This window comes from Acartia tonsa, chromosome 13, assembly GCF_053477335.1.
Source record: "Acartia tonsa isolate MP-2025a chromosome 13, ASM5347733v1, whole genome shotgun sequence".
NCBI lineage: Eukaryota > Metazoa > Arthropoda > Copepoda > Calanoida > Acartiidae > Acartia > Acartia tonsa.
In genome coordinates, this window is record NC_137272.1 from 24,866,281 (window position 1) to 25,000,751 (window position 134,471).

Below are 134,471 nucleotides of genomic sequence, written 5' to 3' on the forward strand. Positions count from 1 at the left end.
AACGGACAAAAGTTCCTGATTCAGCTCCTCAAGGCCTTTCCAGGGAGCACCATGAAGCCATAGTTCTGATTCAAAATTTTTTTTTAAATGTCGTCTTTGCATACTAATAAGTAATGAATTATATTTTTAAGTGGTCGTGTTCTAAAACTCAATTTTTTAAAATTCTTTTTCGGTCAGAAATGTTTTTAAGGTTAATTTTATCTGTTGCATATCCCCGCTTTGTCTAATTCCGATATGAACCCACCCTACAATATACTTCCATGAAAACTTAAGCTTTATAAAATATAAAAAGCAAAATATACTTAAAAATAAAAGAAAATAAAAGAAAATCTTTTAAAATCATAAATACTATACATTTCTGCTACATTGCTACATCTTTTTCTTTAAGTAAACTCCAACAAAAATTTTTATGTTTAAATTAAAAATTATACCCCAACAAAATCTAGAATTAATTTTGATCAACCCTTGACTGAGCATTAATAATAACCACTGGACCAGGGGTGAAGGGATGGGGGGTGGTGTGGATGGTTGGGAAAGGTGGGGCGGGTGTGGTCACCCCATTGTTGTTGCTGTTGTAATTCTGTTGATGGTAAACATTGTAGGATTTGTCCTCCTCAACCCTACGGCTGCCAGCAGGGATAGATGGAACTAAAGCCTAAACAAGATGAATTTATGAGAAAACAAGGACGACACCATCCATAAAAGCAAAGCTCTGAAACTGTATAATAAACGAACATTAGGACAGTAGGGTGTCAGAACTTCTTAATCAGAATATATATGTATAAAAGTCGAAACAAAATTGTAAAAAACATATATACATTTTTAGGACTTGATTATACAGATGCTTCGATTATAACATTGTACTTTGTCGTACTATGAATCAGTATTCCAAAAAATTTATCAATCGGATAATTATATCACACAAAACTTTGTTGAGGAAAAAATTTGATTTAACATGTGGACGTAAGAACATTCTGGTAACGATTACAGAGTTGCTACGCTTTTTAAATCGTACAGACGGACGTACAGACCGACCCTAAATTTAGAAAAACTTTAAAATGAAAATAGTTTTTGTGTAAACCGATTCCTTCGAATTGAAAAGTATAGATCAAATTTCAGCTATTATAAAAAAACGGCTAAATTATAGCAGCATAGATGTCAGACATGCAAAAGATATTCTAATTCTTTATTCACATAAGTCAAATAATATAGCCTGATAGATAGACAAACGTTTTGGTGTAATATAATGATATTGAGTAAAAATAGGACGTAGGACTTTCCTTTCATCAAAAAATCATCTTTAAAAAAAGTATTTAAAGTGCACAATGCACAATCACATACAGACCAATAAATCAGATTGTTTTGTTTTCAGTGACGCAGCCACTTACTCCTAATCGTTTTTCCTTGTAATTTGGAGGAAAGGGTATGTATGTATCATTCGTTATATCATAAGGCTGTAAAATATTAATGGAGGGGGAAGAACTTTAAATAACCCTCATCCCTCTTATCATACCTTCACTACATTTATTTATTTTATACAATAGAGTTACTAAAGAGACATATTGTCTGAATGGGCTAATAGAAGAATACTGACGGAAAATTCAAGAGATCTTATTGGTTGAAACTTTTTACAGATTTTGGTACGTGAGTGCATAATTTTTCCATTTCGATCGCATTATGAGTCAGCTATAAATTGTCGCATAACTTAGGATTAAGGATTAATAGCTTCGTCTAAAATTTCATCGCCCGTATCTCGTATATAACAAAATGTAAACAACAGTTTCTGTCTGCAAAAATTGCCTCAAATTTTGACGAAAAATGGGCTCAGTTGAACCATCTAAATACACTATGTCTATATTTTTCTACCTGACTCCATTGAATAGAAGATTGAGGCGCAGCTGGTCTCACATTAGGATCTGATTCAAATCTTAAATAAAATTTAATTAGTGGAAGAACCAAACAGTAGCGGACATTAAACGAGAGAAATGTAGTTTTATTAAAAGGTCTAACACTGTAATCAAAACACGTAGGTAAACCTATAATATAAACACTTAAATATAGACTCACCTAATTGGCAGTGACCTTCAGGTCGCAAATAAAACAAAACAAAATTTTTGCGGAAAATAAATATTGTTTTGTGTATTTTAGGTTAGGTTCAGTAAGCTTGGAAAAGCCACGAAGGAAATCAACCCGCAGGGGTAGGTGCTGGCTTAGTCAGAGTTACCCGCTGGGGCTAGAAACATGTTTTCTTTCACAAATTGAAAATAAGGGGGACTAAAGCGTTCGGTTGTTCAAAGATATGAGTTGAAGCACAAAATAGTTCGTTATAGTGCCTATAAAAAATTACGTCAAACTGGCCAACCATGCATTGGTCAAAAAATGCACACTGGCCTCGCCTGCTATTCGTAATTTAGTTGGCCTATCATTTGTATTGTATGATGTCATTTTTCATGGCACTATACAGAGTAAGATAAAAAAAAGCTGTGAATTTGAGCATGAAAAAAAACTATGTACTCTACTCTTTAATTTACCCAGTGGGTACGTGCGTCTGGCTGTCTGTACTGTACCTGTTTCTAATATCAGGACTATACACTCCTCTACCATCGTTCCCGCTAAATCTGTAGATTTTTATTCCATTTATTTCATCATATGTTCCTGAACAGATTATAATTAAATATTTATATTTTGTATCACATATATTCGTTAACTAGGGTCTGTCTTGTCCTTGTTTGTATTGTATTATGAACAATTGTCCGCGGTTACGTACATGAAAAAGAAAAACTTCTATAAATCTAAGAGGACATAGTTCAGAACAAATTTTACTTTGATCAAGGGAAAATCAGGGAAATGGAGGACAATGGATTGTCAAAATTATTTCTCCCCTACCCCTTTCTCTTAATTTTATATACTCGTTTCTTTATTCTCGGCTATGTTCCCTAGAAGCCTCTAGGGGCACTTAAGGTAGGAGGGGGAAAAGTCGACCTCATCCCATTTTAAATTTGAGTTTGAAAAGAGAAAAAAAATATGTTTTAGGGGGAAAAGGGGTGAAGACACCCTCCCCAAAAATAGTTTAAAACCTTCCCAGAACCAATAAGAAGCTTTACTGGCCGGGAGAACAGTATCAGCGGTTAGCGAGATCCTTCGGGGCAGACAAAAAACAGACAATATAAATTACTTTATATAATAGGATTTGCTCAGAGACTTTTGCGTTTAAAAAATGAATCTTTATTAGATTGTATACAAATTAACTGTCTCCAATTCATTTCACCAAAAAGGGGAAATTTGTTTATCAAACTTGGGGTATATTAATTTATCGCCCATTGAACCGTATCATTTAATATGCCGGAGGTAAATATTACCTAAGTTAATATCGTGTTTCTGTTGGACAGGTAGAGTTGGTATGCCTTGGTTCTGTTGTTGTGATTGTTGTTGTACTTGTTGTAGAGTAGGTGCGGCAATATTCAACTGATTTCTAAATTTAATTTGTAATTCATTACAGGAATAAATTTTATATAGTTTTATAGAAGGACAGACGGACAAAATGAGATGTAAAGTAGATGCTATTCGACAGGAGAAATCTATAACATAAAATTAACCACTCCTTTTTTTCTAGCAGTCTTCAATTACCCTTCTCCAGGAAATTAAATATCACCTTTAGCAATACAGACAGGTAAGTGAAGATGTAATTCTCACTTCAAAAATATTTCACAAGTCTATTTCAAATAACAGCCATTTAAACCACGTTTTCCCCGATTACCGACAAATAAAAGTGATTCTATATTTGATGATCACTTCTTAGAGACATCTTTAAAAATATTTCAATGTTGTAAATCAAATAACAACCGATTTAACCATGTTTCTCTCAATTCTTTTAAGAAAGAAGTTTATTTGGATGTACAGAGTAGCTTCGCTACTTTGATCATCAAACAGGTATTTATTTTACCTGAAAATATTGAGATGATTCCTGTCCACTCTTTGGAAGGGTTCTGGGGCAAGTCCTTTGGCCTCTTCAAAATATAAACAAGATTAGTTTTCATGAAAATTTAATGGGTGTCCCATAGAATATTATGGTTAGCGAACTACTCTTAGGTTGAGAAAATCCAAGTTCAAGTCCTCTCATAGACATTGCACTCTTGGTTAACAAATGCTGTTGCAATTATTTAGAATACAACCACTCAACCTTCCTTGAGATGCCTTTAGGTTGTAAGGAAGGAGATTCTACTAATCAAGTAACCAATGCTTTCCCTCGTCCATTCTCCTCATTCATATTAGAGTGTCATAAAATAAGGTGGTTTAATATGGAACACCTGCCAAAACTCTAGGCCAGGGTGAATCCTAACTTCAGATAATCAGGGCTACATACATACATGCATGCATGAATATATTATTGAAAAAAGGTTTCTGCCATTTCGTGTAGATACAGTAAAAGCCCAAGCTAAACGACCAAATAGGCTAAGATACACATAATGTAATTTAGAGAGACACTTATACATTCTACTACTTTGACAGATAGACAATTACTGCATAGAACGACTCAAAAAATATTTGATAGTAAAGTTTTCTTAATTTCATAAAACGACTGTAATTTATTTACATATAAATCATGATTGAGACAAATATGATGTTTTTGTGTTCAACAACGTTAGTACAATGTAAATATCATGAATAATAAGGAAAAGTTAGCCTACTAAGAAAATGTTATTTTTATTCGCTGAGGAAAATTTTAAGAATCAGCCATCAGCAGTGAAATGTCTCCAAAATAAATGTTAAATAAGATTGAATAAAGAATTACTTAGTTTCTCTTGTTGTTGGATAAACCTCTTTTTCTGTGGATAGATGGGCTTCTTCTTGTATACTTCGTTCTTGTTCTTAAACCCAATCGGGCTCCATCTATTTAAAAGTAAAAAAATTGCTAACCATTTTAATTAATGAATAGTTATTTATCAGATCGTATTATAAACAGCTTTAAGTGGATATTAAAAAAAAACTATAAGATTATGACCAGTTTTGTTAGCCCCAATGATAACTATGTAAATGATGAGAACTTAAGAAAAACTTTTAGCGATGGAGACGGGAAAAACAATTCGCCTGTTTTTTTGTGACATACACTATTACACATTAAAAAAACACGCAACCTCAGTATTAAGTTTAAAAGGTTTCGTGATTTTTAAAATTTGTCAAACTTTTAAATCTACTTCAGACATTAGAATTGAGAGGAGGGGTAGATTAATTTAATTTCTAATGACACATATGTATCTTTGTATTACTATTGCTTTATCTATAAATTACCTGTTATCTTGTAGTCGAATGTTATTATTTGGTTGTTGCTGTTGTGTTTGTCTTGGCTGTTGAAACTGTTGTTGACGTTGTGTGGGGTAATTATTTATACCTAGATATAATATTATTAGGATATTACTTTGTTATTAAAATTGCTTTACTTATCTGGGAGGATGAGGACATTGCAGTGTAAATCCCACTATACCCATTTTAAAACCACGTTATCTTATTCGTTGAAATACAAACTTTGGGTATTTTGATTCATTGTTTCCAATTGTCCAAACTTTACAACATATAATACCAATCTACTGATATAAAGACTCCTTTTTAAAAAAGGATATCTAATATTTAACATCTGTCCATTTTTTTAATTTCCAATTTTTTAAATTAAGATTTTTACATAAACCTACCTGAAGAGTATTGTTGTTGATTTCTTTGATTTGCAGCTGGTCGTACTTGTTGTCGACCTCTGCCTGGGGCTACATTCGGCGGCGCTGGCGGTAGGGACCGGGCAGCTGTCGACGGACGGCCTTTTGGTCTACATAGTTTAATAGATGATAAAAAATTAAGCATATCCTTTTAATAGTATACAAATGCAATGTTAAAAATAATGGCTGTCCTTCTGTCTGTCTGTTTGTCCGTCCTTTTTAAAACTTATTTTCATGTGAAGTTTTTTCTCTTCTAATAAAATATTAAAATGTAGGATTGGATTTACCTCGCCCTCTTGGAGCGAGTTTCACCTGTCTACAAATCCGTTCATGCAGTACTAGGGGCACTGCCACTTGTAAAGCTGAATTAGACAAGGGTTAAAAATTGCACTATTGTCCAAACTCTTGATGCTTAAAATCGTGATTATATGCTAGTACATATGTAGGGATATAGGAAAGGTGAATACAAGATAAATATTTAATATAACATGGTAAACAGGAATAGCATTTTGTTGAAGACCTCAGCCAGTTTTTTTTATATTTCATTGTCATATCTAATTTGAATGATATTGTATTCAACAATAGCATATATTCCAACTAAAATAAACTTATATCTGCCTGTCATAAATTTATGTATTCATAATTTTATAAGATGCCATGACAAATTGTATCTTATTTCATATGTGAGTTAACATTTTATCGTCTATTGACAATCCCTATATTCTAATTTGTAAGCACTTTGTAAGTAAAAACACACACATATATATACATATGTATATATATGTATAGCATGGTATGGTCTAAACTTTAAAGGCATTAGAGGTAAAAAAGATTAAAACGTGTGAAAAAACCTCGATGTTGTCACACTACAGACGTTGAAAGTGGCAATTACTTCTGCTCTGTCAAGTGAAGATCATAAACATGCAAAACTCTTTTCCTCAACATGGACTTCAAGACAACCAAAGAGTTAGTTGTTTTACAGGTGTAACTTGAATTAATATCTGAGGCGCTTGGCCAACAAATTTGAGATTGGGGTAACAATAGCTATAAATCTAGAGACAATGCAGGTTTTAATGGAGGAAGAGAACATTGGACTGTAAATTTTACTGGATCACGAATTTTATTAACACGTTCTCTTATTCCTTGTACAAATTAGCAGAATCCAATCTTTTCGCCAATAGCCTTAATCTACAGTAGAGTCAATTATGTTTATTATAATTGGGGTGTACAACAATTTATCGCCAATTGTCTTATCCCTTAACACCCTTAACCATGAAAATTTCAAATTATTCATAGAGTTAGCCTAATACTTGAGTTAGCCTAACTGTTCACTTAGCTAGATAAATCTTAACACGCTATAATTTTGATAAGTCTAAATACTATCTATTGTCAATATACAATAGGTCATTAATTCTAGATGCCCAATTTCTCTATCTATATCCAAGTCTAAAAGTGAGTTGTAGATGCGAAGATACTCTACACATACTTTACCTACCAGGTACGCAGATAATTTCCTGTGATTTTGGACTCTTTCTACCGTTAAATTATCTTTTGATTATACTTTTTTTTTCATACAAGAAAGTATTTGTATTTTCATTATACTTTATTTTAAATTTACGTTTTTTACTAAATCTATTGGAATTGTAAAACCTAATAAAACATATTCTAGGGGCACTTAAGGTGAGGGGAGTTGAAAATTTTTTATTTTAGATTTAAAAAGAAAATAAAATTTTTTGGGGGGGTTGGATAATTTTTTTCTAGGGGCGATATCCTTGGGAGGTAGGGGGTATCCTATTCCCAAAAAATTATAAACCTTCCCAGGACCAGTGAGAAGCTACCCTGTAAAGGAGAACCATAAAGGTTCAGCGGTTGGCGAGATTCTTTGGTACAGAGAGACAGACACACACACACACACAAACATTATGTTACTTTATTATAAGGATTGTAGCTTTTTCCAAAACAACAATGAACTGAATATTTTGAAGAGCAAAGCGTGCACATCTATTTATGTGTTTAAATCTTAGACTTTAGAGGTCAGGGGCGTTTGGAAAATGCCTATTTTGAAAATTTTACATTCATACTATACATGTTTATTTTTTAACAATGAAAAACGTGTTGGTTTTTTGTTTGTAGCAAAGCCTCTCTTTATTCTTTAATGTCTTTGGAATTACTACACTCCTAGTTACCATTTAAGTTACCAAGAAAGATTAATTTGCATTAGGTAATTTTATTAATAGAAAGGCCACGCTTTCTTGTGAAGATTCTCTAGATCAAGAAACTTAAAAGGGTATTGAAACATGGTCATCTTTGTCCATTTGAAGTGCTTCATTGCTTAGGAACTTGAATTGTAGATTTACAGTTTTGACTGCATAGATCAAGATGCCGAAAAGTTTTGACTGATACTATATAGGCTAGACTAAATATAGGTTCTGTATAATATAGATTGATAAACTGCAGAGTTCAATAGCTTTAGACTGTAAATTTAAATATTTTAAAATCTATAGACTATACATATACTATATGTATAGTCTAGAGTCTTGACTGTGTTTGCTATATAATCTAGACATCATAAATACTATTAATATAAAGTCTTGACTACGTACAAATTATAGAATCTAGACTGTGAGTGTGTAGATACTATAATTTCTAGACTGTATAGATACTATATATTTTAGACTACATATGATATATAATTTCGACTATATAGATACTATGAAGTCTTGACTGCATATTTACTCAAAGTCAAAACACCAATATAAACCAATATCGTAAACACTGTGTTCTTACTAATCATTGAATGCCAGTTGGACGAATTCATCCTTGACTGAATTAGTTTTAAACTTCGCTAGTTAAGAAAATTTTGTTACCTGGGTGGTATAAATTTAGCCTGTCCATTGAAATGAAACTTGGATGGGCCTTTTCCTGACAACCTCTGGTTCTTTAGCTTGTAATGGTGCTCCTAAAATCAAAATATCCTCATTATTTTCAATTATACTAGTGACTTCACCCCAAGAATGAGTTGGGTTAAACCCCAGTTTTGAACAAATGCCCAAAGTCATTAGCTGTCATTGTGTTTAACCTCCCGGGAAATTATTAAAATAAGTCTTAATTTTCTTTGCTTAACACTTTAATCTGTTTTAATCTAGTGTGACTAAAATTGTCTTATGTACATAACCTTCATTTATAAACAAGGATGATAATATACAAAAAAGCGAATCTCAACAAACTAGATTGAAAAATATAGTTGGATTAGGTCTAAAAATTGCTTGAATTACAGAATTCCTAGCATAGACTTTCCTAAACTCTATGCTAAATTGTACTTCATGTTCTTAGAAATTATTATTTTATGATCAAGGGGGGAGGGAGTTTTTTCATAGTAATCATAGATTTCCAATTCTTTGAGGATTATTACAGGAATCATCCTTGAAGTTCTTAAATCGATAGAAAATGCCTTTATTTGTAAACGTGAATTATTGATTGAAGAAAGATTGATTCAGAAGAAAAACATGTATTTAATTACTTTATGAGGTGGGAAGGTGCAATTTTTAATTGTCAAAATAATTAATCCTTTAATGAGTCTAACCTTCATTAAGACTGTGAACATTCACTTCCGCACATGTATTACATTATAATTATCAAATGTTGAAGATATGCACAAACTGCCTAATCCCTCTTGCTTAAATCTAATAATCCAGCAGTTTTATGCCTATTTAACCCTTAACAGTCGGGTCCCTTTCCGCGTTGAACGCACCCCATTATACAAGCATATAGAGCTAGAGGATTAAAAATTTTGTGCATGCCCTCTGTTTGATAAAGAATTTTACTATAATTTTAGCTCCTTTTAGAGCTAGAGGGCTATAAATTTGCGCAGATCCCCCCCCCCCCCCCGACCGATAAGTGTTACATCAACATACAGATGTGATCATATGCGGAAATGAACGTACATCTATTAATCTTCTAGTATGATAAGGGAAGGATTGGAGTATCTAAACGTTTCAACCAATAATATCAATCTACAAAATGGAGAATTTTGTTTAACATCAATAGGCATGTACATTGTACATCAATTTATCAAACGTTGTCTTACCCCTTAAGATACCTGAGAAGGACCTTCTATAAAGCAAGATAGACAATAGAGATACAAAAAAAATATAACCTAAAAGACTGACAAGGGTTTATAGTAATGTAGCTTTGCTCAATGCATATCGAATTTAATATAGTTGGCATACAGAATCAATCAAAGTGTAAGTACGTACAATAATGACTGAACATGCGATTATGGAGAAGCTTCGCCTAAAAAAAAGCTGCTCAAAGCATCCATACACAATGTAACTCACTTCGCGGCCTTAAGGGATTCAGGGATAGTACTAGGAGATAATTTTTTGTTCCCACAAATATTTCTATGTAAAATCATTTCATTGGTCACAAGAAACATTGGAGGTTAACGAATTATATGTCTTTGTCTTCCCCCTCCCTGGTGGCCTTGCATGCAAATTACAAAGAAAATTCAACATGGTTTTCGTACTAAAAGTTTCGGATCTACTGCAGTTCACGGTGAAATATTGCTGGTAACGAATATTGCCAAAAATCTATGAATTTTAGAGGCTTCTAGCTGCCAAACGGCTGAACGTACAGATCATGCCCGCACACTGTTTTAAGCAGCATAAAAAGGTCTACAAATAATCTGGAATAGTCATAAATCAATAATGCATAATTATCTCGCAGTGCAGAGAAATGCGCGAAAAAGGCCTATTTTACGCGTTTTTTCTTCAGTGAAGCTTTCCCTGTGCATCATTGGATCTTGGCTATTCCAGATTATTTGTAGGCCTTCTTATGCCGCTTAAAATGGTGTGCGGGTATGATCTTTACGTTCAACCGTTTGGCAGCTAGCAGCCTTTAAAATTCATAGATTTTGGCAATATTCGTTACCAGCAATATTTTGCCGTGAACTGCAGTAGATCCAAAGTTTCGATAATATTCTCTGGTAACAAACAATTTAAAAAGTTTACATCGTCTATGCGACAAACAAATCACAGTTAGGACTTCCAGACAAAGGTCTTTCAATAAAACATCGCTCGACTAACATGTATGAAAGACAAAAGTTATAGGCAGGATAGCTTTCCCAGTATGGATTCAAAATCAGTTAATATCCGGTGGATTAGACCCGGTTCTGAGCCATACTATGTATCTATCGTATTACAGACAAATTTTCCGGATAATAAAACAAAAATCACAATAGTTTTGCTATTACAGGATTTCGGCCTCTCGGTAATAACAAAACTGGTATTAATCTTATAATTTTTAATTTACAATCCGCGAAAAACTGCTTATAATATGTTCTATAAATAACTAATATAAACCTGTTCATTTAAAAACCTTTAATAAAAGAAATGTATGAAAATGTTCTAACAAATGGTAAGGATGCTCAAAGATCATTCAGCGTCGTATTATTAATTATAAGCTTTTTTCTTTCACATCACGGGAAAAAATTAAGTAAATTATTACTGAAGGCCATGTCGAACCTTGATCTGAGCAATAGATTAATTTTTGAGAAAAATCTTAAAGAATTTTTTTTATGTGTGTTTAAATGTGCAAGTTGGTATCTTGATTTAAAAATAATACGGCCCTGTCAAGTTTACACATATTCATCCATGCATCATATATTCAACCATAGGAGGACAAGGATGTTATCATCCATGCATCATATATTCAACCATAGGAGGACAAGGATGTTATTATCTATGCATCATATATTCAACCATAGGAGGACAAGGATGTTATCATACATGCATTATATATTCAACCATAGGAGGACAAGGATGTTATCATCCATGCATCATATATACAACCATAGGAGGACAAGGATGTTATCATCCATGCATTATATATTTAACCATAGGAGAACAAGGATGTTATCATCCATGCATCATATATTCAACCATAGGAGGACAAGGATGTTATCATCCATGCATTATATATTCAACCATAGGAGAACAAGGATGTTATCATCCATGCATCATATATTCAACCATAGGAGGACAAGGATGTTATCATCCATGCATCATATATTCAACCATAGGAGGACAAGGATGTTATCATCCATGCATTATATATTCAACCATAGGAGGACAAGGATGTTATTATCTATGCATCATATATTCAACCATAGGAGGACAAGGATGTTATCATCCATGCATTATATATTCAACCATAGGAGGACAAGGATGTTATCATCCATGCATCATATATTCAACCATAGGAGGACAAGGATGTTATCATCCATGCATTATATATTCAACCATAGGAGAACAAGGATGTTATCATCCATGCATCATATATTCAACCATAGGAGGACAAGGATGTTATCATCCATGCATCATATATTCAACCATAGGAGGACAAGGATGTTATCATCCATGCATCATATATTCAACCATAGGAGGACAAGGATGTTATCATCCATGCATCATATATTCAACCATAGGAGGACAAGGATGTTATCATCCATGCATCATATATTCAACCATAGGAGGACAAGGATGTTATCATCCATGCATCATATATTCAACCATAGGAGGACAAGGATGTTATCATCCATGCATTATATATTCAACCATAGGAGAACAAGGATGTTATCATCCATGCATCATATATTCAACCATAGGAGGACAAGGATGTTATCATCCATGCATCATATATTCAACCATAGGAGGACAAGGATGTTATCATCCATGCATCATATATTCAACCATAGGAGGACAAGGATGTTATCATCCATGCATCATATATTCAACCATAGGAGGACAAGGATGTTATCATCCATGCATCATATATTCAACCATAGGAGGACAAGGATGTTATCATCCATGCATCATATATTCAACCATAGGAGGACAAGGATGTTATCATCCATGCATCATATATTCAACCATAGGAGCACACGGATGTTATCATCCATGCATCATATATTCAACCATAGGAGGACAAGGATGTTATTATCTATGCATCATATATTCAACCATAGGAGGACAAGGATATTATACGACCATAGAAGCATCAAAAAAATTATCCATAGATTTCTTAATAACAAAGCACAATGATTTTCAGTGACAACGTTTTTAATTAGAAACAGCTTGCAGTGCCTATTAAAAAATGATGTCATACAATACTAATGACCAATGATAGGCCAGTATACATTTTACCATTGGTCATTTACAATTTATACTGCGGTCGGCGGGAAAACGGCGGCGGATCTTTATGAAATTTTAATACATTATGTAGACATGTAAGAAAAGCTTAAGTAGTTTAAAATTTGAAGTCTCTAAGTCAAAAATTGCGGCACAGGAGCCTTTTAAAGATTTCTGGAGACCTGGAGGATCAGGACCTGCAGGATCATACCTGGAACCTGAAATTGACTTTAACACATGTATTTCATATAGGGATGTACTATTAGAGGATATTTTAGTATTTTGGTAAGATAAAATGCTTTGTTTAAGTCAAAAAATATTTTTGCTTTTTACCAGAATGACCCTGCCAGGTTTGCTGGCATCCTGTGCCCGCCAGGATGGAGATATTCAAAAAATTCCAACTCTCAGTTATGTGTCATACCCATACTTAAAAATTCACGCAGTTTGGGCTCTTTATCTTTCAGACGCAGAAAATGAGATAGAAAAAACCGGAGGGGGGGGGGGGAGTAAAGGGTTAATTACCATGCACAGTTGTGAATTCTAGGAAATGGCAAATAAAAGAACTACACACAGAAACCATTTTAATGAGCATGAAGCATTAGAAAACATGCTTCGCACGCCAAAAGATTTATGCACAGGAATGAGAAATGATAATTAATTTCTTTTCTTTAAAATTGCTTGTACCGAAGAAGCCTATTAGGCAGTGTTCTTTCAATGCAAATAAAGAGAAAGGATATCATAGCCTAAAGTATATCAAGTTATAAGGATAAAAGGGCAGAGTAAGCGACCCAGCAATCTGACAGATATCCAACTCTTTGAAAACAGGACCAATGACTGGAGGTCCTAGCCGTGATTTGTAATACATTGCTCATGTTTATTGGTATGGCATTACCCTCAAATTTAACTATTGATGGTATGCTCAATGCTCATTCTCAAAACATAATAGCAGTAGGTAAAATTTTAACGTCTCTACTATGACACGGCTTTTATTAGCCCTTTTCCAGCAAAATTGTTTAGTAGTTTAATAAAAAAAGTCTAAATGTAAGTTTGCAAAGTGTCAAAGGTTTATGAATATAAAAAATTGCAACCTCTTGTAACATGAGGAAAGTAAAATTTTTATGCATTTGAAAGTACACTTAGCGTTTTTGTTTTGTTACATAATATATAAATAGTAGTGAGAATCACAAACGAAGATAAGTGTCCCTAATGGTATTTTCTTATGTCAGGCTTATGTAAGCTTTTAGTTAAGTATACCTTTGGAGTTTCTTAGTTATTGTTAAGTATTCCTAAATGTAGTAATGTCAAGTAAGACTTAGGAAAGGTTTAAGGTACCTTATAAAGTTTACTAGGGGTTCCTATTTTGTTCTTAGTTACATTAAGCTATGTCAAGAAAAAGCAGGTTTGATGATATACGAGTACCTTTTGGGTTATGTCTTAAAACAGCCAATTGTTTTTCTAACTAAAATTTTGGAAAAATATTCCTATCTTTTTTAAGTTTTTGAGCACGGTTCCTTGTAAATTCCGCCACATACATCCTATCTGTGTTATAAATAATAGCAAGTAACCATCTAAGGCCTCTTTAAAGATATTTTTGATTTTTTTAATTATAAAGAATGGTTACTTAAAAATATTTTTATAGGGTGATTTTTTTAATAGAAAATATGGTAAATTAACCTCCCCCAATATATATAAAAAACACAAATCATATTCAAATATTGGAAATGGGCAGGTGTCCTAAACATTTGCAAATTATTTTTTTCGTTAAAACGAATGAACAACAAAATATATGTGATCATTTCATTCTACATTTAAAGAGGCATAATTCAAAATTTATTACAATGAGTACACTTTTAGTTATCTATAATATTTCTTTTTTTCTATTTATGTAGACAAAAAAAACTTTGCTCTAATTAAGACTTGTCTTTCATATTTTTTTAAATTTTATTTCTTAATTATTTAATAAGGGTTACATAAAATTACTTAGGTACACTTAAAATATAAAAGGTATCTTATCTAGTTAAGTCAGGTAGAAAGCAAGTACACATTCTCATTCAATCCAGGAAGGGAGGGGTCATTGGGCTTTCTAAAATATTACATTAGTCCCCAAAGTTTTATTATAACGTTTTCTTATTCAATAGCTTAATAACTGTTGGGACTTTTTTCAAAATTTTAAGTGGTATGTTTATTAATCTTAATATCCAACCGTTTCAATAACTAATTGTACAGGACAATGACGTCCAAGCTTTTTTATGTTGGGGGGGGGGGGGGGGGAAGGGGTATAAAAATTAAAATGCAAAAATTTTGCCTAGGCATCCCCAAATTCAATTTGGACGGAATATCAATCTATCTACTATTGTCTTATCCCTTTAGATCCCTGATTTCCTCTACTTACAAATGAAAGATATGTTCATAGATGTTCCTTATATACGCCAAAATTTAAAAATAAAGTAAAGTGTAAAAAATTCAAGGGCCATTAAAAAGAGATATAATAAAGGGTGTCTAAAATATCTCGCTAGCTTCTGGAATAAATCGGTTTCTTTTCATGGAAGCTTCTTATATTTGTTATATTTGTAAAAAAAGGAAACTGTTATTCTTGCTTTAAAAAAACTTTTTAAAATAAAACAAACTGTTTTCATGCGCAGTTCTTAGTCCAGACACACACAGACATACATTCTATCTTTCGGCTCTAAAGATACATAAACCCCTCTAAAGATAGTAGATTTATAGAATTGCTTCAAAATATTTTGTAAAGGATAATTTTTTTTATTCGCAATTTGCTTAGCATGGTCCGAATCATGAATTATAATCAAATGGGCAGATGCTAAACATTTAAAAAACCTTTTTGGTTAAAATGTATAAACAACAAAAAATAATATTAAGATTAAATTTTACAAAGAGACATATAAAAAAAACTTATTACAATGAGTATAATACTATTAATTCATGATCTTTCTTAAATCATTTTTTTTTACTTTAGTAAACTTGAAAAATCTTTGGTCCATAAAACATTAATTTTATGATTTTTATTTTAATTTTAATTTACTTTATAAGGCTTACCTAAATTTTACATTGAGAAAGGCTACATACACTTTAGTTAAGCTTAGCCATACATATAAAACTAGGAAACGTTTTTATAAATAAGCCAAAACAAAATTTCTTAACTGCAATACACAATTTTCAAAATTTCAAAAATTCAAGGAAAACAGGTTCTCAAAGCTGCCTAAAGTTTCCATGCATAAAAAACTTCAGCATAAACTTTCTAAATTAACTTCATTATTTAACCAAAAAAATTCAAAATGAAGAAACGCTAGGAGAGGCTTACATAAAAAGATAGGGTATACTAAAAGGGTTCTTAATTGGAGAGAAAGCAGGTAGACAATAAAGAAAGGAAGGGGGGTAGACAAGGGTTACTTAGAAATTAATGTAAGTATAACTTTAAGGAAGGCTTACATAAAGAAATAGGTATACTTAAAGTGTTCTTAAATGGAGAGAAAGCAGGTAAAAATTCAAAAAGAAGAAATGTTAGGAGAGGGGAAGGGGGGTTGACAAGAAGTACTTACAAATTAATGTACGGTTTTCATGACAAGTACAACTTTACATAAAAAAAAGCAATCTTAAAGCCAAACAAATAGAATTTAATTGGTTATTTTTAAAAACAGCAAATTAATTGTTCTTTTAGCTTAAAATTTTTTTTTTTTTTAATTTTAGGACAAAATACAACTTTTTGGGAGGAATATTTTCCATTCCCCCCCCCCCCCACAGAAAATGGGAGGTGGGTCACAAACTCCCAAAATGCTAACTTTTTTGTTTATGGTCGGAATTAAAAAATCTTTTCAAAAAACCTTAGAGTAGAGTTCAAAAGGTTTTTTTCAACTCCTAGTTATATGCCATAGCCATATTTAAAAACACCTAAATTTATTGAGGGGAAGGTGGGGTGGGGGGGTTTACATCCCCTCCCCCCCATTTGGACGTCCCAGCTCACAGACAAATATCCTATTTTTGTTATTTAAAATAGCAGCTACCCCTCAAACTTAAAAGTTATTAGATTCACAAAGAAAGGTTAAAAAAACAGGCATCCAAAGGGATAAGACAAAAGCCAATAAATTGATGTGCAACCCCAATGATGATACACAAAAATACCCCTACTGTAAATTAAAATTTATGGTTGAAACGTTTTAACAATCAACTTAATGAAACAACCAATCAAATTTTACTAGTCCCAAAAGTTATTAAGCCAACGAATAAGAAAACATTATTTTAAAATGTTGGGGACAAATGAAATAAATCAGAGCTGGATCTTTAAATCATTTCAATGGTGCGCTAAACCACCCCGTGCACCATTGAAATGATTTAAAGATCAAGCTCAGGTATAAAGTTAGCAGGGATAAGACAAAAGCCAGTAGACTAATGTACAGCCCCAATGATGATACACAAAAATACACCTACTGTAAATTAAAATTGAGTGTTGAAACGTTTGAACACTCAACTTAATGAAACAACCAATCAAATTTTCAAAATGTTGTTATTCCAACAAATAAGAAATTGTTATTTTGAAATGTTGGGGACAAATGTAATAAAGCTGAAAACCATGTTTGTGATTTAAAAAAAATTAATTTCGTTATTGGTATAAGCTAGTAATAAATAGCCCATTGTCCCCTCTTTCTCTATTAAAATAAAACATGTGATGTTTTATTTAGGGTTGGGCCGGATATCCGGTGTGGCCGGATATCCGGCCGAATACCGGATATTGAAACTATCCGGCCGGATATCCGGCTCTTTAATTTTTTATACTTTACACCAAAAATCTCTGCTTTTTAAAATTTTAAATGGCTATAATTTTCTTATTATTGAAGCTAGAAGAACATTTTTTCTGAACAAGTTTAACTTTATGTAAATTTATATAAGATATCTGAAGAAATTTTTTTTTGCTACTTTAGTATCTGGTAATTTGGCCGGTTACCGGATATCCGGCGTTTGAAATCAGCCGGATATCCGGTATCCGGTATCCGGCCAAAAAAGTATCCGGCCCAACCCTAGTTTTATTAGCAATTTTCTTAGCATAGTAAAAAAAGTTTTCAGTGTTCTTTTCCCTAAATCAACACTTAATAATAGATAGGCGAAGCATTGCCAAAAAATACTTTAATCAAAAATAAGTCATTTAAAGCGGTCATTCAAGTTTTGAAGAAATAAAGGAACACCAATAAAGAAATTATCAAGTAAGAATTATTAAAAGGTATAATATAGATACATACTCCCAAATTCAGCCAATAGGAATACAGGGGAGGATCAATCTGCCATATATTGGTTAGAAAGTAAACAGAATTTGGTTAGAAAGAGCAATTATCCTTTCATATCATACTCAAAATGAATCAGCTATAAATAGTCTTTCTTAGGATAAGACTTTGCTTAGGTTAATCATACGGTTAAAAAATTTCTTCCCTCACATGATGTAAAGCATACAATAATTGGGTTATCTGCTGTACACTTTAGGAAACTAGAGCTCGAATAGGAAATTTATTTCAGCTGATCACTTTGATGAACTGAATTTAGTTTCCGAAAGTGTGCGTAGCTTCCGCGTCCCATCTCAATATTTGCTACTGGCTAAAAAAGCTTCAAACTTCAAAAAAAAAATCAAAATTTGAAAAATTAAATTTTTTGAATGTATAATGTATAAATCGTTTATTCATTAAATCGCTTTTCCATTTGACCGGAGTCGCTGAAAATAGGGTCTGCAATAATTGGGTTATCTGCTGTACACTTTAGGAAACTAGAGCTCGAATAGGAAATTTATTTCAGCTGATCTATACTTTTGTACTTTCTCTGTAGAATATTTTTTTAAAGGTTATTATCTAAAACAGCTAATTGTTCTTTTAGCTTAAAAATTTAAAAAAAGTATTATAGCCTTCATTAGTTTTTAAGAAGTCCCACACACACAGACACACATCCTGTTTTTGTTATACATGATAGCTACAACCCCTCTAATATTTAAAGATGTTAGATTTTTAAGTTAGGTTAAAAAACGTTTTTTAAAATCGAAGCTTTTCTATAATTAGGGTCGGTCCGTCCGTACGTTCGTCACAGAGAGTTAGCTCTTTTCGTTAGTTTAAACAGGTTAGTATTGTCCTATCGATTCCAAACTTTGCATGATGATTCCTGTAGTAGTTAGGTACAATTTAAAAACTCTATAATCAATACCAGAATGTCCGTACGTCCATTTGAAACATGTCGATTTTTAACTTTTTTGACAACAAATTTTTGTATATTAAAATTATCCGATTCTTCAGATTTTTTTGAAAACTGATTTCTTATGCAACAAGGTAAAATGTTATAAGTAAAGCATCTCTATAAACAAGTCCCAAAAATGTTAGTATGTCCTTAAACAGTATCATCCATTTAGGCAGTTTGCAACAAATTTACTTACAATATTCTTTGTACTGATGCATTAATATTCTGCTAATTAAGTTCTGACAATCTACAAGTGTTAAAGTTTGTTTGTCCTTCCATTTCAGAGCTTTGCTTTTATGGATGTTGTCATCCTTGTTATATAGTGATTTCTTACCTTGGTATAGGCACCATGTGAAATATAGGTAAAACACATGACACATAATCGAATATTAGAAATAAGCAAGTGTTGAATCTATTGTACTTTTTTGTTAAAATGAATGAACATCTATATAGATGTTAAAATTAAAATCTACAAAGAGTCACATATTATCAAATTTGATATGTTTGTTACAAAGAGTAGCTTTTATTTCTATAAGATCTTGCCTTATAATTTTTTTCTATTGTAGTAAAATTAAAAATAATCCACACAAAGTCGACATCAAATTGTCTGCATATGAAAGAATTTTAATTCTTATTATTTTAAAATTAATTAAGGTAACCTTTATTTATCATAAGTAAGGCTTGGAGAAGTGGATCAAAAGGGTTGATATATGAGTTAGGGGCATTGAAAAGGGGGAGGGGATTAGACTAGCTTTACATAAAGAGTTAGGTATAGCTAAAGGGTACTTAATTGGAAAGAAAGCAGGTAGAGGAGAGAAGAGAGAGGAAGGGGGGGGGGGTTGATAAAGGTTACTTAGGAAACTTATGTAAGGTTTTTAGTAAAACTTTAAGGTAGGCTTACATTAAAAGTTAGGGACACCTAAATAAATTAAGGTATTCTTAAAGGTATGAGAAAGCAGGTAATTTTTCTTTCTTCTCTAACTTGTTTTAAAACACCTTTGACAACCAATGAATAGATATTTAAGATCTAGATGGTCTATCTGGCATCAAATTCTGTTATACATATAAAGCGGTTCCTATAAGACAAACCCCTTTGTTAATTTTTCAACTTTTTTATTTCATGGGTGGGTGATCTCCAACACCACCTTAAATTTAAAAAAAAATACTTTTCTTTTATTTTATATTTTTTGGGGGTTGAGTACCCTCCCAAACCCCCTTAAATTAAAAAAAAATTTACTTCCATTTTCGAACCCAGTAATAGTGTCGGACTGATTATGACGTAACAAAAAACATTAGCCAATGAGAGGACATTATTGACCAATGGTAAAATTCATAGTGGCCTCTCATTGGCTAATTTTTTTTGTTACGTCATAATCAGTCCGACACTAATACTGGGTTCCCATTTTCAATTTTTCAATTTTTTTCTTTTATTTTTGAATTTTTTTGGGGGTGAGGTGACCTCTCACACCCCCGTAAAAAAATTTTATCTAAAATTTTTTTATCTTCCATTTTAAAATTTTTCTTCCATGAAATGGGGTGACTTCCCACACCCCCCGGTACAAATATTTTTTTCTTCCACTTTTAATTTTTCTGGGGATGGGGTGACCCTCTTAAAAAATGTTTTGTCTTCAATTTCAAATTAATTTTTTTTTTGGAAAAGGGGTGACCTTCCACACTCACTAAAAAGATTTTTCTTGTCAAAGGGGGAAAAAATGGTGTGCGAAGCGTGCCGCAAATTTTTTTTAACCTCCTTAACATTTTTACCCTGGGGGTAAAATTTGCTTGGGGGGGTAATTACCCCAACTGAAATCTGTTTGCAGGGGTAAAATTTACTCCTGGGGTAAAATTTTTTGGGGGGTAATTTAAATTTTATTAAATATTTAGTACTAAAAATGCACTGGAAGCGCGCCAAAAATTTTTTTGTTAGAGATTTTTTATTTTGGGGGGGGGGGGGTATTTATCCCTCCTCAAATTGTTTGAGGGGGTTAATCCCCACTTCACCCCCTCTTTGGACATCTATGCCTGGAGGATCAGGACCTCCAGAATTATACATGGAACCTGAAATTGACTTGTATACCTATATTTCTTACTAGCGGCTATGCCCCTAGAGGCCTCTAGGGGCACTTGAGGAGGGGGAGTCAAATTTGATTACCCAATATCTTATTTTAGATTTTATAAGAAAAAGTAAAAAAAAATTTTGTTGGGTAGAAAAATTTTTTTTTAGGGGGGTTTGCCTAGATATACCACACTTTTCTGGGATCTTGCTGTGTCAAGTATCAACTGTTGGGAATATCAAAGGATGACTCCATGCAAAATTTGAGCCGGATCCGGCCAAAACCGGCCGTGAATTTTAAGAAAAACCGTTTTTTTCCCGGTTTTTAGTGGGTATCTGTAAATCGATTCAGCTGGAGCAAAACCGGTTGGAGGTACAAAAAATTTTACTTCACGTGAAATTTAGCCAATGCAATTGCCTACTAAAATGTAATTCATCATCAACTTGATTGGACAACTCTTTCTCCTCCTAAATGTCCATTAAAACCTCGGAAACGGCAAAAATCGCCAAAAATCATGCCTTCGGCGGCAAATACCGGCTAAACGGTCAGCCGGAGGCGAATGAAACATAAATAAAGAAATGTCCGCCTCAAAAAGTTGTTCAACATCAAAAAGATGCTTGAAGTCTCTAAAACGACTCCTTCCCCTCCTTTAAGGGGAAAAACTAAAAAAACGTGATTTTCAAAAGTATGCACACTTCGGGGGTGTGGGGGGCACTGAACCCGTCACCCCAGGGTCACCAAATATAAAGTCTAGGCGGCCCACAATGCTGAATTTTCACCAAGTGAAAGTCTTGTGTCATTATCTCTTATGAGAAAAAATTAATTAATTAAAATTTCAAATTGTGATTTTTTGATGGATTTCTTTGATGAAATGACAGGCTGGTCAATTTTTAGGCCATTTTTTGCTGTTTTCGGCCCTAAGAAAAAAAAATCCCGGATTGGATGAAGCACGACGTCGCTGCGCGCCGTCTAAAATCGCTGGTCGGCTCATTTTGGCCCCTCAAACCCTCACCTCATTCCATTTTTCTGTGTAAAGATTATAATTATAATCTTTTGCATAAGTCTGATTTTTTTTCCTAGTCCTCACAAATAACCAGACTTAGGTTGGGCAAAAGGTCCCGTGAGATTATCTCAAACCGTTTGGGCGTGACAGCCCAAAAACCGCAAAAAATGGCCTAAAAATTGACCGGCCTGTCATTTCATCAAAGAAATCCATCAAAAAATCACAATTTGAAATTTTAATTAATTAATAACTTTTTTCTCATAAGAGATAATGACACAAGACTTTCACTTGGTGAAAATTCAGCATTGTGGGCCGCCTATACTTTATATTTGGTGACCCTGGGGGGATGGGTTCAGTGCCCCCCACACCCCCGAAGTGGGCATACTTTTGAAAATAACGTTTTTTTCAGTTTTTCCCCTTAAACTGTTTTTAAACTATTTTTGAATGGGGGGTCAAAAATATACTAGGACACCTATAGAATCAGACTGCAGAGCCCAAATTTGAATTAAGTCCCCAATAAACTTTTTTTGGGGGATTTAAAAATTAATTTTTACTGTTGCTCTGGTCATTTTTACCAGATCAAAAGGTCTTTTTTTACTTCGTGTAATATTGTAACTTAGTGAACAATTTTATATAATTCACTTTATACTGATACAATAAAAAAAACATTACTCTGTTCAATGGAAATAATTTTTTTTCTTAAACAATTAATTTCATTAAAAAATCTGACATAATACAATAAAAGACATAATGCTGAATTTAAACCAATTAGAAATTAGAATTTCCGAAAGAGTGTTTTCACAAAGTGACTTATTTCAAACGTAGTTAAATAATTTTATTTAATAAAAATGAAAAGAATGAAAACCCTACTCATAAAAGATACATACTTTTTAAAAATATTTTTAAAAATATGTTTGAATAATCTTATTTTATATCATATTTGTATATGTGACAAAAATAAATTTGTTGTATTGCATAAACATTTGTTGTCATCTTAATTTATTTAACCCTTTACAGCCAATTTTTATGTGTTTTAATGTATAATAGACATTAAACATTTTTATGTTAATTCATTGATATATTGTAAAGAATTAATTTTTAATTAGTATTGATAGATAAAATCAAAAGACCTAACTTTACTGTATACTTGCATACAATATTTACGAAGCAAGACACTCTAAAAGCTGAGTATTTTACCTACAAAGGGAAGAAACATCACGATTCAGTAAAAATTATTTAATCCATAGTAAAAAATAAACTTTAAAATCCTAATAAAATTTGATGTGGGCAATTGTTCTCATTTTTGGCTTTGCAGTATGATTCTACAGATGTCAAAGTATATTTTTAATATACCTTTTAAAAATAGTTTAAAAACAGTTTAAAGGAGGGGAAGGAGTCGTTTTAGAGACTTTAAGCATCTTTTTGATGTTGAACAACTTTTTGAGGCGGACATTTCTTTATTTATGTTTCATTCGCCTCCGGCTGACCGTTTAGCCGTTATTTGTCGCCGAAGGCGTGATTTTTGGCGATTTTTGCCGTTTCCGAGGTTTTAATGGACATTTAGGAGGGGAAAGAGTTGTTCAATCAAGTTGATGATGAAGTACATTTTTTTAGGCAATTGCATTGGCTAAATTTCATGTGATGTAAAATTTTTTGTACCTCCAACCGGTTTTGCTCCAGCTGAATCGATTTACAGATACCCACTAAAAACCGGAAAAAACCGGTTTTTCATAAAATTCACGGCCGGTTTTGGCCGGATCCGGCTCAAATTTTGCATGAAGTTATCCTTTGATATTCCCAACAGTTGATACTTGACACAGCAAGATCCCAGAAAAGTGTGGTATATCTAGGGGTGCCCCCCCCATCATCATTTTTAATTTTAGTTAAAAAATTTAAAAAAAAAAATTGTGGGGGGGGGGTATTTTTCATTTTTGGGGGCGTTGGGGTTATCCCACCCCCCAAGAAAATAGTTATAAACCTTCCCGGGACTTATGAGAAGCTACCTTGTTAAGGAGAACCCAATCGGTTCAGCGGTTAGCGAGATCCTTCGGTACAGATACACAGACAGACACACAAACTTCCTGTTACTTTAGTATAAGGATGAGGATGTACTACTACAGGTTTGGGGGGATGTTTTATGGGGTTCAGGAAACCCTCCCCCAAATAAAATAAAATGGAGGGGATGAAAAATATATCTCCCAAAAAGCTGTATTTTGTCCAAAGTTTTTTTTTGTGATCCCCCCCCCCCCCCCCTAAGTAAAAAAGGATGTAAAAACAAAGGTTGTTGAATAAAAGTGTGGAGGAAGCGAAAATTCATTATCAAATAGGGGACATGCACAATTTTTTTAGCCCTCTAGCTTTAATAGGAGCTGAGATAATGGGGGGGGGGGCATTGAACTACTGATAAAGGTGCGGCAAGGGGCCCAACTGTTAAGGGTTAAGTCTCACAAATTATGGATCCCGATTGACCATCTAGTTCTATTATATCTATTGGTTAATTATACTGTAGTACTGCTGTACTTCCTTATTATTTTTTTGGTTATTTTTAAAAATAGCAAATCGTTCTTTTAGCTTGAATTAAAAAAAAATATTATGGCCTTAAATAGCTTCAAAGTTTCTATTTAATTTCTATGCACACACAGACATACATCCTATATTTGTTATACATAATTGCGGCTACTTTTCTAAACTTTAAAGATGTAAGATTTATAAAGAAAGATTTTAAATTTTTTTTTGTACAGAGTGATTTCTTTGCTTGGTATACAGGCACTACATGAAATATAGATAAATCACATGACTCATAATCAAATATTTGAAATGGAAAAAGTGCTGAATCTTTGATCCTTTTTGTTAAATTGAATGAACAACTATGGCGACGTGAAAATTAAATTCTACAAAGAGTTATATTTAAAACTTATTACAAAGAGTATGCTTTTAGCTCTATATGAATCTATAAGATTTTTTTCTATTGTATTAAAGTTTAATTTAATCCACAAAATTTTTTGTTAAAAAAATATATCAAATTGTTAAGCTAAGAAACAATTTTATTCATTATTTTTTTTTAATAAATTAACGACACCCTTAGGTAAACCTAGGTGGAGAATTATATGAAAAGGGAGGATTTATAAGGCTGGGGCATCATAAAGGGAGAGGGGTTTATGATAGGGATTCCTAAATCTTTTACTTAAAAGATAGGAAGAGTTTTTATTAATCAGCTAAAAAATCTCTTAATTAGTAAAAACAAGATTAAGATTAAGGGAAAAAATGTAGAAAACTTAAAATAGAATATACAGCCTCATGATAATTTTTAACGCCTCTAAGTCTAATGAAACTTTTCTTATATAACCCCAATTGAAAGAACACTAAGGGACGGGGGGGGGGGAGGGGAATGGTGAGTGTTATGGCAGCTATTCATTGGGGGGGAATCGTTTGAAAAGGGTAGATGTGGAGGGGGGGCTGGCAAAGGAAGACAACTTAGAGTACCTTATATTGATATGATAGGTTTATGTAAGGCTAAAGTATTCCTATCAAAATCTTTACCTAAGCTTGACATTACTAAATTTAAGGGTAGACTATCTCCCCTAAACTAAAGTAAGGCTAAAGATACCCTTATTTTTAAGGGGTCCCTAATAAACCGTTTGTGATTAGCTTTAGTATCTGCAATATCTGGACTGCATATAAGTATCATAGAATGAATATTAATTACTTTCAAAACTTTGCTTTTTGTAAGTCCTTGGAAAATTTAAAATCGTTACTGTCGTACATACGGACCAACATATGTTATTTGTAAGGTAGAATAATTTCCAAACTAGATGAGATACCTTTTATTTTAAAAAACAATGCAAGACATAAGTGTGGGTTAAGTGAATCTGATCTCCTAATTGTATATAAAGCTTAGGCTTTTCCCTTAAATTGCCTAGACGAGCATAAACGCCCAGCTTACTTTTGAATAAATTTAGAATAAGGGGGTGGTATAGTTTTTCCTTTGTTTGTTCAATAATCTAGTTTTGATTAGGTTATTTTGTTGACTGGATAGCTACACAGGGTAAGGACACAGCAAGTTTGGACTGCACAGGGGTTAAGCATTGCCCCCACCTTTTATTTCTAATTTATTTTAAAGATAAGGGTGAAAGCGGGGGGAGCACTTTAAGGGAATGCACCTGGGAATCTGATCTCCTAATTGTGTAAAAGCTGCGAATCGAAGCTGAAGCTACTTGATAACTCACGGATGTATGTATGGCTGTAACGCTCTTCTTGAGGACTGTCTCCAGACAAAACTTTAGCATTCTGTCAAAATTTGAATTTTTTGTGTTGATTATATGGAATTTAATGAATATGTTCGCGACTGACTTATTCAAATTACATTAATTACCATTATTTATTTATTAAAAAGTGGCCATGACTGACATATAATTGACATCCTAATCATATCATGACTATATAGTTATGTTAATATACCTATTACACATTATTTAACCACTGGACCGATTTAGTTCTTATTCTCAGAGAAGCTTAATGTTGGTAAGAAACTGGTTTTGTTTTGGGAAAGTAAATTTTTTACTTCTATAAAACTAACACTAATACAAAAATTAACCCCCATGAGCAAGAATATTATATTCATCTTTTTAATTCTATTTTGTTTTAACCTTAATATTTTATAATTATCTATTTTGATTGATTAAATCTTTACTTTTCTATAATTATGTATCTATCATATCCGTAGGGCTTTCAAACCAATAACATTTTTAATAATATGTAATTAAAATGGTAATATTACGAGAATTACTGTAACAAGGTCAATTATGTACATAAGTGGCACAGAAAACTAGCTATATAAGTAAAAACCAATCTGAAGATTAAAATTATTCCTTGATAAGTTTGGATACTAAAGGTTTGTACTTTGTACAACCCAATCTTATTTTACAATAGCATTCTGTATTTTTGTATTTAAAAGAAATTAGTGAAGATATTTCAATTTTTCTTAAGTACTATAAAATTGTTTTATAAACAAACCATAAAATAGGACTTATAGACAAGCTTGGCTGCTATAGGAAATAAAAGTAATTATGCCAATACTACATGAAAGATAATTTAAAACCAAATTATTGCCAAATGATAAAAAAAACAAGGTCGTTAACGACCATGTTACGCCAAGATGAAATCATACTCATAGTACAAATTTTTTTTTATAAAAATATAATTTACATTTCTGTATGATGTAACTTAGTTTCATAAATAGTAGAATTTACTAAAAACTTAAGGCTATTTAAAGAAATCAAGCGTTTTCAATGTGAATGAATATCCCATATAGATAGGTGAACCCTATATTTTTTAGAATACAATGATCGTTTAAATATATGTTAAAAACATTTATTATTTTACAGATTAATTAAAAAGTATATGCAAATGCATGTAATTTTAGAAATGATCATCAAATCTCAATTTTGTACTGCTAATTATTCAAAAAATATCCGATGCCAATGAAAATAGTATAATTACTAAATAAATCAAAGGATTTAATAATTTTTCATGAAATTTATCTTTTTTTCTTAAATCTTCATGGCATTTTTGGTGTGTAACTTTTGTTCTCGTTTTAAAATTTTGAGAGAAAATAATTGTTTTTTTATCGCATCATATTATTCCTGTTTTGTTTACCCCGAGGCTAACAAAATAGGGATATTTTTTTATTCTTGGAGAATTCTCTATAATACGATAATTGTCAATTTAGTATGGCTAAGAATCAGTTCTAATCCAGCGGATATAAATAATTTTCTAAGCCAAGCTGTAAAATAAATTTTCATTACCTTTTTGTTGTTTATTTTCCTGCTATGTCTACTTGAACATATTACTACTGAACAAAACAGAAATACAAATATCAATAAACTTAACTTCATTTTTTTTATCTGAAAAAAAATATTATCTATGAATTTCTCATTAATATTTAGTATTTTGTCGATTGAATGGTATTTGAGAAGTTTTAGCTGACATATGGTCGTTTATCTCGTATTCATTCGAAACCGGTTCTCATCCATACGAAAAAATTGTGTTTAGCATTGTATTATATTTAGTTTTCTACGAATATAAAAATGTACAACTGACATCTCGGGGTTAAAAAAACTGGTTTTAATCTTATAATTGTACATATTATATCCGCGGAAAGCTGTTTTTAATACGATGCAAGTAATAACTATTCTATTTCCAAATTTTACCATTAACATTGTTATGTCGACCACAGGGAATTAAATAAAAATGGTTATGATTGAAATGGAATATAATTAAAAGCTGACTCATAATTGTATATTTTTTAATAACTTCAATTTTAACACAAGAGTTAGCTTTGATACATACAGAAAGGCAGAGTAATGCTAATTGCTTTTTAAATAGCTTCGCAATTTAGTTATTTACATTTCCTTGTTGGAACAAAACAAACAGACATACCGGAAATCTTGATTTATAGAGTAACCTTCCTTTTCATATAATCATATAAATTTAAGTAGATTGTTGATTTATAATTTAAGCGTTTATAATTTAGCAAAACTAGTAAAAGATATGGCATCTGAAGAAAAAATAATTCCAATAGGAAATGCATTTGTATTTTGTTTCATAAAGTTTGTGGATAATTTAAAATTATTTTACGTGTTTTTTTATTATTCAAATTTTAAAGCAGAACAGACGCATTTGATGAAAAGATAAATTCACCATCCATTATCCTATCCTAATAACCCTGAAGAGATGGGTGGGGGTTTCCCTCGCCCCACCTCCCTACATCCGTGCCCCTTCCCCTTCCTTGATAGTGGGCCGGAAAGTGTAGAATTATTCCCACCCTTGACATTCGAGTTGACTTCCGCTCCTAATTTGTAGTGAGGCTACTACATAATTAGGTAATGTACGTCAGTACATATTAATCCCTATGTAAAAATCACATGATCTTAGTCTGTCTGTACCAAAGGATCTTTCTCACCGCTAAATTGTCATAGTTTCTGGGAAGGTTTATGACTATTTGGAAGGAGGGTACCACAACAATTCCAAGAGAAATCGCCCTTAGAAAAAAATACCACACCACAAAAACAATTGGTGCGCCGGGTCGCCTTCCACCCCTCCCCCCCCCCTCCAAGTGCCGCTAGAGGCTCCCAGGGGCGTGTCTACTATTATAAAACTTAAAAATCTTTATGTTTGGCATGTTAAGATACAAATATTTTTGTAGTAATTATTCTTAAGTAGTAAATTTCATATCTTGCATCGCTTCTAATGCCCACGATTATTCTTGTTTCAACCATACACGCCACAATATACATACCACCAAATTTAAGTAAAGTATGGAATCTTCAATTCTGTTCTGTTATTGCCCACTATCCTCCCTAACCAACAAGCCAACCCATGATTGATTAGGGTTAAAGTATTTTAAATGAAAAGAAATATATGACAATGACCTATTAGCGGATGAGCCCCTTGCATCTAGGGAAGGGAAGACATTAAAATAGCCTAAAACCATCCAGATACCTATGTGACAAACAAAATCAAATTAACATTTTTTCAATTAGGATTAGTCTGGTCAGGTTTTACGGGGAATTTTTGGTACACTATTTGAAAAATGGACCCAAGAAAATGATTCCATTTAAAAATGTTAAAAACTTAATAGTTAAAATCTTGAGGATATTCCGATTAAGTCTCATTCAACAACTTCTTTATGTGTAATTCTTATTTTAAGCAATTTTGAATAAGATTATTCTTGTTCAAATGATATCACAAAAATCCACCAAAGTAATTCAATCAAAAATACATTAAGAATAAAATAAATTGTTCAAATCAGGGACATAAAATAATAAATACACAGCATTTTTATCTTATTTTTGTAAGCTACCAAAGTCAGATTTTGGAAAAAAAGATTAATTTATCCCCCAAAGTTTTATCTTACTATTTCAGCTTCAAATATATTAATGTTTTGAACTTTAATCAGTTTTTTAAATGAGAAATTTGAAATTATGTAGCGTACAAATCCTTTTAATATAAAAAGCAAAAGGATGTCTCTCTGTCTATAGGATCTGAACTGCTAAACTGTTATAGTTCCTCCTCTGAAATGAGGCCCAGGGAAGGTATATAACTATTATTAAGGAGGGTACATCTACCCTCCTAAGATAAATCGTACCTCCCCCAACCCCCCCAAAAAAAGAATTTTATTCATTACATTTTCTTTTTAAAACTACTAGCGGCTCCGCCCCAAGAGATAATTAAAAAAAAATAGAAAATAAAGTACTACTGGTGCTGCTCATAGTCTAATGTGTTCCCAAGAAATTTTTTTTTTTTGAGGGGGGGGGGTTCATTTTTTGGGGGGGTTGGGGGTGTCCCACCCCCCAAGAAAATAGCTTAAAACAACCACAGGACCAATAGGTATATACCCTGAAGAGTAGAACCCAATCGGTTCAGTGGTTACCGAGATCTTAAGGGACAAACGGACGGACGGGCAGACAGACATCGTTCTACTTTGTATATAGACTAGCAGCTACGCCCCTAGAAGCCTCTAGGAGCACTTAAGGTAGGAGGGGGAAAAGTCGACCTCATCCAATTTTATATTTGAGTTCAAAAGAGTGTAAAAAATACTTTTTTGGGGGAGGGGGGTGAGGACACCCTCCCCAAAAATAGTTTAAAACCTTCCCAGGACCTATAAGAAGCTTCACTGTAAAGGAGAACAATATCGGTTCAGCGGTTAGCGAGATCCTTCTGGACAGACAAAAATCGCTTAATACTTTATATAATTAAAGTGTTAACACCCCTCTCCCCCTTCCCAAGGACCCTGTACCGACTATCAATTAAAACAGCTAATAGGGATGTAAAGGTTCAAATGTCACTCTCTTATTATAAGGGGGGGGGGGAGTGCCCTCGAGCGAGCAAGGGGACAATGGGCTGTTTACTCACTAGTCCCCAAAGTCTTTAAATAACGTTTTCTCTATTCGTTGCCTTTACAACTTTGGGTACTTTTACTAATTTTGATTAGTTAATTCATTTAGTTGAGTGTCAAAACGTTTCTACCACAAATTGTATTCTATAGAAAGGGTAATTTTGTGTATCTGCATTGGGGATGTACATTTATCGGCCATCGGTTATCCTTTTAGATCCCTGGGGCTGGAGGTGCGTATCAAAAAGTACTACTGATGCTTGGTCTAATGTGTTCCCAAGAAAATTTTTTTTTTTTGGGGGGGGGGGGTTGAGGGTGTCCCACCCCCCAAGAAAATAGCTTAAAACCACCAAAGGATCAATAGGTATATACCCTGAAGAGTAGAATCTGATCGGTTCAGTGGTTACCGAGATCTTAAGGGACGGACGGACAGACAGACATCATTCTACTTTGTATTATAGATAATGAAAGTGTTAACACCCCTGTCCCTTACGTGTCCCTAGGGACCTTTAGACGTAGCCGCTAGTAGAAGATTCAAAGGTGGATGCATTCAAATAAATATCTTCCTTTAAACCAAGAAATGAAAAGGTAAAATTTGTCTTCAGTAATTTTATCTAAATCGATTTCCTGCTTATATTGTTGAACAAACATAAAAAGGAAATAAGATAATCAAAATTGTTAGTAGCAAAGCATCTCTTTAGCATAATCCGTTCTTAAATTTATTTTGCTACCTTTTGACTTCGCCCCTATCATCAGAGATCTTAGTCAAAGAGGGTAACAAAAGGACGCCCAAGTTTTTTTGGGTTTGGGGAACCCACATATAATCTATCAAACATTTTAATGATTTGTACAAACCTAGGACCATTTTTAAACCCCTCCATTCTCCTTGGACGTCTATGTTTAATGTTAAATGCACCAAAGTAAATAAATGACTCCATATCAAATTTCTCTATAAGTTTATCAGGAACAAGGAGCGGACAATTGCTGTTAAAATAATCTACAACCCCATATTTGCAGCTATTCATCAAAGTCAGTAGTTTACACATAAAAAAAATTGGGGAGAGGATATTTATCGTCAGTTGTCCTATTCCTATATTCCAGAATATTGCAAACTTATTAAGTCAATAACAAATAACGTTATTTATTTAACCCTTTCTTGATAGTGATTCGTTAGACAAACTGGTATCAATATTTGAACAGGCTTTGAAACATTAATGTTACTCTATTTGATCTCTAAAATGTCCCGATAGGTTATTATATAAACAACAACAAACCCTTCGACCCCTCAAACACAAAAAAATGTTAAATTTTCGATATAATAAGCATAATTATTAGCTAAATTGTATTTTCTTTGCTAATTAGGAATGCAAAAATAACAAGGATGACTTACAAATTCTACATTTACTTACTTACAAAAACATTTTTTTGGTATTTGTTATATTTGTATATTCTTAGTTTATATTAATAGTTAATAATTGTTAAAAGTGTAAGAAACAAATAATTTAAAGTGATTGTTTATGGCATCTAAAAAAGAACAGATCAAATAACAATATATACATAAGCTTCGCTACTTATAATTTGTCATAGCCCCTATAAGGTTGATCTTAAAGCACAATTGAATTAATTTCTCGGTAAATTTATAAAGAACAATCATTGATGCTTATTTTGTCAAGAGGTTTAAAATAAACTAAGTCACCTAAAAGGAAACTTGGTCACTTGAAAATATACAAATAAAAAACATAATTTGAAAAACTGTTTTGTTTTTCAGCATGATGTTGTTGTAGAATATAATTGATATCAAAAAGTGATAATATTTTTTTTATTTTTTTTCGGGGAAAACTGTTTACAATATAATGTTATGAATAACTATGCTAATTATTTGAAATAGACAACTTGCTTTTTTTTAGAATTCTTAAAATATAAGAAAGGTAGTTCCTCTTTAAATGACTTGAATGTATGTGTATGTGGGTGTGTGTGTAAGTGTGGGGGTGTGAGTGAGTGACTGCTTGTGTGTGTTTGATTTAATGAGAGTAAGATACCAATTATTGATAGAAGGCCAAGGGTAAAAATAAGTGTTCTGTCATGGACAGGGGTTAATTATTACTCAAAATCCTGGCAAAATGGTTGTCAATTACATGCCATTGTAAATAGGAAAGTATAAAAAAATTTTGGGGAGGGTTTCATTTTGTACAGGTGATACCTTCTTCAAAATAGTTATAAAAGTTACCAGGACATATGAGGAGCTACTTTGTAAAGGAGAATCATATCGGTTCATCTGTGAGCGTTATCCTTCGGTATACACAAACAACCTGTAACTTTTGTATAAGGATATAGTCAACAGTTCTGTTCTAATTAATATGCCAAAGAGCAATTTCAAATAATCTACATTTAAACCGTTGTTATAAAGTTTCAAGAGGATGTTATCAGTTTGTTTACAACTGCGTCTTTGTCTTATGCATAGCAATACATCTATGGTAAGAAGAATGCCTTTACCAATACACAGGCGTAATTCATAACAATACACTATTAATATCTTACAATCATGGTATCTTAATTATAGAAAATTAATTAAAAATTTGAAACTTGCTTAAATAAAGATTGACTTTTTGGATATTTTTTTCTCTATCTATGTTGTAAAACACACAATAAAGAATAATTAGAGAGACATTTAATAGTTGGGACAATCAAACTAATTCTACTCTCTTAGAGGATCAATTTTAGTCTGTCCAATTTTTAGTAGCAAAACTACTCTTTACCAAGGGAATATCTGAAGAGTTGCCCTTCAGTGAACAGCGTATAGTGTCCAATAAAATTACGTCATGCAATACAAATGACCAATGATAGGCTAGTATACAACTTGCCATTGGTCAATTACAATATATACTGGTCTAGCATTGGTCAATTTTATTGTATGACGTCATTTGTTATTGGACACTATGTGTTGTTCCCCTTTAGTGCAATTTAGTCAAAGTATGTTAAAATGAAATTTAAAAGATAAGGTACTCGGTTTCATATTCCCAACTTTGTTGAAAAAGTGAAAGACTAATCTTGGATTCGATTAGGTAGAATTAGTTCTGTTGCTTTCATAGGATGGAGAGGACAATGTCAGTTAAATTAATCTACACTCGATTCTTATTCAAAATATCTATCTTTCACTATAGGCAGAATTCAACATTATAAATTCGGAGAAAATTGATCAAATCTTTATTGTCAAATCCCTGGCTACTATAGCAGCCAGATTAAAATAGAATAAGAAATTTTAAATCTATTTTCATAATCAAAATTGTCAAAAAAGTATCCGGTCCAATCCTATTATATATGTATGCAATTTTTTCAATTTTGACTTACTTACTACACCTTCATAATGTTATATTTGAGACTGTCCCCATTTTTTGGTAAATTTCAGGTATATCGACGCAATAGAATTGAAATTTTGTAAAAATCTTGAAAATTGAGATCACACACAAGCTTTAAAAACAGGTCTTTTTGCAGATTTTAAAAACTTTGAAGTTCTTGTGTGGTCGCAAGTCATGGGACTTTAAAAGCGATGTGGAGTTCGTTGTTATGGAAAAGCGTAGCTAGAATGCATTGGAGATATAGAAAATCAGTTAAATTTTATACACTCAAATCTTCATTTTGACTGTAATTATCATTTACACTTTAGAATAATAAAAGTTGCAGAAATTACAGTTTTTCTTCGAATGCTTTATCTCTTAATGTGATTACAGTCGTGATAAGATTCTTATTTTTTCTAGAGCAAAACAAACCATCATTCTAAAGGTAGACGGAAAATTATAGACTGTTCAGAATGAACAATAAAAATTTAAATTTCTTTATAATATCACTACAAGTTATGTTAAAAATAAGTTAGAAAATCTTGATGATGGTTGATATATCATTTAGATTTTTGGAACAATGATTCCTAGGAAAAAAAGGTTTAAAAGTTTTTAGTGAAGCATCTCTATCTAAAAATGTAAGTATGTCCTTAAACAGTATCCCAAAGTTACCAAATGTGGGAATAAATTTATTTACAATTTTGTTTATACTTAATCAATATTCTGCCTATTAAGTTCTGACACCTTGGACTTCTGACTCCTTTATGGATGTTGTCATCCTTGTTTTTTTTGAAAATAAGATCAAAGTTGCGACTTGTGAATGTGGTTAAGACATAGATAAGTTAAAATAAAGATTAGTTTCTTTCATCATTCTTATTAATACATTAATTGTTGTACCCTTTTAGTATTTATTCCTTCTTATAGCATTACGCAGTCTTGTTGATAGCAGAATACAAAATGACAAATTATTCTGAACTGACAGATAATTTCTTAACACAAATTCCTAATGTATAAATTAAGAGAAAATTGAATATTCAAAATTCTCTTTTAAAGGTAATAATTTCATGTTTATTCTTACAAGGACAAGAAAAGGTCCAGGAAGGGAGGGGACATTGCACTCGACTATTAATTTTACTATTACCCAAAGTTTGATAAAATGTTTTATCATGGGTTGGCTTAAGAACTTTAGGCACTTTTCAAAATATTGATTGGTTTGTTCAAACTAGCAGTGTCCAATATTCCAATATCTTCCATCTACATAAGGGGTAATCTCGTTAATAATCCTACAGGATATATCGTGGATTGTCTTATCCCTTAAAATCCCTGACTCTGACCTTGAATATCTAATCCAATTTCAGCTGTGTAAAATTATAAAGTGACAAAAATACAATAATTGCAAATCTTGCAGTTGCTGATTTATACGTCGCCAACCTGCAAATTTGAATCACGAAGCTTGCAAGATGCGCGCAGAAACTCAGGGAGTTAGGGATAGGTCAATAATAGTGGGTGAACTAATCTTTAATTGAAGTTTACAAATTAGTAATTGTGTAGGTTAAAGTATTGATTTTTAATAGCTCTTAAGAAAAATAAATTCATGTAAATCTCTAATTGCTATTAACACAATTATTCATTCTGTAGAATAAAATAATTATTTGAAAAGTTCTGGCACTAAAGATGCCACCTCAAATCAAGATTCAAAAAAAGCCCCAACGTTTTTAAGCTAACAAATAAGACCCATGTTTATAGAAACCAGTAAAATTCAAAATATAATGTCCTCTCCGTTCCTGCTTTTGATGATATCAAAAAATTTAGAATTGAATAAACTCCATAGTCATGTAATGTTTGCTCTTTCGCCTGTACGTCAATAAAAGCATTTTATTATAATTACATTATTGATCCCTATATCCATGATTTATATATAATGTATTTAACATATGACACCAAGGGTTACCAAATCTTATGGAAAATTTGGCAAAGGATAGGTTAATTCTAGACAAAAATAGTTGGCATCCAATAATCCATGGATAGGTTAAATGAAAAATAGTTTCTATCCTAGTTTCCAAAGAAAGAATAAAAAAGATTCAGAATTGATTATTTTTTATTGTCATTTGCCCATACCGAAGCTGTTCTGAAATCTACTGTCATATCGTTGCATATCGGTGGATTTTTGTGAGTATTCCATACCAAAATGCATCCAGAATATAGCTAACTTAAATTTCAATTTCTAGTTGATTCTTATATGATTGTAATTAAGATATTTTTTATCCGAAAAGAACTACTAAATTTCTATAACATTATTCTAATAATGACATTATAACTATCAACTCGATTGGAAAACAGCAGAAAAGTTTGTGAGGGCGTATTTTCCTGACACAAGCCGTGTCATATCTATAAATATAATGATAGTAATTTTAAAATCTCAATCATTTGGAGAATTGAAGATAAGCATCATGAAAAAGAAAATGAATATCAAATGGCTGAGAACTAAACTTTTTCACCTTAACAAAAAAAAATCTGGCCATGGCAAACATATATTTATTACATGTTTTTTGTTAATAATAGCGCATTCAAAAGATTCTTCAGATGCCATATCCAAGTCCCTTGCTTGCATGACACATTTCATATACTTGCCTACATATGTTCTCTAGAGGGTTTCCAACCATTATGGAATTTAGAATTACGTTGCAGTCACACATCTCGTAGTATTTTTACTAGTGGGCACTTGTAGGAAGAGGGATTGGGGGGGGGGGCGGCGTTTTATCCTAAATCCTACACTTTTCAAATATAAAAGAAATGAAGATTCCTTAGACGATTAGGCACTATGTTATAATCAAAGCATCTCTAAAATTAAGTCTTTAAATATGCATCCTGTTACAAAATTTTTGAATACATTCATTAGAATGCATCATTAAATATCTAATGGGTTGGTACTTTACATGTCAATTTTGAGCTTCTCATTTATTGATGTTGTGATCATATCATCTTTAAATTTTAGAATTATTCAGAAAAAATCAATTGCATATTTGAGCTCACAAATATTAGTATTATGAAAGAGTTTCGAAACCCTCTAAATTGTGCCTGCACCCAAATTTTAAACTAGAAACACCCAAATATACATACACCCATAAACAACCATAAGAATATAATTTTTATGAAAAAAATATCAAACAATTTTCTATACAACTTGTATTTATCAATCTCAATAATTTAATACCTTTACCTTTTATCAAGTTTAAAAATCTTAAGAGAATTAACTAATCATTTTAAAAATAATCAAAAAATGTCAACGATAAAAATAAGGAACACGTTCAATGTAGTTTTGAAACTAACAAAATTTATGAATATGACATTTCTCCAAAATGTATCATTTGTTCTTTGAAATCTTAAAAATTTATCAAAAACAAGAAAAGATTGTGTTTTTAGTAACGTTTTGACTTAATACCTAGTGATGGACTTAAATATGTAACTCACTAGTTATAAAGTAGCTACGCTTTATAAAAATCTACCAAATCATCATTTCATGGTAATAAAACAAATTTCAATTAATTTTTGGCATAAGTATGTGCCGTATGAATATTGGAATTTTTATTCAACCAGGCCTAACGTATAGACCCTTGTGAATTAAAAATAAAGCTAACAAAAAAAAATATATTCAAAGTAAAAGTCAGATATTAACACCAAGATGTCAAATGAAAGTATGATACTAGCCTATGATAAGTACAGTTAACTGTAATACCGAAATGATATTCATATGCAGGATATAAAAATTTGATAACTAAATAAGTTGTTCAGTCTGTGAGTGTGCGGCGCGAAATAAGTGATACGTAGTGCTATAAAGAAGCTGCACTAATAAAATCGCATTAAGATAGTGCAAAAAAATTTGAATAAAATATTTAGAAATAATCTTCTTGAAGAAAAGCTATTTCGCCATAAACTTCTCTGTCGATGGAATATTTATTTCTCTCAATAATATTGTATTGTTTTCTTGTATGAAAATAATTACAGCATTTCGTACCAATCACAGAGCTCAGAAAAAAAACTTTTATTATTCATTTGCCATCCCTTATCTTTAATAATTAATGATGTTAATCTAGTGTTAAAAAAAACTTCCCGCAATCTAGCAAAAAACATTGGCAATTGAAATTCAATCAAAAATACAAACATTAGTGTAAATTTTTCTCTAACATAATTTCAAAAAAAAAGAAAAAAATTAAAATTTATTTATTTTGGATACATTGTTTAGCCCCCTAAAAACATAACATAACAAAAGATAATAGCATTTTGTGTTTGTATTTGATTAGTCTTACAACGGAAGTTATTTAGTTTGTCCCACTATATATTCATATAAGCATTATTTTTAGTATAAGTATAACGTATTGATTGCAAACATGGGCATGTTAAAATCGCCCGAACATCTTTAAACCTTCTGTAAAGATTCCTGTAACACTAAATTTTCCCAAAATACGTGCGTTCAGTTTAAACATGTTGATTTGTAGCTTTTTAATGATGGCCAAAATTTCTTGTGCAATCATCACCTATTCTATAAGTCCTTTTATTAATAAGCAATTAATGTTAAAACTCGATATAATGCCTGTTGCCGTTTTGTTTGTTCCAGATATTTTAATTTTTTATTTTGTATCTATGAATTTTACTATTTGTGGAACCTGAGAAAAGAATCAATAAGAAAGAAAACAAAATTTCTATAGACTCTGGCGTTTTCCTCCCTGTTACTATTATAGAATAATATTATAGAGGGCCAATTCAGGACAAAATAAATAAAACTTGATATTGGCAACATATTGACATGGTCAACGCTTCAGCACCCTGTCTGTCTCTCTGTCATGCTTTATGCTAATCACTTTAGTGTTCAACAAAATCAACAAAGAAAACTACTAGAGGATACTAGAAATAAGAATCATTTCAAACCTTGTATGAGGATTTATACCAATACAGAATAATAAAACATTGTGTTTTGAAACCTGATTCTAGAAAAAATTTCACTATTCCCCCCCCCAAAAAAAAAAAAACTCACTGTAAAATTTTTATTTTTTGTGGGAGGGGGGGAGGTTTGATTAACCATCCGCAATTTTGCATCTATTGCTTGGATCACAAACCCTTTCACAAAATAAATTGACAAGACCAATATGAAATAACCAGAAAAGGAAAACTCAATCTGTTAGCCAGTTTCCTACTTATTTGTATTTAATTTAACATTTGGCGCAAAATTAGCTAATATTTGAATTATTACCTGATATAAAAATTCAGCTGAATAGTCCAAACAACAGATTTTTTAAATAGAGACAACTAGGCAAAAACACATTTAGTGTCATTTTTGTAATAAATATAAAATAACAAGGAGAAATATATTAATTAGCTAGCAGCAGCATAACATTATGTACATATTAGATTATTTATTAAGTAAATTTGGGGATCCCCCCCCCTCATTTTTAAATAAAATGAAAAAATGGGGTAGTTTATCGTTTAATTACTTCTTACTTTAGGTTGGTTTAGGTTATCATTAGCCCCGCAGAGTTACCGGATCTTAAAGGGTTAGACATTATAAAAAAGCGAAGCGAAACTATTCAAACTATTTATTGCTATTTCCTGAGCTAGATAGGCGTTTTTTGAGATAACCCGTTTTGCAATAAATTTACTTACAATTCAGTTTAGAATTATGATTTAATATTCTGCTTATTATATTTTTTCCTACCATTTCAGAGCTTCGTTTTTATGGTTGTTATCATCCTTGTTCTTACTACGAATGAGAATATATTCATTCAAAATATAAGATTAGTTTTCTTTTGAATTTGGCCTTGACTGTTGCTTCGTTATAGGGTGTGAATTACAAGTTTAGTATGAGGATGATTTTGTTTAGCCTTGCTACTCTTTGTAGGATATGTTCGTACGTCCATCTAACGTTGTGATATCGATAAAAGGTCCTTTTTGTAATTAAAAAATATTTATTGATTATCATTTTAAATAGATAGGCCACTCAAATGTTTAAGCTGTTACTGCTGAATTTTTTCTCCATTTCTATTCATGAGTGTGTATTCATTTCCGCATTGTATCTAATTATTAGAATTGCAAATTATTACAACATCAAAAACTTTTCTTCACTTTTGATTTTCTTTTGTATTAAAAGGCATTTCATTTAAACCATATGCTATTATGTTTTTTACGATATTGAAATACAATGTTTATGTGATACTTGCAGCAGAAGTGATTTCACACCCTATCCTTGACAGTGAAATATTATAATTAATTGAATTTAGTTTTCTGGCCAAAAATTTAAAATTTTACAAAAATAGGCTAGGATTTTCAGCGGCGCATCTACTGTTGTGAAAAGGTACAACCGTACGTTGGTGCGTGTGGATAATCAATTTTGGCATTTAAAATCATAATATAAATATTAATCTAGTTATAAAACAATCAGTCATTATGGACAACACAGTCCAGACGCAGTATATAATACAGTTTGTGGATTGGATCTTTTTTATTAGTTATGTAGTTTAAAACAAGAATGTATTTGTAATATCATAATAAATATTGCCCTATCTTGTTATATCATGGCTTTCCGCCAAAAGCCTTTCCAAATTTTCCAGAGAAGTTTTGGATTTGTCGTGGGAAGGTATTAGGTTATTTGCGGGGTGGGGGGGGGGGTAAATGAAATGGAATTGCGCCAGACACCCTTTGATATGGATTCAAGAAAAAAGACTCTTCAAGAATATTTTTCTTTAACTGAAATTTATGCTTTAAAGCCAATAATAACTTTGCTTTTAGAGTAGATAAGTATAACGAATTATTGCAAGAATTCTTGTGATACAATTTCATTGATATATAATTTAATTGCATTATCTGACAGATTATCAGCAATATTCTGCAGTATTAATGGTTATATAATAAGACACTAATCTAATGATAACATTATTATTATAAACACATTTTAACCTGATGGTCCAAATTTCAATCTTTTTTAGCGACATAATGTCAATTATTTTGTCAGAGAAGTAAATCTTAAAATAATCTGTAAAATGTTTTAATGTAATTCAGTAAAGGTTTTTAATTGATTTTATTGTATTAAAGTGACTTTATTACATTACCTTAATAAGAACTAAATATGGCGAATTCAAAATGTCCGTCCGTTCTTCTTTGTGTCCGTTCGAGTAAAAAAATAATTAGAACATAAATTTATCGGCAAATATTCAAGATAGACGACTTAAAAATTTTCTGACCCTTAAAGTGAAAAATTTAAAAATTGAGGGAAAAAATGCTTAATGTGATATAGGTAGACACACATACATCGTACTACTTTGGCCGGTAGACTTCCAACTACTGCCTAAAACGACTAATAATATTTAAGGTAAAATCTATCAAATGACCATAAAAAAAGACAATTAGAATAAGTGTAAAGAAGTTCCATGAGAGGCCTTACTTTATTATTGTTTTCCAATTACGTACAATATGTTAGTTAATCAATACAACTAAACTTACTACAACAAGAATCAAAACCTACATTATTGTGTAGTTAGAATTTATCTACAAGATACATTAAAGATTATGTGCAGTAATTGTATCAATATAATTAGAATTTCAATAATGTCATGTCGAAAATATGTCATTCATTATTATTTTTATTATGAAGACAAAACAAAGAATCTAATTTTGCATAGAAAACTCATTTTTATTTACCTAGCTCAAAGTAGTGCAATCAAAGGTTTCTGTGTATAATACAAAGTAGAATGATATCTGTCCGTCTGTCTGTCTGTCTGTCCGTCCGTCTGTCCCTTAAGATCTCAGTAACCACTTAACCGATCGGATTCTACTCTTCAGGGAATATATCTACTGGTCCAGTGGTGGTTTTAAGCTATTTTCTTGGGGGTGGAACACCTCCAATCCCCAAAAAAACAAAAATCCCCCTCAATTTTTTAGGCAATTAATTTAAAATATGGTGGTTGCAGCACCAGAGGAACTTATTTTTTTTTTTAAATTATATCTTGGGGTAAAGCCGTTAGTGAATTAATAAACCAAATTAAGATCACTTAAACCTTTAAATTAGTCGACCGAAGCGTTAAAGGATTTTTAGAAACATATAAGCCGACATTATAGATCCTTTATTCTTTTGAATTACAATAGAGAAAAAAAAGATGATTATAGAGTAACTGCGCCATTTGAAGAAATACCAAAATTATATACAATAATTATAAAACTTTAAGTTAAATAATTTATCTCGTATGTTTTATAACTTGGATGAAAAGAATTAGAAACAAAGGGAACAACATATGATAAAAATCTGTAAAATCATTCAATTATATGTGTACGTGTACAATTCAAGTAGCACAGATACTCTAAAATAAAGTATTAATAGTCTGTCTGTCTGTCTATCTTGCTGATTTACTTATGGTTGCTCTCGAAAATTGATAAACCAAAATTTCATTACAAGTAAAATTTTCCAAATAAACATAAGCTTACAGGGGCTCTGCTAAATATTTGTCATTTGAAAAACTTTTTTCTTAATATGCCATAAGATCATCTCCATTTTTTCTTTTAAACAATTGACTAATATCTATTTTTTTATTTACATTGTTGAGCTACGCTTGGGTATAAATGTCCTTGTTGTCATTAAATTTATTTTAGAATAAGGAAGTTAAAATTCACATGGAATAGGTTTCAAGAATTTAGTCAAAGATCCGATTAATTTACGCTGGATGCAAACCGGTTCTGAACGACGAAGAAGGAAAAAAATTTAATGTTATTTTGTAGAAATTGCTTACAAATATACCTGATAATAACTTGATTTATATATTTTGAGTGATGAAGCTACTCTATGATTCGAAATATGTCTTTCTGTCTGTCCGTAAGAACAGAATGTGTGAAAACGTCGCGTTGTTATTCAAAATAGACGGCCTAATTTTTTATGGTTATGTTAAGAAGACGACGGGCATTAGATTTATGTAAGAAAAATTTGAAAAGCATTTTATAATTCACATATACATATAAAGGAAGCTTTGGAAAGTGTCATGTGTGGCGTCATAAAAATACGTCTAAATCCATATCTTTTTAGGGTTTTTTTTCTTTCTCATTTCTCCTCTCATCCCTCCTTTTGTAATAATCAGATGTCTTAAACGGCTGGACTGATCCTTCTACAATTTTCTGGAAAGTTGGTATGGTCGAAGGTAGTTTCCCTCCCTCTTCTTTTAAGAGAAGCCTCTGTATGCTAAGGATGAGGCCCCTTGTTTGAATAAATATAGGGTTTTAACCAGGGATATAAAGGGATAAGACAATGGCTGATAAATTGATGTACATCACCAATTATGATAAACATAATTACCCCTTAAGATTAAAATTTGTGGTTGAAACGTTTTAAAACTCAATTTAATTAACCAACCAATCAAATTTCACTAAAGTACCCTAAGTTGTTAGGCCAACGAATAGGAAAACATTATTGTATTTGGTTGTAATAAACACCTCATTCTCCCTCCCCCCTCTCTCTCTCTCTCTCTCTCTCTGGTTACTAACATAAGAATTTTAAATTATAGATAACCCATTTAAATTCAATTCAATTAGGTTAAATTTTAATTACTAAATTTTAATTCCAATAGATAAAATTATATTGATTTAGGATCAATTGATATTTAATTAATATCTTGTAATTAAATATTGAATTGACACATGTCAAGACTTCTCCACGGATACATAAATAAAATAAAGGTACTAATAGATAATTTATATTTTTCATTTCCTTGTCTGCGATCATCTTTGTTTATAAATATGGCAGATAATAAATTGCTTTAGAACTAAAACCCGATTATTTAACCTCGCTGGAATACGATGTTTCTTATTGATTTTAGATTTTTTATCTACGCGTACATGGAAAACTGTTTAATACAATCTTTCTAAAAATACATAATAATGGATAAAAATAATAAAGTTTTAAAAATCCGCACATTTCAGTAAAAATTTACAGTAAAATAATACTTTTAGGTTTACTATAATATTATCAATTTCTTTATATGCTTTTTCACTGAATTTATTAACAGAGTAGGTAATCTTTGTGCGTGCGCGTATTCTGAGCTACGCACAGCGCATGGTTTCGTTCGCAACTAAACTTGAGCCAAAATACATGTACGCGAGACTTGCGTATTTTTCCATGGTTGTCGAATTGTGCGCGATCCCTAAGCATTTATTTCAGGGTTGCCGCATTTATTTATAATTTAAATTTTGAGATTGATTAGAATAAAAAAATCATATAAATAAAAGTTTAATTTACATTAAACCTTTCTGATAGCCCAAAAATTAAATTAGATATCTATAATACAAAGTAGAATGATGTCTGTCCGTCCGTCTGTCCGTCCCTTAAGATCTCGGTAACCACTAAACCGATCGGATTCTACTCTTCAGGGAATATACCTACTGGTCCTGTGGTGGTTTTATGCTATTTTTTTAGGGGATGGGACACCCCCAACCCCCCCAAAAACAAAAAAATCCCCCCCATTTTTTTTGCTGAAGATTTTCTTGGTCCTTTTAAAATTTTTTCAAAAAATTCTTTTGATCACCTCTTTGGGCAAAGCCCCTAGATGCTAGGGGCGAAGCCGCTAGTTTTATATAATGGTTCAACGTAAAACTAGCTAGTGTAGCCGTTCCAAAACTTTTAGTAACAGATTTGTGGCTTTAAAGTAAGGGATGGAAAAGAGAAAACAAATGTAATGGAATCTTCCCCTAGAACATCATGAAAAAATTCTGTTTTTGTTAGTTATAAACGTAGAAGAGAAGTTGGGGTTAGATTAGATTATAAAAAGATAACAGAACAAAATACACATAATACGTATTCCCAAATTTATCCCCAATAACTTTCATCTACTAAAGGAAGAATCTATTTGTCATGGAGGCCGGAAAGATTAATTTGTAGTCTATTGTCTTTTCCCTGTCTCACGTATAGGACAGGATAGGTACATACAGAGTTTTAGAACAAAGGAAATTTTAATATGCATCTATCTAATGGAGGTAGTAAATATTTCCCCCATTTTTACAAGATTAAATTTACCCTTTAATATAAGGTAGTAATGTTTTTTTGTTTGTCCGTTAAGATCTCGCTAACTACTGGACCTTTTGAGTTCATAATTTTAGGTAATCTTCACACAGTTCCTGTGATACTTTTTGGGTTATATAGGGTAGTTTTAGGCTATTTATCTACCCCATCCTTTATGCTTAGGACTAGAAAGATCTAAAAACATAAAAATCAAGAAGATGACAATAATCAGGAAACCTTTTTATTGGTCCCCTGATGGATTTAGGCTGTTTAACAGAAAAAGAGTACAGTCCGTCGGGAGAGAACTTTAAGGGGTTCTACCAATGCTTTTTAGTGATGCTTGACATGTTTTAGTCTATATTGTGAAGAATAATACTTTAGCATAAAATAAAAAAAAATCCTCTAAATTATTTTCTATATGAATTGTAAGAATGAGCTAGACTTATGGGCACTATATATATATTATATGTATATGGATAGACACATATATTATATACATGTGATATATGTTCGTAATCTTTTACTATAGTTCTGCTCTGTGAGTATCAAGAAATATTTACAATAACGCTTAAGAATAGGTAGTTTATTGGACTGAAATGCTGAAAGACCTCAGAAATAATCTCATCATTAGAATCAAAGGCTTCTACAAAGATTTGCCAGTGAAGTGTATTCCATCAGAGGATAAAAAATAGTTTTCCCTATTCTTACTTTTGATGTCATACACCAGATAAAGCAGCAATATGTAAATATTGCACAATATTTAATTTCTCTTCTTCGACTTTGTTCAAACAACTCTTAAATGATAGAACCTTTATTCCCATGGGCTTACGTAAAATATCCTTGGATGCGTATATGTTTAAAATAGCCGTAGGGTAGTTAGGAACATTTTAGTATGGATTTAAGCCGGGTTTAGGGTCCTTTTCAAGTAGTGTCACAGTACATAGACCAATTATGCCCATAAGTAGCGCAACAACATAAAGATAACGATTGTTTTATGAAATAATCATTCCACTAATTTTACTGCAAACGTCAGGCGTCTTAAATAATACTAAATAATCAGCAAGAAACATTTTTAAATCTTCTATCCTTTAAGCGGGTCTAAAGTGGTGTAATTTTAGTAAAATATCCAACTATAGAAACTGTTGTATGTGGATTTTGAGCAAGGACAAATTTTAAGAGATGGATGGGGTAGGATTGAGGGAGTGGGAGCACAGTGGATTTAAAATGGAATTAGGAAACAAAATTAATTTTCAAACGTCCTTCAGACATTTTATCCTTTGATTGCATGATCATTGTCTTGAAGTCCTAACTGGGCATGGTAATAATTTGCACCTGTTTTTGTCCAAGGCATTCCCCCTACTCTAACTAGTTTTGTTGCTCACCTCACTAAACAGCAGTAGGAACCATTCTGAATGTTTTTAGTTATGACTCGGTGTTGGGCTGAGATTCGAGCCTATCACCTTCATGATAACGAGTTGATACGCCACAGTTGTTGTAATGTCTGTTTTATATCTACTGTGAGGGCAAAATGGAAAGATAGACTAAGATAAAGAAATTCATTTAAAGGGACAAAAGCATGGATGCAGGGACAACAAATAAATATTCATTTCTTTTTTTCCCTGCCCTGTTCCTCCCTGGTACGAAAGATACATTATTCTGAATCATACGGGGATGGACTTTAATTTACTTAATCTACCAGTCCCCCTCTTTTCTTCTATTTTGAAATAATTATTCTCTGGCAGCTTCTAAACCTAGATGGCGTGGCAGATAATTTAAGCCAATTTAATTTAGTCTTTACTCTAAATTTTGATTTGTGTAATTCTGGCTTTGGTAGCTTATATAATCTTCATATATGTTTATTTATCTATCTATCTATATATAGCAAATAATTTTGCTAACCGCTGAACTGATATGGTTCTCCTTTACTGTGAAGCTTCTTATAGACTCCAACCTCCTAAGAGTAATCGCTTCTGGAAAACACCTCCCAACCAACCCCCCCTCCATTTTCCTTATTTAATAGGAGAAATAAAAAAAAGGATGTAGATTTAAACTTGAAATAAGCTCAAGTGTCCTTTCCCTGACTTGTTTAAAAGAGATATTAACATGTAAGTAGAGAGACAGCGGAAGTAAATAATTGCGTTTAACAACTATTTAAGAAACAACTAGATTTTCAACATCAAAAAATTGGTTGAATTTTAAAAAATATTGTCGAATATGTTAGGTTACTGGAGTCATCATGCAAAGTTTGAAACCAATAGGTTAATTCTAACATGCCTAAATAACGATAAGAGCTATTTGTTACAGACGGATGACCTACCCTAAAGACAGAAAAGCTTTGCTATTGATAACGAGAAAATAAAAAATACATAAGTTAAAAAAAAATACAGCTTAAAACAAAAAATAAAAGAAATGAAGTAAATACAATATATATATGGAAGCACAAAGCTTGTAAATTTTCCTATATGTAAGTATGTTATTGTATACTACACATATGAGTAGTTGTACGCATAGATATACGCCTAGATACGCAAAGCGTACATACAAAACAGAAATTTTCTTACTTATAATTCCTAACTTTTGAATGTAGTTATAATCAGTGATTTTAATGTAAATCTTGTTAAGAGCTGGATCTTTAAATTATTTCAATGGTGCGCCAAATCGGGGTGCGCTGAATTTCAGCCAATCACAGCGCGGCATTTCGTAAAATGCTGTGCTCTCATTGGTGAAAAGTTGGCTCATCCCGATTGGGCGCACCATTGAAATGATTTAAAGATCCAGCTAAGGTTTAAAATTTATTTACTTAACTAGAACTTTTTTAACTCTTACTGAATAATAGTTCTTTTGATATAAACTATTGATACCATGTTATTGCTACACTACTTTTGGCTTATTTATTATTTCATGTTAACTTAATAACATTTACAGCAAAATATTGCCAAATGTTTTTTTTTATAACTAAATAAATTTTTTGGTTGTATCCTATAAAAACCAAAGCCTTTATCCCACCTCCTTTCTATCCACTCCCCTGTGTGTGTAACTCCATTTCTATGCGTAAATAGAATACAACATGCATGCTGCCCCTTCTTCTCTCAATCCACCGACCTGTGCGTAACCCATTCCTATGCGTGAATGGATGCGTCACTCTTGCGTACGTCTTGAGTCAATGTCATAGATGGGTAAATTTTACTCATTTTCCTTTTCAAAAGATTTGGTATATGTCTATCATTCCATGATTTTATCTTACATATAAATTTTGAAATGGCCAAAAACTTGACCCGAACTAACAAGGATTGTTTACTTTGGTTGGTTTTAGGGTTTTAAAGAAAAGATAAATTTACCCATAGTTGCTTCGGAAAAAGCCACTACATACATAAACGAGTTACATACAGACAACAAAAATTTCTGACAACAGCTCAATTCCAAAATAAAAATTGTTTATAGGGGGAGAAAGGGTAAAAGGGGTGCAAACAAAGTAAGAGAGATATTTTAAAATTTTCTTCTCATCTCTTGGAGTTATGGTTTAAAGTAAGGTCACATATAACATGTGGAGTTCTTACAAATCAGACAAAATTATTCAATGCCCCAATTCATAAACCAGATAAAAAAATAATTGTAGTTTTTATATCATCATAATTGTATAGACTTGATGTCATCAGAATATCGCTATATTTATAATTGACAGTCATGACCATTTTTATTTAATTCTGCATACCATAGATTATCATTATTGAACCAAAGAAGCACAAGTTTTCACATTTTTGCATAAATGTATGAACTATCCAACATAAGATGAGTTAAAGTAACACCCTAAGATTGTGATAATTATTCCACAAAATAAATATATTTAGATGTGTGTTTGTTTTTCGAGTAAAAATTAGGAAACTAAGGGAGGGAACAATGGACTAAAATTAATAAGCACAAAAAACTTGTTAAAATTAGACATTTGTAATTATTCCTTACAAAAAGAATCCTATGACAACTAAGAATAACAATGTAAGAGCAGCGACTCAATAAAAAACACACCTTAATTTAATTCACATATTTACTAACTCCTATGTGTGAATTTCTATAATGTTGTAAGTTGTATCACATTTCCCTATCTATGGTTCACAATGTGTGCATTTAAATTTTAATAAAATGTGGTTTTCCATGGGTTCACTTTATGACAATAAAATTACCCACAATGCACCAAAATTTTAAAGGACAATTTCTCTCTAATCATTTCATCATAACCAAAATTTGTTTTAAAGGAAGATTATTAGCCCTAAAAAAATTTTTATATTTGTAAAAGTTAATAATAATAAGATAATAAAATTTATTTTTTAAAGAGGAATTTTGAAATATTTTATTTCTGTAAATAACAATAGAAAATTGACTATCTAAACCAAAATCTATGTAAAATCTTTTTTTTTGGCGTGCAAATTTAATGAATCATGTCGACTAATTAAAGTTTATTTAATGTCATATATTCGTAATGTAACCACCATTAAAAAATAACGACAGACCTTAGCCTAAATTACCTGAAGATAAATCTTTGACCTCGTTCTTATGTTTGGATGATGTCATTCTTGTTTAATAGTGGATTTTTTGTGTTCTATGCATAACCACAGGGACAGAGTTATTTTTTCAAAATTTGTTTACACTTTTAAGCAGTTGAAAGTATTAGTTGAAAGCAAATATTTTGAAATCAGAAACCGTGGATCAGCTAAACCCGCAGCTTTTCGCAAAGTTTTGGATTTTTGCATCTTGCTATTGTACAATAAGGTTCATTAAAAACACATTTTGTCTTTATAATGTTTTTGGTGTTTGGATTGGTAATAGTTTTCTTCAAGAACCATATCCCCTTCCCTAAATAAAAACTATATGTAGTAAAGACCTTGACTAAAAAAAATTCATATTGTGTATAGGCCCAAAAATATTTGAAATAATCCAGAAAACAAATTGAAATTTGAGAAATACAACAACTTAGCTCAGGGAGGAAAAGGAAATTGGCAGATAAATTAATTTTACCCTCTTCTCCAATGTATTTAACTGCAACCAGATAAGTATATGCATGCATAGAATTATAGTTAGTGAAAGATTAATTTATCATCCAATGTCTTATCCCTGTGTCTACTACTATCTTTCAATTTCTAATCAAGAAATTGGAAATATATAAATGATATTTTTCTTTGTTCATTTCTGTATTTCTTTTAATAAGTAACTGATTTATACATTTATTCTTTAATATATTTGTTAACTTATCCATTTATTTATTTATTTTATGTTTAAGAGAGAGAAAAAAAACCTTCTTTGGACCTATATGAAGCTTTACTGCAAAGGAGAACCATATCGGTTTAGAGTTTAGTTTATTCTTCACTAGATGAAGACAGTTGAACATACTGTTACTTTTATATAAGGATAGCAAATTCAATAAAGATAAGAATAAGATTTATTAAATATTAAGATAAATTACAATAAACAATTTATAGTAATTTTATTTTCTTTGGTATCGAATAATTATTTTTGGTTAATTAAAATTTTGCACATATAATTAATTAAAGTAATTTTTAATAGAAATTTTAAAATGTTTAAAAAGCACAAGACATTGGAAAAAGAACAGTAAATAGTAAATTTATTGAAAGTTTTACTTATATCATGTGATTGTTCTACCTATATATTTACCTATTTGGATGTCAATACAATGACTGACATACATTTAAACTTTTAAAACATTCTAGCTCATCAAAATTTAAAATAGAACAATAAATATTATCATTTTAGACAAGAGAAATATGTTTAATTATGTAAAGATGAATTAACAATAAGATCATTATTCATTAAATATGAAACAATTTGAACAATTATTAGTATGGTATTTGAATGGAATACTGATTACTGGTGCGGAAAATCTACCAAAAATTTGCTTATAATATAGATTTTGGCTTTGTTCCAATTCAAAAAGCTAATTTTTATAATATGATTTGTATTTCCTTCTGTTATCTGTTAAACATGAAGCATATCAAAATATCTTTAAATATTTGAATAGCCGTACAAATTTAAATTAGACTATTTAAATACCACACTATTTAGTAAGATAAAAAGATTTCGTAAGATATAACAATTAAAATTGAAGATAGTTGTCACTTGTCTCGTGATTAGGAATTTACTGGCGATACTTCCAGACTAGCAAGAACTCTGGGTAGGACACACGACCATCCCTAAAAAATATAATCTTTGAAATTCATAAAAAAAGTAATATTTTCTTTTAGAGAATTCATAAATTGTAAGGTTTAGTGATTTTTAAACAGCAGGATAATTTAAAGAAAAATCACGAAACCTTTTAATTATTTTTGCTAAAATTGAAATAATTTTACTTACTTATCTACATCAAGCTCTTCCACGCATTTTCTTGCCTCATCGATCTAGAAATAAATTTTTAGATGGGTGTAACATTTTTAAATCACCCCGCCCCCTTTTGGGGTAAAAAGAGTAGCAGGGTAAATAATAATAATTACGCTGTGGAAAGCATATTTTTCCCATGAAAAAATATTTAAGCAGACAAAATAAGTTTCAAAATTCATACATTGCACTGGCGGGAAGTTTTTTTCTAGTGGGGATTTCTCATGGGAGGGTGGAGATACCCTCCCACCGAATAGTTTAAAACTATCCCTGGACATTAAAGATGCTTCAGTTCAGCGGTTAGTGAGATCCTTCAAGAAAAAAAAGGCTTATTACTTTAATTAACACTAGCGGCTTTGCCCCTAGCCTCTAGGTGCTTTGCCCAAAGAGGTAATTAAAAAAATGGAGCTGCAACCACTAATTTCGAACTGATTAAAAAAATTAAGGTTTTTTTTAGTTTTTATTTTAGGGGGGGGGGGGTTAGGGGTGTCACACCCTTCAAGAAAATAGCCTTAAACCACCACAGAACCAGTAGGTATATTCTCTGAAGAGTAGAATCCAATCGGTTCAGTGGTTACCGAGATCTTAATGGACAGACGGAAAGACAGCCGGACAAACGGACAGACATCAAGCTACTTTGTATTATAGATGATTTGTTGACAACAAAGGAATTTAACCTTCCCTACAGTAAAGCAGATTGGCGACAGCCTGACCTACGTGTGGATTAGCCTTGCTACTGAAGATGATAAAAATACCTTATCTCCGCTGAAATGGTCACAATTAACAATCACAGCCAACATCTCATCTAGATTAGAAAAATAATCAACTTTTTGGTTAGAATTTGTTCACACTTCAGGTAAATTAAGGGTAGGGTCCTCTAAGGGTCGGAAGCTCCTTAATTAATTCTTGTATTTAGAGCAAAACTGATGCCCTTGACACTGTCAAGTCAAGGAAAACAGCGTAGAAAAAAATAATTAGATTCATGACAACGATCCTTTCAGGGGCAAAATAGTTTTCTTTTGGGTGCAATAAAAACAATAACGAAGCACTAGAAATTAATGGAAGGACAAACAGACAAAATTAATTTTAGAGACTTCAGACCTTCAGTTGCTATAATTCTTAGAAATCACGAAACCTTTCTGATATAATGAAAAAAAAATTTCAATGTCTTTTATGCATGACCGACATGCTCATTGATACAGGGAATCTTCATCAGTCTATCTTCAATAGCAGCTGAGAAAATCGCTTTCCTTAAAAGTGTTACGGACGGATTGACGGACAGATAAAGTAATTATTCTTGTTTGCGTTTTATTGTCTTTTAATTTCAAAAACTTTTTTATAAAGGTTAAGTTAATATGATACCTCTTGTTATATATCCACTAGCATCTGTATCAAGCTTTCTAAACTCTCCTCGAATCTCTTTTTCCTCCTAAAAACAAATAAATATATTTAATAATAAGTCATGCCCATCCCATCCTTAAAGCCCCTTCACCATTTGAATCCTGTTACGAGAAATATTCTTGTCAATGACATTCACAGGTCAGGTCAACCTGAAAACAGGTTTTCTTTTAAGTACACCAACCTAGTCTTGTTTATTATAAAATAACAACCAACAGACAACCAACCTATTGCTTATAAACCTTTGTACCGATACCTTCAACAATTTTAGCCCAAGGCGTTCATCTTACTACACTGTGAAGTTAGGATGTAGCCACAATGTCAATTGATACCATTTTCAATGTCTCTACAGTATAATATGTAGTATAATAGTGTTTGGCCAGGACTCGAACCTCTCGACATCAAGCCGACAAAAGTAAAACACTCTTTTAGTATATGGCATCTTGCTTTTCTTTTACATCAAATAAAAGAGTATTCTTAACTTAATTCTACACGATTATTAAGCTGAACTTTGATATAAGTAAAGCATTTGATACCAAGTTTAAATATAAAGATAAAAGCGACAATGTTCATTAAATTACAACTAGGCTTCATAATTTTTTTTCTTAGCCAACTAGCAGATGCTTTACACTTACCTCTCCCTCTCCTCTGAGTGCTGACCATAGCTTGGTAAATTCAACATAATCAATAACGTTGTTTCCATCTTTATCCGCCTAAAAAAATATTTTTTGTAGCATTGCTATCAAGCATTTGGTGAGTCAGTCTGTTCAATGAAACTGTTAACAATTAAGAGACTAAGGATTACAAAATCCATCAAAAACCACAAAAACAATCATGAATCAAAAAAAGAGATTTACAGAGCAGATGTGCAATGGTCATAAAAATTGAGAAAGAGAGAGAACGTGGTGATAATAAACCTTTACATATAAAAGTCTTTTGTAGTATGACCAACGAACCTTGTAAATGTAATCTGGATGCCCATTAGTGTAATCGTAACAAAATAATTCAGCTGTCTATTTCAAATAGGAGCCGAGTAAATTACGTTTTCTCTAAATGTTTTAGACAGGAAAAATGACGGACAATTCTAACCATTTATAGAGTTGCTTAGCTTCTAAAAATTAACTAAAGATATATGCAATTATAGATAATCTATATTACAGGGTGTCCCTCGTAAACTGGTTTTTTTGAAACGCTTATTACTCCCTTACTATTTGAGCTATCTTAGTAAAATAAAAAGTATTTGACAGCTTACTACTGACCATTTAATGATATAGTGATGAAAAATCCGCAAAGTTAACAGAAAAAATCTACAAGGTAATACATAACAGGCTGGTTTTAGTGAATATAAGACTAATCCACAAGAAAAATATGCCTTAGTTAACTTTTGAAGCAGCTGGTGGTCAAACGGTGGATCACAAAGACTTACTCCAGACATTATAAGAACTGGCATTGTAGTATAATTAAAAAGTCTGGTATATTTCAGGTTCTTGTGTGCATTTGAAGTGAGCTCACATGAAAAATTAACAAAAAAGATCAATATTATGCCTATTTTTACGTATTGTTCACTTATATTACACTTCAGATTCTTGAATATTGAGAATTTCTGGTATGCCATGTCAAGCCTATTCCATTTTTGTGCTTAGAAAGTCTGAGCGACCAGCCGTTTGAACCCTAGCTAATCTTAAAGTTCACAAAGCAAATATTTTCTTGTGGGTTAGTCTAAATTCAATAAAATTAGCCTCTTATGTAATACCTCGTAGATTTTTTTCCTGTTTATTTTGTGGATTTTTCATCATTATCCCATAAAATGGTCAGTAGCAGGCTGTCAAATACTTTTTATTTTACGAAGATAGCTCAAATATTAAGGGAGTAATAAGCGTTTCAAAAAAACCAGTTTACGAGGGACACCCTGTAGAAAAGACTGTTTTCTTACCAATCTTTCAATAAGTAACTATTACTTGTACATACAACAAACTTGTATAGATATAAAGTAGCTGTGCTAATGTTAAGTATTCTTGGTACCTCCTTGATTAAAGCAGTTGCTTCAGCCTCGCTCATAGATCCGCCTATCTAAAATTTAGAGAAAATAATATAAATAGCAAAGCTACCTTCAACGGTTAAGTCGTGAACCGTTTGTTAGTTGGAAATGCACTATCAAATGTAATAGTTTGTCTACTTTTATTTTCTGAATGAAATAATATCTTTTTTATTATTTGAAATTTTTGTGATTGCCTATCATAGATGCTGTGAGTATTGGTGCAAAAAATATGACGTAACAAAAAAAATTAGCCAATGAGAGTCCACTACCATTGCCGCCATTGGTCAATAACGGCCTCTCATTGGCTAATTTTTTTTGTTACGTCATATTTTTTGCACCAATACTCACAGCATCCCTATCATAGTTATTTAAAAGGCTGATTTTTTATTTTTTTATCTACTATTTTTACCTTTTCAATGAGAGTCTTGAGTTCTTCAATAGTGATACTTCCATCTCCATCCAAGTCTAGAAGCTTGAAAGCCTAAAACAATTGATGCTCAAAAAAGGTAAAGTGTTATTTTTAATTATAAGTACAGCCAAAATTTAAGATTTTCAAAGATTGTTCAAGTTCATCCCTAAGAAATATATTTTGAGTATGGTATAGTCCCTTTCGTCACATCGCCTCTTAAGGGATATTTAGTCGTATTTTCACAGTAGCTTTTCTCCTATTTCTAGCCCCTGCGGCTAATTACCTATTCCTACGTGGCAATAACCTAACCTAACCAAAATAACCTATCAAAATCTACTGTGAAAATACGACTTTATTTTTGGCATTTAGAGTAAATTTCAAACAAACAAAAAGGAACTATGAAATTAATTATTGACTCATTAGTGCCTGTTCTATTGATATTTTGACATAAATTGTATGGCCAATCAATTTGCAATCAGAAGCATTTATTTTTTAGTTGACAATTTTAGACGCAGCTCATAGTGCCTAATAAACAAGGATGACAACATCCATAAAAGTGAAGCTCTGAAATGGAAGGACAAACGAACATTAACACTTGTAGATTGTCAGAACTGAATTAGCAGAATATTAATGCATCAGTACAAACAATATTTTAAGAAAATTTGTTGCAAAACTGCATAAATAGATGATACTGTTTAAGGACATACTTACATTTTTGGGACTTGTTTATAGAGATGCTTCGCTTATAACATTGTACCTTGTTTTAATAGGAATCAGTTTTTTTTAAAAATCAGAAGAATCGGATAATTTTAACATACAAAAATTTGTTGTCAAAAAAGTTAAAAATCGACATGTTTAAAATGGACGTACGGACATTCTGGTATTGTTTATAGAGTTGCTACACTTTCTCAATTGTACCTAACTACTATAGGAATCATCATGCAAAGTTTGGAATCGATAGGACAATTCTAACCTGTTTAAATTAAAGAAAAGAGCTAACTCTCTGTGAAGGATGGACGGACGGACCGACCCTAATTATAGAAAAGCTTCGCTTTTAAAAATGACGCCATACAAATCAAATGATCAATGATAGGCTTGTATACATTTAACCATTGGTCACTTACACTGCATACTGGCTTATCATTGGACATTTGTATTGTATGACCTCATTTTTTATTAGGCACTATAAATCACTTCCAATACTATAAACCCCTTTTGTGCTAATAATGAAAATTAGTGCAAACCCATAACATTGCAAACATTTTTAAGAAGAATTATATGATATTCCCAAAATTTTGCACAAGTTTGCATAAAGAGAAAAAAATATATAAGAATTTCTGAAACGTCGTCAGAGTATGCTGTCTTAACCTCTTTTCGAGGAAGCTTTGTGTTTATCAAGTTCGAAATTAAATTCCTTATCATTAAACCAAAAACAAAGCGCAAATGTCGTCTTTTAGGGCTTTCCTTTCATAATGTGGCGCGGCATAGAGTGTTTGTTTATTTTTGAAGCGCACGTTCTTTACTTTTGAATGAGATATGAGGGTGTGAAGATTGCGGAGAACAAAATTGGGCCTATCATTGGTCTCATTGTGTGCGAACGACCCTAGTATATCAGGGATTTGAAACCATAAGAGCTTCAGGTAGAATTTGTTAATTTGATTAAGAAGTATGGTGTATAGGACGATTATATGTAGTTTTAAAAAAGGCTTTAGCCAGCTAAGCATGAAAATTAATTATGATTAATATATGTTTTAGTAATTTTTATGTGCCTTATTGTTGCAGTTAACAATGATTTATTAAACCAAATAATTTTCCTTTAAAGCCAAAGTTTCCAAAGATTCTTTAACCATAAGAAAAGAAAAAGATTTTTTTTAGTGCTCAAAGTTTTAAGATAACGAATAATATTTTATTCTGTTTATTAATTGATCTTGTAATTTCAGGTCTTTTGAAATAATTTCATCAATAAATCTATATTCAAACCTGCTGTTGAAACTTGATGGTTCCTGGTATTGGGGGTTTGTATGTTCGCCAACTGATCTCGTGAACTTCCCGCTAATTCGGAAGTCAAGCTCAACCAAAGTGTCATGGTTGAGACAATTTCAAAATATCTGATGAATAGGCGTTAGCATTCATCAAGAGATCAATAGCATCTAGTGAATTATTGATGCAATAAGCTGTGACAATTTTTCTGTGAAATAAGTACCTAGTGAATCAATATGCCACTAACCAAAAAGCAGAAAATTGAGCGAGCAATCGCTATTGGCAGTGAAAGGCTAGAAGTTTTTGATGAACAGTTAAAAGTGTTTTATGACAATCTAAAAGCCTGCCAAAGTTTTAGTTCATGTGAAAATGTGAATGTAAAATCAATTCGTGACATTTTTAGTGAGGTCAAGGACCAATCTGACCTAATAAAAAGTCTAAAACCTGCCGTGGAGACTAGTGAGCTGCGCGAGTTCAAGCGTGATTTGGATGAAGCTAGTGAGCAGAAAACTGTTGCAGATAAAGTTTATGCGTCGTTGGAGCAGTGTACAAAAATTCTGTACTGGCTGGACAATGATTCAGATGACGCGAGGTCAAGCACTGTCGCTAGGAACCTCGACGTCATTGAGAAGGTGAAGATGGACATGGGAGTGCTTAAAATTTCCGTGGAGTTGCGCCAAGAAGTACGTGATATGTACCGAAGGCTTAGAGAGATGGAACGTCGTTCATCTAACCTGGATGAGAGTGGGACACCTGCCATGCTCTCCAGAAGTATGTCTGCCGTGGATATTCGGAGTTCCAACCCGCAGTATGGGCGCTGGGACAACAGTTTGTTGCCGTCGTTCGATGGTACTGACACGGATTACCCAAACTTTAAACAGGTCTTTAAGGATCTATGCTCTGGTTATGGATTTGCTGACCAGAGGTTAAGTCTGATGTTGTGTATGGAGAAGGTGATAACCAACCCGGAACTACGCAAGCAAGTGTCAGCGATTAGAGATCACAATGAACAATGGGCGTTTCTTGACCAGATGTTTTTATCAAACACTCGCCGGTTCATGAGGATTTTAACTAAGTTGAACAAGATGAAACCTGTGGATAAACCTGTGGACGTGGTTAGCGCAATTGCTACCTTCAAGAGCATGATGCAGGAGGTAGAAGCCATCGTTGGTTCTGCAGCTAAGGATTACAACCACCTAACTCTCATTCATATTTTTAAAGACAAGTGCCCTGAAAATTTGAGAGACAAAATTATGATGGAGCTAGGTAGCATGAACCAACCTAACATCCCGAAGATTGTTGAACTGCTGGAGAGGACCAGGGGTGCCATGTTGGCCGGTGATATGTCCTATGACAGTGGCGCCGGCAAGAGAAATCGTGACAGAGCTGCCGCCGCGCAAGTATCTGGCCGCAGCGACAATAAGAATGGAAAGGCTGGGAAGGACAAGGCTTCCAAGTGGAACAGTGCATGTCCTGTGGAGAGCTGCAAGGAGAAGCACCCGATTTTCCGTTGCCTCACGTTTAAGAAGATGGATGTGGTTGACCGAAAGAAAATTGTCCAGCAGAAGAAGTTATGTGAACTCTGCTTGTGCGACGGCCATACTGCTGACAAGTGTAATAAATCTGAGAAGCTTGGTGTTTGTGGTACTAATAATTGCGACAGATACCATTCCAGGTTACTCCATGAGGCTAGTGCTGGTGTGAATACAGTCTACAAGTCAAGTTCTGCACCCAGCCCCTGTACCTTCTTACTTCAGTTAGTTCCTGTTGTAGCACCTGGCGGCGGCACCTGCCACGCCACGGTAATGTTTGACTCCGGGGCAAATTTGCCACTTGTGTCTGAGAAGTTATCCAACAAGTTGAAGCTGAAATCTACTGGCAGATATACAACTATTTCTGTAGCTGATGGCAGTGAGTCTTCCTGCCGCAATGTTGTGTTTTATCTGAAGGATAGGGACGGCAATCTGAGGGAGTTTGAGGCAGCTGTCATGCCTACCCTCGGCGGGGCCAACGAGATGCGCTCGGTCCACCCCGAAACTGCCGCCGAGATATTTAAAATGCCGCCAGAAAGGTTTACATATATTAGTGGAGGCTTAGATATCATCATTGGAAATACACATCCTGACGTGTTTCCTTCAACCTACCAGAAAGTGGGCCAGTCTATGTTGTGGCGAACCATTTTTGGTAGTGGTTTTATCTGTACGAGTGCTGATGGTGGAGCTGGAGATCAAAAGTCGGCTTATAAGGCTGTCAGTGTCAGTGGAGGCACTTTGCCAGACTTTCTGACGTCTGAATCGTTTGGCATACAGCCGCAGGCACTTTGTCCAGGATGTACTGCTTGTCAAGAGTGCAAGGCTATGGCCGACGGCACTACCTGGGACCAGCGTGAGAGGCAGAGGATAATTGAGGCAGGTTTAACCCTAGACTTGCAGTCCAACAAGTGGACAGGTCAATATGCTTATATTGAAGATCCTCACACTTTACCCTACAATGAAAGTTTAGCCCGCAAAATTGCTGAAAAGGATCGTGCCAGGATGGTCAAGGAAGGTACCTATGGAATGTATGTGGAGGTTTTCAACGACGCCATAAGAAGAGGCGTTTTCCAAAAAGCCACGCCTGAAGAGTTGCAGTATGAAGGACCTAAGTCTTGTTCATCAATAGTGGTTGCTTTCAAGGAGGATTCAAGTTCCACACCCATGCGATTGTGTGCCAATAGTTCCCTGACGTTCAAGGGTACCAGTTTTAATAACATAATGCTGGGAGGCCCGCCGCCAATGCAGAAGATATTTTATCATTTGATGCTTTTCCGCGGTTACAAGGTTGGTATAACCGCGGATATCTCCAAGTTTTATAACTCCATCCTGGCCACAGAGTTCGACAGCCAGATGAAGAGAGTTTTATTTTCCCCGACGCCAGATGGTCCACTTGAAATTTACCTGACCAAAGTTGTAAATTTCGGCGAGTTAGCTGCGGGAAATTTGGCAGTTACAGCCCTGAAGTTGACGTCCCGCCTGTTCGGCGGAAAGAGTGAAGCAGAGGTCAAGGAGATGTATGGAGAGGGACAAATAAATGGTAGTGAAATTGTTGCCAAACCTGAATTATGGAAGGAGCCACAAATACCTACCTACCCTGATGAGGAATTCAAGTTACCTCAGATTCCAGTTGCAGTCAAGCTTGAGAAGCACAGCTTCATAGATGACGTTATTTCGGGAGCAGGATCGAAGCCAGAAGCCAAGGAGATGATGAAAGAGGCCGACAGGATTATCGGCAAAGGTAGTTTTTCCTTCAAACAAGTCATTTATTCTGGAGATGATTGCCAGCATACCAAGGTTCTCGGGCTGATATGGAAGCCAGCCACCGATGTGTTGTCCATCGCCACAAGAGTCAACCAAGATGGTAAAGTCAAGGGAAGGAAGGTGAAAGAGGATGCTGATTTGTACAACCTCCAGGACGCCTTGGACGAGAATCTGACAAAGAAGATGGTCCATAGGTTCGCCGCCCAAACCTTCGACCCGATCGGGCTTTGCAGCCCTATTCTGTTGAGAATTAAACTTGTCCTGCGGAAAACCTGTTTGCTGAATTTGGGCTGGCAAGATTTCATTCCAAAAAGTCTACGGGATGAACTTGTTCAGTCGCTGGAGGACAGAGCTGAGGTCGCTAAATTGGAGTTTGACCGTTGTGTGGTTCCGGATGAACCAACTGGCCTTCCATCCTTGATGATGTTTTCGGATGGGTCATCAGAGGCTTATGCAAGTAATGCATATTTGAGGTGGCCAACTAGACAAGGATTTGAAACGTTTCTGCTAGCCACCAAGTCAAGAGTTGCGCCGGTCAAGTGTGAATCAATTCCACGCCTTGAGTTGATGGGGTGCCAGATGTCCACAAGGTTGGCAAAGTCCGTCAGAGATGCCCTGCCCTTTGATATTATCAGAGTGATGTATTTTACTGATTCATCGTGTGTTTTATCACAAATAGTTTCCAACAGTGCTATGTTGAACACATTTAATTCTCATCGTATTGGAGAAATTCAATCTGCGACCAACAAGGATGACTGGAGGTGGGTCCCGGGGACGCAAAACGTTGCAGATTTGGGCACCAGAAGCACCTGCAAAGTATCAGATTTGGGACCAGGTTCCAGGTACAGATTGGGCCCAGAATGGTTGCGCCAGGATGAAAGTGCGTGGCCGGTGAAAACTGCCGAAGAAGTCAAGCAAGTTTTACCTCCAGAGGAGTTGAATACCAAAATGGTTAAGTTATGTTCAATGAAAGTTGCCGGAGAAGCCGCTGAAGATGTCTTTAGGTTTAAGCACAGGAGATCATTTGGACAGGCCAAACGTATTATGGCAGCTGTCCTGCAAGTTGCGAACACCTGGTTGAAGAAGCTAAAGAGCAGACAAGAAGGTAAGGCTGCAGCCGCTGGTAGTCATGTAGCAGCCGCAGATTCTGTGTACAAGCCGTCTTTGTACAATTTTATGGCGGCGGCGGAACTTTTCATTGTGTCACGAAGCCAAGAGGATGAGTGGATAAATGATGCTAAAGGCAATTATGCGTCATTAAATCCATTAGTGCATGAAGTATCATTGACCTGGCCTGTCGTTGGTCCCGGTGGAAATTATGTGACCAGGGAGATGAGGATTCTTAAAATGGTTGGTCGAGGACAGCCAGTCATTGACGCCATTACTGGCGGCCGTAAAATGATATTTGAAGACATGCCAGGTTTAATAATTTTGGAGCCTGGTAATTGGTTAGCTGCTGTTTTTATGAGAGAAGCGCATGTTGAGCTTCACTCTGGTGTCCGTGGAACTTTAGCTGAGAGCCGCCGTTGGTGCTGGATTGTGAAGGCAAGGAGGTTGGCCATCATGGAAGTGAAGAAATGTTGGCCCTGCAGTGTTGAGAGGGCTAAGGAATGTCGTGCTACCATGAAGGAGGTGTTACCTGACAAGTTGGTCCCGAGCAGGCCTTTTGAAGCTGTGCAAGTCGACCTGATGGGTCCGCTGGTTACGAGGAGAGCTGCCGCCAAAACGAGGAGTCAGACAGCAACGAAGAAGGTGTGGGTGTTCGTGGTGGTCTGCAGATTCTCAGGGGCGTTGTGGTTAGATGCCTTGGAAAAGTATGATACCAGCAGTATCCTGTTGTCCCTGCGCAAGTTGGAAGCTGTTCATTGTCTGCCGAAGATCATAGTAAGCGACATGGGCACACAATTATCCGGTGCTCGCAAGGTTTTAGAGCAGAAGTTGGGCAGCCAGGTAGAGTTTTCTTGGTCTCAGATCCCGGCCCGAGCCCACCATTATATTGGGCAGGCTGAGAAAATGGTGGGATTAACCAAGAGATTGCTGTCCAAGAAGTTGGTGAATAGTTCTGTTAATTTCAACGAGCTCCTGGTGCTGTTGGCGGAGGTCAGCAAAATTATGAATAGCAGACCACTGACGATTGAAGCTGCAAACGACGTGGAGAATTGGCGGCTGATTACCCCTGGCCAGCTGCTGGGAAATGTTGACCGCCAGCCGTTGTGCAATGTGGCGATGAAACCGGAGGACCAAATTTCCTCCAGGTTGAAGTTGTTGGAAGATTTATCTGCCCAGTTTTGGACTGCCTACCGCCAGGAGATCCTACCGAAGATATTACGGATGTCCAAGTGGAAGGATGAGATGGCAGAGCCACTAGCTGATGGAGATGTAGTTCTGGTTACGAGTACCAATCCGCTGATGAGATGTTTGAGGATGGGCCGAGTGACGAGAATTGAGGATGGAAGAAAGACGGCAAGAGTCTTGTTCAGACTGACAGATAAATCTCCCCTAGAAGAACATGCTGTATCAGTCAGGCAGTTGTTAAAAATTATGATTAATAATTGATTCTTATTTTTAGAAATTGAGATTTTTTTTAGTAAAAAGCCACATTTTTCATATGCCTATTTTTATGCCTAAAATAAGAATCAAATGAAATGCGATTAAATATTCTTCTATTTCATATGCTCAAATTTAATTTTATTGAGTTTAATTTCTTTTCAAAAGTACAATTCATTTTAAAACTTACCTGAAAAGTTTAACAAAAAGGAATAAATGTGTCGAGGTTGCGTGATTCGATATTTATTCTATGAAAAAAATCAAGTATTTTTTAGCAGATTTTTTTTAAAATTATATATGAATTTCAATCAAGTAAAACATTTTTATTCAGATCAAGGAATGATTGAAAATTCATATTTAAAGTCTCATATTTTTTTTACAAAGAAAAATTGGTATTTTTTCATAATTTCAATGAAAATTCTAACGAAGATATTATTTTGCTATACTTTAAGTATTAAAAAGTTTTATTGTTGATTAAGATATTACAGTTCTTATTCATTAGGTTTGAAAAACTTTCTGCCCAAGGATTTTGAAAAATTTTTTCTTACTACTCTTTTTGATGCTTAACAAATTAGTTTTAAGTACCTATAAATCTTAATTTTCTTGTCTAAGATTTATTTCGTTGTATTTTTACCATTATTGTTTACATTTACATTTCAACCTGATTTCGTAGGTACTTATTGATTTATTAATAATGATTTATTACCTATTGATTATGAAATGATTATTATTAGTGTAGTTGTTATATTTACAACATCATGATTAATAGGATTATCTATTTTAGGATTGTGTATGTGATCTTGTGATTGTCATGTGCATGGAATGTTGTATGGTACAAACCAATCCCCATCCTTCTATCCTAAATGTGAGGTATTATGAGTCCTAGTGAGGAGTATAATATTGTGTATGCATTTCACGGGGTTTCATTTAGTTAGGAGCAAAATTGTCACGTTTTCGGGATGTGGCCATTCTCATGTGATTATGGTGAGTTGAGTTTAGTGAGAAATGTTGCTAGTGCTCAGCGCGAAAAAAACCTTGAATCTCGTTAAGGAAGTTAATTTGACTTTCAAACGGGGGGTGTGTCTTAACCTCTTTTCGAGGAAGCTTTGTGTTTATCAAGTTCGAAATTAAATTCCTTATCATTAAACCAAAAACAAAGCGCAAATGTCGTCTTTTAGGGCTTTCCTTTCATAATGTGGCGCGGCATAGAGTGTTTGTTTATTTTTGAAGCGCACGTTCTTTACTTTTGAATGAGATATGAGGGTGTGAAGATTGCGGAGAACAAAATTGGGCCTATCATTGGTCTCATTGTGTGCGAACGACCCTAGTATATCAGGGATTTGAAACCATAAGAGCTTCAGGTAGAATTTGTTAATTTGATTAAGAAGTATGGTGTATAGGACGATTATATGTAGTTTTAAAAAAGGCTTTAGCCAGCTAAGCATGAAAATTAATTATGATTAATATATGTTTTAGTAATTTTTATGTGCCTTATTGTTGCAGTTAACAATGATTTATTAAACCAAATAATTTTCCTTTAAAGCCAAAGTTTCCAAAGATTCTTTAACCATAAGAAAAGAAAAAGATTTTTTTTAGTGCTCAAAGTTTTAAGATAACGAATAATATTTTATTCTGTTTATTAATTGATCTTGTAATTTCAGGTCTTTTGAAATAATTTCATCAATAAATCTATATTCAAACCTGCTGTTGAAACTTGATGGTTCCTGGTATTGGGGGTTTGTATGTTCGCCAACTGATCTCGTGAACTTCCCGCTAATTCGGAAGTCAAGCTCAACCAAAGTGTCATGGTTGAGACATATGCAAAAATCCTCAAAATGACAAAATTAACCCGTAAAATATTTGTTACCCAAATTTTACAGAGTTTAATAACTCAAAATTTTTTAGGAAGACCTATCTTTAAATAATTATTCAAATATATTAAGAACTTTTACTATCTACTAAGATTAACCTATCTTTGTTGATGAGTTGTATACTAATGGTCCCAGGAATATTCATCCAAAATTTAAGGGATTGTGAAAATAAGTTGGTGTTATAAAACATTTATATTAGATTTTTTCAAATGTGTGAATACCCATATATAAATTATTAAATATATAATAATTTAAATCCATCATTTAGTTTAAAACCTGATGTTTAATAACTTTTTCTCCAGCTATTTGTAAAAATTCTTTTAATTCTTTGCTCAAATCAACCCTGTTACAACATTCCTTTAAAAAAAGGAAATTTTTAAAAATGTATTCTTGTTAAAACATTTTGTTCTTATAATATCAACATTAAATTAAAGAATATTACAATCATTAGATGTTAGAATAGTCACATAGTGTTATTTGAAAGACAAAGAACTTGATATTGATTGCGTTGTTTTTGTGGACCTTACTTTATCTAAAACTAGCGGCTACGCTCCCCAGAGGCCTCTAGGGGCACTTGAGGATGTGGGAGTCGAATTTGATAACACCCAATTTCTTATTTTAGATTTTAAAAGAAGTTAAAAAGAAAATTTTGGGAGGAGGAAATTTTTCTCTTTTAATTTTTAATTTTAATTAATTTTTAGTGCATTTTTTTTGGGGGGGGGGATATTTTTTCTAGGAGCGATTTCTCTTGGGAGGGTGGTGGTACCCCCCACCCCAAATAGTTAAAAACCTTTCCTGTACCTAAGAAAAGCTACCCTGTTAAGGAGAACCCGATCGGTTCAGCGGTCAGCGAGATCCCTTGTTACAGACAGACACACAGACAAACACACATCCTGTTACTTTATTATTAGGAATAGCGGCTTCGCCCCAAGAGATGATAAAAAATTCAGTCGTTACCGAGATCTTAAGCTTCAGACGGACGGACGGACGGACAGACAGACGGACAGACATCAAGCTACTTTGTATTATAGATAACGTAGCAGCCTCATATAAATGCTTTTTTTTTTAAAGTTTAACTAATAATATCTATTAACCAACAACTTTATTGATTCGAAAAAAAAAATTAGTTTATTTACTTAAAATGAACCGAAATTACGAGATATTTTTTACAGTTACAGCTGTAATAATAAAAAAAATTACAGAAGCCATATCCCTCTTTTAAGATCCATAAAACATCGTGATCTGTGCTACTTATGAACTACTTCAACGTATTCTAAAATTAGTTGAAAGATTTTCTTTACCTCCTCTAATTCTTCTTTAGATACTTCAATCTCAGCATTTTCTACAGTCTCCTTGGTTTCGCACATTTTTTATCTGAAAAGTTAATTTTTTTCAAACTGCTTTTTTGATTGATAGATTTAAAAGTTAGTTCAATTATTTATGCAAAAAAAATTTCAAATAATAATTTTTGTTTAGTACCAGCTTAAAAAAATATCCATTGTGATAATCACGAAACCTTAATATATGTAAACAAAAACTTGAACGTCCTCTATCCTCTATTTCCAACATGGGAAGAATCCCCCCCCCCCCAAAAAAAAAAAAAAAACAAGTTTAGACCAAAACGAAAAACAGATAGAAATCGTTCTAATTTGTAACATAGATGTAAATAACAGATTATTGTATGTTGACTAAAAGAAAAATACCAAAATAATGAGCAAAATATGAAAACAGATTCATATCTTTTTGATATTTGAAAAGGTTAGATTCATCAAAAATATTTCATCACCTTTCCTTAACCTAGCCTAAAGCGTTGCTAAACGCTGTCCGGGTACGAAATATTGCAAATTAAGAAAACATATTTGTATCTATCTATCTATCTATCTATATTTCAATATTGCTAATAACTTCTTTAGTAATATCAATTTCACCATGCTTTTGTAAAGTTAGATCAATAGAGACTTTAGATCAATATATTTTTAATCAGTGGAAAATAAGTTTTTTCTTTAGATGCATAATCTCTTTCATTGCTGAAGAGAAAATAATAAAAAATGGGTTAATTATGCAAAAAAATACTAACATATGAAGTTTATAACTTATCAGCGATTTTTTAGGCAGCATAGCTACTCCATTAATTAAAGTATACATTTTTGAAATTTTTTTATATTCTTTCATTTTTGTAAGTTGCTGTTGTTGGAGAATTACTACTCTTTAATTAAATCCAAAATTTTCGTTCGGATTCAAGAGCTTCGCCTTTTTGAAATCTGTCATCCTTGTAAATAAAAACTCTAGCCTATTTTCAAATTTTAATTGCTCTATGCTTTAAAAAATACAAACATTTAAAAATATGAATCATCTTTTTTTGTTTGATTTAGCAAATAAAATTACATAAACAGAAGCAGCAATTTCCGAGGAGGGGCTTAAAGAAGTTTAATAAGAATTGGGTAGCGAAATAGCCTTAAGCTATCCAGAGACTTTAATTTGAAAATTGAAATAGAATATCCTTAAATCCTTGAAATGGAGCTTCCTTAAAGTGGAAAACTCATTCGGTGGTTAGTGAGACCTTAAAGGGATAACAACAAAAAAACTCACTACTTTATTTAATAGGATATCAATTGTTAATCCTTTCCTGCAATATTCCGTTTTTTATTATTAAAATTAAGAGCCGTGACATTTGATAATGTTCGTTTGGCCGATTATTTGATTTGTTAAGATTTGCTTTTACCATCCTTGTTTTTTCTTTGATTTTGATTACTCAGATTATTACTTTTCATTTCACGCTTACAAATTTTCAAACATTTTCCCTTCGATTTCAGAATAACCCTCAACATACAAAAAAATAATCATTCCTACTTCCAACTAATTAAAAGATAATTGTCGTTATTAGAACAGCTTTATAAAATTGAGTGGTAGTTTAATTAATAGTCTAAATTAGGGATGATAGGTATTTAAAAGGGTGTTTAATCAGCCCCCCCCCCCCCCAACTCCTCGTCTTTTTGGCTTCAATTTCTACACCCCCCTTACAAAAGTCGAGGTGTCAAAAATGATGAAGGGGTGAAAATATTTCAGTTTACACGCAATCCTTTACAAGCAGCTATTTTTTTAGAAATTACAATACAGAAATTAACCATCCATTTAGTTTCAATTAGATAAGATGTATCATAAAAAAAATAACATAACCGGTCCAACATAAATTGCATGGAAATTTCCATTTTTTTCTTACTCATGTTATTTGTTAATTCATTTGTTTGTTTAAAATTCAAGATAATTAAACTTGTAATAAAATTTAGTATGTGTAATGTGCATCAAGGCTCGGCAACCGCACGTAAACCGCCAAATGTAAACCAGTATAGTATCATAAGAAATTTTCCTGTAAGAACGGATTTCCATAAAAGGAACAAGTTTCTAAACCCAGCTAATTATTAAATGTCATAAAACGTTATTTTTTCTGCGGCTTACAGGCGGTTGGTACCCAGCTACCTAACCCTGATGCTTGAAGCCATTATATAATTTGAAATATATACGACTGTACTTCAGAAACATTAATGTTAAAATAAGAATATATTATCCCATATTTAAGAATACTTTTCATACCAAAGTGTGTATAGAATATGACTCACTTGATCCGTTGGTCTGTTGGTCATGCAACAAACATATCTTTAAATATAAAGGTTTTGTGATTTTCTATTATTTCTAATCTCATTGTCTCTCCTTCTTTTTCTTCTGTTTTTAATGATCACTGAACATCTACAGTTTAATTCACTTTGTCTGTTAATACATCCTTAATTTTTACACTTTGTGCCATTAGTAACTTTAAAGTGTATTGTTGTGTTTTGCTTCGCTACTTATGAATCTACTTTTATTCTTGCTAAATTCTAGAGATGAATCATTTTTAAGTATGTTCTACTCAAAATAGAGTTTTTCGAAATAGAATATTTAGTTCAGTGGAACCGCAAAGTTTCCCCCTCCTTCATTTGTTTATTTTTACAAATTCTGAGTTCGTTTTCATTAAAAATGTTCAACAAAATTAGGTATTTACACAAAAAAAGCGATAATGACATAGCATTTAGCGCATTCGCTCGTAGTCGGGCAAGCAATAAGTTCGAATCTCGGTCCAACAACGAGTCATAACTTGAGTCGTATTATGTAGATGGATTCTACTGCCGCTATGTAAGGTACACGACATCATTAATAAGAGTAGGGGGGATTCCTTGGCCCAAAACAAGCGCAAATCATTACCATGAACATTAAAGACTTCAAGACAAAGGTGTTGCAATTAAAGATTTTGTTGTCTGTAGGACGTTTGGCAACAGTGTATTGGCAAGATTTGGTTCTGAGGTACACAAAATAAAATCTAATCCCGTCCTCCGGAGATTATCCAGGTTCAGTTTGTATGGTTCAGTCATTGACATGGCTTTGCATTTAAAATTGTATGGAATCACATAACCTAACATAACCTAAATTAACCTAGCGAAAGCTACTGTGAAAATACGACGAAAAGCCCCTTAAGAGGCGTTGTCACGAAAGGGACTATACCCAATGATTTACTTCTTCTCTGCATTGTATGAACTAATGGACGTAAAAAGTTGTCAAACTAAAAAGTTCTGTTCTATGTAAAGGTAAGAAAATGATTAATTTACTGGCATTACCCCTTTAATTCTAATAGAGCATATTTAACCCCCATATTTAAGATGAAAAATACCCATCTGCAGAAGAAAGTTATTGGTGGCAAAGTTAGGAATCCCAAAAATGCAAGATAAGAAAAAAATGCATAAAGTTTTAAAGACAACAAATGAGAGAACGTTTCTACTCGATAGTTGTTACCCAACATGCTGTTCGTACGTCCATCATTGGTTAGAAATTTTGTTAGCTTAGCATTTAAGTCATCGTAAAATGTACTTGGAGTGATTGAAATTAAGGGGGGTCCACTTGTTGATTAGAGGTATATTATAAAAAAAACTAATTTTACTGATTCACATTCTATAAATAAAGAAATACTAAAGCTTATTTTCTCAGCCGCAATATAAATCTATAAAAATTTAAACCTTTAATCATTTTGGTTTAAAAAGAGAGGGTGGGGACATTAGGCTGTAAATCATTCTGGTACCCAAGGTTTCAATATCACGCTTTCTTATTTGTTACCTTAAAAATTATGTAAACTTTTATAAATCTTTATTGGTTGGTAAAATCTAGCAGTGACCAAACATTTTCACCAATAATATTAATCCAGAAAAGGGGTAAATTTGCTTATCATAATTGAAGGTGTGAATCATTGTATTGTGTAAAAAAAAACAGATATAAGCAAACCAGAACAAGGAAAATTGTATTACCTGCCATTTTTCCGACAGAGAAAATTGTCTAATCTACATATATTTTATTACTTATGTTTTTTTTTCTTTTTTTTTTGAAAGTCTGGTATTTTCTATAATAGCTTTATAGCCCACAATAATGTCTGTAAGTCAATCCCCATAAAAAAAGATACGTTACAGAAACCGTATCGGCCTTCATGATATTATTATCCAGAGAGGCCAAAATTGAATGGTAGATTACAAAAATCTCATCGGTCATGATGATATCATTAAGAAGGGTCAAAACCGTAATCATAGATTATATTTTTGCTTTTATAAAAATGGTTTTAACCTCTTAACTGTTAAAAGTTACAATAATATGTAATACTCATGTAAATGTTATCCGTATGGAGTTTAAATGATCAGCCAAAGTTCTCCTTATGTATTGTAAATGTTGATAATATTTATCAATACTAGCGGCTTTGCCCCTAACCTTTAGGGGCTTTGCCCCAAGAGGTTTGATCAACCAAATTTTCGTATTTTAAATTCAAAAGAATTTTTTTTTTCATTTTGGGTGGGGGATTTTTTATTTTTTTTTGGGGGGGGGAGGGAGGGGGTAAGTCGATCCCACTATTTTAATTTTAGTTTTAAAAAAAAATTTGGAAGGGAGGGTATTTTTCATTTTTTGGGGGTTAGCGAGATCCTTCGGTACAGACAAACAGACAGACAGAGAGACAGACATCGTTCTACTTTGTATTATTTATAATCTTCATATTTAATTTTCCTATTTCTTTTTTTTTCAACTTCTCATGGATATTATTATCCTTTCTTCTTATCCAAAAGTTATTTTAAACAGTTTTGACAATTTAATTAAAATAGAGATATTAAAAGATGATTAAATTAATATAAAGTTATAATTTTGTTAACACAGATATATAATTGAAGGTTATGGGAAGTAAATCAAGCAAAAAATATTTCAAAGTTCGTTTAAAAGTGTACAAAAATAATGTATAACGTTTTTTATTCAAAAGGTAGTTGGAAATATGTATATATTTCCAGTAAGATTTCAAAAACCATCTTACCAATAAATCTAAAATTTAAAGAAAGGCGTAGTAAAGGTCCCAGGCAGGTTTCAAGCTATTTCATAAGGAAGAATTTAATTGGAATTATTTTATACTTTAATTTATTTACTTTGAATTATTAGATTGTTAAATATTTTGTGTAGAAAATATAAAAATAATGAATGATTGTTTATAAAGTTATTAGAGTAAAATTAGATTGACCTGTTAAATTTTATTGGTGTTATTATTATTTCAAAATAATAGTAAGCAAAGTAATCATAGCGACAAGACGCTTTTTGCATTGCAACCTCTTGATTGCACGACCTTTGTTTATACATAATAAATTATATGTGCTCTACTTTGTGTCAAGGAAAACAGTAAAAGTGTCTAACTATGACGTCAGAAAAAAATAACAATTAACCAATGAGAGGCCGCTATATATTTTACCATTGTGAATACTGGCTTCTCATTGGTTAATTGTTAATTTTTTCTGACGTCATAGTTAGACACTTTTACTGTTTTCGTGTCAAGGCATTACGTAGAAGTAAAATGTAAAGGTTACGAAGCAACAATAGAAACGTTATCAACCATGAGTTGATGAGAGTTATAAGCGTTAATATTGTATTTAAATACTAGCGGCTGCACTCCCTGCATCTAGGGGCTTTGTATTTAAAAGAGTAAAGAAAGGAAAGCAAAATAGCTTAGTACCATCCAAAATATTCAGTCTAAAATTTAACCACAGATTGACCTACGTGAAGCTTCCATGAAATGGAGACAATAAATCTTACTATTAAAGATAGTCATGGCTATAAAATCTCTGCTTTTGCTTTCATAATTTAGCTCTATTAAGAATGCGTGTGTGTAAGGTTGTATGAAGAGTGTGTGTGTGTGTATTTCTGTGTGTGGGGGGGGGGGGTGAGGGTTTGTGTGTGTGAAAATTAATCAAAAGAATACGAAAATGACTTGCATTTGCATACAGACCGACTTACCATTGTGAGCAACTTACGGACAGACGATCTTTTACAAGTATCATTATTTAGTAGCTACTTTACATGAAACTGGAATTATATATGAATTGTGCAAATACTGCTTTTCAACCAAAAACAAGGATGACAACATCCATAATAGGGAAGCTCAACTGATTACACAGTTAGAAGTGTCCCAAGGATCACAATATCAAAATACAAGAAGTGATGTGAAAAGCCCTAAAAATTACAGGTTTAAAATTGACCTAAGAACTTTCTTGTAATGATTTTAGAATTGATTCATATTCTAAAGTAAACCTAATTGTTACAAGAATCGTCAAGGAAAGTTAGAAATCGATAGGTCAATTCCACCATATCTAAAGTAACAATCAGAGCTATCCGAAATGACTCCAAATAAAGAAAAGCTTCGCTTTTAACCATGAAAAAGTCCAAAAACGAATATTTTTATTTATCGCTAACCTAATAATGAAAATGTTACTATAATCTTATGTTTGTAAAAAAAGCATTTTAGTTAAGGAGCAGCTGTAATCAGTTTAAAATATTGTAAGTATAAATAAACGGAAATAATGTATCAAAATGTAATTCATTGGTTGACGGCATGGAAAATCAAAGCACGGTTACGTCTTAATTCATATCATTAGTAGCATAGCTACTCTGTAACAAGGGTTTGGTTGTCAATATATAAGTACAGTATGAAAGATAAAGTAAGTTTGTTAAGATAGTAACAAATTATATTGGAAATCTTTATTTTTAATGATTTATGTCGATAAAAACACTTTTTTTTGTAAAATGTTTCCAGCTTACATATTATCAGGGTGAGAGGAGAAATTGAACTGAATATTATACTGGTATCCAAAGTTTAATAACCACCTTATCTTTGGGTACTTTTTTTAGAATTTTCATAATGTGGTTCCAGACCAATAGTGTCCAAACTTTTAAACCAATAATTTATATCAACATTTATTGGGGATGGATATAAATTTTTCGTTCATTATCTGATTATGATCCCTGCATATTATCGACAAGCCATTATGTTAATTGATAAGATATTTAAGCAACGAAGACAATGAATTAATTTTGATATTTACATCTACAACAGTGGCGTGCACAGTGATATGAAACCTTGAAATAAGAAGGCAGTTCTTCCTAATATGTATCATATAACAGTTTTCTAATAATGACATAACAGCAAATAATTTGTTTCATCTTCTGCAAAACAAACAAAAAATGTACAACTGTTTTTTTCTGGGATCGATATAAAAATGGGATCATGTAAAAGATAAAAAGGAAGGTTTTTATCAGTAAATGTTTTTTTTTCAAAACTGCTTGCGGCAAAAATTTCAGGGGGTTTGTAAACGACTACAAATGCATTAAAGTGCGAATAAAGACTATTAAAGATGTTATAAGACAAAGTTGTATCAGTTTTTTTTTCGCGAAAACGTGGACAGCCATTTTGCAGTAAACAGTCTAACTTTAAAGTTGTTGTAATGAGATCTTACTTTGTATTCCCTACACGATCTAAAACATCTAAATAATAATAGTAAATGTTTTCTAGTGGAATGAGCCGAAATTTTTTGAACACATTTTTTTAAAGCACTACATTGAAAATTAATTGTATTAATTTGATAAAAAATAAGTAATTATTATCTCAATATCTTTCTATTTCTTTTTTAAAAGCGTATTTGTACCTTAAGCTATATTCCTATCGAAAACTAAGTAACCAAGCCTCAAAAACTCCAATCTATGTAAACATAATGAATTGTAGAGTAGCTTGGTTATTTATTATAAACCTTCTTCATTGGCCTAGATTATTTTGTATGTAGATTATTTTTTCATCAGCCAGTATTCATCTTACATTCTTATATACTTACATGTCAGAGATATAAGGATTGTTCATAATCTAATTCTATGCTGATATTGTATTAACATAAAACCTAGATTCTATTTATTGTAAGACTTACTACAGATGTAACATTACATCATGACTATATTAATTAAATACTCGTCGGTCAGAGGAGTATTCACAAGAAATTTTATACATCGATCATTAATGGCAGCTAAGAAAGTCATTTTTTCTTTTGGTGCAATTTACTGTCATACATTTGGATTTATTGAGCTAAGCTCTTATGAAAATTCTCCGCAATGAAACTTTTTAGTTTTTACAGTAAATATAAAGCATATGATTATGATATACTTTGTATTGATTGTATTGATACTGACACACATACACAAAAAAAAACTGATTCAGATGAAAAAAAGGGATAATATTATCTGTAAAAGAAAAGCTTAACAAATCAAACAAGAAATATGGTATTAAAGAAACAGAATAATATTTAAGTCTTATATGAAATTCCTTTAAATTTGGGATGTTAAATGTACTAATGAAGTTGATAGTCATATAAGATTTAAAATAAGATATTTCTAATTTTACCATATTGCAGATGTGTGTACTGAAGAACAAATCATAAATCTTAATTTGTTATAAAAATATTACCTGGATTCAAAAAATGAATATAAGATTCTAATCACCACATAAGTGTGTTCATATAATTGAAGGACAGACAGACAAATTGTAAATTATAAAGAGTAGCTACGCTTATACAAATATACAGGCTAAATTATGTTCTTAATGCCAAAGCTTCTCTATAATTCGAAATGTCAGTATGTCCGTGTGTATGTATATTGTATATCCGTCCGTCTGTCAGCTATGTTTAAGAGGAATAGTTATTTTCACATATGCTATTTGAAATATACGGTTGTTATTTTTTTATGAAAATCAGTTTATAATTTACTGGCTATCCATACTCTACAACTCAATAAATCCGCCTGTATGTCTGTTACACTTTTTTCTCTACCATCTGTTTGGCTATTCTTTATACATTTGAATATCAGAGCCTCGCTTCTTATGGATGTTATCATCCTTGTTTTTGTTTATCTATTATCCATCCATTATTAGTATTGCTTCATTCATTCTAGTACCATACTTTATCCAGAAAAAAAATTTATCATTATATTTGAATATCATAATATTAAAATAAGTAGGAGCATTTTTTATCATTGATTAACAAAAATATACGAAAACTTGATTTGAAAATAACAAACAAAAGAATCAAATTTTATTGGGCTGTTAAATTTAATTCAATCATTATAGAATTTTCAGAGAAGGCGGGTACAATGAACTCTTAATTTCACTAGTTCCTAAAGAGTTCTAGAGCCATGAAAAGCTCATTGGTTAATAAACTTTGGGTGCTATATTCAATGTTTGTTTAAACTTTTCAACCGATATTTTTAATCTACAGAGGGGGCAATCTTGTTTATCAACACTGTGGATGTATATTTTATATCTATTTATTTTCCATTGTCTCGTCCCTTAGGATCCCTGAAAATTTTACAACAACAAAAAAAGAGGGTATCCAGGTGATCTAAGGTGCTGTTATTATATCAACATGTCTATACAATAAATCATGACATTGATAAAGAAAATAAAACATTGGAAACCATTGGAAGGCATTAAAAGTCAATTGGTGGAAAAGGGTTTAAATTAAAAAAAATTTGTTAAAAAGACCTAATAAAAGGGGAGGGATTCAGTTCTAGATAATATATAGACATTTTGAATGAAAGTATCATACTTTCTAGCAGTTTATATATGATTTATCCACGCATAAAATAATAGGATGATAGTTTATTGGTCTGTCCAATATTATAAATTTCGCGTATCTAAGCTTTTTCCAATTTAATTTGTAATGTTTTCTATGCCTAAGAACATGAAAATACAAATTTTCTGGTCGTTACATGGGGTAAGATTTATAAGGGGCAGTAAGCTTTTTAGATTTCATAAATTGTCTGTATGTCCGTTTGTAAGTAACGATTATCTCGTATCGTTAATTTAAGTATGTTAGAATTGTCCTATGATTTTAAACTTTGCATTTCTGTAACAGTTGGGTACGATTAGAAAGCGTAGTAACTCTATAATAGTTACCAGAAAGTCAGTCTATTTAAATCATGCTGATACATATTTCTTAACAACATTTTTTTGTATGATATAATTATCCTATTCATTCGATTTTTTTAACAATGGTTCCTAGGACAACAAGGTACAATACTTCAAGCGAAGCATCTCTGTAATAAAGTCCTAAATGTCTAAGTATGTCCTTAAGCGGAATACTTTATGTTGTCATCCTTGTTTTATTATGTTTTGATGCATGATGTATATTATCATCATTAAGAAAACCATTACTTATGAAACAAGGTTGTAACACGCAAATATGCAATAAAAAATATATCAGAAAAAATAATACATTTGTAAATGTGAAAAAATTACAATTATATCAAATATCAATCAAAATTTGCCACCAACTTTTCTGTCAATCAAATTCAACAGGTTTTTTTTTTCAAAACATGATGCCATTGGGCATATAGATACAGAAAAAACTGGTAGAAAATTTAATTAAATTTTTTTTTTCAAAATTATTGGCTTCTGGATGCATTTTTGTTATTTTCAGGGTTCAGCAATAAAATAGTTTAAAACATGTCCAGGACCTGGGTGAAGTTTATCAAACACACATAAATCTTACATATTTTAATAATAATTTTATTGTTAAAAATTAAAGAGAAGCCTACAGCAATCTGAAGAAATATTTGGCATTATCCCTTTAACCTATGAATGGACCAATTAACCCACCTTCCTCTAGCACTGCTGGACAGACTAACTCTTTGATACCCAAAAGGAGGAGGTCATTGGATTTTTAATTATTAGTTAATTTAAGGGATAAGACAATTGACGAAAATTAATGAACATTTCAAATCATTATAAACAAAATCACTACTTCTGTAGATTAAAATTATAGAATGAAAATTTTGGAAACATCTAATTTTTAAAAACCAACCAAGACTTTTACATTATTAAATTACCTCCCCAAAAAATGTTACCCTGGGTTTATTATTTTTAGGAGAGAATAACCTCCCCTACCCCATAACAGATTATGGGAGGGTTTTACCCCTCCCATTTAGTTTGAGGGGGGAAAAAAAATTTTGGCGCGCTTCGCGCACCATTTAACCCCCCCAAATACAAATTATCCCCCCTTTTAAAAAAATTGACCTCCCCAAATAAGAAGGCTTGTACGCCCTTGTGAGGGGGTTATTGATGGTCAACTAGACAGAAAAGGGATTTTCTCTGATTTATATTTTATTTATTTAGTATTTGGCAAAATTGTCCAGATTTTAATTGACAATCAATTGTTCTTGTGGTTTTACAAACTGATACGAAAACAATTGTATTCAAAAGTAGCGCAGCAACAACAAGTTAACAATTTGGCTAATTATCCTGCATATAAGTGACAAATTACCTGCAGTAAAGGATTAAGGCTATTTGGATGAGGGGGAGAGGACAATATTTGGATTTATGTACCGGGAAAAGAAAAATCTTCCTCCCCAAAAATATTCTTTCTTCTTTAAAAAATTGGTGATAGGTTGGTAGGTATTGGTACTCTTGAGACAGACCCACTAGTTTGCTTTAAAATGTGTATTTTTCGTAGCTGATAACCAAAGGGGAAAAATATTTTTAAAGACGCAAAAATTGAAACACATATTCCCGGGAAGCACAAAAGAACGCACACGTAAATTATAACCCGCACATTACAGAGATATAAAATTTTAAAATGTCTAAATATCAGATCTTTGCTTAAACTAAAAATACCTCTAATACATTTTGGTTAAACCAATCATATTTTCAGAACCTTTGAATTTGTTTGAAATATTTATAAAATAAAGCTTTTCTGAAATAAAATGTTTATTTGATTATGTGCAATATCAAAGTACATTTGGATGAATATTTTTTACAAATATCATTTGAGATGCATCCACAAAACCCCTCTGATATTAATTTTAAAGAATGCTAATGCTAATGTCGTTTGGGTGAGTTGCACATGGACTGAACAGTCAACTTGTCAACTCAAGGCCAGACTCTTGGTCCTTCACCTCATACCCGTAGTACAGTACATTACAGACAACCAACTCTCTGTGATGCACGACCTTTGTCTGAGAAGTCCTAACTGTGCATGGTAACGAGTTGCGCCTGTTTTGGGCCGAGGCATTCCCCCCACTCTAACTATTTACGTCGCGCATTTGACATAGTAGCAGTGGGAACCATTTTTAACGTCTTTAGTTTTGACGCGGTGTCGGACCGAGATTCGAACCTTCACGACGACGAGCGAATGCGCTACGTGTTGAGCCACGGTCAAGGGTTTTTAATTTTGAAGAAAAAAAAAAAAAAAAAAAATGATTCTTTTTTTTTGACAGTTTGCATTAAAAATATTTCTCAAAATTTGCGAGACCAAAAGCGATTCGAATACTGTAAAGATTAGTGTGCTGTAATTGGCTTAATGTATGATCGTGTTCTGAAGGGGAGAATAAAAGATAGATAACATTGTAGATGAGCTACGCATATAAAAACTGTACTGTTTATTCCCTAACTTTACCCTAAAATATTTTGAATATTTATTTTTGTAAGATGTTTACACAATTTTGACTTCCTAGGGAATTCGGAAATATTATAAAAATTAGGAAAGGCTTACGAACATAATTTATCATTTAAAATTTTTTTAAGCATTCCTGGCTATATTTAATTGGAGTTTCGATTAAGTTTTTTTTAAAGAAGGTAAAATAAAATGTGTTCAACTTTCCAAAAAGTGGACTCTACTATTAAAATTTTTAGATATTCTATTAAATAAACAAATGGGTTGCCTAAAGAAAAAAAGTAGCAATAGTTGCAGGGAAGTACTTTAATTTTAAAGGTTTATTTATCAACAATAAGGTGGATAAAAGGATGTTAAACAGTTAGGGAGTTGAATCCATTTTTATAGAAGCAGAAATATAATCTATGATTATGGTTTGGATCCTCTAAAACTATAATCTAGCCTTCCACTTTCCCCTCTCTTGGTGAAGATATCTTCAACGCCGATACGATTTTTGAAATATAAGATTCCACTTTTGTCTCTCTTGTTGAAGATATCTTCACCAAGAGAGGCAAAAGTGGAATCTTAAATTTCAAAAATCGTATCGGCGTTGAAGATATCTTCACCAAGAGAGGGGAAAGTGGAATCTTACATTTCAAAAATCGTATCGGCGTTGAAGATATCTTCACCAAGAGAAGGGAAAGTAGAATCTTACATTTCAAAAATCGTATCGGCGTTGAAGATATCTTCACCAAGAGAGGGGAAAGTGGAAAGGTAGATTACAGTTTTAGAGGGTCCAAACCATAATCATAGATTATAATTCTGCTTCTATAAAAATGGATTCAACTCCCTAACTGTTAAAGGCTTATGTAAGTTTATTCCAATATGGCTTCGAAACCAATCAATATCCACTGGATTAGAACCGGTTCTGAGCCATACTAAAAAATCCTGTATCCCATGTAATAATCATAATATTTATACCAGTTTTGTTAGCCTAGGACTTCGGCCTATCGGGGCTAACAAAGCTGGAATAAATTGTATTATCTTTAAAAATTTATTATCCGCGGAAAGTTGTATAAGATGATACGATAAATATATATTACCACTTCCGCCATTTCTAGTAGATTTTAGTGGGGATGTAAAGTGAATTTCCAGTCCTTTCACTTGACTTTCATTATTAAAAGGAAGGGGTTGTGTGTGGTCCACTAACACTTGGAGGGAAAGTTTCTCTGGATGATAAGTAAAATGCATATAATTACTTTAACTTTAACAAAACCGTTCTCTGTGATCATTTACTGTGAACAAATCAGTGAAAAATATCCCTTAAATAGCTGTATTGGAACCCCCCCTCCCCCCAAACATAAGAAGAAAAAAGTATTGAAGAAACTTCATTTAGCTTGGGTTAGTTTAGAAGAGTAAAAGTTCCTTAAAAGCTACGAGCCACGAGTCTCTTTATTTGATAAAAATTCAAGCTCTCTCATGATGCCGAGACTATTAGTACAATTACAAGGTTTTAACTGATTGTACTATTCAAATCAATTTAGAAGCGCAACTACTATAAAATTGTCATATATCTATCCTTATCAAGGAGTGAGTATGCCCTCCTCCCCCCAAAAAATTGTGGACATTTATCGAAAATTGTGAACCCTCTAATCATATAGCCTAACACCTTACAATAATAAAGCCCCTTATAACTGAGGATCGATCCGTCCACCGGTTTTCGAGATCTTATAGGACATGCAGAGAGATTTCCTAACAAATGATATTTTTTTTGATTTCTTAACAACAAATTATCACAACCTATCTTTTTTAGAGAACTTAAAGACATTAAGGCCCAGTGATAGGACAATAGACGATAAACAAAACTGTTCCTTCTCTAGCAAAAAAAGTTTGCATATTTTTATATATTTAAACGCTATAAATCGGAACAATTTATGATTAAAAAGTCATACAATATCTTTTTATTTATATGTCTGTCTGTCTATCTTTTTGTCTATCCGTCAGTCTGTCTACATGTCTGCCTTGTCTATCTCTTTTTATATCAGTCTGTCCGTAAGTATGTTTTTACTTAAGTCAGTCGGTCTGCATTAATTACAGAATTTTCTTTGTATATAATCATATAATAAATCTGTTATATTGATAAATTAATTTCAAATTTTTTAATATAATAATTGAAGTCATTTTGACACGTTCTCAGATATATTCTGGGGGATAAGACACAGGACGATAACTTGATATACATATCCAATGAAAATAAACAAAATTATTTTTTGAATCAATCATTGATTAAAAAGTTTGGACACTACTAGTTTAGAACCAACCAATTACAATTCTATAAGAAGTACCCTACGCTTTAAGCCATCAAACTGGTTAAAGTATGGACGGACAGACATAAAGTCAAACCAAAGAAAAGCTGCGCTACTTATAATAAAGAAAAGTTAGAAAATATGTAGAAACAAACCTTTATTTGATAAAATCACTAATAATAATTTTGTGTTAATAATGAATAATAATATTTAACATATCCCAAATGAAAAGAACTGCACGACTGTCAAAGAGAATTGTTAGTAACTATTGAGAAGGCCCTTAGTAATTTTCGATCATAGTATATCTTTTTCTCGGAGTAAGCGCCCCACACACAGTAACACACACTAACACACACACACACACACATATTAGATAGATTACACCTAGATTGATCATACATATTATAATGCCATATAAATTATAAATAGTAACTAATGGTTGCACCCCTAGCATCTAAGGTATCTGTATTCGAAGGGGGATTTCATAGAAAATAGCCTAACACCATCCTGGGAATTAAATCAGAAAAGAAAACATCCTAAATCTTAATCGGCTTAGTAGTGGTTAGCGAGATTTGAACGGACAAATAACTTCTTTATTTGTATAATAACTAGCGGTTACGCCTCTAGAAGCCTCTAGGGACACTTAAGTCGACCCCCTCCCCAATTTTCAATTTTAGTTTTTAAAAGGAAAAGTAAAGACTATTTTTTGGAGGGGGTAATATTTGCTAAGGGTGATTTCTCTTGTATGTGTGGTGATACCCTACCCCAAAATAGTAATTATAATTTTTGCATTCAATCAATGTTCTAATCAATGACAAAATAACTTTATTGATAACTCTAGATAACTCTATAGAATTAAACATACATACAGTAATAAATTTGTATACAAACAGACATTATACGGTTTGATACATCAGCTGAATACTGTGTATTGGTACGGTAACAAAAATTATGTATATAAACAGACATGGTATGGTTAGATAGACGAACTTATTACTGTGTTTCCTTAAATTAACAATTATGTATACAAAAAGACATTATTCAGTTAGTTACACAAACTTATTACTGTGTATCTGGTAGTGCGAATGGGGCGCTTGTCCAATATTATGGTATGGAGATCGCTCTTCTATGAGTACTACTAAAAATCCTACTTTTACTGCAATACACATAGACATTCTCATCGTCGGTTTGTCAGTTTAGAATGCTTTTCCCTTTACTCCCACAAGTATAATACGAATTTGGTTGAGCCCGTGGTAGCTCAACAAAGACCCACGCGAAGTATTATATTGCTTTAAACTAAGAATAAATGGCTGGTTATGGTGTTCGATCTATATCATTTACTAAGTATATTTGCGATAACTTTTATTTAATAGATTCTTCCAATTTTTAACATTTACAAAACGGCCTGCATTATTGCTTCAAGATCCATGTCAGATCTATATAGGAAATAAATGTCTATATATGAGCTCAAGTCTTCCAAGAAATAAATGTGTAAAACTCATAGTGCTCCAATAATCTATAATAAACTCTCATTGCCCAGAACAATACGACCCAATATTTTACTTTATTAAGAATAAATTCATCTTTTTTATTTCATGTTGCTATTTACATTATGTTGAAGTATTTAATTACTATTCTTAAAACAGAAACTTTAAATTCATCATATAGCAAATTTACGAAAACTTAGTTTTAAAATAAATTGATTCTAGCGCCACTTTTAATGTGTTCAGATTTACAAACAAAAATTAAAAACATTTTAACCCTTTCGTGACGGTTATATAAAAAAATATATATTGGAAAATAAATTCCATAATTCAAATTGCATTTTTGAAAGAATGAAAAAAACATTATTATAAATACGTATCTGAAGATCAAATAAAGAAAAATGGAAGAAAAAGCAAGTGTGAGACACAAGGACTCTGGTAGGAAATTAACAACTTATTCATACGTACTGTACTAAATCAATCATTACTTGGACTAATTTAACCAAATTAGGTTTTTTTTTAGGTTTTTGATATTTCATACAACCCCCTTAAGCTATTCATTACAGTAAAATACAATTTTAAAATTTATTTACTGTGTAAATATGCATAAATATGACGTTTTTACTGACAATTATGTTGATTTTTACTCAAAGCATATATCTTGTAGACAATAAAAAGATTATAACTTTCGTTCTATTTAAGATAAATTGATGAAATAAAAAGTACATTCAATTTTATTAAGCTGAAAAGTCACTTATTGATATTAAGAAATAATAAACCCCTTTGAGTGGGGGAGGGGGGGGGGTGTTGAGTATCGAAATAAGAAACTAATGTAAATTTCTTTTCTACGGTGGGTTTTAATGATTCATATAGCAGCCAAACTGTTTTAGGCAATACCCATTTGTCTGTCTGTCCCTCTGTCTGTCTGTCCTTTTGTCTGTCTGTCCCACCACTTGTCTGTCTATCTGTCTAACTGCCTCACTTTTGGATTTCAATGAATCATCTAGCATAGCCTAATTGTAATTTGTTAATGCCTCAAAGACTCTCTGTTACTATTTACCTGTCCCTCTGTCTGTCTGTCTGTCCTTCTGTCTGTCTGATCATTCACAGGTTCTCTATTGGATTTTATCTAATTAATTGTCTATTTTAGTAAAACTTTGATAATTCTTCTTGCCCGTCTGTCTGTCTATCTACTTAGTTTCTACCCTTGGTCTAACAGACTTATTCACTTAATTTATAAAAAATTAGATTTAACTAATAATATGGTGGTATCTTGTACCAAGAGATACACAAATAACCTTGTGTTGAAAAAAACAAATAAAAAATGATTCAATTTCTTCTATGAAGAAAAGTGTAATACATGTTCCTTTATTCTCTTTGTACATCAAAAATATGTTTCAAATTTATAATATCAGGTTATATTCCATTAATTTATTAACAACTAAATTTTTTGACACCCCACTTATGACTTTTAACAGCCCCCTTTAACTAAAATCAAGGGTGATTTTATTAGTATTTTACCAAACCTACTTTACATAAGAAATTTATTACATTTTAAAAATTTTTTTATTAAAAGAGGATTGGGATATATCTCCCTCCCAACATTAACTTTAAAAACTATTGTAAAATATATTAAAAGTTATAAACATATATCTATCAAGATCATTAAAGGAATTAACTCAAGTTTGAGGGGAGGGGGGGGCTTAATGCAACCATCTCCTAATCAATGCACAAATTGCACTTAGAATTCGAATTTTGTTACAAAACTTGGCATGAGTAATCCTTGGTACATCTATTTTCCCAAAATGGAACAAAAAGTTGCAAAAGTGACGGCTAACAGCTGGCAGCTCAGTCATTTAGCTGTTTTTGGGCTATATTCAGGGCGAAACTATCATTAATTGCATAGGAATCAACTTTTTGAAACATATTTTTGCTTTAAATATCCATTTTTAAAATTTCTTGTACCAGCTGCTAGAACTGGCTGAAAATGGCTGGGAGCGGCTTAGAGTATGAAGAGTATATAGGGCTTGTAACATGTCTAGGGGTAGGTTTTTATTGGTACTGAGCTCAAAAATACTACTATAAATAGTGGGGGTCCATCCATTTGGCAGCTGGGGCTGTTACACAGACTGTTAAAAACCTACCTAGAGACACGTCACAAGCCCTATCTACTCATTCTACTCTTGGCCGCTCCCAGCTGAGCTGCGGCCATTAGCAAGCTGCCAAATGAATTTTTTTGTGGTATTTTAAAAATTAATAAAATAAAATTAATGGTCTTCTTATCAATAAGTGCTCACGGTTGGACCCTCAGATGTCAAAACTTTATTTTAGTGTTTGGCCAAAATGACTTTGCAATTGTATCTGTAAGTACGTCTAATAACACCCTTTGCTATTTTTAAAATCCTAGAAAATTTTTTTTGCAAGAAAATGGCATAAATTCGCAACCTTTTTTAGAACCACTACATAACTCGAGTTTTAAAACTTTTTATATAAAATCCTTTTTACAAAAAATATCAATAATTACTTAAAATTAAACCTGAAAGAAAAAAAATCTCATTACACGTGTTAATTTGCATGTTTTAGGTCTTTTTTTGAGGAAAGTATAACTTCCACATTTTTGACAATAATTATATTTTTTTAACATTTCAAAGTAAAATATAATAAAACTTAAACAATTTTTCTTGAATTATCAGTTGAAAATTTCATCAAACATGCAATTTAAGTGATGAAAATTTAATAAAATCATTTTTTGAATGTTTAGAATTACCAATTTTCTACATTTAAAACAAAATGTTAACAAAATTTAAAAACATTTTAACATATAACTTCAAAAATCAATAACATTTTAAAAAAAGATGTTTCAAAAAATAAATCATTAAAAGGTATTAAAATGCATTTCAAATTACTTAAAATTAAAACGAGAACATCTTTTTACAATGTATTCTGTGTAATAGAGTTTAAATGACATGATTAGTGAATGAAATATTTCCTAAACTCATTAAGCCTTTTTGTGACTATATTAAAAATAATTTATTTTGTTTTATAGTGTTTTTTTATTCAAATATTTGACAAAATTTTCCCTACGTCAATAAAATAAAGTCAGTTTTTTACTGTTTCCAGGTTTTTCTTTATAATTATAACAATTAAATATAATATAAATCTTCATTATCTTTTATTTGAATTATCATACACATTAAAATGTAAAGTATAAGCTAGAATAGCACTTTTTTTAACGAATATTTTAATGACATTATATCAAAATAATTCCTCTTAAATATCACACAACATATGATTGGGAAGTATAGCCATTTCTTGGAGGTATAATATTTACAAAAATACCATTAATTCTGTTTTTATCAGAAGTTAAAAAAATTAAACAATTCTAAAACAATGGTTGGCTGTCTAGATATTGAGTACACTAAGACTACGGCTCTGTTCTATTGAAATAACGTTGCAAAAAGAGGGGTTCTGAAAGTAATCTACCTAATTATTTTTAAAGAACCAACAAGTACTGTCAGTATCTTTTTTCTTGTAATCTAGCAGACAATCAAATCATAACACAATTTTCATGATAAAATATTCAGGTTTCTACTTCACATTTTAAAAAATATACTGATCAATAAAATGTTCAAAATTTTACTATACTAATTGAAAAAATATGTTGTAATTCTTATTTTAAAGTTACATTTTTATCCCTGACAAAATCATAGACGACTTTTAAAGGCATCTTATCTAAACTTTTTGAAGAAAAACTTAATAATGTTAATTAAGTATTAAAACTATTTTCTTCGATTTTTCTGAAGTTACTATCGCATTCTATGGGTTTTTTATTATCATTTACTTATATCGAAAGTGCCAAACATTGTACCCTAACTTATTCATTTAATAAAAAACCAAGCGTGTGCTGGAAGTTGGGCAAAATTGATATATATTGAGCTAAAATTTTTAAACTACCTGGTCCAGTAGTTACTGCATCTAAAAGAAAAACAAAATTAAATTTTTTTTTTAAGTTAGGTAAGAAAAACTGCAAAAATGGAATTTGACTTTGCAGATTTCTTGCTACACCTTCATATGTTATTATTGAGACTGCTCCATTTTTTTGGTAAATTTCAGGTTTATATTTACATACTAGAATTGAAATTTTGTAAAAATCTTTAAAATTGAGATCACACAAAAGAACCAAAAAAACATTCTTTTTGCAGATTTCAAAAACTTTGAAGTGCTCGTAAGGTCACAATTATTGCATCACAGAAAAAAATATTTAGCATGGGTCATTATTTAGCTTAAATCAACCACATTTTTACTGGGGGCAAAAATTTTTTCAAAATTTTTTCATGGTGGGATGATTTAATCTACAATATATACTTTTGGCTGTTGACAGCTGTTCTCAGCCATTTTTGGCAGTTTTCAGCTGTTATGACAGCGAAATCTAGAAATTAAAAAAGTGTTTTTAGTAATATGTCCTTGTCCATGACATAAAGTTATAATGTTAATTAAGAAAAGTTTAATTCCATGGAAATATTCAATTTTTATATCCTTATAAGCCATTACCCAGCTGCCACTATTTTTGGTAGTATTTTTCAGCTCAACACCCCTTAAAACCTATCCCTAATGGATGATTCCTACGTAATTATTGCTGGATTTGCCCTGAAAATAGCCCAAAAATGGCTAAACAGCTGAGCAAACAGCCCTTAGCCATTACTTTTCCAATTTTTTGTTCCATTTTGGGAAAAAAGATCTACCAAGGATTACTCATGCCAAGTTTTGTAATGAAATTCGAATTCTAGGTGCCATTTGTGCATTGATTACATGATGGTTGCCTTAACCCCCCCCCCCCCCCCTTAAGCTTAACTTATTGTTAAATTTTGAAAAACAGAACTACGAAGGACTACACATGCCAATTTTCATAACAAAATTTTGATTAATTGATTATGGGATGGTTGCATTAACTCCCCCCCCCCCCCCTACATATGTATGAGAGTTTCCTCATGTCTCAATTTAATAATTAAAAGTTGTACAGTACAGTTGTACAGAATATTGCAAGATTTTTTTAGTAAAGTCTGGTAATTAATATACCTAAAAATAGATAGCATAGAATTATCTGAATAAGTGACTTGCTTAAATACACCCTCCTTAAATACCCCCAACCCCACTTTATTTTAAGGGGTGTAAATTTATTTCCTTTATACCCCCTTGGAATTTATAGAGGGGTGTATCTGAGGGTGTAGGCTCTTGTCAAGAGGGTGGACATGATTGGACACCTAGGGAGGTGTATCCATCCCCCTTTATTTACAAGGGTGGTGTAAACAACCCCTATACCAACCTTTTGCACGCCTTTGATCTTAACTATACTTTTAGAGAACATAAAGTTGTAAATTCAGTAACTATTCTACAAAAATTATCTTCCTAAATTGATATATGATTTTCAGGGTAATTTCCGGTGGACTAAACATTAAAATTTTATGGAAAAAAAGATATCTTTGGAACATGCATGTCTTGAAATTATCCCCCCTTTGTACTCAATACGCATTTTTAATTCTAAGTGCGTCAATTTTGCGTTTAAAGATACCCTTAGTTTAAGCATTAATTTCTCCAAAAAATGATGAAAAAAGATAAATTTTTTTTTGATAAAATGATAAAAGTATATGTAAAATGAAATAACCAGCAAAAAAAATTACAAAATTACGTTAAATAGAACGAAAATTAGAGCGTTTTGTATGCCTTATAAAATGCGTATTTCTCATGAAAATTGTAACGAATTAGTGTGTTGAGTAAAATATTTACAAACTTCCCGCTTTTATGAGTAGCTAGAGCCTTTGTGGAGAGAGAGGTTTTAAAAAAAAGAAAACGCTAAGGCAGAATGTTATTACGTTCATAGTATCAAAGGCTTTTATTATAAAATAAATAACTAAAATCAGCCGGACAGAAATTCCAACGTAAGTAGTTGAACTTGAAGTAATCTTTATGTGCAAGTTAATATATTTATATTTATTTTCTAATATTTCCCCTGTGAATATACAGTGAACCACCCCCCCCCCCCCCCTAAAAAAAAAGGGCATAGGAAATGTCAGGGAAATTTTAACAAAATCCATATTTCTAATTCTTAATAAAAAAATGCATACCTAGCGGATGCGTACCTAGCATCCAGGGGCTCTGTAATTAAAGGGGCAGAAACAGGCTAGAAAAAATAGCTTAAAACCATCTAAAAATTAAATAGCCTAATGCCCTCATGGGACCTATTTGAAGCTTACCTAAAATTGAGAACCCAATTGCTTTAGTAGTTATTGAGATTTTAACCTTCAGACAAAAAAAACTTTATATATTATTAGCGTTTGCCCCTTTATTATCTACGGACTAGAGAAAAAGCTTAAACCCATCCCAAGACTTAAATCTAAAAATTAAATAGCCTAAAACCATCAAGGGACCGATGTTAAGTTTATATAAAATAGAGAACCCAATCAGTTAAGTAGATTAGATATTAAGAATGAGACATTGAAATCAAATTGACAATATATTTACAAATAAAAATATTTGGCGTTATCCTCTTAGAAATTTTTTTTCAATTTTGTAAATTTGAGTACCCCCCCCCCCCCCCCCGACAACGGTCTGGATAGAACAATGGAGGAAAAGTTCCGCAATTCAATTTAAGTTTTTCCTCCTTTGCCTCAATCAAATCGCATTTAGATAGAGGCTAGAGCATATTCATCTAGGCATAGGTAGGGGGGTTTGCGTGTAAAGGGGGAGGCAGAAAATTGAAACAGTATAAATATTTAGGTTGATAGCATATTATTCATTAGTATTTTGTCAGTGGGCAAAATGGCGACATGTAGCGGAAGTAATGGCGTTCAGGGTGGTCAACATGGAGACAAGGGTGTTGGAGGAGGAGCTAAGGGCAAGGGAGAAATTAGAGGGCAGAAAAGAAGATACAAAGAAAGAAAGAGGCTTGCCAAGAAAATGAAGATGGCAGCTATGAGTGGGAACCAGTACCCACGATGCGCCTTTTTTATAATTTAATGATATTGTTTTAACAATTACTAATGGCTCTGTTTAGAGCCCCAATAACTATCAATGAGATTATTATTCTAAAATAAGGGGGGGAGGGGGCGGAAAAATGTTTAAATTTTCGCGCGCTCTTGATGAGAGGGGTTATCTAATTTTCAAAATTTCCAAAAAATATTTTAGGTTAGGTTAGCTTATAGACTAGGGAGCCGAGCGCTGCGGCCACAGATGTTCGTTGTCGAGGGTACTCTAATTTTATAAATTTCAAAAAACTATTTTAGGTTAGGTTAGGTTATAGGCTAATGAGCCGAGCGCTGCGGCCACAGATGTTGGTTGTCGAGGGTTCTCTATTTTTATAAATTTCAAAAAACTATTTTAGGTTAGGTTAGGTTAGGTTATAGGCTAGGGAGCCGAGCGCTGCGGCCACAGATGTTCATTGTCAAGGGTACTCTAATTTTATAAATTTCAAAAAACTATTTTAGGTTAGGTTAGGTTAGGTTATAGGCTAGGGAGCCGAGCGCTGCGGCCACAGATGTTCGTTGTCAAGGGTACTCTAATTTTATAAATTTCAAAAAACTATTTTAGGTTAGGTTAGGTTATAGGCTAGGGAGCCGAGCGCTGCGGCCACAGATGTTAGTTGTCAAGGGTATTCTAATTTTATAAATTTCAAAAAACTATTTTAGGTTAGGTTATAGGCTAGGGAGCCGAGCGCTGCGGCCACAGATGTTAGTTGTCAAGGGTACTCTAATTTTATAAATTTCAAAAAACTTTTTAGGTTAGGTTAGGTTAGGTTATAGGCTAGGGAGCCGAGCGCTGCGGCCAAATATTTATGTTATTCTAAACCCATTAAATTACTAACAATATTTGTTAAAAAGTATCGTTAAATTTGACAATTTTTAACGTAAAAATAAATTACTTACAATATTTGTAACATGATGCATTTCAGTATGGCTGAGAACCAATTCTAATCTAGCGGATATAGCCATATAGGTTTATAAAACTTTGGGTACCAAATGTAATTTACAGTCCAATGTTTACTAAAGGTTATGAAACTTTGGGTACCATGTGTAATTTACAGTCCAATGTTTACTAATGGTCATAAAAGTTTAGGTACCAATTAGTCCTGAATTAACATGATTTGCCTTATTTATTACAGGTTTATTAATTGAAAGAAAATTGCCTGTATTATGATCGATTTTTAACGTTTAAATCCCTTTAATTATGCAAACTTTTTCCGTAGGTACTAAGTTTAAAAAGATTACATAAGATCTCAAACTTGATAATGTTTTTGTCCTAAACAGGATGGCATCATGGTTGGGCTTGCCGGCGCTCTTCTTGGTAAACTTAACGGCGAAAGTGTTGGTAAACAATTGAGATTTTCATTTAAATTTAAAACTGTTTGCATCATGGTTGGGATTCCCGGCGCTAATCTCGGTAAACATTTCGGCGCAAATGTTATAAAACACTAAGTTTTTAAATGTGAAAATTTAATATTTATATTACTCTCTGGCTTTGTACTCTCTCGCGCTCCCCCCCAACCCAATCCCCATGGCATCTTGTCCTGATTCTAATTTCGTAGTAAACTGACCTAATTTTGCTACATGTACGAATATTTATATGTGCTTTTAACTCTCTTGCGCCCCCCCCCCCCCCCCCCCAACCAATCCCCACGGCGTTCCAAAGAGTTCCACTTCCAACCAATCAGAGTGTTTCATTTTTGACCAATCACACACGAGTATTTTGAAAGCTTTGCAGATTTTTTTATATAAATAGACTGTAAAGACAGTATTACAATTAGTCGCATGAAGGCTTGTGGTAGCAACCTGAGTGTTAGCTAACCGGTTGCCATGGCGGCTAAAGAGGCTTATGTCTCTATCTTCCCTCCCTTCCTCTCTTTCCTGTCACACATCATAATATTTTATGGAAAATATTATTTTGTTGTCGGGGGGGGGGGGGGGGTACTCAAATTTTCAAAAGTGAAAAAAAGTGTTGTAGGAGGAATTTACCAAATATTTTTATTAGTTACTTAATGTTGTATGTTGTAAATCATACAAAACTTGAATAGAAGATAAGATAATAAAGTCTTCCCTGGAAATACTAAAAGCTATACTGACAGACCGACGGCATATAAAGGGGAAAAATACATTTTTAATTTAAAATTAAAGCCGTCTATCTTTGATAGCAGATGAAGAATTATGTTTTACCCTCAGACGGACATTTCTAATTATAGAGGTGCTTCGCGTAAAAAATATATTTAATAATAATTAAGCAAGTGAGGTTTAGGGTGCTTTCCCATATCGAGTACATAGCAAGCATTGAAAATACACTTCCATATTTTATAAACTAGCGGCTTCGCCCCAAGAGGTTTAATCAAACCAATTTTTCGTAATTTAGATTTTTAAAAAAAAATTCTTTTTTTATATTTTTTGGGGGGAATTTTTTTTTTTTTTTTGGGGGGGGGTAGTTGACCCCACTATTTTAATTTTAGTTTTAAAAAGAAAAGAAAAAATTTTTTTTTGGGGGGGGGGGGTATTTTACATTTTTTGGGGAGTTGGGGGTGTCCCACCCCCCAAGAAAATAGATATAAACCTTCCCGGGACCTATGAGAAGCTACCCTGTAAAGGAGAACCCGATCGGTTCAACGGTGAGCGAGATCCTTCGCTACAAACAGACATACATCGTTCTACTTTGTATTATAGATAAATTGTAAATTAAAAGGGATAGGTTTTTCCCATAAGCCTAATTCTTGCAGGGGGCCCTAACCCACCGAGGTTTACACTTTATGTGCCTCTACTCTTGATAGGATTAATTATAAGAATTTCTAAGAAATTTTAAAGCTTAACAAGGATGACATTATTTATAAGTTCTTAGTAAAGCTAAAAAAACATGGAAAGGTTTACAATAGATTTATACAATATCTTTGATAGTAGATGCATATCAAAGCTTTCCAACAGACGGACGGACAAAGTAAGTTATATACTGGATGTTCACCAGTATGGGGATGTTTTTTTAATTCCAGCCATTTATCTTTAATAACTGAAGAGAAATTCACGTTTACTCCTTTACGGTTTCTTACTGACAGACAGACATTTCAATTAGAGTACAAAGAAACATATGATAACATCCATAAACTTTGTGAAGTTAATAAAAATCTAATAAGATAGACAATGTGGTTAAAACATCAGATGTCAATAGAAATATATACAGTAAACTTTAAACATACATCTCTAAAACCATAAAATCTAATTACTATAACTTTAGCATAATGGACGGACGGACTGACAAAGATAATTGAATATATGATGCTTTTTAGTCAGCGAAATCCTCACAGACAAATGTGCTTTCTATTTTTATTCTAAAGTAAATCATGATTCTGATTGTGTACCAGACAGACATACAAAGTTCATGTAAGATTTTCTGCTAAAATATTTTTTAGTAGAGAAGCTACTCTATAATTTGAAATGTCCCTCTGTTTTTTTATAATAACTCGGACCCTAAGGCGGCCTTAGGCCGCTTTTGTCACTAGTATAAGTATATTAAGCACTTAAGAAGGAAGATGGTTTTATAAAGTGTATTTACATTACAAGTGAATAAGTTAAGTATGAAAGTATTTACAGGATAAGTGATAATAAACATAAGTAGAGTAGGACAGAAAATGCCCTAAGTCCAAAGCATTAAATTGTGCCAAGTGTTAGATCTCTAACATAAGACCCAAGCACAATTCATGCTAAGTACTGAGGGACCTAAATTTAAACTACAATGCATGCCAAACAACTAAGTCATTACCTTTAAGCCAGAAGAACTTGATGGTTTGAGAGTCAATGAATAACTGAGATATTTTAAGAAGTGCAAGTTATAACAACAACTATTAATAAGGATCTAAGCCCTTGTCTGTTTAATAAAGTGTTTGTATGTTAAACTTGTGACGTAAATCAAACTATGGTTGTAGGCATACATACTAGTACAAGATGGTTACATGGTTACTTTAACAATAAACATAATGTTTTAATAAGCATATAACAATATTCAATCACATACAGTTTACCATGATTAGGCTAGCGTTACCCATAAAAGGTATTATATTGGTAAGGATAGGCTAATAAATTCGTAAAAACATATAAAAAGTGCCTTAGGGCTAGCTAGAGTAATTGTATCTCGTGCCTGAGTTACGCGCGATAATTACCATGGCATGTCAATCAAATATTTAGATCCAAGTTTTATATGGTGTAAAATTTATAGTAAACATAGGTAAGTGGACTAGATGCGAAGCATTTCTGTGAAAGTCTTGTTCGTACGTTCAAAGAATTTTGAAATTTGGGGATCGCATCTCCATATCAGTATAGTAATAATAATGGATACAAACAGACACAATATACGACTAGATAAAGATCTGATTACTGTGTATCAGCAGTGGTACTGTAATAATCATTCATATAAACAGACATTATATGGTTAGATACACTAACTGATAAATGTGTTTCGGTATAGTAATAATCATTTTTAAACTACCTGGTCCAGTAGTTACTGCATCTAAAAGAAAAACAAAATTAAATTTTTTTTTTAAGTTAGGTAAGAAAAACTGCAAAAATGGAATTTGACTTTGCAGATTTCTTGCTACACCTTCATATGTTATTATTGAGACTGCTCCATTTTTTTGGTAAATTTCAGGTTTATATTTACATACTAGAATTGAAATTTTGTAAAAATCTTTAAAATTGAGATCACACAAAAGAACCAAAAAAACATTCTTTTTGCAGATTTCAAAAACTTTGAAGTGCTCGTAAGGTCACAATTATTGCATCACAGAAAAAAATATTTAGCATGGGTCATTATTTAGCTTAAATCAACCACATTTTTACTGGGGGCAAAAATTTTTTCAAAATTTTTTCATGGTGGGATGATTTAATCTACAATATATACTTTTGGCTGTTGACAGCTGTTCTCAGCCATTTTTGGCAGTTTTCAGCTGTTATGACAGCGAAATCTAGAAATTAAAAAAGTGTTTTTAGTAATATGTCCTTGTCCATGACATAAAGTTATAATGTTAATTAAGAAAAGTTTAATTCCATGGAAATATTCAATTTTTATATCCTTATAAGCCATTACCCAGCTGCCACTATTTTTGGTAGTATTTTTCAGCTCAACACCCCTTAAAACCTATCCCTAATGGATGATTCCTACGTAATTATTGCTGGATTTGCCCTGAAAATAGCCCAAAAATGGCTAAACAGCTGAGCAAACAGCCCTTAGCCATTACTTTTCCAATTTTTTGTTCCATTTTGGGAAAAAAGATCTACCAAGGATTACTCATGCCAAGTTTTGTAATGAAATTCGAATTCTAGGTACCATTTGTGCATTGATTACATGATGGTTGCCTTAACCCCCCCCCCCCCCCCCCTTAAGCTTAACTTATTGTTAAATTTTGAAAAACAGAACTACGAAGGACTACACATGCCAATTTTCATAACAAAATTTTGATTAATTGATTATGGGATGGTTGCATTAACTCCCCCCCCCCCCCTACATATGTATGAGAGTTTCCTCATGTCTCAATTTAATAATTAAAAGTTGTACAGTACAGTTGTACAGAATATTGCAAGATTTTTTTAGTAAGGTCTGGTAATTAATATACCTAAAAATAGATAGCATAGAATTATCTGAATAAGTGACTTGCTTAAATACACCCTCCTTAAATACCCCCAACCCCACTTTATTTTAAGGGGTGTAAATTTATTTCCTTTATACCCCCTTGGAATTTATAGAGGGGTGTATCTGAGGGTGTAGGCTCTTGTCAAGAGGGTGGACATGATTGGACACCTAGGGAGGTGTATCCATCCCCCTTTATTTACAAGGGTGGTGTAAACAACCCCTATACCAACCTTTTGCACGCCTTTGATCTTAACTATACTTTTAGAGAACATAAAGTTGTAAATTCAGTAACTATTCTACAAAAATTATCTTCCTAAATTGATATATGATTTTCAGGGTAATTTCCGGTGGACTAAACATTAAAATTTTATGGAAAAAAAGATATCTTTGGAACATGCATGTCTTGAAATTATCCCCCCTTTGTACTCAATACGCATTTTTAATTCTAAGTGCGTCAATTTTGCGTTTAAAGATACCCTTAGTTTAAGCATTAATTTCTCCAAAAAATGATGAAAAAAGATAAATTTTTTTTTGATAAAATGATAAAAGTATATGTAAAATGAAATAACCAGCAAAAAAAATTACAAAATTACGTTAAATAGAACGAAAATTAGAGCGTTTTGTATGCCTTATAAAATGCGTATTTCTCATGAAAATTGTAACGAATTAGTGTGTTGAGTAAAATATTTACAAACTTCCCGCTTTTATGAGTAGCTAGAGCCTTTGTGGAGAGAGAGGTTTTAAAAAAAAGAAAACGCTAAGGCAGAATGTTATTACGTTCATAGTATCAAAGGCTTTTATTATAAAATAAATAACTAAAATCAGCCGGACAGAAATTCCAACGTAAGTAGTTGAACTTGAAGTAATCTTTATGTGCAAGTTAATATATTTATATTTATTTTCTAATATTTCCCCTGTGAATATACAGTGAACCACCCCCCCCCCCCCCTAAAAAAAAAGGGCATAGGAAATGTCAGGGAAATTTTAACAAAATCCATATTTCTAATTCTTAATAAAAAAATGCATACCTAGCGGATGCGTACCTAGCATCCAGGGGCTCTGTAATTAAAGGGGCAGAAACAGGCTAGAAAAAATAGCTTAAAACCATCTAAAAATTAAATAGCCTAATGCCCTCATGGGACCTATTTGAAGCTTACCTAAAATTGAGAACCCAATCGCTTTAGTAGTTATTGAGATTTTAACCTTCAGACAAAAAAAACTTTATATATTATTAGCGTTTGCCCCTTTATTATCTACGGACTAGAGAAAAAGCTTAAACCCATCCCAAGACTTAAATCTAAAAATTAAATAGCCTAAAACCATCAAGGGACCGATGTTAAGTTTATATAAAATAGAGAACCCAATCAGTTAAGTAGATTAGATATTAAGAATGAGACATTGAAATCAAATTGACAATATATTTACAAATAAAAATATTTGGCGTTATCCTCTTAGAAATTTTTTTTCAATTTTGTAAATTTGAGTACCCCCCCCCCCCCCCCCCCCCGACAACGGTCTGGATAGAACAACGGAGGAAAAGTTCCGCAATTCAATTTAAGTTTTTCCTCCTTTGCCTCAATCAAATCGCATTTAGATAGAGGCTAGAGCATATTCATCTAGGCATAGGTAGGGGGGTTTGCGTGTAAAGGGGGAGGCAGAAAATTGAAACAGTATAAATATTTAGGTTGATAGCATATTATTCATTAGTATTTTGTCAGTGGGCAAAATGGCGACATGTAGCGGAAGTAATGGCGTTCAGGGTGGTCAACATGGAGACAAGGGTGTTGGAGGAGGAGCTAAGGGCAAGGGAGAAATTAGAGGGCAGAAAAGAAGATACAAAGAAAGAAAGAGGCTTGCCAAGAAAATGAAGATGGCAGCTATGAGTGGGAACCAGTACCCACGATGCGCCTTTTTTATAATTTAATGATATTGTTTTAACAATTACTAATGGCTCTGTTTAGAGCCCCAATAACTATCAATGAGATTATTATTCTAAAATAAGGGGGGGAGGGGGCGGAAAAATGTTTAAATTTTCGCGCGCTCTTGATGAGAGGGGTTATCTAATTTTCAAAATTTCCAAAAAATATTTTAGGTTAGGTTAGCTTATAGACTAGGGAGCCGAGCGCTGCGGCCACAGATGTTCGTTGTCGAGGGTACTCTAATTTTATAAATTTCAAAAAACTATTTTAGGTTAGGTTAGGTTATAGGCTAATGAGCCAAGCGCTGCGGCCACAGATGTTGGTTGTCGAGGGTTCTCTATTTTTATAAATTTCAAAAAACTATTTTAGGTTAGGTTAGGTTAGGTTATAGGCTAGGGAGCCGAGCGCTGCGGCCACAGATGTTCGTTGTCAAGGGTACTCTAATTTTATAAATTTCAAAAAACTATTTTAGGTTAGGTTAGGTTAGGTTATAGGCTAGGGAGCCGAGCGCTGCGGCCACAGATGTTCGTTGTCAAGGGTACTCTAATTTTATAAATTTCAAAAAACTATTTTAGGTTAGGTTAGGTTATAGGCTAGGGAGCCGAGCGCTGCGGCCACAGATGTTAGTTGTCAAGGGTATTCTAATTTTATAAATTTCAAAAAACTATTTTAGGTTAGGTTATAGGCTAGGGAGCCGAGCGCTGCGGCCACAGATGTTAGTTGTCAAGGGTACTCTAATTTTATAAATTTCAAAAAACTTTTTAGGTTAGGTTAGGTTAGGTTATAGGCTAGGGAGCCGAGCGCTGCGGCCAAATATTTATGTTATTCTAAACCCATTAAATTACTAACAATATTTGTTAAAAAGTATCGTTAAATTTGACAATTTTTAACGTAAAAATAAATTACTTACAACATTTGTAACATGATGCATTTCAGTATGGCTGAGAACCAATTCTAATCTAGCGGATATAGCCATATAGGTTTATAAAACTTTGGGTACCAAATGTAATTTACAGTCCAATGTTTACTAAAGGTTATGAAACTTTGGGTACCATGTGTAATTTACAGTCCAATGTTTACTAATGGTCATAAATTGCCTTTAGCCTCTTTTATCCCTCTTAGAGACCTTTCTTTCATAATACGCTCTCTCTCTCCCCTCCCGCTCTCTTTCTCTCTCTCTCTCTCTGTCTCGCTCTGTCTCTCTCTTTCTCTCTCTCTATCTATCTAAAACTTTTTTTATATCTTTTCCTCTCTAATACTTTATTCATAATTTTTAAAAGCGTAACTTTTCTATAATTAGGGTCGGTCCGTCCGTCCGTCCGAGATAGATAGCTTTTATTCGTTAATTTAGGCATGTGAGAATTGTCCTATCGATTTCAAACTTTGCATGATGATTCCTGTAGTAGTTAGGTACGATTATGAAAGCGTAGCAACTCTATAATCATTACCAGAATGTCCGTACTTCCATTTCAAACATGTTGATTTTTTCTACTTTTTTAATAACAACAAATTTTTATGTGATCTAATTATCCATTTGATCTGATTTTTGGTATATTGATTCCTGGGACAACAAAGAACAATATTATAAGCTAAGCAACTCTATAATCAAGTCCTAAAAATGTAAGTATGTCCATAAACATTATCCTGTATCAAGCAGTTATTCAACAAATTTACTCACAATTTTGCTTCGACTCTTATACATTTATATTCTGATTATTCAGTTCTGACACTATATAAGTGTTAATGTCCGTTTGTCCTACCGTTTCAGTGCTTCGCTTTTATGGATGTTGTCATCCTTGTTATTAGAGTAATTAAATATCAACATACCGATTTTCTGGTTATGATAATTGAGTTGCTAAATCTTCATTATTATTTCTTATTGTTACAGGAATTTTCATGCAAAATTTGAAATCAGATAAACAATTCCAAAATGCCTACGGGGGTACTTTATGTATAAACGCTTAGGTTTTAAAGAAACAAATTAAAGCATGTAATACAAAAGTTTAGAGTCATTGCAAGTAATGCAAATGACATAGAAAATAATTCTATTTACAATTAAAGTAATCTTTAAATTACAAAGTTTAGCAGTTTTGATTATCACCTTACCCCCCCCCCCCCCCGGGCCCCCCCCTCCATTATAAAGTTACAAACAGGCAGAAAAAGTAGGGTAAGAATAGGGCGAATCCTTGGCTAACACAGGAGCTAATATCAGTAAAGATTGTGCAATCAAAGAGTTAGTTGTCTGCAATAGTCAATGCCTTGGGACCTACTTTCAAAATCTTGCCCTACCTGAAACCAACCCAAAAGATTTGGCTATAACTTTGCAATGCAATAAAGGTGAGGCTTGTCACAGGTTCAAATCCCTAGCCAATAGGAGAAGCATATCTAAAGTTATTTGGTTATTACTCTCTGAGAAATTTTCCTGGGATATAAAGGTACATACTCCCATTAAAATTAGTTTTACTCCCATCCCCCTCCACCTTGTGCACGCCCATGGTTGGCACACATGATATATCCAACAACTTTACAATATACAATGTATAGATACGATATATTTATAACCAGAGGCGTGCAGGGGGGGGGGGTGTATGGGGTGAAACTTAAGAGGTCTAGATACTCCCTCAAGTGTCCACCCCCAACACCCCTCTACATCCCCCTTAAAAATGGTTTCCACCTCCCTAATACAGAACCAAGAGCCACGGGCTGGCCCCCCTTATAGTTTAAAGGGGTGTAAAAAAAATGCGCGCCTTCCACGTCAATTTATCATTTCATAGATGCCTTTTTGGACTTTTTAGAGGAAAAGTTGACATCTAGGGGGTGTATTCACCACCCGACACTAAAGATACACCCCTCTTGTTTGACTGTAACACACTCCTCTAAAGATCAATCCCCCCCTGAATTTTGTTTAGTGGGGGTCAAAACTTTCTGGCAAAAACCTGTGCACGCCACAGTTTATAACCATGTATTTGATATTCTATGGCTATCAATAATACATCATTGTGTCTCAAAAACTGTATAGCTCCTCTATAACCAAGGCTATTTATGTCGACTATAAGGCCTTAAACGCGCGAATGTGGCAGCGGTTAGAGATCTCAAAGGAAAGAACAATATGTGTGTATAAATTGATGTACATTGGTTGAAAAGTTTGAACTCTACAAGTTATGAACCAACAAACTTAAATTAAATAAAATTACCTAAAGTTTTTGTGTCAAGGAATTAGATTATTCATAAATAGAAATTTGGGTATCAGTGTAATTAAAAGATCATATTGCTGCGCTAATTATGAAAAGAACTTTACTTGTATAGTATTATATATCAATATATTAAAGATATTAATTGTTTTATAATAGTTGATTATATTATGTTTGTAGAATAATATTTGATCATTATTCTAGCTTTATAGGCAGTCATAAACAGTACATACAAGAACAATAGGCGCATCCTCACAAATTACCATGATAATCCCCCCAACCCCTACTTTTAAATAAATCTAGAAAATGGGGGGGCTACTTTTTGTCTTAACCCTGCGGGGCCTTAACTCGTGGTGCCCTAACCCAGTGGGGCTACTTAGTACTCAAATTAACTTAACCTAGGGCAATAAGCATAATCCCTACTAACTCCTCGGGCCCACCCCCTATTTTCATTTCATTTCAAATATAGGGGAGGTTAGATAACTGTCCTTTTATTTTATGAAATCGTTGAAAAGGCATTTCATTGTCACGAAGACGTAGATTTTAACATACATGGTTTATCTAGCATTTACATGTAAATAACAATTGAAAGGTGGTTTAGACGCGGGTTCGAATCTTTACCATGGTACGAAGCATCTGTTCAAACAGCTGGGTACAGTACACTACATAACCCCCCAAATTAATTTAACCAACAAGCCTTATTATATTAAATCAATTATATTTGGGATACCCTGTCTATTAATACAATTATGAATGCAATATTTAATTACAATTATACAGAAATCTGTATTTAAATTAAGTAAATGAAAAGATTCTGTAAGATTCAATAGATAATTGTGACTATGGATAAATTATCTAAACTTCAAATCAATGTCGAAACGAAATTGCTTCGATCTACAATATATTGTTGTTTAAAAAAATGTACTTCCATCCATCCGTTCTTCTGTCAAACAGAGTGTACTTCCAAGATATGGAAACTTTGTCTTTGGACATTGAGAAAATATATATACTTGATATGAAATGATGGCACATAAAATCTTACAGTTTAAGCTTTAAGCTTGATGATGATGATTATGATGATAATCAAACTAATTTTTAAACTTGGATGGAATCACAGTGTTAGCTGCCAAAATAAAAATGGCATCTTTGTTACTGTGCATACGATAAACACATTTAATGTCTGTTTTAGAATTCTTGATTTAATAGAATTTTTTAAAGCCAATTTATGATTTCATTTCCAAAATGATTCGAATGATTATTTTCTAAGATAGGTTTGCGTCAAGCAAAAGGTAATTATGACATAAAATCTAAATTTTTATTTAAAGCTAAGACAGATATTCAAACATTAAACCGTTAAAGACAAGCTTTGTAACAGTCTTATAAATCAGAAATGGGAAAGGAAAAAATGGGGTTTCAAAAATGATGTACATAAAAGGAAGATCCTGACAGAATATACAGCATTAGATCGATATACTGCAAAGATTTTTTTAAATACACCCAGGATAATGTTTAAGGACATACTTACATTTTTAGGACTTGATTATAGGATTGCTTCGCTTATAATATTGTACTTTGTTGTCCCAGGAATCAGTATACCAAAAATCAGATCAATCGAATAATTAAATCATATAAAAATTTGTTGTTAAAAAAGTAAAAAATCAGCATGTTGAAAATGAACGTACGGACATTCTGGTAACGATTATAGAGTTGCTACGCTTTCTAAATTGTACCTTACTACTACAGGAATCATCATGCAAAGTTTGAAATCGATAGGACAATTCTCACATGCCGTCAGTCCGTAACGGATAGCCTTTTTCATTAATTTAGGCATGTTAGAATTGTCCAATCGATTTCAAACTTTGCATGAGGATTACTGGATTTTAAATTTTGTCTTATATTTTAGGGCGCGGGTATTAAAACAGTGACCGTCACACAAAAGAAACTAAATGGGAACGAAAAGAGGGATATTCCTAAAGATGTAAGTATGTTCTTAAACATTTAACCAATTAACTCACAATTTTGTTTTGACATTTATACATTTTTATTCTGATTATGCAGTTTTATATGGATGTTGTCATCCTTGTTAAATTAACAAAGTGACTTGCCAATTTAAGGAAGGAGAGATAAAGTTGAGCTATATCTCAATCATGTACTGTACATGTTGTACTCATCGGTTTGTTCAGTACAGGGTATAGAGAGTGGGTAGGAATATATTATTATTATTACTATGGACAGGTCAGGTGTAAAAGAGAAGGAATGAGGTCGAATCAAAAGCAAAGGTTTTAAACTTATGGGTAACAAAGATAAATTAGCGCCAAAATATCCGTAAAGCAAACAGAATTGACAAGGGATAGGATGGAGGGTTGACGTGGAGCTTAGAGCAAATAACTGGATTTATTGTTGAAGAATTACTTGACCTCCAGTGGTTTTAGTTGCGGACTATAGTAGATGTGAATGTTTTCTTTCACGAGATGATCTTTATAGTATAAATGAAAATAAAAATTGCGATTTCTATAAAATATTTTAAATTTGGTATTTTCAATTTAAACTAAAAAGGAAGTGATAAAGTAGGAAACTTTAAATCTATTTTGTACAAAATTTTCTAACTGTATCCATACATTTTAGTTGCAATATTAAATCATGCAACTAATAACAGGGATTTAGGAATTGAGGGAAAAAATCTTTGCCTCCAACTTTTTAGGACTAATTTTTTTTTAGAATCGCCGTCATGAAAAACTTGTGTTGTTTATGTCTACTTTATAATAGGTAGTAAAAGTAAAAGTTTTCATGTACAGAAAATGTGTTTTAGTGTGAATTGGTTGGAGATTATGTTATCTACCATTGTCCCCTCCCTTCCTCCCTGTATAGAGTATAGTCATTAACAATTTAAACAAAATAAATAGACAGATAAATCTTAAATCACTTCATCTCATTGTAAAACAATAAAATAATTTTCTATTGTTCAATTATTTCCGACAAAACTACTTAACATCTATATTAATCAGTCAAAGATTTACTTAAAGTGTAAGAAGCTTAATATGAACATACAGACATTTGAGATTTAATTATAGAGATGACATGCTTATAACCTAATCTTCCTAGGGTTGACCATTTGCTAAATAAATTTACTAACATAATCATTAAAAATTTAGTGTCAAAAAGAGAAAACAGAAAATGTAAATAATGATTTGAAGAGCTTTCAAGTAACAATTCTATTTGATATGCTTATTGGATTATACCTTATTTGTACAGGAATCATTATGTAAGTTTCTAAATTGAAAGAAAAACTTCAATATACCTTAATTATTAAGCAAAGTTCTGCAATAAACGGATTCTACTAAATGTAGCAAGGTTCAACTTGCGTTAACAAAGATAAACTAACACAAGAAAATTCACAATAGTTTATTTCTGTACAATTACATTATATTTACAATGTTTCAAATTCATTTTTGAAAAACAGAGGAATTAAAAAAGTAAAATTAATTTCTTTTAAAATCTTAAAGATTAAATTGATATATTTTGTGCAAGAATTATAAGGGCAATAAATAAATTAAATTGCTATAAGTAATCTTAATCTTTGTAATTAGAAATTTGGACATAGATTTACTTAGAAGGATGAGATTTCATGAATTGCCACATAATGCGAGTCCCCTCTATATATTGTCCAATATCACCGAAAGGATAGTCATGTCCATGGTTTGCTGTACAGGATACAACATCACTTGCTCCTCCCTGACATCCTGTGTAGACCTGAACAAAGATTCATTTAAAAACTAATTACAAAAGATATATTGTATTAAATCTATATTGATCCTTATAATAAAATAACAAAGGAATAGGATCTTGCTCACCGCTGGACCGATATGGTTTTCCTATTCATTGTATCTTCTAATAGGTACTGGGAAGATTTATAATTATTTTGGGGAAAGGTAACACCAACCTCTAAGGAAAAATCCCCTATTTTTTTCTTTTTAAAACTAAAATTGAAAGTGGGGGAGGGGTCGAATCTTAGGAAACTATATTTTTGTCAGGCAAAAAAAAATTTTAAGCAAAGTAATTTTGTCTTGACTGACAGAAACGTCGGATCGACAGAATAGTTATTCTTTTTCAATTAACATGTTATTGTTTTTTAGCTTTAAAAGGAAGACAAGAGAAAAATAGAGTGACAAAACACACTTAAACATTAAATTACCTTGCAGGCAAAGTCAGTCTGACCGTCCATGGGTGTCTCATAGGTCTGAGGGCCAGAGCAGCCCAGGCCATCCACCCATTTAGCAATAGTCTTGGCTTTCTCCTCGTAGTAGTACCCATCCCAGGAGATTACTGACTCATGAGGTCCTAAAATATCAAGGATCAATGATAAGTCAATGAAATTTTATGAAATACAATAATTTTCCCATTTGTCCAAAGACAACAAGTACCTCAGCGTCAGCATGTTCCAGATCATAATAAAAATATTATCATTGACACCATGGCTATTAATAATAGTATTACTTTGTCCCTCAGCTTGATCCAGATCATCATAAACACCATGGCTATAGATAATAATATTACCTTGTCCATTAGAGTGGTCCAGATCATAAGGAATAGTATCATCATTGACACCATGGATATCAATGAGACTAAGAGGAGACTTGGGTAGATCTCCAAATCCAATCAAAGGAGCACCAGCAACAGGAGCTAGGGAAAGTGATCATGAAAATTTGTTTAGAGTTTAAAAACCTGCATGAAAAATTTTAAATGTTTCTAGAAATTATTATAATTGAATATTACAATATTAATACATAAAATTTCCCAATTACTAATATTTTCAATGCATTAAGTCAAGAATATGAAAATTGTGACTTCCTTAAAACAGATACAACTCAATGCTAAAAAACCAATAGGATAAAATTGCAATCAACCAGAACTTCAGAAAATCCAACAAAGTCAAGATTTGTTTATTTGAAAGATTTTAGAGTAAAAATACACAGTAAAAACTAAAATCCTTTTTAGGTAGAAATATTAAATACAGGTCTTTTATGATTCTTTTTAAGGTACTTAAAAGATCTTCTAAAAACTTGAATTTTCATGATAAATCCCTATTGAAGCAAAGATGTCACTAAGCTGAGAAGCCATATAGTAGCTGAACATGCCACCATTGGACACACCACTCTGGTGAACTGAACTCTCATCAAGACAGAAGTTCTCAGCAACCCAGTTTACCATAGCTCTGATTTAAATACATTTATTGTTTACAAATTTATCAAATAGTTAAAATTGCAACATCAAAAATCAGTGACTGCTAACATTTTTATAGGTGATATTGATTTTTCATCATTTAACAATGAAAAATTCCAGTCAAATATTGTGCAATTGAGGAGTTGGTTGCCTGTTAACAAAAATGTAATAAGTCAATATGCAGATAACATTAATCCTAGACATAGCAAGGAAATATCAATAAGAAAATCCGGAACCAGTTAATAATAGATTAATTTATAAGCATTATTAACAACACAGTATATGAAATAGATGAAGGTAAAAAATATATTCCTAGTGAAAGCAATGTCATCATGGCAAGATGTCCAGTCACAAGAGTTCTTGGAGTTGCAGTTGGGGCAGGAACTATAGCAGGTAATCTCTCCATATCTTTCTCTAGAATATTTTAAGCATAGACAACAGAGAATAGGATAAAAAAAAAATCCTGATACCATTATAATTTTGTAGATATTTTATAACTAAATAAATAGTAGCTAATTAATAATTATAGAATTCTGTACATTTGTTTATTTGTCAGTTTCAGCAACAATTTTATTCTTAATGTTGGTAAAAATGATTCATTGTGAGCTCTAATTTAGTCAAAGAAAAATTAAAAGTCAGCCATTGTATTCTTGGCTGAAGAAATTCAAAATAATTTCTATAGATTCCATAAATATATGAAACCTTAATTAAATTACCTGTCAGTATCACATGGAGGACCAAGAGGACCATCAGTTCTGGAACAGTTGAAGCTTCCCCAGCTACCACCCTCAGGATTATCACTCATACCATCAGGAGTTGCTACAAAGAATGGATCTCCTTCATCAGCTACTTCAACAAACTAGACGGTTGCTACATTTCATATGTTGTAAAGCTTTGAAATGAGAGATAAAAAATATGTAAATAATAAATTTTCTTGATATAAAACCTCATTATCTCTTGATTTAGAGATTTAGGCTTAATTAAAATGAGTTTTCCTTGGAGTCTTTTTCTTGCCATTGAGAACTTCCAGTCCATCCATGATAATCAAGTACCATGGGTACTGCTGAATCTTTATCATAACCTGAGTGCAAGCAAGTACTTTACTTTTATTGTTGAAATTATCAAACAAATATATTAAAATCCACTTATTTTTTAACTTTTACTAGTGTTGAAATATATGAACAACATTTAAATTTGTGAATATCTAAATCTTAATTAGAATTTGATGCGTTCTATTTCAATGATCAACATATGGATGAACAATCCTGAGAATCTCTTTCTTGAAAGTTGGCATCCCCACCCCAACCATGGTAATCCATAACCATAGGCACAGGTGAATTTATGTCATAACCTGTATTTATTAAAGTACTGTTATTAAAGAAATAATATTTTTTTTAAATTATACGTAATTTTGTATACATTGATTTGAACAAAATAAGCCAAAAAAAATAAGATTTAGAATGCATTTTCATTATTTCCAACGCTAACATGTTGATATTTGGAGGGAAAATCTAATTAGTTTAATACATAAGACGACATTTAGAATTATTAAAGTATGAGTACTTGCCCCAAGGAACATGAAGTCTGAATGTTCTGTCCACCATGCCCATGCCAGGATCATCTACCTGGATGGTGACATGGGTGGAGTGGCCAGGGTGATATCCATGGGGCAGTTTTGAACCACAACCCGCAGATCTAGACAAATGGTTTTATTGTATGATTAACATAATGTAAAAATTAAATTTAAACAGGGTAGTTATATTGTCATTAGTTATAATTATTTGTTTTGATAGTCGTATATGTAAGGGAAACTATTTTTTTTCTACTTTATAGTGTAGTTATAAATATCTTCCCTTCCGTTTTATCAATTAGATTTACAAAAAATAAAAATAAGATAAGAGTAAGGGTAAATCTCATGGATGTTTAATATGGGTCACAGGGTTAGGTTTTATACCAATTTTCGAGGTGGGATCGTGATTAATCAGAGTTATGGCTACTAGAAGAAAAAAATAACTCCCGTCTGGAACGGATAGCTTTTTCGTTAATTTAGGCATGTAAGAATTGTCCTATCGATTTCAAACTTTGCATGGTGTTTCCTGTAGTAGTTAGGTACGATTTAGAAAGCGTAGCAATTCTATAATCGTTACCAAAATGTCCGTACATCCATTTTTAACTTTTTTAACAACAAATTTTTATCAGATAAAATTATCCGATTGATATGATTTTTTAAATACTGATTCCTATGACAACAAAGTACAATGTTTTAAGCGAGGCATCTCTATAATCAAGTCCTAAAGACGTAAGTATGTCCTTAAACATTATCCTGTTTTTAAGCAGTTTTTCAACAAATTTACTTACAATTTTGATTCGACATTTATACATTTAAGTTCTGTTTTTTCAGTTCTGACACTCTACAAGTGTTAATGTTCGTTTGTTCTACCGTTTCAGAGGATCGCTTTTATTGATATTGTCATCCTTGTTTTTCTTCTCCTTGAAAGATTCTCCCTACCCTTCTACCTAGGGCAAAGCCCCTAGGGGCATAAAAGAGCAAGAGCAAAATATTATTACAGACTAAAGAAATAATTCAAAATCTTACCTTTTACCAAAAGCTCCACTAAAAAGCAGAGTTGTCGCGACTATGGCCGTTGAAAGAAACATTTTGACTCACAACCTTAATCTAAATTAATCAGCTTTTTATAAACAACCTTAGAGATAACATTATAAAAGGACTATCCTAGCATTTATAAATTTTCTGTAAAAAAAGTGTAATTTTACCGGGAAATTTATGTCATCACCGTAATTGTTATCACAATAAGAAATCTTTATTTTAAAGAGCTGACAGAGTTTAATATTTCTTTAAATTGCTTATTTTGTTACAAATTATGTTGTTACACAAAAAATAGTTTTTTTAGTCGCAATGGCACATCTGTCAACCCAATTTTTATAATCTGCAATTCACAACTGAACCCATAATCTTACTAATTAAGGACCAAAATATTAGAAAATCGCATCTGATAATAGTTCAGCTATGCAACCGTTTTTTAAATTTAGAATTGTATAAAAAAAGTTTTTAAATCGTATTGTCCTTTTTAATACAAATAAAAATATTTGCTTAATTATTTTTATGTTTGTTTTTTATTTTTTGTATCAAATTAATTTTCTAGCAAACTCAATTTGTATTCTTAATACAATTACTAAATGTCACATGTATCTAAAGGCCAAAGAAGGCGGGGGATGATACCTTTCAACACCATTTATTTTACTCTTTGTAGTAATATGTAATATTAAGATTAGTGGTCATATGAATCTACACAAGAAATTGCATTGATTCGAAAAAGAACACACTTTTCACGTAGAAATTTGAATAACTAAGGAGTATTACAAACAAACCGACGACGGACCAAGTGAATTATAGAGTAGATGCTAATCCTAATGTATCACATAGATCCAGGGATGGTTTTAGGCTATTCTATTTTTATATATAAGTCTGGGATGGCTATTTTTCTTCTACCTTCTACTCCTTTGAAGACAGACCCCGCTAGATGCTAGGGGCTCAGCCGCTAGTATCTGATAAAAGAATTCACCCATTCATCTTTATTAACAGCAGAGAAAAACACTAATTTTATATCTAAACTTAATGTCTACCATGACATTCCATATAAACTTACGAAAGACATTAACTAAAGAGTAGATGTACATTAATGAACAGACATTCAAAATTATAGGAAACCTTAGTACTAGGTATATAAAAAGATATTTAAGCCATGAATCTAAAGGGATAAGGAAATGGCCGATAAATTGACGTACATACTACTGAATGGAGATACACTAAAATTTAATAAAAGTCCCCAAAGTTGTTAAGCTAACGATTAAGAAACATTGATATAAAACTTTATGGACTAGTGTAATAAAAAGGCCATTGTCTCCTCCACATCCCTGATTTACAGCATTCACTTGTAGAACATTGATTTCTAGGACGATTAGGCAAGCTTATAAGCTAATCATGTCTAATCCAAGTGTAAAATGTTTGTCATTATTAAGCTTTGCATATTTAGGTAATTTTGTGACATATTTTTTAAATTTTTTTTTTGATATTTAATGCACTTCTTAAACTTTTATGTTTAAATTTATTAAATTAAATCAATAAATTTCACAAGAACAAAAAAACATAAAAAGGGAAAACCTAGAATATTTAGAAAAGAACAGTAAAACTAAAAAAAATTAATGTTACTTGACTATTTCAGTTGTATTAAGAAAATGTCAAGCCAGAATTGAAATACAAATTTGCTTGTATTTTTATAACGATACTATTTATGCTACTAACGGACTGACCAGAATTTTGCTACGTTTTTGAAAATATGATAAGATTGTTTATTTGTTTTTCCTATGTTTACCTATTTGATATTAACCAAATTAAAGAGAAACTCATCTAACTCTTTTTTTTGTAAATCAAGAAGAAAAGTAAATTTAATAATAACAAATTAAAGTTTGGATATTTTTTAGATTTAATTTACATTTTTAATTTAAAGAAAAATAAGATAATATTTCATAACCCCATTCTCTTTAAGAGTTTTCATTGAAACGGATTCTTTCAACTTTTGAAATTTTAAATTTGTATAAAATTACTGATAAGATATTGTTATTTGTTGTTTTGTTTATATATGGCTGAGATTCTAAATAACTAAATTTTACAAACTTTATGTTTATAGCTCAAAACCATCCTTGGATAAATTCGATATTTCCTTCAAACTTGAACTAATTTGAGCCATTTTTATGAGATCTTATTGGATAAACTTTAACCTACTTAAGTGCTATGTTGTTAAATGTTTGATAAATCATTGTAATAATACAAACGATTGTAAAGGTTGTAAAGCAATATGTACAACAAAAATGTACAGGAGAAATTTTAACTGAATGAGTTTTAGGCTGTTTTATTGGAATGAAAGACCTGAAACAAAAATAAATAAAAATTTTCCAAAGTTTAACTTATCAGCTTTACATAGGAGTTAATTATACATATATGATAAGAGTTAATAATTTTTCCGTACTGTTAGGAAAATTATGCCATGGCATGTGATAAATTTTAACTTGCTTTGTTTTCCTTTTTTTTTTGTTTTAACTTGTTTGCATAAGTAAATACTTTATAATACGAACAATTGTTTCCAAAGTACACAGATGTAAAAATTTTACAGGTTTTTAAAGTTATTAGTAATTTGGTGTTGTTATCTAACTTATACTCTGAAAGCTTTAACTCTAAAATTACTCTAGTAGCATATACTCTAAGAGCGTTACATACTTAACGCTTTATAGACAGAAATTACTTACATACAGACAGACAAAGTAAGGGATTTTAAGCTTTACAGAACACGCTTTGCCACATAAAAGTGTAGTATGCTGATATGTATTTGGAAGTCTGAGTTGTTCATGGTAATGAGTTGCACTTATTTTGACTTTTCCCCTGCTCTTAATATATATTTTCATCAAGCCTCTGTCAAAGCAGCATTTTCATCAAAGCCTCTGTCAAAGCAACATCTTCTAGCTAGATAATAACATACCCAAAAAATGGATGTGCTGAGTGTTAAGCCACAGTTGCGGATATTAGCCATAATAATATATCGTCTCGGCATAACCCTGTGCACACCATTGTATTCAACAACTTATAATAATTATGGTAAATTCACTGAGTGAAAAAGTCTTTGATACTTCCCAGCTATTTATTGAAATATATTTCGGTGGACATTGCACCCTCTTCAGTCTTGAGTTTAGTTGGATGATAAAAGTAAAATATAAACAATATTTATTTTATTTATGATAATCTACTCAACATATTTGTCAGTATATACCATTTGTAACCAGGGATTTATGTGTGTGTGTGTGTGTGATTGTGTGTGTATGTGTGTTTGTGTGTGCGTGTGTGTGTGTATGTGTGTTTGTGTGACATATTGAATTGATCACTTGGTGCACGTCTTGTCAGATTTTAATTAGAGTTGTCACTCCCAGAGTCGCGCTCATCCACACTGAGTAACAATTATAAGAATTGATGATTCCAGTAACATTTAGATACAACTATATCATCGTTACCAGAAAGTACCAGAAAACATGTTAATTTTCAAAAAAAAAAATTTACAATAACGTTTGAATATAATTATCCTATTGTATTGATTTTTATAAGTATGATTCCGGCCTAGGACAGCAAGGACTAATGTAATAAGCTATGCATCTCTATAACTTTACCTATAATTTTGATCTTAATTATAAATCTTTTGCATTTTTATAAAGTTCTTACACACTACAAGTTTTATTGTTCTTTAGTCCGACTGTCACATTTTAAAACTGTATCCTTTTTTCTTTTGTTTGTCGGAAATTAAGTCTTCATAAAATTTTTGTGAGCTACAAAGAAATAGTAGGTCTTCAATGCATAGATATTTCTACACAGTATTTTTTATAATCTTAGAACACCATATATTTATGTCCCTACACTAGTGAAATTTTAACATTCGGATGCCAGGAATAAGATATAACCAACAAGCGAAATAAATCTATAATAATTTTTAGGGGGCAGATGTAAAGGTCATTAATTCTACTATGTGTTGACCCCCAACGACAGCTGAAAATACGTTTCGTGATGAAATAGGTTTCGTGATTTTTTTTCGAATTAATTTCGTTGTAGGTATAAGCTATTCCTCTATGTCACAATAGTTGAATAGTTTGTCTGCTTAATACCATGAAAAAAATATTGGGAGGTATATACAGAGGTGGATTCTTAAAAAAAAATTGCCCCACTTTTCGGTTAGTGGGCCAAAATTGTTTTCAAGAAAAATCCTCCAAAATCACATTAAAAATCTACAAAAATTAAATAAAATCATAGAAGGTTTATTTACATAAGATTTTATTAAATTTTTGTAGATTTTTAATGTGATTTTGGAGGATTTTTCTCGAGAACAATTTTTCCCCACTAACCGATTTTTTAAAGAATCCACCTCAGGTATTGTCAACTCTAGTCTGTGTTATTCTGTGTAGAGGTGCCACACACAGAGAAAATTTTGTGTGTGTGTGTGTGTGTGTGCACTATAGTGCAGGGGATAATCTCATAATTCTAGTATTATTACACAGACACACACAATAATATGCACATAATTTAGTTGATACCTACTTAATAATCTTATTAATTTGGCTACGAATGATTATTTACCTATTATTTCATAGATTTTTATTTAAAAATTATGATTAGTACAAATTATTTGAAATCATGAAATTTACCTTTTTTCTCCTTCTACACATAAAACTTATACTTCTATCGATCTGAGTCTTTTTGGGAGACATCCTTAATAGAACTTGTAATCATTGATTTGGTCCGTTTTCAAATCTCTTTCAGTATCATTGATATTTTTCAGGGTAAAATCACGAAACCTTTACTGAAATAATCTTTTAAAACATAATTCAAATTTAATAAAAAAAAAATTCAAAAGAGTTAATTTCTTTTCTTGATCTAAAGGAATTATTTTATAAAAGAATTAAGTAAAAGTCAATATAATTCTAAAAAAAATCTACTGTTTTAGAGTTATTATAAAACAAAAGTTTTGTGATAAAGAATATCAAAGATGAAGGGTGTGCAAAAAAAATTTTGGACATTTTACCACCAAGCTCCTAGATTATTTGAAGCGCAGGAACTATTCTTATATTTCCAAAAACTATATTTCATAGCGGTTCTAACAGTATGCTTAACACTTTTATACTACAAACACAGACCAACAATTTGATTTTTTTAAAAGTACGCACTTCTTTTTGCACATATCTAATATTTAATGATATACTCGGAAGTCAAGTTTTAAGTCAGTTAGGTCATTTTAACACACAGCTCCCTAACTCTACGTTGCACAGGAACCGTTCTTATTTTTGCAAAAACTAGAGTCCATAGCGGTTCTAACCAGGGAGTAAGGGAGGGGACAATGGGCAATTAATTCAATTTAAGAGTTTTTGAAGAAAGACCATGAAAACCAGAATAATCCCGAAAATATGGTGGAAATTGTAAAGTGATTGTTGATTAAATCTAGAAAACCATAAACTAAGAAAAAAGTTCCAAGAAAAAAAGCAATCATTTGAAAATAAGATTACCAGTATTACAGACTGACATAACCATTCTGTAATTAATTACTAGAAATATCTCCCTGGATCTCTTCAGATGACAGGGAAAGAGAAAAGAGATTTGGGGGCAAGTGATGTGAACACGGAAAAAAGGGGCAGGCAGGCGTGTAGCTGGATGGGCAAGTATATGACCCGCACGTCTTCCTGCCCCTTTTTATACTGTTTATTTCCCCCACCTCCCTTCTCCATTTCCCTTTCTCGTCTACTTTTAAAAATGAGGTGGGGATGAAGGGAGTGAAATATAGTATGGGAGGGGGGCCGTGTATTTATATTTGAACTACTCTCTGTCTGCAAAACTATATATATTCAAAACTAACATAGCGAGTAACGGCATTTCTTGCGCAAGTCCCCAAACTCAGTCAGAAACTGCTAAATTCTTGCACATTCCCTTTAAGCCAGTCCCCAAAGTCTGAGACTCCTAAAAATTGAATATTCGATCCATTGTCCCCTCCCTTACTCCCTGGGTTCTAACGGTATGCGTTCAGTTCAGTTCAGGCGCGTCTCTCTTTTGGACCATGTAGTCCAGAGAATACGGCCACCTTGTTCCTCTATGATGTTTGCGTAGTATTTATCTACTATTAACACAAGCCGCTCAATTAGAATTTTTTACCTAATCAATCCTCCCCCCCAAAAATAGCGTTAAACCTGATGTGAACAATCCAAAGCTTTCCATATCTTTTACAATACATATTTGATTTAACACCTTAAATTATGTTTAAATTTGACTTCTTACTTTCAATGAAACAGTTTTTTCTTTTTTTCTGTGTTGAAAAAAATACGTTTACACAAAAAAGGAAGTAATTATATGGTTTTAAAATATGTCTAAAATATTCTTATGTACATCCAACAAAAAAGACCTGTTTAAAGCTTGTCTCTTATAGCACAGGATTGTAATTGTTGCGCTACTTATTGACATTATCATGCTTAAAAAGAGTAAAAATCTTAATTGAATATTTTTAGCAAAGTTGTTAAAATAGCTGGTTTTGAATTGTTTCGTGTGCACATCCCAAGAATTGTATGAGCTCCCTGTTCAGCTCATACATCAACATTCTGTCAACTAAATCTGGTTCACTTTTGCCGGCGCTAGGAAAAACAACAATCTCCAAATAATTATAAAATTGTGATTTTGTCAGAGGTTTAAATTTAACATTATTTTGATCAAGATATTTTAAACTCATATATTTAAACAACAACCAAATCTTTGTAAAACATTTGCAGAAAAATGGAGATAAGGCTTTAAAAATCATAGGACGTAGGTTGTTTCATATGCTTCATATACAAATTAATAGATAAAAAAGGAGATTGTATTATTACCAATTGTAATTTTACCAGCCACCCATTTTGCGAACATTATGGCAATGATTGAAAACTTGTAATTTTTATATATTTCATATTGTATTATGTTATATTAGTGTACAATAAAAACTTTATTGATAAAAATATTTGACTAAATTTTCTCTAAATATTAATAAAATTGTCAAAAGGTGTTTATCAAAACTGCAAACTTGACTATTTATTAATAAATTTTTGCTAAATAAAAAATTAAAGCTTTTCTAAACTATGTGTATTGTGTAAGTCCTTTACACTTTCAATTTAAATATGGTAACCTATGTTTGTAAGAAGAAAAGTCAATATTTTAGAGGGGATGGTTTGTTATGAAAATAGATATAGAATATACGTGGATATTATGACAGGGGAAAAATTGACATTAATTTAGGTTGCTAAAATGAGCGACATCCAGTAGGAGAGAAGGGGATTGTGTAAAGGGGGTGTATGGGGGAATCCATATCTCAGCCAGCTTCAAGTTTCACTTTATTAGAGTTCACGATAATCTGGTGTACGATACATGAAATAATAAATCCATTGCAGTTATAAAAACTCTTTAATTAAACGACTTATTCTGAAAGTCGTTACTATGCAAAGTTATGATTTGCTCTGCTTAAAAGGCAATGAATTGCGCCCCTATTTAAATATTGGTTTAACGCATTTTTAATGTCTCTAGTATAACACCTTGAATATTTTAATTTTTGGAAAAACTTGTTTCTATAAACTGCATGGGTTACCTAATAATGGTTATGGAAATTATAACTTCAGTGTAACTTAACCTAGCCTAAAATGCTTCGTCAATGTAACTTAACCTCACCTAAAATAAGCATCGAAAATACGTTTTTTTATTCTTAAACAGTTTGTTTGTAGTCAAGATGGAATATGAGGGAAACCGCAGGATAACTTCGAATTTATATATCAAAGCAAACACTAAATAACTCAATTTTTGCAAGTCTAAAATTTTGCTAACTTAAAAAATGCGCGTAATACTAGAACACTTAGTAATCGATCATGCACAAAATATATATTTCAATAAGAAACTGTTCACGCCTTTTCTTCCAGAATTTATGGACATTTTTGAGTAGAGCTGCTACTCTATGTGTTGACTTCACAAATTTCTGTACGTCAACGAAGGTTTATAGAAAGAAGGGCACATATAATTTTAAAGAAAACTTATTTACATCTCTTTATAGCTATTAGAAATAATAAAAACTTTACGAGTGTGTAGTGATAATGACTAACAATTTTACCAGGTTCAACTCATTACCTTGCACTTTTATTACTTTCTGGCAAAGGTCATGCAATCAAAGTGTAAAATATCTGTTGGATGAAACAAAATCTACTATCCTACGATGGGCACAACCCATAACAAGAGATGGTACTCTCGGGTTCTCTAGATGATGTCTTAAATCGGAGGAGAACCCCAGTCCCAGTGAAGTAATTAACTAGATTCAACAAAAAGAATTATTTTAGGTATTATAATCGTCCTTGTATTTTAGATTTATATGTATGTAACAATTTTGATGCTATTGATCTATCATTTCTGTCATAATCTATCATTTAATATTTATGTTATTTGGTCAAATATGAAATGAAAAATCAGTACATTTAGGTCTTTTATTTGTGAAAACTAAAAGATAGGGGCGCGTAATAAAGGTGTGAGAAAGAGAGAAAGAGAGAAAGATAGATAGATAGATAGAGAGAGAGAGAGAGAGAGAGAGAGAGAGAGAGAGAGAGAAAGAAAGAGAGAGAGAGTGAGAAAGAGAGAGATTGCGAGAGTGAAAGAGATAGCTTGGATTTGAAATTATAAGTTCACATATTTTGTATTAAAGCGTTCTTGTTATTCTAATTAATAATTCTTGAATTTGGAATCTTGAAGAAATTAAGAAATTTTATTTCAAATATTAGGCTAAAAAATTAATTGATATCAGGGTTGCCGTGCTGGGCTTATATTTTTTAGAACATGCCAGTTTTTTTCTATAATGAGAGTTTGTCCGTCCTTACGTAACTGGAGGCTATTAGCGTTAATTTAGGCATATTTAGAATTGTCCTTACAAATTAGTAGTTGGCATGATAATCCCTGTAGAAACGATTTAGAAAGTTTAGCGACCATTTTGACAACAAAGTTCAATATCAGGTGTAGTATCTCTATAAGCAAGTCCTAGAAATGTAAGTATGTCCTTAAATAATATCCTGTATTGGGCACCTCTTTATTGAGACCATTTTGCAACAAATTAAAAAAATTTTTAAGAGTTATAAATTGAATTTTTGCTTTTTAAGTTCTGACTCTCTACAATTGTCAATGTTCGTTTGTACTACTACATTTCATTTATGAATGTTGTCATGTTGTTTTATCTTTCTCCACACAACACCTAAAACAGGTATCAAAAGCCCTTGATAGGTCAAAGATCGAAAAGCATTTCTATGTTTAGAGTTTATAATGTTAGCTATTAGGTATAATTATAGATTTAAGCTGTCTTATCGAGCAGATTTAGCTTTGTTATTTAAATCAGTAATATAAGAAATCTTTTCATGTGATAGATTTTGCTCTAAGTCCAACTATCCTTTGGATTAAAACTGTTCTGAAAAAAAAATTTCTGGAAAATGTAATAAATATTACCAATGTGAAAATAAATAAAATCATATGATTTTTTATATTTTTTGTTGGCCCTGAGGTGGGAAAATAATTTAATATTTTTTTATTATCTACTATACAAAACTTATTTATGGGAACCCTGAAGCAAAGTTGTTTGAGAAGATTAGATATGGAGATTAGGTCCACATTTTTATAACAGCCACCACACAAAATTTAATTAAGAACTCATTAACTTTTACGTTGTGCACACAAAGTTGCTAAAATATCTTCAATTAAAACAATGAAATTGTGCCTGAATAAAGGTGGATTCTTAAAAGGATTTATGTTTGATATTTTACTTAAATACTTGGCTTAATTATTCAACAATTAAGCTTAGGCTTGCCCTTAGAAAATGAAAAGGACATATAAAGTATAGTCAACACAATGATGTGTCAAATACCAAATAAGAACTGCGGAGTAGCTTATTGCAAATACAATTGCTATGGTTTATATTTGCAAACATAACAAATACTTTGCATCTTTTACTTTAACTGATAACATTGTATGGTAAGAGGTATTTTATATCCCAAAGCATTTTCCAAATTCTTAAATGTATCTAAAGTGCTATTAACACGGACATACATAAAGTAGTAAGAATTATTTGGTATGTCTGTTATAATCTCGCAAACCACAGAATAGATTGAGTTTTATTTATTGTGGATAAGCTAAGGTTCTGTTTTGGTTTTGGACTATCTTATTTTCGATTGGGATGGTATTATTTGCTACATAAAGAGCCTCTAATTGATGGAGTTGCAACCGCTAGTAATGCAATAAAGTAGCTGCGAAACTGAATAAGTTCTAGTTCTTGGCAATTTGGAAGAAACATAAACTTTTACATATTTAATAAATCAGACAAAAGAGAAGAGATAGGTTCGCGAGAGGGGGGGGGGGGGCAGGGGCAATTCTTTTAATCTTTAGTTCAAAGTTTCTCTGATTTGGGAATAATTAGTAAAATAATTAAGGAAAAGAGTTTTCAACCAAAAGTTAATTTTCTTAAGAAGCAACTCTTTGATAATATTTTTTTTACTAATAATATTCTTTTAAACTTTGACGTCGTTATTGTACTAGCATAAATAAAAATCATTAAAAAGAAATTATTAAGATACTGCTAATCATCGGTTTTGATAACATTAATATAAGTTTGTCAATATTTAACGTTATCATTAGGTTAATTTGATTTTACAACAGCATGTCGATAATATGAATTCTATGGTTTATGTAAATTTACCTTTTACTTAATTGGGGAAGGATTCGGGGCTATAGCACTTACACATCCAGCAAATTTACAGTTGATGTATTTTTGGCAAAATGTTTTCTTCCTTTTTCTCATGCCATAAATACATCCAACACTGGCAAATATACATCTAGATTAATTTACGTGAATATTTATTTACAATTAATTAGATTTTGTACAGTATGTATAGGTTTGACATTTTTTCTACAAAACATCAATACATTCGCGCAGGTGGGCAAACTATTGCTATATAATATGATAATTTATATATTTATTGTTAGTTCATTGTTTTTTTTATAGTGAGTATTTTCATTATATATGTAGCGAAGCTACTTTGTAAAAAATATCTAATTAGAATAAAATAAGCAGATATAGGATATATGATCGAGTATTTTTATCATATATGTATAGAAGCTTATTAAAAAAGAAAATATTTAATTGGAATAAAATAAGATTTAGTCTTTATTATCAAATTTAATGAACATAAAATGTCTTGTAATTACACACCCTCAACTTCTATCACAACTGGCCAACTTTAACAAAATCTGTGTAGATGCTACATTTTCTCCAAGCCCAAAATTGTTTAGCCAAGTTTTAGTCATTTTGGGCCAAATGTAATTTATCCAGAAGGGAGGGTAAATTGGTTGTTTTATTTACATGTATATAAATTTATTGGCCATTATCTTATCCCTTTAAATCCCTGAAACTCACTTTGTTCGTTTTTTTTTTGTAGAAATAACTTATTCCCAAATACAAGACACAACAATCCATCACATAATGCTTTTAATTTTAACCTGACACATATATTATAATTTAAATCTGTATAATGCTTTTTATTTTAACCTGACAAATATATTATAACTCTAATAATATACAAGTGTGTTGTTTTCTTATTATTTTACATTAAATTTCTATGGATGTGTAAATGCCAGTGTCAGATGTATTTTTGACATATGTATAAAAATATTGGATGTATTTTTGCCAGTGTTGGATGTATTTATGGCATGAGAATCGATTTTACTGTCAAATATACAGTAAAAATTCAGTTTGTCATAAATACATCCATTGCACTGGCGGAAACACATCCACTGTAAATTTGCTGGATGTGTAAATGGCAGTCCCCCAAGGATTCTTCTCCGATTTTAAGTGATCATCTAGAGAAGCCAAAAGCATCATCTGCTTGTAATGGGATGCAATACCCTAACACCCACAAAGGATATTATTAGGTTCAGTAATATCCAACAGACAACCAACCTCTTGGTTGCACAGCCTTTGAAAAGTATTAACCCTACATGATAATGAGGGGCACCTGTTTATGGGCCAAGGCATTCCCTCTATACTAACTATTTATGTCGCGCACATATAAAAACAGTAGTAGGAACCAGTTATACCGTCTTTAGTTATGACGCGGTGTCGGGCTGAGATTCGAACCTATTACCTCCCTGATGACGAGCGGAGACGCTACGCGTTGAGCTACGGTCACGGGTATGGTTTGAATGACTTAATACAATTGGATGTTTTTTCAACTATTTGGTGTTTGATTATAATAATTATATCGATATAATTTTAGTTACTATTATAATGGCTAATTTGTCTGATTTCTACTTTGGTATTTTGACCAATATTAAGACATATTTCCAATACAACACTACTCTAATAATCATTTTTTACCCGTAGTTATCAGCTTTTGGTACAATCAAATACCTGGATCTAATCGTTTTTAATTTACTTTATCAAAAAGTTTATCCTTCTTTAGATTAAACAAGAATAAAGATTTTATAAGAAACACAGATTTATCTGTTAGATAGAAATAATTCTAATTAATTTTTTTTACAGCAAAGCTTTCTATAATCAGGGTAGGTTCGTCATACGTCCGTAAAGGTTAGCTGTTAACGTTAATTTAGGCATGTTGCAATTGTCCTATCGATTTCAAACTTGGCATGATGATTCCTGTAGTAGTTCGATACGATTTAGAAAGCATAGCAACTTCATAACCGTTATTAGAAAGTCCTTACGTTCATTTTAAATATGTTGTTTTTTAACTTTTTTTATTTTTTAAACACGTGAAGAAAACTATTTTGCTCCAATTCTTGCGAATATTGAGATAAAGTTGTTTGGAAACTTCATTTTTTTTTTTAATGCTGCGCTGCTTATGGACTTTTTTTGTTCTTTTTTAATTTTTTTATTGAAATATATAAATCTTTTTATGCATTGTATGTTGGCCATTTTTTGTTGAATTAATGAGGAATATTGATATTATTTTATTGATCGATTGCTGAAATTACATCACGGAGCATTCTCGAAAATTTGCGCGTCGCACGTTTTTATAGCCTGCCGGCACACGAGTTGAAATCTCCTAAAACTTACTTTGATACAAAACGTTTTTCATATTTTCATTCGTTTTCATTACACCGATAGAGCTAGTACTCTCTCTTACATCGCTTTTTAATACGTTTTCAACAGTAAGTTTTAGTTTTTAGTGTATTATATATATGTTTTTTCAACGTATTTTTTCATTTACTATTTTCAGTTGGGGATTTTATTTGCATTTGGGGATTATTCAAGAGAATTTAAATAGTAAATGGAGATTGGTTCCTAAATACTTATCGAATTCTTCGAATTTTCCCAATATTAAAACTCTTTTAGCTTATTTTCGACGGATTCTTTAGTGATTTATGGAATATCGATCGATAAAAAATATTAATTGTAGCATAAGGAAACGAAATAAGACGTTTTTAATGGAATAACATGAAGTTACAAAATGGCCATTTTTTGTTGAATTAATGAGGAATATTGATATTATTTTATTGATCGATTGCTGAAATTACATCACGGAGCATTCTCGAAAATTTGCGCGTCGCACGTTTTTATAGCCTGCCGGCACACGAGTTGAAATCTCCTAAAACTTACTTTAATACAAAACGTTTTTCATATTTTCATTCGTTTTCATTACACCGATAGAGCTAGTACTCTCTCTTACATCGCTTTTTAATACGTTTTCACCCACCCTCCCTAACCCTTTAGTTATTATTAGAAATTTTTTATTTTTCTGCTTTCTTAATTCCGGTATTTTTATATTAATATTGTTTTTTCTAAACTGACATACTTACCTATTCATGTCTCTAACATTTTTTCAGATCAACGTTTTTTATCATGACACCATTCGAGTTCTATAAACTCAGGAGTGTTAAGTCATTCCATGCTCAAAATATAGTTGCCTATAAGCAGATTTTAGGCTTAAACCTGCATTATTTTGTCGTTTATCAAAGTAAAACTGATAAACATTTAGTAGTTAGAGAGTTGATTAATCGTGCATCTTGTTATAAAGAACAATTAGAAGAAATTAACCATACTTTAGATGACGATTTTTTCGCCGCAAAATCTGTTTATGATAATTTTGGCCAGTTTTTTAAAGATTTCGAAGCAGAATGTCGCAACACCTTGTCACTTCTTGATTAAATTAAATTACTAAATTTTTCTTTTTCTTTCTTATTACAAACAATTCTTATTTTTCTTTCAATTAATGTTTCACCACTATTTTCTTGAAATAAGTTAAAATTTCTTTCCTTTTTCAATTTTTCTTTTCTTGCAAAATACTGAATTGTTAAAAATTACAGCATGTTTTTTATTTGTTATTATTTTTGCATGAAATTTTTCGAGGATGTTTCTTTAATTTAACGTTATTGTTAAATTTTTTCTTTAAATTTAAATTTCCTCTTCAGACCTAAAAATGCCTGTTCCTACAGGGCATTCACACAACTCCTCAGATGAGGATAATAATCCCCCCCCCCCCGCATCCACAGTGGTTCCAACCACAAATTTGGCTAGATCCTATTCAGCCCCAGTCAATACCTCAGCTCCCTCGTCGGTTGTAGCTCCAGGTCCGTCATCGGTCGCACAAACTATTATTCCCCAGGATCCTAAAGATCCCTTGGGGTTAAACAACCTTCCCCCAGCGGGCTCATATTTGCCGGGGATAGGTTTTGTGCCACAAATTAATCAGCCTCCGAAAATGACAGCGCGACCTCAAGAGTCTGCAGCTCCAGCGCGACCTTCAGTGTCAGCAGCTCCACATATTGAATCTGAGAAAGTTAAGATGCCTGTCAGACATGCTTCAGTGTCTTCAGGTAAAATTTCATGCTTAGTTCTCATGATTTTGATTCATTGATTTAGAAATTGAAGTTCATATGAATTTTGTCTTCTTAACAAATTTTTTTACCTTTCCAAACATTTTTCTTTCTCAAACTTTTTTAATTTTCCCCCCCCCCCCCTCTTTTTTATTCTTTCTTTTTTACTACCTTACACCTTTTTCCATTTTATTCTTTTTAAATCTTTTTATTTTTAGATGATTTTTCCCCTAAACGTAAGAAGTCAAAAAAGAAGAAACGCTACTCTAGTAGTTCCTCTTCTACCAGTTCTTTCTCGTCATCGTCGAGTTCTTCGGAATCAGATGAACCTAAAAGGAAAAGAAAAGGTACTTTTTTCAATACTTAAAAGGAAATCCTTTCTTTCTCTCATGTATGACCTATTTGAAAAATTTCCGATATTATTACAGAAATTTATTTTGGTTCAATTATTTGAAAGACAAATTTCTTGTTTTCTATGAACACCGATTGAATATTTGACGTTATTCTTCGGATTATTATGCTTTCATACATTCTTTCTTTAGGAAAGAAGAAGAAAAAGAAGAAGAGCAAGAAGCACTCTTCCGATTCCGACAGTAGCAGCCAACTAGTAGGCGGCCGAAAAGCTAGACGTCGCCTCCGGCGAGCAGCTGAAATACTGTCAGACCCACCTGCTTGGATTGGCATGACGACAGCAGACATACATGCCGAACGGGAACGCCTCTTCGAACATTTAAACGTAAGAAAAACATTTTTTGAAAAATTTTTTGGTCAAACATATATTTTTTAATATATGTAGGGGTTATTTAGTCTATTTAAACAAAAAAAGGGCAGTTATCTTGGGTTAAGGGCATTTTCTTTTCTACATTTCTTTACAAAAATTTTTTCTCTTTTCCACATTTAAGTATTTTTCGCTATCTCAAATATTAAGTTTTTGTTTATCTTTTTTCAAATTTGAAATTCCTTTCTTGGAAATCTCACAATAGTTTTTCTATTAAGTCTTTGGATGAAAAGAATGACGTCTCTCTCACATTTTTAAAATGTGTCTTAAGAGACACCTGCCGTTCGAAGAATTATGTCGAGGATGCTGCGAAGCGTCTTGTGGCGCTGAAAGCCCCCAAGAACTTGTTATATGACCTACAGCAGTCGCTGCAAGCCTGCTATCAAGCAATAAAGGCAAGAAATTCATAAAATTTTTCTTCCTTTTCGTTTTGTAATAACTAAACCTATGCCAATTCTAGTTTTCTTTATTTCTTACGTACAAATTCGATCAATAAGAATCGTTTTTTATTTATGACATTTATTTTTTTTCAAATGTGCTTTTTTAATGAAGACGTGCAAACATTTGATTAACACCAGTTTTATTAGCTCCCGCACCACAGAAAAAAGGTTCATAAGATTATTCTGTGACATTTGCATTATTTTTCAGTTCATTTAAGTTGCATTATTTTTATCTACAGGAAAGATAATTCCTACGACACATTTCTTTTCATTGAGCTAAAGATTAACATATCTTTTCTAAATTATAAAGATTTTCATTTTTATCTAGATAGCTGAAAGCTCCATCGGGTATATCGAACTGGCTTTTTCGAAAAACATCGGCCACGCCAACCGGGTGGCGCTAGCAGGTAACAGACGCTACCTCACCACCCAGCAGCAACGGATCTCGGATTCCCTGCCGGACTTTCGAGGGGACTATAGCAGAGGAGCACGTGGCGGCTTCTCTAACGGCCGGTTTAACTCAAATGGAGGCTCAAACCCTAGGGGTAGAGGATCTCGAGGACGAGGTCGAGGATCTCTTCGCTGTCACGGATGTAACGGCGAAGGTCATAAAGTCGAAGACTGTCCTTCCGCCAACTCCAAATAATGAGTCCACCCCGCTTTACGCTATTCAAGATTTAAACCTACAGATACCTACCTCAGACATTCCAAATTTTCATATCGCTTCTCTAAAAAATTTTTGTTTCACAGAAGATTATGACCATTATAAACGTTTATATGATATTCAATCGGATTTTTTATCTAGTTATTCGCCAGCTTATTCGATTCATTCACTTACAGCAATTAATTTCTATAAAAATATTCTCCATGCACCATCTTTTGTTTTGCAAATACTTACCTTTGGATATCAACCAGGTAGATTATTGAGAATAATTCTTTTCACATTTTATTTCTTATATGAAATTGTTCCAAAAAATTTTTTTTGTTTTCTTTTTACAATTATTCTCCATAATCTATCTTTTTTAAGTTTTTACATCTCCAGTGTTACCGTATTTCGAGAAGAACAACAATAGCGCTGTCCGCAATCCAGAATTTGTCCGTCAAGAGATTCAATCTTTGCTAGACAAAGGTATTATTGCTCAAATCGATCATCAGCCTTATTGTTGTTCACCTCTTACGGTAGCTAGCAGAACATGTAGTTTAACTAACACAACTAAACTCAGGAAATTTTTCGACACATAAATATTATCCTAAATTTCTTTTTCAAATTTTTTTGATTCCCCTCTTTTTCTACCCCCCCTTTTTATATAATATTCTTTTCGTTTTCAATTCTTTTCCCTCCCTCTCAAATATTTTTTATTTGTTCAAATTCAAATTTTTTAAAAAAATTCTTTCATTTTTTCACCCCTTTTTTAATTTTTTCGAAATATTTCCTGCTTTTAGATTGTGCATCGACTTATCTCGCCACATTAATCTACTTCTCCAGCCAGAGAACGTCTCTTTAAATGATATTAAGACAGTGCTGCCTCGCATTTCTCAGGATGTATTTTTTACATCTTGGGATTTGCGGGGCATGTACCATCAAGTACATCTACATCCTGCCGTTACTGAACTTTTTGGTTTTTGTTATAAAAATGCTGATAATTCCTATTCTTTTTACAAATATTTGAGGCTTCCCTTCGGGGTTGCCTCAGCCGTATTTCTAGTTGATGCCTTGATACGCCCAGTTAAACATTTTTGTCACCGTCACAATATAGACGTGAGTGTCTATATTGATGACGGCCTGACTGTCGAAGTAAATTATTTTAAATGTCTTCTTAGTACTCACTTTGTCCTATCAGTTTTACTATGTGCAGGTTGGCATTTTCAACTTTCTAAATGTCAACTAGAACCTGTTCGTCGTATACAATATTTAGGTTTTATTCTTGATAGTAGTAAAATGATAATTTCTTTGCCCATTGTTAAAATTCAGAAAGTTTTATTTCTTCTTGATAAAATTTTAGCTGCTTTTGATTCTAACGATCCTGTAGATGTTACTATGTTAGCCTCCTTTCTAGGCAAATTATGTCATGCATATTTTAGTCATGGAGATTTTATTCGCGTCGTGGCAAGAAACTCTAATCATGCCCTTGGTGTTTACACCTCACAGTATGGCTGGAAAGGAGCTTTGTTTGTCAATGCAGATATGTTTCAAGAGCTGTCCCTCTGTAAAGAACATTTTGTTTCTTTAAACGGGCAACCAATTCGTACTGAATCCAAAACAATAGAAGTTTTTTCCCCCCATCAAACATCTTTCTTGATTGACAACATTGATCCTAATGATTTAAATAAACATTGTAATATTTTTGTGTCAGACGCTTCTGACCACTCAGCCTTTTCATTTAAAGCTGGAGACTGTAAGATTATCTCTGATTATTTATTTACTCCACAAGAGGCTGAATTATCTTCAGGCCATAGAGAACTTTTAAGTATAGTTAAAGCTTTTGAACATTATAGCAATTATTTCGCCACCCTTAAAGGACAGCTGGTTATTTGGATAACAGATAGCATGTGCCTTTACTCTTTTTTGCGTATTGGAAGCCGTAATTTAGTTATTCAAAAATTATTAATTCAATTAAAAATTCTAGAATTCCAATACGCAATTCGTATTATACCTAAATGGATGCCCCGAGACAGTTCACTTATTACTTTAGCAGATTTAGGCTCTAAGCTTTTTAAATCCTCAAATGAATTTGGGATTAGTTCTAATGATTTTCAATTTCTTCAAAATTATTTTTCTATCCAAATTTCCATTGACTGTTTCGCAACATCTAAGAATTGTAAAGTAGAGAAATTCATTTCCCCCTTCCCACAACTAAATTGTTTTGATATTGATTTTTTCACAGTTTCCCTGACCAGTTCAGAATGCTACTACATCCACCCACCGATTTCTCTCCTTTCTCGTGTTTTTAATAAATTAAAATTATATGAGGATATAACAGCAGTGGTAGTTTTGCCCTTATGGCCGACATACCCTTTCTGGAATTGTATTGTTAAAGGATCTTATTTTAATTCTTTTGTAAAAAATTTTTTGCTCTGGGATCCTTACTACATTGCTTCTACGCCAAATAATCTTTTCAATGGTCATAAGACGTTTAAAACTCTCGCTTTATTGATTCATACCGGTAAAGACTATGCCATTCCTTTACCACAATTTTAATCAATATGTTTTTTAATGAATTGTACAAAATTTTTTCAGCATTTTTACAATGAGAACGTCTTTCAAACATTCCACTGTAAATTACCATAAGTTTAATGCTCAGTTACAAACCTTTAAAGACAATAGACCTCTAGAAAAAAGAGGCCCTCTGTATTTTCCGTCAGTTTTAGAGAAATACAACCTTTCCGAAAAAAGGAAACGTCATATAAAATTGACAGCGTCTTCTAGAACTAAGTCCACGCAGCTACTCCACAATCGTACATTACGCCGTTTTGAAATATTTTGCGAAAACAGAAATAAATCTCTGTTAAATTTTTCAAAAAAGGATTTAGCCGCCTACATTGAATACTTAGAGGATTCCGCAGCTAAAAAATCCGCCGTAGTCGGATTGGCAGGCGCAATAGATTTTTTAGCCAGTGCTTTAGATATGAAATCCCCTTGGACCCCCCAAATTGAAAGAATGTATCAGGGAATCACGAGAAGAGCCTCTGCAGAACAGCCTTTGACCAAAAAAGCGCCTAAACTGCCCATACAGTACTTGACTTTGGCCATCGACAAGCACGTGACACCTTTTCTAAAGAATCCAGATCAGGTAATTTGTTTATATGAATCAATAAATCCTTTTTCAAATAATTTTGATTCATACTTATTACTTAGCTATTTTTAAGTTGTCGGATCAAACTACATTAAATATTACGGAATTTTTTACGTCTTTCTAATATTCACATTGATCTCTAATAGAAAGCTTATTTCTTAAAAATTCGAATTTAGTTTTTTTTGGGCCAACTATTTTAGGACAAGGAGTTTTCTCCGCTTTTGTATTTTCTTTTAATATTATTTTCTAATAGAAACTTTGTTTTCTTAAGATTCCAATCGTGACCCTCCGAGCAATCGTGGCCCAGCACCTTCAGTACAGCTTGTGCGCACGCATATCTGACCTGTTAAGATTAAGAGCCTGTGATCTAGCGGTTACCACACTAGGAGACACGCCAGCCATGAGCGTAACCTTCAGATCCTCTAAGACTGACCCTAGGTACTTATTTTTAACAAGAAAATCTTTCTTCAATTCTTTCTCAAAAACTTTTTTTCCCAGAAATTTTTTCAAATATCATACGACATTCTTTTCTATCTATTTTTACTTAATATTTAAATTGGAAATTACATTATAATTGCAAAATAATTTCTAATTCTTATTAAAAATTCTTTCAAAGATTTTCAATGTCTTAGTTTAAAATGTTTTAAATTACAAATAATTTTCTTAACCAATACCTATTTTTTCTACTGTAAAATTGTTAAAGAAAATTCCAGAAAATCTTTTTTCAAATTTATTATGCATTCTTCAACTCTGCATTTCATCTAGAATAGCGTTCGTTTTTTACACAAAAACATAAACATTATTTTTCTAGATTTGAGGGCTCCACCAGTTACGTGATCTTCAATGGATCAGAATATTGTCTTTATTCTCTACTGGTCCTGTATTACAATAGGCTCCGGTTGTATTCATCAGATACTTCCTGTCTGGATACGAGCTATCTGCTGCCCCGTACAGGGAATGGTACCACTTCGAAATCTTCTAGGCGAGTTTTTAAGCATAATATACTCACACATTTTTCTTTTTTAAGTTGTCACAAAATTTTATTGGTAATTATATTTTTTTAGAATCCTAGTCGCGGATGGACGTTACGCCATTTCAGCTTCCACCTTAATGAAGGATGTAAACTTAATTTATAGTAACTTAGGACTTAAACATAAAATTACATCTAAATCTGCTAAAAGCTTAGGAGTGTCATCTGCCTTTCGATTAGGTATGAGCGATGATCATATCCGAGTCTTAGGCAGATGGCGCTCCATAGCTACAGCTCAACATTATCGAGCTATCGATGACACAACGCTTATTGAGATTTTCTCCAAGATTATGCTAAAATCCTCGAGCACAGCAGTCCCCAGGTCTTTAGCAGCCCTTACAGACCAAGCCTCCAATTCCATCGCTTCACGGACGACTCCCTCTTGGTCCTCAGCCCATTCAGCACCCCTGAACCGCGCTCTTATCTTCCAAATTTTGTTAGCTTCGGGCTATCTAGACCCCCAAGGATGCCCTCTCAACAACGATGGTTATCCCCTCCCTCAAGACGTTCCGGAGGTTAGAGCTAACGGTGAAGATCTTCTAGCCATCGAATCTTCTCAAACCTTCATAGTAACTCTGCCGAACTAAGTTATTATGCATTTGTATTATTTTTATTTATGCTTTTAAATTTTGAAGATCTTCTAGCCATCGAGTCTTCTCAAACCTTCATAGTAACTCTGCCGAATTAAGTTATTATGCATTTGTATTATTTCTATTTATGCTTTTCAATTTTTTAAAAAAATGCTTAAATAAAACTGAAATTTTTAAATTGCATATTAGTTCTTTTCTCAGTATTTTTTCAGATTACTTAAAATGTTTTCTTTTTAAGAAAAAAGAATTTTTTAATAACTACCTACCATAAAATTTTTCGATTTCGAATTGGTTTTATTTATCCGATTATTCTCACGAATTTCTTCGTTTCATTTCGATTGGTTCCTAAATACTTATCGAATTCTTCGAATTTTCCCAATATTAAAACTCTTTTAGCTTATTTTCGACGGATTCTTTAGTGATTTATGGAATATCGATCGATAAAAAATATTAATTGTAGCATAAGGAAACGAAATAAGACGTTTTTAATGGAATAACATGAAGTTACAAAATTGAAATTATTGATTTTTATTATGTTTTTCATTAAAGTTAAATGGTTCGTAGCTAATTTTGTGTCAAAATACTATAGGAAGATTATTTTATAGGGTGTGTACGTTTATATCACTTTTTTATCGTACTGAACAACTTTCGGACAATTCAAATGATTTAAGAAAATAATATTGCACTTGCTAATTGGGCTTGCCAACTTTTTTGCTTTTTTGAAAATTGTTACGATTTAATTATTCAAGTGAAATTTGTTTGAATAGACAGTTACACCCTCAAAATATGTATATATGTAGGTATATATGTAGTTTAAATAGTTAAAAAATTATGTAAATTCGTATTTAAAGGAATTCCTTTTTTGAAATGATCAAAGTTGGTACAATTTTAAAAATTTAATTATTTTTTCGAGGCCCTTTTTTGAAGGTTGACATATTAAAGCCTTTAACATAATTTTTCAATGCAGCCGTCTAGAAATATTTTACATTAATATAAAAACTACTCTTTATAACAGAGGATTCTGTACTATTCCACGTTATTTTGACTGTCCTATAAAGCTTGAGTTGTCCGTAAAAACGCATATATCATCCTATATGATACTAATACTAATATGTGACTAAAAAATAAGAATGGAAGGGGCGGAATTTTATTAATTTTTTTCTCTATTCATTTTTTATAAGTATAGTAACTCTATAACTAGGGTCTGTCTGTCTGTTCTACTTATTTGTATTTGCATTCAGAATCAGGGATATTAAGAGATGAGATAAATTCATTTACATCGCCAATTGTGATAAACCCATCAGTAGATTAAATCATTGGTTGAAAAGTTTAGGATCTACTGGTTTGAAACAAACCAATCAAAATTAGGTAACCGCAGTCTGTGAGCCAAAAACGAGAGATGTATAAAACTTTGGATACTAGTGTAATTTTCACTCACTGATAAAGAAAACAATACAATTTATCTGTATTTTAATTATTTACAAAGCATATACCTTCAGTCATAATTGTTATTTTTATTTTTATCAGACAACTGATAAAAAGCAAGGCTGGATGCGCCTGCAAATGCCGAGTCCAGAAAAAAATTTTCCCCCTTTAAACTGACCAAAACTAAAATATAATAATTTAAATATTGTATTTATAATCCTAACAACAAAGTTGTAACATAAGTTTGTATAAATCCTCAAACATATCAGTGGACTAAAACCTTCACTTCCCCTCCTCCAACCTATTGTGGTCCAAATTTTTTCTTCAGTTACTATATTTAATAACCCGACCTAACCTAACTTTAAAAAGACGCGAAATTAGTTTTCTTTATATTCATTAGATCTTTTCATGAAAATACCCTTTTTCGAATTTCAATCTTCTGCTAACCTAAAAAGTTACTTTAGGGGCCTAGAAATATATGTACAAAATTTCAGCTCTCTATCTCTACTGGCGACCTAGCGCCAGGCATGTAAAATATCAACAGATAACGGTAGCACGGCGATTTTAACAATATCTCAGTAATGTGCAGGTTTTCAGCTCTTCTGCATATTTCAATTTAAACACATAAGGCCAAAGATATTATATCCAAAAAATCTTTTGTCCAAGTCTACTCTAGACCTAGCGCCAGTCAGTTTTCTAAAATCATGCATTTTATACCTGTGAAAAATGAAATCGCCAGCGCTAGGTGTAGAGTAGACTTTGACAAAAGATTTCTGGGATATCATATCTTAGGCCTTATGTGTTTAAGTTGAAATATGCAGAACACCTAAATTCACCTTCCAAGCCATTCTCTAAGCATTTTAATTTTTTTTTGAAATAACGGGATTTCAAAACTGCCTTTTGAAAAGGCCTAAAAAATATCTTTTTTTGTCCCTTTTTTCACTGTATATAGTTACAACTTATTAAGATATTATTCTCAGTTAAAAAAAAATTGGCGCTTCCAGCACCAAAACCGGCAAAAACAGGCAGTTAAACTTCTGAACCCCTACTTAACCCCCTGACAGACCCCCCCTCTATCTCAACTCCTGTTACAGATAGAGATGTAAAACTTTTTTCTGGTTGTTCATGTGTATTTTTAGAGAATTGCTTTTTCTAGTCATAGCGGTCAGACTGCTCCTTATCCACTTTTTAGCGGCCAGTCGCTAAATATTAAAACAGCTGTAGAGTGGCCAATTTTAAAGCTAAGAAAACCAAATTTTATGGCAAACTATTATTTTTTATAATAAAAAAATACCTCTTCTGACCATCGCCGAAAAACGTCAAATGATGGAAACCGCCAATCGGTTGGCAGCGCTAAATAATATTTTTGTCTGTTTATAGTTACAACTTATTAAGATATTATTCTCAGTTAAAAAAAAAATTGGCGCTTCCAGCACCCAAACCGGCAAAAACAGGCAGTTAAACTTCTGTATCCCTACATAACCCCATAACAGACCCCCCTCTATCTCGGTTCCTGTTACAGATAGAGACGTAAAACTTTTTTCTGTTGGTTCATGTGTATTTTTAGAGAAAATTACTTTTTCTAGTCATAGCGGTCAGACTGCTCCTTATCCCCTTTTTAGCAGCCAGCCGCTAAATACTAAAAAAGCTGTAGAGCGGCCAATTTTAAACCTAGGAAAACCAAATTTTATGACGAGCAATTATTTTTCATAACAAAAAAATGCTTTTTCTGACCATCGCCAAAAAATGACAAATAATGGAAACTGCCAATTTCGGCGGTAAAACGGCGGTTGGCGGCGCTAGTTTTATCTGTTTATGATCACATTAAAGACTACATACAAAAATTGGCTGGTCTAGAGCTGTTTTAGAATTCCGCTACTGGCAGCTTAAAAATGGCAAAACTACAGGTAGGAAATAAAAAATCAGTTAAAAATCGGTCAAGGAGTGGGTGGCCAAACGGTCATTGCCTTACTATTCATGGAAGTTTATTATTACTCAAGAATTAATATATATTTATAAAAAAATTTAATAGATTTGAAGCTTACATGGACTGCCGCCACTGGCTGCGGTCAGCTAAAAACAACAGCTAATTTAAAAAAAAATTTAATATGTCATGTAGGCATGTAAGATAAGCTTAATTTTACAATTTTAAGTCTATGAGTAAAAAAATAAATACACTGGAGCCATTCAAAGTTATTTGAAGACATGGAGGATTATATCCTGCTGGATCATACCTGAACACCTAATTTTCATCTTATTTTTTACTAAGGTTGATTAAATATTACAAAAGTAATTACAAGAGAGTTGTCCTTACTTTTGATCTTAGAGCTTTGTCTTTATGGATGTTGTCATCTTATTTTTTGTCTGTATTTAATCACTTATTAATGTTGTCATCATTGTCATATTATTTGATAAAAATATCAATGCTTTACAAATAAAATTTATAGAGAAGATCATCTTGATGTTTTTAATAATTAGATTTGTATATTTTGATTTTGTTGTTATCCCTTTGTAGACAAATTGATAATATTTCTAAATGTTATTTTTTTTTAATTGTCTGTGTCTGGCATCTGACTAAAATAAAAATCTATTACATTAGTTTAAACAATTAACTGTCTTGACCCTTTCCAGACCTTAATCAGCTAATTTTTGTATGTAGTCTTTTATTGTGATCATAAACAGATAAAAATATTAATTGGCGCCGCCAACCGCCATTTTACCGCCGAAATTGGCTGATACAGAAGTTTAACTGCCTGTTTGGGTGCTGGAAGCGCCAATTTTTTTAAACTGAGAATAATATCTTAATAAGTTGTAACTATAAACAGATAAAAATATTATTTAATGCCGCCAACCGCCATTTTACTGCCAAAATTGGCGGTTTCCGTTATTTGTCGTTTTTCGGCAATGGTCAAAAAAGATATTTTTTTATTATAAAAAATAATAGTTTGTCATAAAATTTGGTTTTCTTAGCTTTAAAATTGGCTGTTAAAAAATAATAGTTTGTCATAAAATTTGGTTTTCTTAGCTTTAAAATTGGCCGTTTTACC

At 32.3% G+C, this 134,471-nt stretch overlaps 5 protein-coding genes and 2 long non-coding RNA genes across 12 annotated transcripts; 4 read left to right on the top strand and 3 right to left on the bottom strand.

Annotated features, from left to right (window-relative positions):
* Positions 1–340: 340 nt before the first annotated feature.
* Positions 341–28,073, bottom strand: LOC145304074 (uncharacterized). The gene is made up of 10 exons (XM_080145834.1): positions 27,979–28,073; positions 8,573–8,664; positions 5,688–5,815; positions 5,290–5,389; positions 4,793–4,890; positions 3,944–4,007; positions 3,360–3,472; positions 2,568–2,655; positions 1,867–1,927; positions 341–655 (listed from the first exon to the last, which is right to left on the bottom strand). Exons 1-10 carry the CDS (start codon positions 28,066–28,068, stop codon positions 449–451), a joined length of 1,041 nt encoding a protein of 346 aa, XP_080001960.1. The 5' UTR covers positions 28,069–28,073; the 3' UTR covers positions 341–448.
* A 22,768-nt stretch (positions 28,074–50,841) lies between these two features.
* On the bottom strand, positions 50,842–66,732 carry LOC145304711 (neo-calmodulin-like). Of its 2 annotated transcripts, XM_080146659.1 has the most exons (9): positions 66,650–66,725; positions 65,625–65,705; positions 55,655–55,726; positions 55,230–55,277; positions 53,843–53,920; positions 53,172–53,238; positions 52,565–52,614; positions 51,789–51,832; positions 50,842–51,628 (listed from the first exon to the last, which is right to left on the bottom strand). In XM_080146659.1, exons 1-9 carry the CDS (start codon positions 66,713–66,715, stop codon positions 51,574–51,576), a joined length of 561 nt encoding a protein of 186 aa, XP_080002785.1. In that variant the 5' UTR covers positions 66,716–66,725; the 3' UTR covers positions 50,842–51,573. The 2 variants fall into 2 exon arrangements, with proteins under 2 accessions (XP_080002785.1, XP_080002786.1); XM_080146660.1 differs by lacking the exon at positions 65,625–65,705 and having other exon boundaries at positions 66,650–66,732.
* Positions 57,195–57,633, top strand: LOC145335399 (uncharacterized). The gene is made up of 2 exons (XR_013885199.1): positions 57,195–57,294; positions 57,595–57,633. It is a non-coding gene; the product is annotated as an uncharacterized LOC145335399 (long non-coding RNA).
* LOC145304073 (uncharacterized) lies at positions 64,739–65,177 on the top strand. Its single transcript, XR_013873969.1, has 2 exons — positions 64,739–64,838; positions 65,139–65,177. It is a non-coding gene; the product is annotated as an uncharacterized LOC145304073 (long non-coding RNA).
* Positions 66,733–105,732: 39,000 nt separating the features above from the next.
* On the bottom strand, positions 105,733–108,597 carry LOC145303897 (uncharacterized). Its single transcript, XM_080145557.1, has 6 exons — positions 108,497–108,597; positions 107,468–107,595; positions 107,166–107,251; positions 106,617–106,759; positions 106,213–106,314; positions 105,733–105,892 (listed from the first exon to the last, which is right to left on the bottom strand). The coding sequence occupies exons 1-6, from the start codon at positions 108,556–108,558 to the stop codon at positions 105,733–105,735; spliced, it is 681 nt and encodes a 226-aa protein (XP_080001683.1). The 5' UTR covers positions 108,559–108,597.
* Positions 108,598–121,830: 13,233 nt separating this feature from the next.
* Positions 121,831–127,823, top strand: LOC145335013 (uncharacterized). 2 transcript variants are annotated; one of them, XR_013885117.1, is made up of 6 exons: positions 121,831–123,367; positions 123,586–123,714; positions 123,910–124,103; positions 124,364–124,540; positions 124,914–125,389; positions 127,129–127,823. XR_013885117.1 is itself a non-coding variant. In XM_080180684.1 (5 exons), the coding sequence occupies exons 1-5, from the start codon at positions 122,971–122,973 to the stop codon at positions 125,229–125,231; spliced, it is 1,215 nt and encodes a 404-aa protein (XP_080036810.1). In that variant the 5' UTR covers positions 121,831–122,970; the 3' UTR covers positions 125,232–125,884. The 2 variants fall into 2 exon arrangements, 1 of the variants encoding a protein (XP_080036810.1); XM_080180684.1 differs by lacking the exon at positions 127,129–127,823 and having other exon boundaries at positions 124,914–125,884.
* A 10-nt stretch (positions 127,824–127,833) lies between these two features.
* Positions 127,834–130,174, top strand: LOC145335014 (uncharacterized). 4 transcript variants are annotated; one of them, XM_080180686.1, is made up of 4 exons: positions 127,834–128,376; positions 128,651–128,817; positions 129,191–129,361; positions 129,722–130,174. In XM_080180686.1, the coding sequence occupies exons 1-4, from the start codon at positions 127,834–127,836 to the stop codon at positions 129,927–129,929; spliced, it is 1,089 nt and encodes a 362-aa protein (XP_080036812.1). In that variant the 3' UTR covers positions 129,930–130,174. The 4 variants fall into 4 exon arrangements, with proteins under 4 accessions (XP_080036812.1, XP_080036813.1, XP_080036811.1 ...); XM_080180687.1 differs by having other exon boundaries at positions 129,725–130,174; XM_080180685.1 differs by having other exon boundaries at positions 129,732–130,174.
* The last annotated feature ends 4,297 nt before the right edge of the window (positions 130,175–134,471 follow it).

What these genes read in the sequence shown, in the direction of transcription:
- LOC145335014 (XM_080180685.1), top strand. Translation starts at nt 127,834, where the DNA reads ATGAGAACGTCTTTCAAACATTCCACTGTAAATTACCATAAGTTTAAT. An exon ending in TCCTCTAAGACTGACCCTAG is followed by an intron (nt 128,818 to 129,190) that starts GTACTTATTTTT and finishes TTATTTTTCTAG; the next exon opens with ATTTGAGGGCTCCACCAGTT. An exon ending in ACCACTTCGAAATCTTCTAG is followed by an intron (nt 129,362 to 129,731) that starts GCGAGTTTTTAA and finishes AGCAGTCCCCAG; the next exon opens with GTCTTTAGCAGCCCTTACAG.
- LOC145303897 (XM_080145557.1), bottom strand. Translation starts at nt 108,558, where the DNA reads ATGTTTCTTTCAACGGCCATAGTCGCGACAACTCTGCTTTTTAGTGGA. An exon ending in CCTCCATGTGATACTGACAG is followed by an intron (nt 106,315 to 106,616) that starts GTAATTTAATTA and finishes AAAATATTCTAG; the next exon opens with AGAAAGATATGGAGAGATTA. An exon ending in GATGACATTGCTTTCACTAG is followed by an intron (nt 105,893 to 106,212) that starts GAATATATTTTT and finishes TATTTAAATCAG; the next exon opens with AGCTATGGTAAACTGGGTTG.
- LOC145304074 (XM_080145834.1), bottom strand. Translation starts at nt 28,068, where the DNA reads ATGAAGTTAAGTTTATTGATATTTGTATTTCTGTTTTGTTCAGTAGTA. An exon ending in AATCATCTCAATATTTTCAG is followed by an intron (nt 3,473 to 3,943) that starts GTAAAATAAATA and finishes AATTAAATTTAG; the next exon opens with AAATCAGTTGAATATTGCCG. An exon ending in CTTCTATTCAATGGAGTCAG is followed by an intron (nt 656 to 1,866) that starts GTAGAAAAATAT and finishes CATCTTGTTTAG; the next exon opens with GCTTTAGTTCCATCTATCCC.
- LOC145335013 (XM_080180684.1), top strand. Translation starts at nt 122,971, where the DNA reads ATGCCTGTTCCTACAGGGCATTCACACAACTCCTCAGATGAGGATAAT. An exon ending in ACATGCTTCAGTGTCTTCAG is followed by an intron (nt 123,368 to 123,585) that starts GTAAAATTTCAT and finishes TTTTATTTTTAG; the next exon opens with ATGATTTTTCCCCTAAACGT. An exon ending in GCCTCTTCGAACATTTAAAC is followed by an intron (nt 124,104 to 124,363) that starts GTAAGAAAAACA and finishes TTTTCTATTAAG; the next exon opens with TCTTTGGATGAAAAGAATGA.
- LOC145304711 (XM_080146659.1), bottom strand. Translation starts at nt 66,715, where the DNA reads ATGTGCGAAACCAAGGAGACTGTAGAAAATGCTGAGATTGAAGTATCT. An exon ending in TCAAGACTCTCATTGAAAAG is followed by an intron (nt 55,278 to 55,654) that starts GTAAAAATAGTA and finishes TCTAAATTTTAG; the next exon opens with ATAGGCGGATCTATGAGCGA. An exon ending in ACCATTTCAGCGGAGATAAG is followed by an intron (nt 51,833 to 52,564) that starts GTATTTTTATCA and finishes ATTTATTTCTAG; the next exon opens with ATCGATGAGGCAAGAAAATG.